General features: G+C 45.5%; 2 protein-coding genes across 2 annotated transcripts; one reads left to right on the top strand and one right to left on the bottom strand.

Annotated features, from left to right (window-relative positions):
• The first annotated feature begins 12491 nt into the window (after positions 1-12491).
• Positions 12492-24696, top strand: serf2a (small EDRK-rich factor 2a). The gene is made up of 3 exons (XM_070858294.1): positions 12492-12598; positions 19190-19298; positions 20490-24696. The coding sequence occupies exons 1-3, from the start codon at positions 12592-12594 to the stop codon at positions 20569-20571; spliced, it is 198 nt and encodes a 65-aa protein (XP_070714395.1). The 5' UTR covers positions 12492-12591; the 3' UTR covers positions 20572-24696.
• An 18639-nt stretch (positions 24697-43335) lies between these two features.
• On the bottom strand, positions 43336-138967 carry rasef2 (RAS and EF-hand domain containing 2). The gene is made up of 17 exons (XM_070858293.1): positions 138639-138967; positions 101965-102114; positions 91477-91567; positions 87380-87475; positions 84843-84920; positions 80054-80169; positions 78694-78762; positions 76136-76217; positions 73499-73575; positions 71296-71509; positions 69992-70111; positions 63551-63695; positions 61591-61672; positions 59467-59581; positions 51749-51868; positions 49950-50026; positions 43336-43749 (listed from the first exon to the last, which is right to left on the bottom strand). The coding sequence occupies exons 1-17, from the start codon at positions 138965-138967 to the stop codon at positions 43647-43649; spliced, it is 2064 nt and encodes a 687-aa protein (XP_070714394.1). The 3' UTR covers positions 43336-43646.
• Positions 138968-144179: the final 5212 nt, after the last annotated feature.

Below are 144179 nucleotides of genomic sequence, written 5' to 3'. Positions count from 1 at the left end.
TTGAATGTATTCAAATCACAGATAGATAGATTTTTAACCAATAAGGGAATTAAGGGTTACGGGGAGCGGGCGGGTAAGTGGAGCTGAGTCACGACCAGATCAGCCATGATCTTGTTGAATGGCGGAGCAGGCTCGAGGGGCTAGATGGCCTACTCCTGTTCCTAATTCTTATGTTCTTATGTTCTTATCCTTTCCAAAGCCTTCATGTCCTTCCTAAAATGTGCCACAAATTGGACACGATACTCCAGCTGGGGTCGAACTAGTGTGTTATAATAGGCTTAGCATAACTTCCTGCCATTCACACTCAATGCCTCTATTTATAAAGCCCAGGATCCCATCTGCTTTATTAATTGTTTTGTTAACCTGCCCTGCCACCTTCAAAGATTTGTGCACAAGTACCCCCAGGTCTCTCTCTTTTTGCACCCCATTTAAAATTCTACCACTTAGCATGTATTATCTCTCCTCATTCTTCCTCCCAAAATGTATCACAAAACCAGAGCTGTGACGCTGTGTGCTGAATTTAAATCGTGCAGTATGAGCATGTGCAGTGTATCTAATTGTCAGGATAAATCCTTTCATACATTCATTCAGCAAAACTGAGAAATATGTTTCCTTTAGCTTCTAACAGTTTCTGTTCAAAAGTTTTCCAAAAGGATCTGAAGAAAAGTGAGAGGTCAGATTTCAAAAGTTTTACTCAGACATAATTCATATTTGAGTATCGAATTAGAATGAGGAAAGATGGTGTTATATCAAGAAAGAGCCACTAGCAACCCCTCTGAATGATTGGGGTAAAGATGGAATGAAATAAACAGAGATGGAATCAGAGAGAGATGGGGGAACAAGGAATGAGAGAGGCAAGAGATAAGGAATGACAGAGGGAATGAGAAAAAGAAACAATTAAGTAGGATATAAAAGAAAAATAATAAGAAAAAGCAGAAATATAGAATTAATGAGATAGATAAGTAGAGAAGAGATTAAAGAGAGAAGGAACAGAGGGAATGAGAGAGACAGAGTGAGGGAGAGAATGAGAGAATAAGAAAGAGAGGGAATGTGAGAAAGGGGGCGAGGGGGAGTGTGAGAAATACAGGGAAAGAGGAAATCAAAGAGATAGGGAGAGGGGAATGACAGAGGTGATGAGCGAAAGGGATTGTAAAAAAAAAGAATGAGAGGGAGGAATGATTCAGAGAAGAGGAGGAATGAGAGATCACAATTCAAATTCAAAGTGACTAGTTGGAGCAAAGCATGTCAAAAGTCACATTGCTGAGCCACGTTTCAATGGTCGGCTTATAGTTACAATGAGACTACCAGGGAGAATACCGGAATCCGATACTTAAAACTGAAGCAAAATACCACAGATGCTGAAAATCTGAAATTAAAACAGAAAATACTGTAAATACTCAGCAGGTCAGGCAGCATCTGTGGAGAGAGAAACAGAGTTAACGTCTCACCTCCTCTAGACCAATCTTTTGTTTCTTTTGTTGTCCCACTACCAACCCCTTTTGCCTTGCACCATCAACCCTTTTGTCATTTAATCTCTCCTCTCTTCTATCCTATCACAGACCTTCACCCCCCCCCCCCCCCTGTCCCTGCCTCTGTACTTGCTTAAAACCTGTTACATCTCTAACTTTTCCCAGTTCTGATGAGAGGCCATCGACCTGAGATGTTATCTATGTTTCTCTCTCGCCGCAGCTGCTCCCTGACCTGCTGACTAGTTCCAACATTTTGTTTTTTTATTTCCTGTATGTAAAACTTGTGCACTTTGTTGGTATTCAAGCTCTCTCTGAATCTGGAGCTTTGAAAGGTTGGTCACCAATGTTCCCGCTGCACAGCCACACAGTCATCTGCAAAGTCCCAAGCAGGCCACTCCTCGGCCTTTCCATTGTAGATACGGGAATACGCAGGAATTTGATTGGGCCGCGTGTTAGGAAAGGCCAGCCGCACAGGAGGCAGTGCAGCTCACGGGGGACATTATTGGTCGCTGCCAGTGTAGTGGTCACCTAATGTTTTAAATACCACAGTGTAAATGTTCTCTGGAGTGTGTTTATATTATCACCAGCTTGGTACAATTAACTACAGCAACAACTTGCATTTATAGAGCGCCTTTAATATAATTAACCATCACAAGGCGCTTCACAGGAGCAACCGCTATAAATAAGAGAATTAGAAGAAAATTTACGCTATGTTGCACTAAATCCAATACATGATGATTTTAATTATAGAGGTACTTGTAACTTCTTTTTTTGTGTACATGGAGCACCATGATCTGTAAACACCTATGTAGTGCCATGTACAATGCAAGGTCTGTTTCGTGATGCACGTTGGAAAGGAAAAGTGTAAATGTACCGTCACCCATTCCGTGTACTGTATAGTGACACATGTAATGTAATTTGTTGAATGTACGACAATGTATCCCGTATTATACCGAATTGTACTTGAACTGAAAAGCAAGGAAATGTATCGAACGGAACTGCCGTCAGCACCCAAATGTAGTGTATGGGATTGCTGACCGCAGCTAAATGTACTGAACTGCTTTTGAATGTACTGTACAAATTTTTATATGAATTGTCATGTATTCAACCAGCATTGTAACCCATGTATAAACTGACCTAAGTTGTACACTGTGAGAACACTGACCACTAGGTGGGAGACACTCCTAACCTAGACCTTCAGATATAAAAGGGGAAGTTCCACCCACTTCCAGCACTTGAGTGCTATGAAATAAAGGACAGGTCACAGACTGACCTTCTCTCAAGCATGGGCCTCGTGTGCATTTATACTGTATAGTAAGGACGTATTAATGGCGACAAGAAACTGGGATTTAAACCATGTGAGCATGGCCACTAGCAGAACAGACGAGAGGTACTGTGTTAAGGAATGGTTGGGACAGAGATTCAACATTGTTAAAGCAGCACACAGTTCTCCAGGCAGACAAGGGCAGTCAGGCATGCCCCAACATGTAGTCGAACCCAGAGGGGGAGTTCGACAGAGACAATGGCAAGCTGAACAGCGATTCACGCCATTGCAAGGGACAATGCGGCCAGTAATGGGGTCATCAACACCTGTTAATGGTGCACTCAAGGACAGTCACAGGGGCAGTCAGGGACGATCGACTGGCAAGGGAGCTTTTGTTTCAAACAGCAGCTCATGCTGGAGGCGTTGAGGCACACACTCAGCCGGAGTTTGCAGAGGTGAGCAAAATACCTGCAGAAATTGCAGAAATGAACGCTGGGGGAAATCGCTGGAAGCTGAAGTTCAGCGAGTTCATGTGGAGCACGTATACAGTTCATACACCAGGACGCCACCGATAATAATGAAAGTGCTCCTCAATGGCATCCCAGTATCAATGGAGCTAGACACGGGGGCCAGCCAATCCCTGATGGGTATCAAACAGTTCGAAAAGTTGTGGGCGTCCAAGGCCAGGAGGCCAAAATTATCGCCGATTGACGCACAGCTACGGACTTACACAAAGCAGATCATTCCGGTGCTAGGCAGCGCCACGGTAGTCGTGACCCACAAAGATTCAGAGAACAGACTGCCACTCTGGATTGTCCCGGGGGATGGTCCCGCACTACTGGGGAGGAGTTGGCTTGCTGTCATGAACTGGAAATGGGGCGATGTCAATGCAATTTCCTCTGTGGAGCGAGTATCATACTCACAGATCCTGGACAAATTTGACTCATTATTTCAACCCGGCATCGGCACTTTCATGGGGGCCAAGGTATTGATTCACATAAACCCGGACGCCAGGCCAGTACACCACAAGGCCAGAGCGGTGCCGTACGTGATGCGGGAAAAGATAGAAGGCGAATTGGATCGCCTGCTGAGGGAAGGCATCATCTCGCCAGTCGAATTCAATGACTGGGCGAGCCCGATTGTGCTGGTGCTCAAGGCGAATGGGTCGGTCAGGATATGTGGCGATTACAAGGCCACCATCAATCGGGTGTCACTCCAAGACCAGTACCTGCTACCGAGAGCGGAGGACCTCTTTGCGACGTTATCCGGTGGCAAACTTTTTTCAAAATTGGACCTGACCTCAGCTTACATGACCCAGGAGCTGGTGAGTGAGTCGAAGAAGCTGACCACCATCACGACACACAAGGGGTTGTTTGAGTACAACAGATGTCCGTTCGGGATTCACTCGGCCGCCGCGATCTTCCAACGAAATATGGAAAGCCTCCTCAAGTCGATTCCAGGGACGGTGGTTTTTCAGGACAACATCCTCATTACGGGTTACGATACTGAAGAACACCTCCACAACCTGGAGGAGGTGCTATGCAGACTGGACCGGGTAGGGCTGCGACTGAAAAAGGCCAAGTGCGTCTGCCTAGCTCCAGAGGTAGAATTCCTGGGGATGAGGGTAGCAGCAGACGGGATCAGCCCTACTGCATCCAAGATGGAAGCGATCCAGAGAGCACCCAGACCCCGTAACACAATGGAGCTGCGTTCATTCCTGGGGCTCCTGAACTATTGTGGTAACTTTCTTCCAAAATTGAGCACGCTGATAGAGCCGCTACAGGTGCTCCTTTGCAAAGGTCGCGAATTGGTCTGGGGGGACAGCCAGGAAAGGGTTTTTAATAGAGCACGCAATTTGTTATGTTCCAACAATCTGTTAACGCTATATGACACATGTAAGAAACTTGTGTTAACTTGCGATGCGTCGTCCTATGGTGTCGGGTGTGTGTTGCAGCATGTCAGTGCCAAGGGTCAGTTACAGCCAGTAGCTTATGCCTCCAGAAGTCTGTCCCAGGCAGAAAGGGGCTACGGGATGGTAGAAAAGGAGGCGCTTGCATGTGTATATGCAGTAAAGAAAATGCACCAGTACCTGTTTGGCAGGAAATTTGAGCTGGAGACAGATCACAAACCCCTAACGTCCCTTTTGGCCGACAACAAGGCCATAAATGCAAACGCATCGGCCCGCATACAGAAATGGGCAATCACGTTAGCCGCCTATGACTACACAATTCGGCACAGACCGGGCACCGAAAACTGCGCCGATGCACTCAGCAGGCTCCCACTAGCCACCACTGAGGAGGCTACCGAGCATGCTGCTGAGATGGTCATGGCTGTTGAAGCTTTCGGAAGCGAAGGCTCACCTGTGACAGCCCGTCAGATTAAAGTCTGGAAAAATAGAGACCCGCTATTGTCTCTAGTCAAGAAATGTGTCCTGAATGGGGACTGGGCAGCCATGTACAGGGCATGCCCTGAGAAATTTAAACCATTTCACAGGCGCAAGGATGAACTCTCGATTCAGGCCGACTGCCTACTGTGGGGAAACCGTGTAGTCATGCCCCAGATGGGCAGAGAGGTGTTCATCAGAGAACTCCACAATGGGCACCCGGGCATTGTCATGATGAAGGCAATTGCCAGGTCACACGTTTGGTGGCCAGGGATAGAAGCAGATCTGGAACTTTGTGTTCGCAGGTGCAACACGTGTGCCCAGCTGGGCAATGCGCCCAGGGAAGCCCCCCTTAGCCCCTGGCCATGGCCCGCCAAGCCTTGGTCACGCATCCATGTGGACTATGCAGGTCCTTTCATGGGGAAAATGTTTTTGGTTGTAGTAGACGCCTACTCCAAATGGATCGAGTGTGACATTTTAAATTCAAGCACATCCTCTGCCACGGTAGAAAGTCTACGGGCAATGTTCGCCGCCCACGGTCTACTGGACATCTTGGTCAGCAACAATGGCTCGTGCTTCACAAGCACTGAATTCCAGGACTTCATGGCAGGCAATGGAATTAACCATGTTAGAAGGGCACCGTTCAAGCCGGCCTCAAACGGCCAGGCAGAACGAGCAGTGCAGATAATCAAACAGGGGATGCTCAGAATCCAAGGGGGTTCCCTACAATGCCGCTTATCACGCCTCCTGTTGGCCTACAGATCCCGACCACACTCGCTCACAGGGGTTCCACCTGCAGAGCTGCTAATGAAAAGGACGCTCAAAACCCGGTTATCCCTTATACACCCCACCATGAAAGAAATTGTCGAGAGCAGGCGCCAGTCACAATATGATTACCATGACAGGAATGCGAGGGCGCGATGTATTGATGTAAATTACCCTGTTTTTGTCCTCAACTACGCTGCAGGGCCTAAATGGCTCGCAGGCATTGTGGTTGCCAAAGAGGGGAATAGGATTCTGGTAGTTAAACTTACCAATGGACAAATCTGCCGCAAACATGTGGATCAAACAAAAAGGAGGTTCAGCAACCCCATAGAAGAAGCAGAGGAAGAACACGATGTAGAGTTCACTCCACCACAGGTGACCGAACACAGGAACCAAAGGGAGGAGAGCCCAGTCACTGTTGGCAGTCTGGATAGGCCTGAGGCACCGCAAACAGCAGACACTCAGGCCAGCGCCCAACAACTGGAGCCCCAACTCAGGTGCTCTACAAGGGAGCATAAACCACCAGAGAGACTCAACCTGTGATCCCAATAAGACTTTGGGGGGGAGGTGATGTCATGTATTCAACCAGCATTGTAACCCATGTATAATCTGACCTAAGTGAGAACAATGACCACTAGGTGGGAGACACTCCTAACCTAGACCTTCAGATATAAAAGGGGAAGCTCCACCCACTTCCAGCACTTGAGTGCTATGAAATAAAGGACAGGTCACAGACTGACCTTCTCTCAAGCATGGGCCTCATGTGCATTTATACTATATAGTAAAGACGTATAATGAATAAAATATATTTTGAAATTTAAAAAAAATAGAGGTATTGTATATCTATTTTATTTGTACATTGGACACAGTAAAAAATATTTGAATGGAATTATTGCCATTCAAAAATAATTTTCACTAAAACTCCATTTGGTAATGTATATACAAACTTTGCCACAAAAACTGCATAGCTTTCATGGATACCAATGATTCTTTTAGGTTTTAGTGTCTAAAAATACAAAAGTACTCTCTACTGCTCAAATACTACTCAAAACTACTTCATATGCAAAGTCATATTATTTAAATGGGGAGAGATTACGAAATGCTGCGGTACAGAGGGATCCGGGAGTTCTTGTACATGAAACACAAAAGGTTAACATGCAGTTACAGCAAGTAATTAGGAAAGCAAATGGAATGTTGGCCTTTATTGCAAAGGGGATAGAGTATAAAAGCAGGGAAGTCCTGCTACAACTGTACAGGGCATTGGTGAGGCCACACCTGGAGTACTGCGTGCAATTTTGGTCTCCTTATTTAAGGAAGAATATACTTGCATTGGAGGCAGTTTAGAGAAGGTTCTCTAGGTTGATTCCTGAGATGAAGGGGTTGTCTTATGAGGAAAGGTTGAGCCTATAATTGGAGTTTAGAAGAAACATAGAAAATAGGTGCAGGAGTAGGCCATTTGGCCCTTCGAGCCTGTACCGCCATTCAATAAGATCATGGCTGATCATTCCTTCAGTACCACTTTCCTGCTTTCTCTCTATACCCCTTGATCCCCTTAACCGTAAGGGCCATATCTAACTTCCTCTTGAATATATCCAGTGAACTGGCATCAACAACTCTCTGCGGCAGGGAATTCCACAGGTTAACAACTCTCTGAGTGAATAAGTTTCTCCTCATCTCAGTCCTAAATGGCCTATCCCTTATCCTAAGACTATGTTCCCTGGTTCTGGACTTCCCCAACATCGGGAACATTCTTCCCGCATCTATCCTGTCCAGTCTCGTCAGAATCTTATACGTTTCTATCAGATCCCCTCTCATCCTTCTAAACTCCAGTGAATAAAGGCCCAGTTGACCCAGTCTCTCCTCATATGACAGTCCAGCCATCCCTGGAATCAGTCTGCTGAATCTTCGCTGCACTCCCTCAATAGCAAGAACGTCCTTCCTCAGACTAGGAGACCAAAACTGAACACAATATTCCAGGTGAGGCCTCACTAAGGCCCTGTACAGCTGCAGTAAGACCTCCCTGCTCCTATACTCAAATCCCCTCGCTATGAAGGCCAACATACCATTTGCCTTCTTCACCGCCTGCTGTACCTGCGTGCCCATTTTCAGTGACTGATGAACCATGACACCCAGGTCTCGTTGCACCTCCCCTTTTCCTAATCTGCCGCCATTCAGATAATATTCTGCCTTTGTGTTTTTACCACCTAAGGGGATAACCTCACATTTATCCACATTATACTGCATCTGCCATGTATTTGCCCACTCACCTAACCTGTCCAAGTCACCCTGCAGCCTCTTAGCGTCCTCCTCACAGCTCACACCACCACCCAGCTTAGTGTCATCCACAAACTTGGAGATATTACACTCAATTCCTTCATCTAAATCGTTAATGTACATTGTAAAGAGCTGGGGTCCCAGCACTGAGCCCTGTGGCACTCCACTAGTCACTGCCTGCCATTCTGAAAAGGACCCGTTTATCCCCACTCTCTGCTTCCTGTCTGCCAACCAGTTCCCTATCCACATCAGTACATTACCCCCAATACCATGTGCTTTGATTTTGCACAACAATCTCTTGTGCGGGACCTTGTCAAAAGCCTTTTGAAAATCCAAATACACCACATCCACTGGTTCTCCCTTGTCCACTCTGCTAGTTACATCCTCAAAAAATTCCAGAAGATTCGTCAAGCATGATTTCCCTTTCATAAATCCATGCTGACTTGGTCCGATCCTGTCACTACTTTCCAAAAGAATGAGAGGTGATCTTATTGAAACATATAAGATTCTGAGGGGGCTCGACAGGGTAACTGCAGAGAGGATGTTTCATCTCGTGGGGGAGTCTAGAACTAGGGGGCATAGTCTCAGAATAAGGGGTCGCCCATTTAAAATGGAAGTGATGAGGAATTTCTTCTCTCAGAGGGTCGTGAAACTTTAGAATTCTCTACCCCAGAGAACCATGGAGGCTGGATCATTGAATATATTTAAGTTGGAGATAGACAGATTTTTGAAAGATAAGGAAATCAAGGGTTAAGGGGAGCATGCAGGGAAGTGGAGCTGAAACCAGGATCGGATCAGCCATGGTCTTATTGAATGGCGGAGCAGGCTCGAGGAGCCAAATGGCATACTTCTGCTCCTATTTCTTATGTTCTTGTCATATTACATAATGAAAATTTTGATTTGGCATGTGGTTTTCATGTAAAGAAAAGGACAGAATTATGGATTTTATATTTTCAAAGCAATGTTCAAAGTCAAGTAATCCCATGTAATAAAGATGAAATTTGACTCTTCAATAGCCAACAAACCAATAGCCATAATGCAATTGTGGGATGTGATCTCCAAATCATCGCTAAAAATACCAAAATCTCATGCAGTAAAACAGAATATGACTTATCTAACATTGCTGTAAGCCAGTAACTCTAACCATAACTGCTTCTAGATTGGATTTAGTAGGGTGAGAAAGTTCCCAGTTCCTGATGTCCGGGGGTCTCCTGCAACCTACAGAAAACGTAAATATACAGATTACGCCATGGACTCACGAGTAGCTAATGTAACACCTTAGCTCAAGGAGGGAGAGAAGGATAAATTGGGTAACTGTAGACCTGTTGGTCTAGCATTAGTTAAGTGCAAACTTTTATAGTCCATAACTAGAGATAAAATTAGTGAGCATTTAGAAATCTACTGATTAATCAAGGTTAGCCAACATGGATTTGTTAAGGGCAAGTCATGTTTGACAAGTTTAGTAAAGGTTTTTTTTGAAGCGACTAATTGAATAGATAAATGGAATGCAGTAGATGTAGTGTACATGGATTTTCAAAGGCATTCAATGAAGTGTCTCACTAAGAACTTGTTTGAAAAATTCAGGCATACGGTATAAAAGGAAATGTAATAGCATGGACATAGGGTTGGTTGGCAGACAGTAAACAGAGTTAGGGTAAATGAATGTTGCTCAGATTGGAGAACAGTGTGCCCCAGAGGACAGTGCTCAGCCTGCCTTTATTCTCAGTATATGGAGATGGTTTTCACTTAGATATACGGAACACAATCTCAAAATGTGTTCATTGTCAGCCATGGCTCAGTAGATGGTATCCCTGCCTCTGAGTCAGAAGGTTGTGGGTTCAAATCCCACTCCAGGGACTTGAGCACAAAAATCTAGGAAATGCTGCACTGTCGGAGGTGCTGGCTTTTGGATGCGACATTAAACCGTGGCCATGTCTGCTCTCACAGATGGATGTTAAAGATCCCATGGCACTATTTTGAAGAAGACCGTGAGAGTTCTCCCCGGTGTCCTGGTCGATATTTATCCTTCAATCAACATAACAGAAAAACAGATTATCTGGTCATTATCATAGTGCTGTTTGTGGAGCTTGCTGTGCACAAATTGGTATTTTCTACATTGCAACGGCGACTACACTTCTAAAAGTATTTCTGTTGTATATGCATGCCTGTTTACTGTGTGATGTCTGTAACACTGTTATGCAACACTGAATGTACCCTTACACTGTACACACCTTACCTGTACAACAGAGGGTGCTGCTGTTGGAGACCCAAGGGTTACCTGCACACTGCAGGTAACTCAGTATAAAAAGGAGCTCAGAGCTTGGTGTCCTCACTCAGGAGCTGCAAATAAAGGATTACAGGTCTAACAGTTTTAGTATCATACCCTGCCTCGTGGAATCATTTACTAAAGGTGTCTACATACACTACAATTTCATTGGCTGTAAAGTGCTTTGGGCTATCCGGCAGTCTGAAAAGGTGCTTTATAAATGCAAGTCTTTCCTTTAAGTCTTTCATGACACAAGGGGGATTGGGCAAACAGTGAGGAATACTGTAAAAGACTAGGCAAAATGGGCAGACAGGTGGCAATTTAAAATGGTTAAGTGCAGGGAGGGAAGATAGCAATGAGAGTATACAGTCAGTGGAAAGACACTGCAGGGTGTGGATGAACTCGATGTTGAGTTCAGAAGGCTGTAAAGTGCCTAATTGAAAGATGAGGTGCTGTTCCTCGAGCTTGCGTTGAGCTTCATTGGAACAGTGTAAGAGGCCGAAGACAGAGAGATCAGAGTGGGAGTGGAGTAGAGAATTAAAGTGACAGACGACCGGAAACTCAGGGTTACCCTTACGGACTGAACGGATGCGATCAGCAAAGCGGTCACCCAATCTGCATTTGATCTCCCCGATGTAGAGGAGACTGCATCGTGAGCAGTGAATACAATATACTAAATAGCAAGAAGTACAAGTAAATCGCTGTTTCATCTGGAAGGAGTGTTTGGGGCCCTGGACGGTGGTAAGGGAGGAGGTAAAAAAGCGTGATATATGGTTCAAAATATAACAAACTGAAGCAAGCATATAAAACATGGTTCCATGCATTTAAATTATTGACAATCTTTGCCACTCCATAATTCATTGTTCCCTTGGCCCCCTCCTATTTCTCATCTACATGCTGTCCCTTGGCGACATCATCCGGAAACACAGCGTCAGTTTCCACATGTACGCTGATGACATCTGATGACAGCTCTACCTCACTACCACTTTTCTCGACCCCTCCTCGGTCTCTTAAATTGTCAGACTGCTTGTCTGACATCCAATTCTGGATGAGCAGAAATTTTCTCCAATGAATATTGGGAAGACTGAAGGCATTGTTTTCAGTCCCCGCCACAAACTCCGTTTCCTAGCCACTGACTCCATCCCTTTGAGGCTGAACCAGACTGTTTGCAACCTTGATGTCAGATTTGACCCTGAAATGAGCTTTCAACCACATGTCCGCAGTGTAGGTAAGACCGCCCATTTCCACCTCCGTAACACCGCCCACCTCTACCCTTGCCTCTGCTCATCCGCAGCTGAAGTCCTAATCCATGCTTTGGTTATCTCTAGACTTTACTCATCCAACGCACTCCTGGCTGGCCTCCCACATTCTACCCTACGTAAACTAGAGGTGATCCAAAACTCGGCTGCCCGTGTCCTAACTCGCAACAAGTCCCACTCACCCATCACACCTGTGCCCGCTGACCTATATTGGCTTCCGGTTAAGCAATGCCTCGATTTCAAAATTGTCATCCTTATTTTCAAATTCCTCCATGGCCTCGTCCCTCCCTATCTCCGCAATCTCCTCCAGCCCCACAACTGCCCCCCCCCATCCGAGATGTCTGCACTCCTTTAATTCTGTCCTCTTGAGCATCCCTGATTATAATCACTCAACCATTGGCCGTGTCTTCTGTTGCCTAGATCCGAAGCTCTGGAACTCCCTCTATAAACCTCTCTACCTCTCTTTCCTCCTTTAAGATGCTCCTTAAAACATGTCTCTTTGACCACTGCCCCAATTCCTATTTATGCGGCTCGGTGTCAAATTTTTTAATCGCATAATACTCCTGTGAAGTGCCTTGGGACTACGTTAAAGGTGCTAGATAAATACAAGTTGTTGTTGTTGTTGTTGAAGGCTCCCAGGTGGAGGTGAGCCAGAGGCCAGCAGCCTTAGCCCCGCCCCCATCCGCACCCCGTGACCTCTCAACCCAACCTGCTGGGCCCCGGCCCGCGTGACGTCACCTGGTGGACATGTCAGGCGGCCATACAGAAGGCGGCAGGCGGAGACGGTGCCCAATCAGGAGGCGGCGGCGGCAGCGGGGCGGGCCAGGCCGGGCCGTGAGGTTAGGTTGCGGCGATACTTGGCGCCCGGGGCGAGTGTTGCGGGAGCGGAGCGCACTGTCGGCGGGGGAAGGATGACCCGTGAGTAGCGGCGGCTGGGGGGGAAGGCCCCGGGGCAAAGGCGGGCGGGCCGGGCCGGGCCGGGGTGAGGGCGAGGCCCCTGCGCTTGTTTACTCGAGCCCCGCGGGTTAGGCCGGGCCGGGCCGGGCCGGGCCGGGCCGGGCCGGGGAGTGAGAGCTGGGCCTCCCGCCCCCGGGCCCCGGGCTCCGGGCTGCCAGCGGGCCTTGGCTTCACGGCGGTCCAGCGGGCCCCATGGCGACGCCGCCCTCCGCCACGTACACGCTCGGGCCCAGGGTAAAAATAGTCGGCTCACAGCAGCGGGAGCCATTAAAGGGGCGGGCCGCCATTAAAGGGGCGGGCCGCCGGAGGGCGACGGGAGGTGGTGGCGCCCCCTGCTGCCCATCAGCAGCTCTTCCCCCTCCCCACTGAGGCTCGGGTCCCACCTCAACCCTGCCTGGCCCAAGCTGACTGTGGGGCTCACGGGCACCGCTCTCTGAGTCAGAAGGTCCCAGGTTCAAGTCCCACTCCAGAGACTTGAGCACAAAAATCCAGGCTGACGCGCCTGTGTAATGCTGAGGGAGTGCTGCACTGTCGCAGGCGCCGTCTTTCGGATGAGACATTAAACCAAGACGCGCTGAGGTGGATGTAAAAGATCCCACGGCATTATAGCGAAGAAGAGCAGGCGTGTTATCCCTGATGTCCTGGCCAATATTTATTCCTCAACCAGTATCATTAAAACGTTGTTGCTTGCTGTGTGTAAATTGGCTGCTGCGTTTCCCACATTACAACAGTGACTACATTTCAGGAAGTACTTCGTTGGCTGTAAAGTGCTTTGCGACGTCCGGTGGTCGTGAAAGGCGCTATATAAATGTCTTTGTTTTTCAATTGGATCATAGCTGATCTGTAGCTCAACTCCATTTACCTGTCATTGCTCCATATCCGTTAATAACCTTGCCTAGCAAATATCTATTTGATCTCAGCCTTGAAAGCTCCAATTGTCCCAGCATTCACAGATTTTTTGGGGAGAGCTCCAGATTTCCACTACCCTTTGTGTGAAAAAGTTGCTTTCCCCATAAGAGAAAGTAATTTCTCTATCTACTCTATTGAATCCCTTTATCATTTTAAAACTCCTCGATTAGTTCAACCCTCTTAACTCGATTGGATACAAATCATTTATGTAGCTATTTCTCATAATTTACCCCATTAAGCCCTGATATTCTTGGAAATCTGTGCTGTACACCTTCCAATGCACCCCATTTCTGTCTGAAAACTTATGATTCCAGCTGGCCTGTCCAGTAATGGGTTCTTCTGCTCTGCACTTTCTGTTGTTGGATTGCTGTTACTATCTTGCTTGGGGATAGACTGGAGTGTGGCTCTTTTTTAAAGACCTTGATTTGTCCTGCAGGACAAAATGTTCTGAAATAGTGACATGCAGGTCATTGCAACTAACTGTAAACAATAATTGTAGTGAACCTTAACTGTCGGGCCAGTCCTGTACTGTAAAGAGACCAGTCTAGTTCTGGACACTCTGTTGGGTTTCCCTTGCATAGAACTGCTAATGGGTATGCACTTGAAGTAGTTAGAATTTTTTTAAGTGTAAACGATCCTAACCCACACTTGCAGGTTAGGTTGTCACTGCTGGATTTAGTTGTCCAAAACTTTATTTTGTAGAAAAGCTGTAAAATTCAAATTGCATGTGAAGAAAGCATCTCATCTGTTCTCTAACAAGTAGCAAGTGTGTAGTGGATGGATTGAGTTGAGAAATTGCTGTGATTTGCATTGCTGACCACAAGACATCCAGTACCAACATGTAGCAGTATGTATGGACATCTTTAGGTTAAAAGCAGTCGGTGAATGGATTCCAACTGGGCAAGATTATGAAACTGAAAATATGAAGGCAAAGCAGGTTATTGTAAATTGAACAACATTTTTGCTTCATTTTAACTGATTGAAATCAAGTTTGGGAATAGACAATTCCTGTTCAGATTTCTGTCAAATACTGCAGTAAGCTTAAATTGTTTGAGCAGGTGGGGACACTTTCTACAGCTGCAGCCACTGAGTATCTGGGATTCCACCGAGTCAGACAACATTGTTGTCCACGGTAGTTGGGTGCATGGGCTGTGTCGAGAGCTCTGCTGCTACCCATAGAGGCATTTTTGTGACTTGACATCTTTTTCATGATTGGTTGTGAAAAGCGCTATATAAATTCAAGAAAGACCACCGGACATCTCCAAGTGCTTTACAGCCAGTGTACTTTTGGAGTGTAGTCACTGTTGTAATGTAGGAAACGTGGCTCCAATTTGCACACAAGCAATGTGATAATGACCAGATAATCTATTTTTTTTGTTATGTTGATTGAGGGATTAATATTGGCTAGGACACCAGGGATAACTCCCCTGCTCTTCTTCAAAATAGTGCAATGGGATCTTTTACATCCAGTTGAGAGAGCATTTAACGTTTCATCCGAAAGACGGCACCTTGGACAGTGCAGTGCTTCCTCAGCATTGCACTGGAGTGTCAGCCCAGATTTTTTTTTTGTGCTCAAGTCCCTGGAGTGGGACTTGAGTGCTTCATGGTATAATTTCAATATCTGGTTTTCCGAATCAGAATGCGTGTCACTAAATGATGTGCCCAGTTACCAGAGAGTGTAGGGGGCAGACCAAGCTTTGTGAATAGGTGTTGTCTGAACCCATTTGAATTTCAGAAAAGCATCCAACTCAACTGAGTTTGGGGAAAGAGCACTTGGCAATAGGATTCTTAAATCTCCTTTTTGAGTGGACTCCCTGACCTGCTTGTCTGTTCCCGGAACTAAATGAACTCGACGTTCAATTGTTTGGCATTTTGTATCTCAGTTACATTTTCGAATGAATGCCAGAGTCTAGTTTGGAGCAGGCTTATTTGTTTATCTGCCTATTTAGAATCTTAAAAGTTTGTTTAATGCTGGACCATTATTTCTTGGAAATATTAATGTCTGCATGTGTTCCATCTTCATTATCTAATGGTTGACCCATCAGAGCCGTTTTGAAAGCAAGATCAATGTTTCAACATAAACATCACCAATACAAAAGCTGTCTTTTGGCATGAAGACACTTCCATAGCTACTCATCGATAGTTCATTAAGTTCAGAGGGTTTAGCTTTCAGTTCCTTTTCAGTTTCTGGAATTGTCATTCTGACTGCGGTAGGGAGTAATATTTCTCCCAGGTACAAATACCACATTAAGAAACCTACGCAAGATTGTTTCCTCAAAGCCTTGCAGATTATTGGACTGTAAAAAAAAAAAAATAGTTTCTGAAGGGGTGGGTGTTTTACTGTCTTTTTGGACTGAGTCAATCTTTCCTTTCTAAGAATTTGTCTCATTCGTAACTTGATGTGCAATTCTACTTTGTGTAGTTGTCTTGCAAGTAGATTTCAGTTTCAGCATACCTCGAGAGCCTATTATCAGCAAGGGCAGACATCGACGACAAGGTTCAACACCGCCTCCAGTGCACCAGCGCAGCCTTTGGTCGCCTGAAGAAGCGAGTGTTCGAAGATCAGGCCCTCAGATCTGTCACCAAGCTTATGGTCTACAGGGCTGTGGCTCAGACGTGGACCATATACAGTTGATGCCTCAAGTTGCTGGAGAAATACCACCAACGATGTCTCCAAGATTCTGCAAATCCCCTGGGAGGATAGATGCACCAACCTCAGTGTTCTCGATCAGGCCAACATCCCCAGCATCGAAGCACTGACCACTCTACCAGCTCTGTTGGGCGGGCCACATTGTTCGCATGCCCGACACAAGACTCCCAAAGCAAGCGCTCTACTTGGAACTCCTACATCGCAAGCAAGCCCCAGGTGGGCAGAGGAAACGTTTCAAGGACACCCTCAAAGCCTCCTTAATAAAGTGCAACATTCTTACTGACACCTGGGAGTCCCTGGCCAAAGACCGCCCTAAGTGGAGGAAGAGCATCCGGGAGGGCGCTGAGCACCTCAAGTCTCGTCGCCGAGAGCATGCAGAAAACAAGCGGAAGGAGTGTGCGGTAAACCAGACTCCCCACCCACCCTTTCATCCAGCGGCTGTCTGTCCCACCTGTGACAGAGACTGTAATTCCCGTATTGGACTGTTCAATCACCTGAGAACTCACTTTGAATGGAAGCAAGTCTTCCTCGATTTCGAGGGCCTACCTATGATGATGAGATTTCAGTTTCAACATGAGCGTAACTATATGACCATGTGGTATTTACAGCCTTCTGGGGTAGATGGGTGAGAATGATGGACATCCCACATGGTGTCTGCTGCATTATATCAAAATTAAAAGGCAATATAGTCCCATGGGTTGTTCTCCCATTCGCAGCACGTACAAGGCTGCAGGTTGTGGTTTGTGGGTGGCTCGATCTGCCAGCGAATTCTTATCTGTAAAATGTAGTTTGTGGAGATGAGTCTCTCATGTACTACAGCATGCATAAAAGTTGTTATATAACAACAAACAAGGCTATTTAAGCGTTCTGTTACTGGCTACAAACCCCTCCAACATTGTTCTTGAATTGCCTTTTGTCATAACTTGCTTTGCTGTAAAAAATCTTTCTTGCTCCCATCCACTTCGTCCCTGGTTTCATGTATTGTCATAGGTTTGCTATGTTTTGTGTTTCTTGTGCACAGTACAAAATATTCCTATAAGCGAGGTCTCGCACCCTAGGAGCCTACAAGTGCATCTCTTTGTCCCCAATATCTGATCTATTGAGCCCAGGGGTCGAACAGAAATTTTTGGCACTGTATTTCACAAGCCCCCTGTTAGTTTCATTTTAAAAAAAAAACTAGAATCAGACCAAGGCTTAGATAATAAACGAACAAAGATTATTAAATATGACGGCAATGCCAAAAACAATTAAGATTGCAGTAATTTAGAATATCTATTTCTTGTGCATGAACTAATAAGTGTGACCCTTTTGATAATACATAGTATTGTAATATAGGACCTCCTATAGCAACAGGAGAGTCCTTGCTTTTGCCCCAGGGAGTACATCTGCTTTTCTGTTGATGACCTCGAGCTTAGGAGCATGTTCCCCGACAGCTATGCCTGATACCCTTTTGGAAGTTCAGTCGTACTCGATGTCACAAAATGCTCAAGTATCCTCCCAATCTCATTAGAATAGACCCAAACTCATAATTGAAGAACAAAGGAAATCAAAAAATGGCCTTGAATTTGCAGAACCCTAGGAGAAAAATTGTTTAAAATTCAATAATGTAAACATTACAAATCCTGTTAAATAAGGCAAGTTTATTTTTAGACCTTAAATATGTAAATATGTTTATTTTTAAATAAAAATTTAGCTTTAAATTCAATTTAATTTTGATTAATTTAAAATATGATTTAAAAAATATATATATATAATTTTAGTGTTTTTGAGGTACTCCCATTCATACTTGCGGTGATTCTGTACATAGGAACTCACCACAAGTATGACTGGGAATACCCCTATTTGGATTGGTTGGGCCAGCCCACGTGACAAGTGCCTGAATTACTGGGATATGTGACTGGGACACAAGTCTCTGAATCTCCCGGACCACCAGGTAAAATTTGTAGATGTGTTTCAGGTCGGAGGCATCTGCCTCTGACCGCGCTTTCTGGGCCAATAACAAGCTGCTTTCAGACACCGGCTTAGACACGAGGGTCTGGAGTTTCCTCTGGGCCCAACCCAAAAGCTGCACCCATTTTGCAGATGTCGTAAAACACTCAAGTATCCTCCCAATCTCATTAGAATTCACCCAAACTCAAAATGGGCATTTGGCATAAATCATTGGAAACTAGCAGAAATAATCGAGGCCCAGTCTCTTTCTTCCTTGAGTATCATAATTTTAAAGTTTCAACTTATTTAACCATTGGGACCATTAATTATTAAGACCCTGCAATCGAGGCAGCTTTTTAGTTTTTAACGTGGCATAATCTCCCATAAAAATGCATGAAAAGAAAGAGAAAATGCTGAGCAGGTCTCATTAAGGATACATATTTTTTTAAATTGCAATTAATAGTCCTTCTTTTCTGCTGTGCCTGAAAATCTGGTCAAAGTGTTGAGACCCCGTGAGCTGGAACTAAGCAGGATCTCTAGACTCCTTTTGTGTAGCTTTTTTCCGTTCAAGCGAAAGCTTGATCATTAACTGTGGATAATTAGTTTAAACAGTGTTGACTTGCGCTTAGGGATGGCGGGAGGATGAAGGGGGATTTTGATCCCTATGCTTTTAGGCTAATATAGGTGTCAATTTCTGTGCACAAAACCTGCCTTCCAGTATATCAATGCCCGTTCAATATTGGTGTGTGTGCGTGTGTATATATCTCCTTTCAGTACTGTGATGCTTTGGGGAAAGGAGAGAAGAAAGTTTCTGATGTGGTAAACTTTACTAATCTTACTGGGTGACTGTATCCCTGATGGGAAAGGGGAAAAAAGACAAACCAGCTATTCCCTACCCCTGTTCTCCCCCCCCCCCCCCCCCCTAAAGAAACTCCTGTAATCCTGACTGGATCAAAATCTTAAGCAAAGACTGTAATCGTGCCTTTTTTTAAATTGAGGACGTTGCTGTGGTGCGGAAGAGGTGATCAAAGTGAGGAAGTCATCATTGGTTTTATTCTTCCTAGGTGGTAATCAACGTGAACTTGCTCGTCAGAAAAATGCAAAAAAATCAACTGAGCAAAGTAAACGGAAAAGAAAGGATGATGGTTTATCTGCTGCCGCCAGGAAGCAGAGGTAAACCCAGCCCTGCTGAATCTGTAAACTGTAAGACAAGCAGTCAAAACAACTGATAATCTGGAACCAAAATCTTGCAACTCTACAGAGGAATAATGGGGTTATATTTCTGTACATCTGGCTCCTTGTTTTATGGTGGGTGGGGGATTGCCCACGAGAGAGCCGAACAATTAAACAATTAAAATCAATGCTAGACGTGTACAGCAGGTCTGTTGGCATCTGCAAGGATTGACTACGTAAACTCGAGGTGATCCAAAACTCAGCTGACCAAGTCCCGCTCACCCATCACCCCTGTGCTCGCTGACCTACATTGGCTTCCAGTTAAGCAACGCCTCGATTTCAAAATTGTCATCCTTGTTTACAAATCCCTCCGTGGCCTCACCCCTCCCTATCTCTGTAATCTCCTCCAGTCTCACAACCGCCCCCCCCCCCCCCCCCTCCGAGATGTCTGCGCTCCTCTAATTCTGCCCTCTTGAGCATCCCTGATTATAATCGCTCAACCATCGGTGGCCGTGCCTTCTGTTGCCTGGGCCCCAAGCTCTGAAACTCCCTGCCTAAACCTCTCCGCCTCTCTACCTCTTTGACCAAGCTATGCTAATTTCTATTTACGCGGCTCGGTGTCAAAATGTTTTATTTCTGTGAAGCGCTCCGGGACGTTTCACTATGTTAAAGGCGCTATATAAATACAAGTTGTTAACATTTTGGGTATGGACCCTTTGTCAAAGCTGGACATCAATGGGGCTAAATATAATTTTAATTGGGAGAAGGAGAACTGTTTGTGTTGGACTTCTATCACAAAGAAGCAGTTGATGGGTTTGATAACTTGTGAAAAGTTTCTAAAAAGCTCTAACTTTCTGGGTGATTGTCTATCCGCACAGTAGTGCACGCAGTATTATGGTAGGATTAGTTGTGGAGTAGCTGAATTCAGTTGACCTTTTTAAACTGCCGGAGGCACAATTTTGTATCCCTGAGAGCAGAGTCTAAATGGGAGGCCACTTCATTCATTATCAGCATTTGTTTCTGTGTCCGGAGACTCTAAATTTGTGTAACTGCACCATTTATAATCGCTGCCAATCGTTTGTCCCGTCCTGTATATTCACGATCGAACACTTTATCGAAAGGCTACCTCGGCATTGACTCAAGTGAAGTGTTTGTTGGGAAATGTTGTGATGGCACTTTGTCTTCTTGCAGGGATGCTGAAATAATGCAGCAGAAGCAAAAAGGAAATCCAAATCCTGAACCTGCAGGAGCGGAAGCAGGGGCTTCAAACTAACGCCCACACTCGTGGTACTCTGCCTAACTTTCCTGGACGGGGTACATCGAACCAGCAACGCGGCTTTGTGTCTTCAAATATTGAACATATTTAAAACATTGGGTTCCGATACTTCAGAAAATTGCATTGTTGTATCTTTCCTATGGGATTATGCCATGTTTAATGCTGAGGGAAGGTGTCTTGCTTGTAGAATTGTTACTGATGCAGTATTAGACCTTGTGCTGTAACGGTGCATTTCCTGCATGAGCATAATTCACTCGCGGTATTTCCAATATAAGCAGAAAAGATGCTTGCGTTTGGATTTGTGTGACCAGCCTTGTATTTTTGTATCAACGCTAACCCTTTAAATTCTGTTTTAATAAAGACAGCATTTAAGTTGACAAAGCTGGGTTTAGCTGCTTGAATTTAAGTTGCCACTAAAGCTTTGCCATTCTTGAAGCATCTTTATTCCACCTCAGTGGCCCAGAGGTGGAAGGAAGCCAGTTCCTAACACGAATAATCAAGTTTGACGTTTTCTAGCGAGGTAGGTATTGTGAAAGGGTGAACTACTTTGTTGATTTTATTTTGTGGGGATTTGCCACTGTATTTCAGTGCTGACTTGTATTAGTTACGTGCATATCCATTAGGCGGTGCCACGCGTACAGAGTCATAATTTTGCTTTGTATGCCTTACTTACAACATTCTTTGCCAGGGAGTTGTCGTCTTTTTTTTCCCCAAGTGTGTGGTAGTGAATGACATTGGAGCAGAGAAAGATATGATGAATAGTAGCCTTGCTAATAAAATGGGTGATATGTCTATCAAATGAAACTTCCTTTGTATAAGGGTTTAAGGCACTTAATGTTGGCTGTTGCCCCTTTATATGGTTCACTGTTCCACCAGTGGTTCTATAAAAATCAAGTTAGAAACTGGGTGGTTATTTGGGGTGATCTGGCTGACTTGTTGCCTGGGGTGGGATGTGGTCTCTGCCAGTTATGCAGGCTTGATGTAACATTACTTAAAGACAGGAGGAACCACGGCTGTTCGGTCTGGAAAGGAGGCAGCTGAGGGAGAATATTTTAAATTGAGTGGGACAAGGAGAGTCACGGGTTCGAAGTAATAGTTCACACTGTGATCCATCTACAGACTGGACTTCTACACCGCAGTGGTGGAAAAAAGCCCTAAAAGAATTTAAGAAACTATTGAATAACACAAGGAGGGAGAAGCTATAGGATCCTGATGGGTGGATGAATTTAGATGGACTGAATGGCTGCTCTTGTGTGTAACTATCTTGTGATCTACCTCCAGTTTGTCCATTTTGCATGCTATATTGTGCTTTGAATTCTCTACTTTTAACAGTGGGAAGGAACTAAAAAATTTCATGCATGCAGTTATAATGCTGATTTTGGTTTTAACAGTGGCCAAGGTTGCAGAATTAAAACCCCAAAGAACCAGCTGAAATCTCAATTTGACTTACTCGGGCGTTGTAAAGCAGTGACACTAATGTGCCCTACATGGCATTAGCATCTCGATATTATAGAAGTGCGTCCTGAGCAATGTCACCGGTGATCTATTTCTCGCGTACAACCTGTTGCTGAATTTAGGTCCATGATAGCATCATAAAGGCAGGAATGTGATTTGGGGTTCCATTTATCTTCAATCTGAATGGGCCAATTGTTATCCCTAAAATACGTTTTGAGCTCTTACGTGGTTAATGACACAAAATTGGCGAGAGATGCTAATGCTTTACCTGCTGAATGGCACAAAATGAGTAAATGGGGTTGGAGTGAATTGTGAAGCATGTCACAAGCCTGAACGACAAATTATATAATGTGATCATGGCATCAACCTTTTTCCAAGCTGCCTGCAAGTGCTGTGGGAATGCGTGTGGTCAATTGGGACAACTCCTGGAATTGCAAGATGAGGTAGGGCGAGGCGACACATCTCGCTTTGGCCCAACAATTTCAGTTGGTGTTCTTTCCTCCTTACTGTTCTTCTCTTTAGTGGCCAGGCAAAAACTTTGCTCTTTTCCAAGTCTATAATCTAAAAACTTTTATATCTGTGTGCACTTCCTGTCAATTTTTTCATTGGACGTTTTCCTGACTGCTGCCATTTTGCCCGGGTTCTTTACGAGGGTTGTCCAAGTGCCTGCCTGAATCGGGTGGGAGCCTCATTAATTAATGCAAATCCGGGTCCTTGTACACAGGACCCTAGTCACAGTTTTGAAGTGCAAATGTCAGAGGGGGTTATGTCACACACGCCGTGTTCCACGGGACTGCTGGATGTTGCTCACAAAACGGCCCGGAAAGATGCTCTTTGTGCCAGGAGGAGCAGAATTGGCAAGTAGCTGCAGGTGCCTATAGCTTGCTGGTGAAACGGAGCTGAGGCCCAGGCCTCCAAGCAAAAACAAAGAGCCATACTCCGCCCATCTGTTCTCTGCCGGTGGTTAAAATGGATCCTATAATTTATTCGTAGAATCTTTAAGTGGCACTGTCTCTGGGGAACTTAGAATTATACAGTAGTACCGCACAGAATGAGGCCATTCAGCCCATCGAGTCTGCGCCAGCTCTTTCAAAGAGCATCCAGTCAGTCCTGGTCCCACGCTCTCTTCCTATATCCCTGCAATTTTTTTCTTCGGGTATTTATCCAATTCCCTGTTGAATACGACTATTGAATCTTTATCCACCACCCTATCGGGCAGTGCATTCCAAATCCTAACCACTCGTTCATTAAAAAAGGTTTTTCCTCATGTCGCCTCTGGTTCTTTTGCTAATCACCTTAAACCCGTGCCCTCTGGTTATCGACCCTTCAGCCATTGCAAACAGTTTCTCTTTGCTAGCATTTACACGGGGAAGAGGAGCCGTGAAATATTTTGGTTGGGTGCCAATTCTTCAATCTTTAACCTGATTGGTCATTGTATTTTGTTGCTTTAAAACATACGATTTGGCAAAAGTACAAAGTTCAAAAGAATGCAAAGATTTTACTGGATATTATAAGTTTGTTGAAAGGTTTCTGTTGAAAGCTAGTGATTCAGCCACAAGTAAAATGGGTAGAGAATTGGGTTAAGAAAATTAAACCTATTGAGTGAGGAGCGATTTAAAATTGGATCCCAAAAGAGGTTCTTTGGCCATAAACTGCCCAGTGGTTTAGTGCATGCATCCCCCTCACACTCCCTTCACCCCACCATTGGTGGCTGTGCCTTCAGCTAACTCAGCCCTTGGCTCTGGGATTCCCTCTAAACCTTTTTGCCTCTCCACAGCCCTCTTTTCCTTTAAACCTACCTCTTTGACCAAGCTTTGTCACCCCTCCCTAGCATCTCCTTCTCCAGCTAGATGTCAATATTTGTTTTAATGCTTCGTGAAGTACCTTGGGATGTTTATCTATTTAAAAAAGGTGCTAAATAAAATGGAAGTTGTTTGTTTCTTGCAAACCTCCCTTTGTAAATCCTAATATATGATCCTCCCAATTGCTGCTTTGTAACTCTGAACTGCTAAATCGCCCACTTTTATCAAATGCTATCAGTTGCTTAACTATGTCTTTGAATTGCAGAATTTGCATGCTCACAACAAAATAGTTAGAATTGTATCACTTGTATTTTCCAAATAAATTTAAAAAGTGACCTGTTGTACACAGAACAGAACTTTAGTGGATGATGTGTGTACTTGGTGATTTCATCTTTAATCAAGTTTGCCCTTTTTTTTTTTTGCATTTAAAAAAAAAACAAACCCATGCCTTTTCACATAATGCAAGTGCTAAATCAAATACTTAACTGCAAATAAATTCTGATAATTAAAAATGGCTAAAACTGTTCAATCCATCTTCTATATCTTTATGCAACATAGCTTTCATTCCTGGAAAAGAGGAGATTGACTATCATTTAGACATTCATTTGTCACCAGTACTGATTTAATTTCATATCTCTTGTAGAGTTCCAAGTATGAGTTGTGTGTTTTCTGTCACTTGAGCTTGTAGTTGTCTATGGCTCTATTTTGCCATCAGCCCACCTATTCTGTAGTCCATATTGGAGTAAAGTGACCAAAAGGATTTCTAATGTGTAGCTGTATAAGCTTTTCAGACAGAGTTCTCCCTGAAATGCATTCCTTGTCAATACATGCAAAGCTATGTTCAATAAACCTCTTTTGGTGCTCATGTCTGATTTTTATAGTATTCAATGCCTCATGGGAGGGGGCTTTATTTGAATTGTGACTTCCAGGTCCGTCTTAAAAATGAGGACCTTGGTTTAGTGATTTTTCTCCAACTCGCATTCACCAGTGCAAATATTTTTTTGACTTTTATGAAAGTCTGCCCAAGGTGATTCAAGTTTACCGATCGCAACATTTACTATAGATTTCTTGCACATTCACCTCACTGTTTTCAATAAGTGTCATAAAATCACCAATTTGATTATTGGTCTGTGTTAGCTCTTCTACATTGATGAGAGAATTTTGTGCCAGTGACTATTGCTGACTTTGAGCACATAATGCAAGGTAATTGGAAACGGTCTATAATGCAACATCATTGATGCTTGTGAATTGAGTTTTATTTCGTCGTAATATAAAGCAAGTAAAACCATGCATTCCTCCATTCTACGGATAGTTTATAATTGAAATAAATCAACCATTTATTGAAGCATATGGATTTTCTGCGGACATTCAGTGGAGAATTGGACAATTTCCTGAAAGGAGACATCTTGCGTTATAGCAGGTAGTTGTGATTGGTGATGCACGTGAATTACTGTGGTCTCCTGGAACTTAGCTGATTGCTTTCAGGTATCGGAGCAGTTTTCTAAATTGACGTCCTGGTTTTTATTTGCCTTTCGTGCCTCGGAGCTGGGTAGATGGTGCGTGTGCACTGCACCATGTTTGGATGAAATGGACCGGATGATCTTATTGTGTCTTTTTTTTTCATGTTAAGTTTTTGATTTTCACTGTGGAAGATCTGTACCAGCACTTGTGGCAAGGAGAATTTGAGCGAATCCATGAAGTCAATGACCTTCACACACAGCCTACTAATCTCCCGATGATTTGGAGGGCACTGGGGAGGGAAGGAAACCAGAAATACGAACTTTATAATCTAGACTTGTTCTTTCCCTATTTTAATTGAATATACTGCCTTGATTTGTGTGTTGTGTAGAATATAAAATTGTGACTTGTCCTATTTTGAATAAAATAAGTTTTTAAAAGGTACTCTATGAATAAGCAGCCATTTCGTGCTGGCTTTTCTGATCTCCAGATAACCTGAGGCCAATCTAGAGGAACTTTCACCAGTGGGAAAAAATCTGTTTTTGATCGACTTTAAGATTACCTATTTAGACCATTTCTCCACTGGGAGCAGTGCTCTTTAAAGTTAGCCAAGGTAGAAGCTGAACTGCAGCTCTGCTCCAAATCCCAAACTGCTGGCCACAGGAGGTCATGGTATAATTTTTATTTAAAGATATGACAGCCTATATTTAGGGACTTATGAATCACAACCAGTTGTTTGTTTGAGCTGTGTATCAGACTGTACTTTTAATTATGAACTGGGATGGGGACTTGTCCCATCAAAATTCTAAAGGGGCAAAGTGTGTTAAAAAGACAAGCCTGAAGGTTCTGTGCCTCAATGCGAGGAGTATTCGTAATAAGGTGGATGAATTCACTGCACAGATAGCTGTTGACGGATATGATGTAATTGGCATTAAGGAGACATGGCTCCAGGGTGACCAAGGCTGGGAACTCAACATCTTGGGGATTCAACATTCAGGAAGGACAGACAGCAAAGAAAAGGAGGTGCGGTGGCGTTGCTGGTTAAAGAGGAAATTAACGCAATAGTAAGGAAGGACATTAGCTTGGATGATGTGGAATCGGTAAGGGTGGAGCTACGGAATACCAAAGGGCAGAAAACGCTAAGGAGTAGTGCACAGACCACCAAACAGTAGTAGTGAGGTTGGGGACAGCATCAAACAAGAAATTAGGGATGCGTGCAATAAAGGTACAGCAGTTATCATGGGTGACTTTAATCTACATATTGATTAGGCTAACCAAACTGGTAGCAATGTGGTGGAGGAGGATTTCCTGGAGTGTATTAGGGATGGTTTTCTAGACCAATATGTCGAGGAACCAACTAGAGGGCTGGCCATCCTAGACTGGGTGATGTGTAATGAGAAAGGACTAATTGGCAAACTTGTGCGAGGCCACTTGGGGAAGAGTGACCATAATATGGTAGAATTCTTTATTAGGATGGAGCGTGACAGTTAATTCAGAGACTAGGGTCCTGAACTTAAGGAAAGGTAACTTCGATGGTATGAGATGTGAATTGGCTAGAATAGACTGGCGAATGATACTTAAAGGGTTGACGGTTGATAGGCAATGGCAAACATTTAAAGATCACATGGATGAACTTCAACAATTGTACATTCCTGCCTGGAGTAAAAAAACAGGGAAGGTGGCTCAACCGTGCCTAACAAGGGAAATTAAGGATAATGTTAAATCCAAGGAAGAGGCATATAAATTGGCCAGAAAAAGCAGCAAACCCTGAGAACTGGGAAAATTTTATAGTTTAAAAGAGGAGGACAAAGGGTTTAATTAGGAGGGGGGAAATAGAGTATGAGAGGAAGCTTGCTGGGAACATAAAAACTGACTGCAAAAGCTTCTCTAGATACGTGAAGAGAAAAAGATTAGTGAAGACAAACGTAGGTCCCTTGCAGTCAGATTCAGGTGAATTTATAATGGGGGACAAAGAAATGGCGGTCCAGTTAAACAAATACTTTGGTTCTGTCTTCACGAAGAAAGACACAAATAACCACCTGGAAATATTAGGGGACAGTGGGTCTAGTGAGAAGGAGGAACTGAAGGAAATTCTTAGGCAGGAATTGTGTTAGGGAAATTGATGGGATTGAAGGCCGATAAATCCCTGGGGCCTGATAGTCTGCATCCCAGAGTAATTAAGGAAGTGGCCCTAGAAATAGTGGATGCATTGGTGATCATTTTCGAATGGTCTATCAAATCTGGATCAGTTCCTATGGACTGGAGGGTAGCTAATGTAACACCATTTTTTAAGAAAGGAGAGAGAGAGAGAAAACAGGTAATTATAGACCGGTTAGCCTGACGGCAGTAGTAGGGAAAATGTTGGAATCAATTCTTAAAGATGAAATAGCAGCGCATTTAGAAAGCAGTGACAGGATCGGTCCAAGTCAGCATGGATTTATGAAAGGGAAATCATGCTTGACACACCCTCAAAAAATTCTAGAAGATTTAACTGGTTGAGTGGATAAGGGAGAACCAGTGGATGTAGTGTATTTGGACTTTCAAATGGCTTTTGACAAGGTCCCACACAAGAGATTGGTGTACAAAATTAAAGGACATGGTATTGGGAGTAATGTACTAATGTGGATAGAGAACTGGTTGGCAGACAGGAAGCAGAGAGTCAGGATAAACGGGTCCTTTTAAGAATGGCAGGCAGTGACTAGTCGGGTGCCGCAGGGCTCCGTGCTGGGACCCCAGCTTATTTACAATATACATTAATGATTTAGATGAAGGAATTGAGTGTAATATCTCCAAGTTTGCAGATTGCTACCCAGCTTAGTGTCAATGTGAGCTATGAGGAGGACACTAAAAGGCTGCAGGGTGACTTGGACTGATTAGGTGAGTGGGCAAACGCCTGGCAGATGCAGTATAATGTGGATAAATGTGAGGTTATCCACTTCGGTGGCAAAAACACGAAGGCAGAATATTATCTGAATGGTGGCAGATTAGGAAAAGGGGAGGTGCAACGAGACCTGGGTGTCATGGTACATCAGTCACTGAAAGTTGGCATGCAGATACAGCAGGCGGTGAAGAAGGCAAATGGTATGTTGGTCTTCGTAGCTAGGGGTTTTGAGTATAGGAGCAGGGAGGTCTTACTGCAGTTGTACAGGGCCTTGGTGAGGCCTCACCTGAAATATTGGTTTGGTCTCCTAATCTGAGGAAGGACATTCTTGCTATTGAGAGAGTGCAGCGAAGGTTCACCAGACTGATTCCTGGGATGGCAGGACTGACATATGAGGAGAGACTAGATCGCCTGGACCTGTATTCACTGGAGTTTAGAAGGATGAGGGGGGATCTCATAGAAACATATAAAACTCTGACGGGACTGGACAGGTTAGATGCAGGAAGAATGTCCCCGATGTTGGGGAAGTCCAGAACCAGGGGACACAGTCTAAGGATAAGGGGTAAGCCATTTAGGACTGAGATGAGGAGAAACTTCTTCACTCGGAGAGTTGTTAACCTGTGGAATTCCCGACCGCAGAGAGTTGTTGATGTCAGATCATTGGATATATTCAAGAGGGAGTTAGACCCTTGCGGCTAAAGGGATCAAGGGGTATGGAGAGAAAGCAGGAAAGGGGTACTGAGGGGAATGATCAGCCATGATCTTACTAAATGGTGGTGCAGGCTCGAAGGGCTGAATGGCCTACACCTGCACCTATATTCTATGTTTCTATCGCACTTGGAATGCAGACAATGAACCTCATTTAAATTCCAGTGCACCTTTCGCGGGAATGCTTTGTGTATTGTCCTGTTGCAAAATAGGCATACTCGTAATTTCAAATTGTCAGGTTTTAATGCAATGTGATTAAAATGTGAGCTGGTGAATGCCTTGACGCTAAGGGCTAGACGTTCCATTATCATCACTATCACCCAAAAATGAGCGATATTTCTGCCATTGGTTTTATTTTTCAGGATCGCCGGAATATCGGCCATTTTAAAAACCGCTAGTTTCGCCTTTTTATTTTGAGCGATAGCCTTAGTGATGTGAAATGTGCGAGAGCGATGTATTCAGTCGTGCAAGCCCGGCATCCATAGTAATGCCCGTTCTGCGCATGCGCTTTTTTTTTAATCAGTCAATTAACTTTTCCCGCAATTCGGGAGGTGGGGTTCTCGGGGAGGGGGAGAGAAGGAAGGTTGTGCTGAGGCAAATGAGATGGAACATAAGTTGGGAGAGAGTGTTGTGGAGGTTGCAGGGAGAAGGAGGGCGAAAACCTTTTCTGATGAAGCCAACGAAGCTCTGGTCCACGAGGTGGAGACTCGGTGGGGCCAATTAACCCAGGGTGGGCGTGGGAAACCCCACCCGGATATACCAGCGGATATCGCTAGACATGGCAGCCCATGACCTGTGAGCCAAACCAGTGCTGCAATCGCTAAACAGTCTGGTTGCATCTGCAAGAGTAAGTATTAAATTATGAAATCTATAATTGTAATGATGCACTGACTCATTAATTAAAATGTAAATCTGCCGGATTGTAATTAAGCTGGGTAATCTTGGGTACCATCCCTGTTAAGATTTGGATTGGGGTCGGAACCTGTGCCCCGGGACTCTGACCCTGGGAGGGCAGGTGTCACAGGAACCATTCTGTGCAAATGTAATCTTGCTGAGATGCCTTAAACTGAATCAACAGTATTATTAATTATTATTTAAAGGCTTTGATCGAAAATTGGGGCCAAAGGAATGACTGGAAACAGACAGACCACAAACACTCGGCATTTACTTTAGATGGAGAATTATTAAATGATATCACTGCTTGTGTGCTGTGAACGACTCTTTAACTTGGGCACCATCTCCTTTTTTTGGTTAGGTTGATGGATGGGGGCAGGACTGAGCGATGAGGGGGCCGCTCAGTTTTGCCCAGACCATGAGTTTCTCCAGCTGCTATCAGTCACAGTGACCCAGCTTGGACTGGGGGAGAGCTGACCTGGCTCACTATCTGTCCTGGGACACTTGGGACATTAGCTCCGGCTACACGGAGGTCTCTGAGTACAGCCCAGGGACACAGTGTCCCCTCCCCTCATGGTCCGGTCATTGCCGAGCTCACCAGCGATCCTGATTTCCCCCCCCCCCCCACTCGGGGACCTCCATCGATCGCAATAACCCAGCTCCCTCCCCCTCAGGCAGTGACTGGCACAGCCCGTGAATGGGCCTTTCCTGGGGATTGTATGTGAGGAGGTTGGTGTCACGCATTAGTTCCTAACCATGATCTTATTAAATTTCTTCTCTGAACGTCGATGTTATAATCATGTATCAATTGCATACAAACCGTATTAGCATATAACGTTAACGATAAATAGCATGTGCGATGACTAATTGTGGATTACAATATCTATGTTTCCCTAATAGTATCTAGGCAATTAGCTTATGCCATGCTCTTGTCACGTTTGCAGAAGAAGATATCTACGAATTGGGCAGAGCAAAGGCGGACCGGAGGAGGGCCTGTGGATCTTTTTCAGTTAACCAACCTGGAGGAGCGTGCCTCAGCCCTTGTAGGGGCGCATAATCATTCTGCCACCCGTGGTGGTGCAGATCCCATTGTTGCGCCTCGTGAGTAATGTGTAAACCAGTGGTAATTTAAAGTAACTTAATGCTATTTGATTATAATAGATGAATGATGTAATGTTATGCATGCAGCTTCTGTACTCTCATGTTAATTATATGTAACGTCACTCGTTCACATTTATTGCAATAGTGTTGCTCCTCGTACACATGCCTGCACAGCACAAGCATTCTCCTGTCTCCTCTTCTACTAACTTCAATTAATTTTTCCAGCTCGTCAGGCACAACGGGAGGCCCCTGGAGCATCACCTCAATTTCTGCAAGTCGTACTGACCACTGGGGAAGAGGATGATATAACACAGGAGGATGATGAGTCTCGAGGGTTGTCAGCAGTACCTGTGGCCCCATCATCCTCAACGGATGAAGTAGCGGGGCCAAGCGGCTTGCAGCAGGACACTCCAGGGTGTCCAGTGCCCACGCCGATCCCGCGGAGGTTGGGTCGGCGAGGTAGGCACGTGCAGCGACGGGGAGATGTGAATGAGGACATGGTGCCTCTGTCGAGGGTGAGCATCGCCATTGGTCGAGAGCTCCTCCAAGCGCTTGGTGGGTTGACTGGCAACATTGCCACACTATCTGCTAGAATCTCGGAGGACACGGGGCAGACGGTTGTGGCAATGCCGCGAATAGCTGACTCCGTTGATGCCATGCGGCAGGCAATGGTTTCGGGATACGGCACTGCACCCCAAGGTGCCGTACCACCAACAGCATCGACGGAGTCGAGTCAGGAGGAAGCGTATTCCTCTTGGCCCCCTGAAGTCCATCTGCCAACGCCAACCCCCAACTCCCCACAGCAGCAGCCCTCGAGGTACTCTACTGAAAGCTGACTTGGCCCCGTTACTAGGGGTGTAAGTGGGTATGGGGGCGTTATGATGAGGATGGGGGTAAAGGTAGAGGAGGGAAGCGTGACCGCAGGTAGGGAGGGGGGGACCTAATCTATTTTAATTAAAATTGTTGCTTGTTCTTATTAAAAAATTTGTTGAATGTTGGGGGTGGTGCGAGGATGTTTTTGTAATGTTATCGTTATTTAAACTTTATTGTTGGGTGAAAAATGTTGTTGACTGGTGGGGGGGGGTTGCCTCCAATTGTCTTTTCGACGATATTGCATGTGGCTAGATGGCTTTCATTGTAGTGCTTCTCTCCTTCTGTCTGGCTTAAGTCACCTGTCGAATGCAGCAATGTGTGGCATGCTGAGAGATGCAGCAAATGTCGCCAGCTGAAGCCTGAAAGGAGCCCGATGCATAGAAGGAAAGTGCTGCAGTAATCTTAATCTCAACGGGCAGTATGGTCCTGATGGTGCTGGTAAGGCTGTAGATCTCCCTTAATTAACTGGCGTATTTCACTGATGACCTCCTTTCGGAAGCACAGCCTTCTAACGTACGTGTTATCGGACAAGTCCAGGTGTGATCGCTTATCCCTGTAAATGCAGTCTGCCACCTCTTTGGGCTTCAATGAATCTTCTCCCATCTATTCTACAGCATGTGAGTAGTCATCAATACTGATTGAGAAATTACAGACCACATCACTATAAATGCCCGAATCTGTCTTCAAATATACTTAAATTGTCCTCAACAAATACAATATAAACTCGAAATTGACCAAAATGTGATTAGATAATTGGCAAGATTCGAAAACATCCTTAAAATCACTCAATAATGATTTAAATGCTCCCATCCACTTCAAGCGTCCTTTATTAAACTTGCTCTGATTTACAAAATGCCATCCATACTGCCGGGTTAAGGCCAGGTGAGTGCAGCTTTTCTTGAGTGTCTTTAGGCGAGCGATTATTTGGGTGGTATATGGGCAAGGTGCCGAAAGTAGTGCTCGATGATTATTTGGGCGCTAGTTTCCATTATAAACAGTATTCTGGGCCGTGCACGAGTGATGACGTCAGATTTTATTAAAAAAATAGGCTGGGCAATTCAGCTCACGTATGCCGAAAGTTGTGCCGGTGATAATCGGGAGCTAGTTTCCATTTATCATCAAATATGGGCGATAAACAGCATCTTGCCGTGCTTATGGGCGCTAAATTGGCGAATATGTGCCGAAGTCTAGCCCTAAATTTTCCCAAACGCTAAAACTGTTGTGGTTCTGCTTGCTGTACCATTTTCAGAGTTTGAGAGGAATCTAGCGTTTAATGTCCAGGATGTATGTCACTTAAAAAAAATAAGAGCTCTAAATATTTAAATGGGTTTATAATCTGTATCACCTTACTGATCAGAAATGTCATTCTATCATTTCCCCAGTGTCAACACCTCTGAATATAGCTCATGACATAGAACACAAGGAGGGACGGCAGTCTGGGTGAAACCGGGAGGCCACTTCAGGGAGCAGTGAGAACTGGTTCAAGAGGGCGACAACTTGGAGAAGGGCGTTGGATTGGACCTGACTAAAATCCAGGTCGCTGATTGGAGCGTTGACAGGTAAAGCAGGAGAGGTGGCAAGCAGAGAGGAGTGGCGAGAGATTGTAGAGTGACTTGATCGGGGCCCAGGAGAGTAGAGGGCCCAGGGGCAGCATGGGCCAGCCCACACTATGATATGTGTGCGCACTAGTTACATGCAGCAGAGCTGGTCTCCAATCATCTTGGTTAATCCTTGCCACGGGACCAAGACCTGTCTCTTTCGAGCCCGTGTGGTGGCTGATGTGCAAAAAAATCCACGCACAGGCATGTAGTTCGGGACCTGGAATGTCAGGTCCTTCCTGTGAACTCATCCCTTTTTGGTATGGAAACAAGTCATCCTCGATACGAGGGGACTGTCTGAGAAGAAGGTGGTGGCTATTTGCTAGTTCTGTTCTTGGTGCCGTTATGTGCGTGGGAGATGGAATTCTGTAAGCAACTGCTTCGTTACCAAGAGATTGAGTCTCTAGAGGTTTGCTAGAAGAAGCAGGAATAACGATGGGCTCTGATGATCACTGTTGTACATATTGTAAAGTACCAATTGTACCATATAGTATTTTGCCTATTTTTCTGCTGTGAATCGTTTTAATTATATTTAAATCTGGTCAATAGTTTAACCTGTAGAGTGGTATAGTGTTTTATTTTGACTTTTTATTGACATCAGTAGTGGCCATACAATTTTAAAAAATTAATTCATGGGATGTGGCGTCGCTCGCAAGCCCAGCATTTATTGCCCATCCCTAATTGCCCTTGAGAAGGTGGTGGTAAGCTGCCTTCTTGACGTATTAGTTTAATACTTTGAGTGGCTGGTGAGGGCAGTTCAGTCCTGAGGGTCTGGAGTCACTTGTAAGCCAGACCGGGGAAGGGCGGCAGATTTTCTTCCCTAAAGGTCATTAGTAAACCAGATGGGATTTTATGACCATCATGTTCACCATTACTGATGCTAGCCTTTTATTCCAGTTTTATTCAATTAACTGAACCTTGTTAGATTGAGGTACATAAACTGCATTGTAGAGAGTAAATGACACCAGTTTTGTAAGGGACAGTCTGCGTGTGGTAACTGGTGACGAGCTGTGTGTACAAAAACAATATGTTTGAGGAAAAGCTGGAGCTCAAAGCAATTACACAGTGACAATGGTTTAATTGGCCTTGTGTATACAAGAAGCATTGGACTCAACGCCTTTGTTAGGTGCTTTAATGTGGTGGAACAAGATGTCCAGTCCATCATTCATCCATGCTCCATACTGCTACCTCCACCCATGGATAAAGAAAACCTAACGTGCTTCAACTTGTTAAAGGAATATTGTTAATCTAATGAAATCTGACATGGTTTATCTGGTTTGGCAATGCACAGTGCTGTGGTTTGTGTCACTGTATTTGCTCGTCAATTACTTTAAAAATCTGCATGGAAATCACAGCAATATTTTGCATTGTAACTGACCATGCATTCAGACTGACTTCTCAAATGGAGTTTTCAAAGCAGGTTGCTCTATTCTGCAATGACATTCCAGTGTCACCATGACTCCGAAGGAATGTGCATGTGGGGGCTAGGGGGGGGAAACAGGCATGGGAGTGCAGACTAGTGAAACACATAAGCAGAATGCAAGGAGCGGAGGTGAGTGAATCTACTGTCAAAAACAGGAGCTGGAAACGGCCATCTAATTGAGCAGAGAAACACAATTGCTTAAGATGCAGAGAAAGCTAGATGAGCTCCCTCTGCTGGAGTACTGTAAAATAACATGCAATGGGGCAGGTTTTCCTTCATCGAATCTTAGTGCAGGGGACCATTCAGCCCATCCTGCCGATACCGGCTCTTTGAACGAGCTATCCCATTTCTCCAACTTCCCTGCTCTTTTCCCATAGCCCTGCAAATTTATCCAATTCCCTTTAGAAAGTTACTATTCAATCTGTTTCCACCATTCTTTCAGGCAGTGCATTCCAGATCATAAGCACTCCTCTACATTATTTCATTTTTTAAATTCACACCTCCCCTCTGACCATAATCTTAAACCTGTGTCCTCTGGTTACCGACCCTCCTGCCACTGGAAACAGTTTCTCCCCATTTACTCGTTTTGACTTCTGGAGTTAAACTCCAGTGTAACAGGCGAATAATAGTCACACCCTCAAAGCTGTGAAGGTATACAAATTCAGCAATTTATTTATTGCAAAATGTGTTCTTGTTAAAGGGATTCAGGAGATGTTCAAGGATTGGTTGTGATGGCTGCTAAAAGCAATTGGAAGTGAGTATTTTCCGTCTCCTGATTTGAGTATTACAATTAACTTTTAGAGGTGTTTTTAAAAAAAAAAGGACTAGGATGCGAATAATGTCTGTTGGTGATCACTGCAAGAGTACCAGTGATGAGTACAAAAGCTGTACAGCAGCGCATCTTTCATTGAAGATAGTTTTCCAGCATTTTTTTTAGGCCCAATGTAATCTGAACTTTTCATTTAAAACACATCACTTCCACCTATTACTGAGTTGTGTCTCAATCTGACGCCAGCATTCGATATTGCAGGCTTGATTCTGTCCTCATTCTCTCATCATTTTCGCCTGTAAATTTTCTGCTGGTATTGCAAAACATGCCAATCCAAGAATTCTTGCAAACTTCTTCCACCAGTCCATTCTTTCATTTTTCTTCTGCAGCAATTTTTAAAAAAAAATGCTGAATAATAAATGTAGCCAAGAACCAATCACTGCCTCCTATATTTCCTTTATAAATAAAACTGGTCTTGAAAAGGGGAGATTTTTTTTTTTCCTTTCCAGTTCCACGATGCTCTGTCGTGTGGCAGAGATACTGCCCAGGCTTCACAGTCCCCACCTAATGAGCTGCTGCTTCACATTCCCAACCTCTGGTACATTCTTCACTATGCTGTGTTATATGCAGCTCGCTGCCCAGGTCTGATCAATCTTAGAGAATTATGAGGGGCCTCGATAGAGTAGATAGGAAGGACCTATTTCTCTCAGCAGAGACGTCAATAACCAGGGGGAATAGATTTAAAGTAATTCGGAGAAGGATTCGAAGGAAACTACTCACCAATCACCAGCCAATCACTTACCCCCTTGGCTGTGACATCACCTTTCGATTTCTTTCTACTTTTTTGCCTCCCTGCTGCAGCTGCACTGGCTGGGCCTCCATAGGCCTCTCGACCACGAACTCCCGCCTCTCACTGCCGCTGGGCCTCCGACCTCCGACCTCCCGCCTCTCACTGCCGCTGGCCTCCATAGGCCTCTCGACCACAAACTCCCGCCTCTCACTGCCGCTGGGCCTCCATAGGCCTCTCGACCACGAACTCCCGCCTCTCACTGCCGCTGGGCCTCCGGCCTCTGACCTCCCACCTCTCACTGCCGCTGGGCCTCCGACCTCCGACCTCCCACCTCTCACTGCCGCTGGCCTCCATAGGCCTCTCGACCACGAACTCCCGCCTCACTGCCGCTGGGCCTCCAGCCTCCGACCTCCCACCTCTCACTGCCGCTGGCCTCCATAGGCCTCTCGACCACGAACTCCCGCCTCTTGGACTGCCGCCGCCTCTCACTCCCGCTGGGCCTTTATAGGCCTCACCCACGCTGCTGCTCAGCCTCTCGAAGGAGAAAGGAATAGAAGGACCTGCTAATGGGAGTAGATGAAGTGGTGTGGGAGGAGCCTCGTGTGGAGGATAAACACCGGCATAGACCATTTGGGCCGAATATCCTGTTTTGGTGCTATAGATTCTATGTAATTGTATGTGGTGAATGTGTGAAACAGAATCCCGAGGGAGACAGTGTAGTTAGCGTTGGCAAAGTCAAGTGGTATCAGCAAATTCATATGGGAGCTCAATAGATATTATTGTAAAAGAAACTGAGGGGTATAAGTGGTACAGTATGACGTGCTTTCAAATTTTGAGACCAGTCTCGTGCACCACATGGCCTGGATTTTGCAGTCAGTGGCAATGGAACAGCGCGCGACGTTTATTATGCGTACAGCTGTCCACAAACATTGTCGACTTTTGCCTGGCAACTTACGGTCATCGGGAATCCAAAATAGCACACCGCCCCCCTATAGGGGATCTGGGACCAGTGTGTCGAGGCAAGCAACAGCTTGTCTTTTCAACCAATGAGATTGAAGAAGCCATGCCAAGGCACGCAGAGTCTAAACCAGGAAGTGTAAATTAGAATATTTAATTCAATGTAAAATCATATACAGAAAGCAAAATAAAGAGGGAAAGACAGGATTGAGAGATACAAGATAAAGTTTAAAAAAAAACATTTTAAGAACCTCCAACAATAATTAAAAGAAATGAGACTCCACACATGTAAAATTAAATTTTCAGTCCCAGAAAGGTTGTATGGCAGTAATTAAGACTTACCACGTCATTAAAAGTAAACTTCCATTTGAAAGGACAAGCTGCAACCTTTTCTGGCGTGTTTAGTAGGTATGTTTAATTTGCTAGTGCTGTTGGGGAGGAGTTCAACTAACATGGCAGGGGGATGGGAACCGATGCAGGGAGACAGAGGGAAATAAAATGGAGGCAGAAACAAAAGATAGAAAGGAGAATAGTAAAAGTGGAGGGCAGAGAAACCCAAGGCAAAAAACAAAAAGGGCCACAATATGGAAAAATTCTAAAGGAGCAAAGTGTGTTAAAAAGACCAGCCTGAAGGCTCTGTGCCTCAATGCGAGGAGTATTTGGAATAAGATGGACGAATTAACTGCTCAGATAGCAGTTAACGGATATGATGTAATTGGCATCACGGAGACATGGCTCCAGGGTGACCCAGGCTGGGAACTCAACATCCAGGGGTATTCAACATTTAGGAAGGATAGGCAGAGAGGAAAAGGAGGCAGGGTGGCATTGCTGGTTAAAGAGGAGATTAATGCAATAGTAAGGAAGGTCATTAGCCTGGATGATGTGGAATCGGTATGGGTGGAGCTGCGGAATTCCAAAGGGCAGAAAACGCTAGTGAGAGTTGTGTACAGACCACCAAACAGTAGTAGTGAGGTTGGGGACAGCATCAAACAAGAAATAAGGGATGAGTGAAATAAAGGTACAGCAGTTATAGGCGACTTTAATCTACATATTGATTGGGCTAACCAAACTGGTAGCAATGCGGTGGAGGAGGATTTCCTGCAGTGTATTAGGGATGGTTTTTTAGACCAATATGTCAAGGAACCAACTGGAGAGCTGGCCATCCTAGACTGTGTGATGTCTAATGAGAAGGGACTAATTAGCAATCTTATTGTGCGAGGCCCCTTGTGGAAGAGTAACCATAATATGGTAGAATTCTTTATTAAGATGGAGAGTGACAAAGTTAATTCGGAAACTAGGGTCCTGAACTTAAGGAAAGGTAACTTCGACGGTATGAGGCGTGAATTGGCTAGAATAGACTGGCAAATGATACTTAAAGGGTTGACGGTGGATAGGCAATGGCAAACATTTAAAGATCACATGGATGAACTTCAGCAATTGTACATTCCTGTCTGGAGTAAAAATAAAATGGGAAAGGTGGTTCAACCATGGCTAACAAGGGAAATTAAGGATAGCGTTAAAACCAAGGAAGAGGCATATAAATTGGCCAGAAAAAGCAACAAACCTGAGAACTGGGAGAAATTTAGAATTCAACAGAGGAAGACTAAGGGTTTAATTAAGAGGGGGAAAATAGAGTACAAGAGGAAGCTTGCTGGGAACATAAAAACTGACTGCAAAATCTTCTATAAATATGTGAAGAGAAAAAGATTAGTGAAGACAAACATAGGTCCCTTGCAGTTGGATTCAGGTGAATTTATAATGGGGAACAAAGAAATGGCAGACCAATTGAACAAATACTTTGGTTCTGTCTTCACGAAGAAAGATACAAATAACCTTCCGTATGTACTAGGGAACAGTGGATCTAGTGAGAAGGAGAAACTGAAGGATATCCTTACGAGGCGGGAAATTGTGTTAGGAAATTGATGGGATTGAAGGCCGATAAATCCCCGGGGCCTGATAGTCTGCATCCCAGAGTACTTAAGGAAGTGGTCCTAGAAATAGTGGATGCATTGGTGATCATTTTCGAATGGTCTATCAACTCTGGATCAGTTCCTATAGACTGGAGGGTAATTAATGTAACACCACTTTTTTTAAGAAAGGAGGGAGAGAGAAAACGAGTAATTTTGACTGGTTAGCCTGACATCAGTAGTGGGGAAAATGTTGGAATCAATTATTAAAGATGAAATAGCAACGCATTTGGAAAGCAGTGGCAGGATCGGTCCAAGTCAGCATGGATTTATGAAAGGGAAATCATGCTTGACAAATCTGGAATTTTTTGAGGATGTAACTAGCAGAGTGGACAAGGGAGAACCAGTGGATGTGGTATATTTGGAGTTTCAAAAGGCTTTTGACAAGGTCCACACAAGAGATTGGTGTGCAAAGTTAAAGCACATGGTATTGAGGGTAATGTACTGACGTGGATAGAGAACTGATTGGCAGACAGGAAGCAGTGAGTCGGGATAAATGGGTCCTTTTCAGAATGACAGGCAGTGACTTGTGGGGTGCCGCAGGGCTCAGTGCTGGGACCCCAGCTCTTTACAATATACATTAACGATTTAGATGAAAGAATTGAATGTAATATCTCCAAGTTTGCGGATGACACTAAACTGGGTGGCGTTGTGAGCTGTGAGAAGGACGCTAGGAGGCTGCAAGGTGACTTGGACAGGTTAGGTGAGTGGGCAAATGCATGGCAGATGCAGTACAATGTGGATAAATGAGAGATTATCCATTTTGGGGGCAAAAACACGAAGGCAGAATATTATCTGAATGGTGGCAGATTAGGAAAAGGGGAGGTGCAACGAGACCTGGGTGTCATGGTTCATCAGTCACTGAAAGTGGGCATGCAGGTACAGCAGGCGGTGAAGAAGGCAAATGGTATGTTGGCCTTCATAGCGAGGGGATTTGAGTATAGGAGCAGGGAGGTCTTACTGCAGTTGTACAGGGCCTTAGTGAGGCCTCACCTGGAATATTGTGTTCAGTTTTGGTCTAATCTGAGAATGTTCAGCCATGAACTTATTGAATGGCGGTGCAGGCTAGAAGGGCTGAATGGCCTGCTCCTGCACCTATTTTCTATGTTTCTATGTTTCTAAGGACGTTCTTGCTATTGAGGGAGTGTAGCGAAGGTTCACCAGACTGATTGATTGATTCCAGGGATGGCTGGACTGTCATATGAGGAGAGACTGGATCAACTGGGCCTTTATTCACTGGAGCTTAGAAGGATGAGAGGGTACCTCATAGAAACGTATAAGATTCTGATGGAACTGGACAGGTTAAATGTGGGAAGAATGTTCCCGATGTTGGGGAAGTCCAGAACCAGGGGATAAGGGGTAGGCCATTTAGGACTGAGGTGAGGAGAAACTTCTTCACTCAGAGAATTGTTAACCTGTGGAATTTCCTGCCGCAGAGAGTTGTTGATGTCAGTTCATTGGATATATTCAAGAGGGAGGTAGATATGGCTCTTACGGCTAAGGGGATCAAGGGGTATGGAGAGAAAGCAGGAAAGGGGTACTGAGGGAATGATCAGCCATGATCTTATTGAATGGTGGTGCAGGCTCGAAGGGCCGAACGGCCTACCCCTGCACCTATTTTCTATGTTTCTATGTATAGCAACCTTGCGCCCTTCACGTGTTTGAATGCGGAGTGTCACGGCAAAGTACCAGTGTAGCAAAGCTTGAGGAGGAGATGGGCAAATTGGACAGCAGCTTTGATTTCTGTGTTTAACTGCGCACATATGGTTGCTGGAATTTGCTATCCGATTTACTCCTGAATAATGCTGAGCACTGATAGCCTCAACATTATTCCTACTGCAAAAACCCAGCCTTTGTGTTTTTCCCAATTCTTGACATATTGATTTCTAATCAAAAGTTGTACCTGCTGTTTTGATTTATAGTAAATACAGTACGGGATCTGTTGAAGGAATAGGTTAGAAAGGCTGAATGCTTTTTTCTTGTTTGTGCTGCTTGTGTTACTCTGGATAATTTCCTTCTGTTTTCATGGACTTGGTGTGTTCGAACACACATTCTCAAAAACTCAAGTCAGCACACGAAAGCTGTCATAATAAAGCTTCATCATAGTTTCTGTTGTGCAACAGAAACTATGACAGGTTCCCTCACACCCATGATAAAGCAAAACAAGTGTTCATCATCAGTGTACTTAGTGTGCAAATGTTTTATACTTTCCAATTTCCATAACTTTCTGAAGTAACCAGAGTTCAAAGGCATTACGATCGCTGACTTGGGTTTGGCATTTCCACCGACATCGCTTCTAGACGGTCTACCAAGAACCGTGCCCATCTCATCTCCCAGTCTGATCACCACTGTATTCTAAATATTGTACAAATTCAGAACCATGTACCATGTGGTTTTATATATTTGCCTCTAGCCCCCATACATTGGTCTGTTAAGTGTGGTATTTTATGCCTTTTGGGGAGGGGGAAGAGAGAGAACATAGTGAACATTGCACTAGGCTGGTGACCTGTACACTGCCTTGAGTAACCTTGGGCTGCAAACCCAGACATGTCATGTGTAAGGTTTCAGAGCAAAGGAAATTGATTGCTTATAGATACCACCTTTTTTGTGGTGATTGAGGGAAAAAGCCTGAATTGCCACAGCTCCTTTGTACCCAGTTATGGTCAGTTTTGTACTGAGTGATGACAGTCAGTAACACTGAATTGATTCCTAAACTCACTTCACACTCTCATCCACCAGAGAGGAATCTCTGCAGTATCTGGGAACGCGGTTAAAGGTCCCTTCACACCCTCTCTCCCCACCAAACCAGTTTCGGGCCCCTGTGGAGTGCTTGCAGCCTGCTGAGAAAGGACTCGCACAGATTTTGAAACATGAGGGGCACATCATCAGCACAGGCAGTCCCTCGAAATCGAGGAAGACTTGCTTCCACTCTAAAAGTGAGTTCTCGGGTGGCTGTACAGTCCAATATGGGAATTCCAGTCTCTGTCACAGGTGGGGCAGACAGTGGTTGAAGAAAAGGGTGGGTGAGGAGTCTGATTTGCCGCACGCTCCTTCCGCTGTCTGCGCGTGGTTTCCTCATGCTCTCGGCGACAAGACTCTAGGTGCTCCGCGCCCTCCCGGATGCACTTCCTCCACTTAGGACAGTCTTGGGCCAGGGATTCCCAGGTGCCGGTGGGGATGTTGCACTTTACCAAGGCGACTTTGACGGTGTCCTTGAAACGTTTCCTCTGCCCACCTGGGGCTCTCGTCGTGTCGGAGCTCTGAGTGGAGCGCTTGCTTTGGGAGTCTCGTGTTGGGCATGCGGACGGCGTGGCCCGTCCAACAGAGCTGGTCGAGTGTGGTCAGTGCTTCAATGCTGGGGATGTTGGCCTGATCGAGAACACCAATGTTGGTGTGTCTATTTTCCCAGTGGATTTGCAGGATCATGCGGAAGCAGCGCTGGTGTTACTGCTCCAGGGCTTTGAGGTGTCTGCAGTATATAGTCCACGTCTCTGAGCTATATTGAAGGGCGGGGATCACTACTGCCCTGTAGACCATGAGCTTGGTGCCAGATTTGAGGTCCTGGTCTTCAAACACACTCTTCCTCAGGTGACCGACATCGCATCTAGGTTGGCACACTGGAGGCGGTGTTGGACCTCGTCATCGATGTCTGCCCTGGTTGAAAGTAGGCTCCCGAGGTATGGAAAATGGTCCACGTTGTCCAAGGCCGCACTGTGGATTTTGATGACTAAAGTCATCTTAGCAACTTACATTTATGTCTCAATTTAATCGAATCACAATCCACGAATGCTATTGTGTGCGATTACCGTACATCACTCCTGACCAAATCAGCAAAATATAGGGCAGTTAGATTTTGGTAATCTAGATTGTCAAAGAATTCCGTGCAGATACTGGTAGTGTGTTCATCAGTCTAGTTTGGCGGCGGTGGGAGAACGGGGAACAGTTTGAAAAATGATTTCAATATGAAATTCAGATTTATTGTAATCAACCAGTTTAATTTCAGTTTCTAACTGGACAGCTTTTACTGAACAGATGTCATTTCCAAAAGAAAATGTCTTCATTTTACAAAACTAGTTTATTATACTTTTTACATTCCTTGCATGTCTTTTTAAAGTGTCAGGCTTTACATTAATACAAGACCATCACAAAATAGAATAGGCAACAAGTGTTCCTCTGCTCAAGTATGTACATCTAAACCTATATACCCTCATATAAAAATATACATAGTATCTGCCAAATATATATTGGCCATAAAATGGAGATGCTCTCAAATGAGAGTAAAAGTTTGCAAAAAAAAATCTGCGGCAGCATATTGTGAACTAACATCACAGATCCCATTAATAATCTATGGCTTAATAGAGGTCAGTGAAAGACTGCAATCCATCAAGTATTAGTTCTACGCTTTGCAGCAGTTGCTCAACAATTTTTTCCCATCTGCTGCTGTGAGTTTAGTCACTGGTTCAACACTGTCCCGGAGGCTTGCATTCTTTTTGGCTTCTCTGTATAAAGTCAGAAATGAAGACAAATTATGTAACACAAACGGTGGCAGACAAGTGCAGCTTAAATCCTGTAATGCACCCCAGTGAGGTAAGATTCCTTGTTCATAGAATCATAGAAGTTTACAGCACGGAAGGAGGCCATTTCAGCTCATCGTGTCCGTGCCGGCCAACAAGAGGCTATCCAGCCTAATCCCACTTTCCAGCTCTCGGTCCGTAACCCTGCAGGTCACGGCACTTCAGGTGCACATCCAAGTACTTTTTAAAATGTGGTGAGGGTTTCTGCCTCTACCACCTTTCAGGCAGTTACTTGTTACGACTGAGTTAGCACTTCAACAGGGAATACTTGTAACTGGGTACGTCTTATTGGTGTGAGACATGCCAGGGTCCATTATGCTCTCATTCCTGTTGGCCCGAGACAGATTCTTCACCTCAGCTATTTTAGTTTGGCAACAAGGCCTGGATTCAAATTTCAGACATTGCCCCCTGGAAGGATGTACAACACTGGCAGCAGTCTGTGCAATTTGTTTGGGGATTTGCCTTCTCTCTGGGGAAGTGCCCAGACTCGCAGTGTTAACAGAAGCCACCTGGCTCACATGGGGCCCTAGTAAAAATTCTCAGGATATGGGGGAAGAATCACTGTCCAGATTGCAGTAACTTCCTCCGTATCTCACTCCTCCTAATTAGTGGCTGAGTGAGAAACATTCAGGATTCCCGTTCCTGGATGCTATCCAGCGATTACCGACATCACACAAAAACAGGAGAATACTCAGCCGGAATGCTCCACCTCCTCCCCAGTCAGTTAACTTGGCAACATAGACCAGCACAGCTCACTCTTGAATAGTGGCTTCTTGGACAAAGTAGATTAGTGCCAGCGGGTCTATACCCCAGAGACACCTGCTCAACATATACTTCCATTTCGAAACCTTTACCATGGTGCAATTTCATCATTTCTTTATTTTCTGCACTTCCTTCCAGGAAAGTGGTTGTGAATACATGTCCCAGTGCATAAACATAGCCCCGACACAGACACAGAGTGCATCTTCTCAATGCAGAAACGCATGGAAAGAACGAAAGAAATGCATTTATATAGCACCTTTCACGAACACCAGACGTCCCGAAGCACTTTACACTTCAAAATTACTTCATTGGCTGTAGTCACTGTTGTAATAATGTAGGAAATGCAGCAGCCAATTTGTGCACAGCAAGGTTCCACAAACAGCACTGATAATGACCAGATAATAGAAACATAGAAATTTACAGCACAGAAGGAGGCAATTCAGCAGCCCTGAAGGTTACATATAAACCTATGAACAATGACGGAAAGGCAAAGAGCACCCAGCCCAACCAATCCACCTCACCACAACTGCGACACCCCTTATACTAAAACATTCTACACTCCACCCCAACCGGAGCCATGTGATCTCCTGGGAGAGGCAAAACCCAGGTCAATTTAGGGAGAAAAAATCTGGGAAAATTCCTCTCCAACCCTTCCAGGCGATCGAAATTAGTCCAGTTCACATCACCCTGGCCGTATTCTATTCCCTGCAGTACTTACCATTATATCTGTGCTGTCCAACGAAAGGTCATGCAGTCTAATCCCAACTACCAGCTCTAGGTCTGTAACCCTGCAGGTTCCGCAGAGCTCAGTACCTCTCAAAGGTGGTGAGGGTTTCTGCATCCACCACTCTTCCAGGCAGCGAGTTCCAGATCCCCACAACCCTCTACGTAAGAAGCCTCCCCCTCAAATCCCCTCCAAATCTTCCACCAACCATCTTAAAACTATGTCCCCTCATAATAGACATAGACCCTTACTATCCACTATGTCCAGGCCCCTCAATATTTTGTACACCTCGATGAGGTGTCTCAACCTCCTCTGCCCCAATGAGAACAAACCCAGCCTATCCAATCTGTCCTCATAACTAAGATTCTCCATTCCAAGCAGCATCCTAGTAAATCTCCTCTGCACCCTCTCTAGTGCAATCACGTCCTTCCTATAATAGGGCGACCAGAACTGCACGCAGTACTCCAGCTGTGGCTTAACCAAAGTATTATAAAATTTAAGCATAACTTTCCTGCTCTTATATTCTATGCCTTGGCCAATAAAGGCAAGCATTCCGTATGCCTTCTTAACCACCTTATCCACCTGGCCAGCTACTTTCAGGGATCTGTGGACAAGCACTCCAAGGTTCCTTTATTCATCCTACCACTTAATGTGTATACCCTTTCCTTAATAGCTCTCCCAAAGTGCATCACCTCACACTTCACTGAATTAAATTCCATTTGCCACTGCTCTACCCACCTGACCAGTAGATTGATATCCTCCTGCAGCCCATGACTTTCCTCTTCATTATCAACCACACAGCCAATTTTAGTGTCGTCTGCAAACTTCTTAATCATACTCCCTATATTCAAATGCAAATCGTTGATATATACCACAAAAAGCAAAGGACCCAGTACTGAGCCCTGCGGAATCCGACTGGAAACATCCTTCCAGTCACAAAAACATCAACCATTGCCCTTTGCTTCCTACCTCCAAGCCAATTTTGGATCCAACTTGCCACTTTGCCCTGGATCCCATGGGCTTTAACCTTCATGACCAGTCTACCATGTGATACCTTATCAAAAGCCTTGCTAAAGTCCATATATACTACATCGTATGCACTACCCTCATCTACCCTCTTGGTTTCCTCCTCAAAAAATTCAATCAGGTTAGTCAAACACGATTTCCCTTAACAAATCTGTGTTGACTGTCCCTAATTAATCCTTGCCTTTCCAAATGCAGATTTATCCTGTCTTTCAGGATTTTTTCCAATAATTTTCCCACCACTGAGGTTAGGCTGACAGGCCTGTAATTACTCGACTTATCCCTTTCTCCCTTCTTAAACAAGGGTACTACATTAGCAGTCCTCCAATCCTCCAGCACCATGCCAGATCCAAAGAGGACTGGAAAATGATGGTCAAGGCCTCTGCTATTTCCTCTTTTACTTTGCTCAACAGCCTGGGATGCATTTAATCTGGTCCTGGGGATTTAACTATTTTCAAAGCTACTAAACCCCTTAATAGTTCCTCTCACTATATTTATTTCATCCAGAGTATCTCACTCCTCCTCGATAGCAGTATCTGCATTACCCCTTTCCTTTGTGAAAATAGATGCAAAGTATTTGTTAAGAACCCTACCAACATCATCCGCCTCCACACAAAGATTACCTTCATGGTCTCTAATAGGCCCTACCCTTTCCTTAGTTACCCTCTTACACTTGATATATTTATAGAACATCTTCGGGGTTTTCCTTAATTTTACTGGCCAAGAATTTCTCATGTTCTCTCTCAGCATTCCCAATATCCTTTTTAATTTTGCCTCTTAATTTTCTACATTCCTCTAAAGATTCGAAAGTATTTAGCCGTTGGTATATGACATAAGCGTCCCCTTTTTTCTTGATCCTCCCCTGTAAATCCCTAGACATCCAGGGGGCTCTAGAATTATTTTTCCCAGCCTTTTTCTTTAAGGGCACATGTTTGGCCTGAGCCTTCCGGATCTCCTCCTTGAATGCCTCCCACTGTTCCGACACTGATTTACCCACAAGTAGCTGTTTCCAGCCCACTGTAGCCAAATCACTCCTTAACTTAGCACAATTAGCTTTTCCCCAATTCGGAACTTTTATTCCAGGCCTATTCTTGTCCTTATCCATAACCAACTTGAATCTGACTGAATTATGGTCACTGGCACCCAAGTGCTCGCCCACTAATACCCTTCAAACTGCCCAGCTTCATGCCCCAAAACTAAATCCAAGACCGCCCCCTCTCGTGTTGGACGCACCAACATTAGCGTTCTCGACCAGGCCAACATCCCCAGCATTGAAGCACCGACCACACTTGATCAGCTCCGCTGGGCAGGCCACATAGTTCGCATGCCAGACACGAGACTCCCAAAGCAAGTGCTCTACTCTGAACTCCTTCACGGCAAACGAGCCAAAGGTGGGCAGAGGAAACGTTACAAGGACACCCTCAAAGCCTCCCTGATAAAGTGCAACATCCCCCACTGACACCTGGGAGTCCTTGGCCAAAGACCGTCTTAAGTGGAGGGAGTGCATCCGGGAGGGCACTGAGCTCCTAGAGTCTCGTCGCTGAGAACATGCAGAAAACAAACACAGGCTGCACAAAGAGCGTGCGGCAAACCAGTCCCTTCCCTCAACGACTATCTGTCCCACCTGTGACAGAGACTGTGATTCTCGTATCGAAGAACTCATGTTAAGATTGGAAGCAAGTCTTTCTCGATTCCAAGGGACTGCCTATGATGATGCTACACACTGACTAAAAAAAAGTTCTCGAATGCATTTCAAGAATTTCGCACCCTCTATACCTTTCACACTAAATTTGGTTCAAACATTATTTAGATAGTTAAAATCTCCTACTATTACTACCCTGTGGTTTTTAGACTTCACAGCAATTTGCTTACATACTTGCTCCTCTATCTCCCTCCCACTATTTGGGTGTCTATAATACACGCCCAGCACTGTGATCGCCCCTTTTTTATTTTTCAATTTGACCCATATGGCCTTATTTGATGATCCCTCAAATATATCATCCCCCCTCACCGCTGTAATAGTTTCTTTAATCAGTACTGCAAACCCCGTCACCCCACTCTCTATCTTGTCTAAAAATCGTATAGCCAGGAATATTGATCTGCCAAACTTGCCCCTCTTTCAGCCATGTTTCTGTAATGGCTATAATGTCATACTCCCAAGTGTCTACCTGTGCTCTTAGCTTATCCGCCTTATTCGCTATACTCCTTGCATTAAAGTATAGACCATTCAGCACAGGAAGACTTCCTTGCTTACTGCGTATTAAGCCCTGTTTCCTCTGTCTTACAGATTTGCTTTCTAGATTCTTGCTATCCAATTTCTGTATCACTTCCTTCCCTTTTGAATTTGTTCTCAGTTTCCCATTCCCTTGCCAAGCTAGTTTAAACACTCCCCAACAGCACTAGCAAAACTCCCCCCGAGGATATTGGTCCTGGCGCTGTTGAGGTGCAATCCGTCCGGTTTGTACAGGTCCCATCTCCCCCAGAAGCGGTCCCAATGCCTCAAGAATTTAAACATAGAAAATAGGTGCAGGAGTAGGCCATTCGGCCCTTCGAGCCTGCATCACCATTCAATAAGATCATGGCTGATCATTCACCTCAGTAGCCCTTTCCTGCTTTCTCTCCATACCCCTTGATCCCTTTAGCCGTAAGGGCCATATCTAACTCCCTCTTGAATATATCCAATGAACTGGCATCAACAACTCTCTGCGGCAGGGAATTCCACAGATTAACAACTCTCTGAGTGAAGAAGTTTCTCCTCATCTCAGTCCTAAATAATGGCTTACCCCTTATCCTTAGCCTCCGGTGCCACCGAAGCCCTCTCTCTTTCACCAACTTTCCAGCTACATGTTCATCCTCTCTATCCTTCTATTCTTATACTCATTAGCACGTGGCACCGGTAGTAACCCGGAGATAATGTTTTTTTTTTTAAGTGATGTTGTTTGAGGGATAAATATTGGCCAGGACACCGGGGATAACTCCGCTGCTCTTCTTCAAAATAGTGCCATGGGATCTTTTACGTCCACCTGAGGGAGCAGACAGGGCCTCGGTTTAACGTCTCATGCAAAAGACAGCACCTCTGACAGTGCAGCATTCTCTCAGCACCGCAATGGAGTGTCAGCCTAGATTTTTGTGCTCGGGTCTCTGGAGCAGGACCTGAACCCACAACCTTCTGACTCAGATACGGGAGTTCTACCCACTGAGCCACGGCTAATACATGGAGATCAACATAGCACTATTCAAAGAAGAGCAGAGAACTCTCCCAATTTGCAGACTAACATTCCTCTCTTAAACAGCACCAAATTATCTGCTCGTTCATTGACTTGCTGAACCTTGTTGTACACAAATTGGCTGTCAAAGAGTGACTATATCTCCAGAGAAATGCATATAGGTGTAAAGTGCTTTGAGAAGTCTAGAGGCAGTGGTAAGGCACTATATAAAAATGAAAGCTCTTCCTTTTGTTTTAAAAACTATATGCATTCTTCTATCCACATAATCATAGAATCATAGAAATTTACAGCATAGGAGGCGGTCATTCGGCCCATCGTGACAGCAGTTACACTGGAACGTTGCTGCTTACATAAATACCTCAGATCTGTGGAGTTAGCGGTGACCTTACCTGGCCAAATGCAAGACAGCCTCCACCACATTGGTCCCATCCTTTGCACTTGTTTCACAAAACAAAGCATTGTAAGTCTGAAAAAAGATGAAGCAGAGATTTAGGCCCCAAGTTTCCACACGCGGCGAAAAAGGTGCACCTCAGAGCTGGGCGCCTGTTTTTCGCGCCGAAAAAAAACTGCGGTATTCTCGAGCTCCTTGGAGCGCGATGTCTGCTTGGCGCGGCACACGGGGCGGAGCCTACCACTCGCGCCGATTTTGTAAGTAGGAGGGGGCGGGTACAATTGAAATGAGGCTTCTTGGTGCCAGCAACCCTGCGCGTGCGCGTTGGAGCGTTCGCGCACGCGCAGTCTGAAGTAAACATTGGCACTCGGCCATTTTTAAAAGTGCTGCAGAAAAAGTGAAGATTTGTTTCTTGGACCCCTGCAAAGGCTTGTATTTTAATTTTCTTGATATTTCTGTGTGTGAGGGAGTGCTTTTAGCAGCACTGCTGAATAAATCACTTGCTGAAATCAGTGAGTTCAGCTTTTCACTGCTAAACTTGTAGAACCGGTGCCTGCAAATTAAGGACTGTGTGTTTGGAGAAATAAAAGTGCCAATTCAACTTTGCAATGGATCAACTTCCACCAAGAACAAAGAATTTCTTGCATGAGGAAGCAAACCATTGCATAATATGTGGTGCACCCATTCTGCAAATTTAAATATAAAGATGTCGATGTGGCTGCCTCTCCCTGTCCAAATGGCCTCAGTCCCCCTCACAGCTCGAAGGCTGCTGCTGTATCTTCGGCTGCCGGCCAGCCACTGACGCCGCCCCTAAAGCGTGGCCGAATGGCCTCGAACCTTACTGAGCTGTGTGTGTCCTGAGCTGCCAGCCAGCCACTGACGCCGCTGCAATCCCATGGCCGAATGGCCTCAAGTCCGTCCGGGTGCTGCATCTTCGTGGGGAATGAAGGCCTGCCTCAAGCACCGCAGCTCAGCTCGAAGGCTACTTGCTGCCTGCCACAGAGACCGACGCTACACCGCTGTCTGAAAGGCCTGCCTGAAGCACTTTCACACAGGTAGGAACATGGTTTATTTAATCTTTTCTTTGCTTATAAATTTTTATTCAGGTTGGATTTATTTGTATAATATTTGTATAAGTATAACTAAGGATTGATTGTAGAATTTAATGACTTCCCTCCCCCCCCCCACCTCGTTCCCGACGCCTAATTTGTAACCTGCGCCTGATTTTTTAAAGTGTAGACAAGGTTTTTTCAAGCGTACAAAAATCTTCACTTACTCCATTCTAAGTTAGTTTGGAGTACGTTTTCACTGTGGAAACTTTCAAATCAGGCGTCAGTGGCCGGACACGCCCCCTTTTGAAAAAAAAATTCAGTTCCAAAGTGAAACTGTTCTACCTGACTAGAACTGCAGAAAACTAAATGTGGAGAATTCCGATTTCTAAGATACTCCGTTCTACACCAGTTGCTCCTAAAAAATCAGGTGCAAATCATGTGGAAACTTGGGGCCTTACTCTGTAGTGATCCATACACAGGGTGGCCTACCATTTGCATCATGACAACCACTGCAGCAGATTAGCTCAGAATGTTGCACACGTCTGGTGCCAGACTGCTGGGCTTCTCTGTGACACAACAGGCTACAATGTTTATGGTTGATATGAAGTGAATTGCATTTTTTTTTAATCAATTAACCTGAAAATAGTTCTATAGTATGGCACTTTCCTTAGGTTTGGAGGGTTTAAATGAAGCCAGTTGCTAAATTGTGTTAATGAGACAATATATTGTGTAAAAATATTCTTACCATAGCTAGTTTTTCTCCATGGGCAGTCAGCACAGTGCTACGCTGTGCTTGAGGCATTTCATTTCTTAAATCGATTTTATTCCCAATTAAGATAATTGGTGTCGGGATAGCGGTAGAATTCTGAGAAAAGATATTATTCATCAACACCGTTTTACCGTACAAAGGGTTATCTTGATTTACGAACCGTATACAGTGAAACCTGTAAATTACGGACACCTTGTTTGCAGGTGTCCTTATTTTCAAAATGGTCATTGTATGAACTGTAAAACTTTCAGTAGAATGGGGCGTTCTTTACCCAGGATCCCTAGCGGCAGAGAAACCGCTCCATCCCTGGGACTGAACCATGCAAGCATTCAATCCCGGAGATAGAGCGGTTTCTCTGTCGCTATGAATGCTGGGTAAAGAGAGCGCCATGCCACAAAGCCGTTTCTTTCACAAAACCCGCTGCCTCCTCGCGCTGACCTGCGTGTCCCCGGTTTTAAGTTGTAAAAGGGCTTGTTGCATTGAAGGCTGTTTGCAGTTCGTAATTTGCAGTGCATTTCAGAGTGCCGCTTGTATATTTTACCATGCAAGTTATTTGGGGGTCTCAATATGTCTCTGTTTATACAGGTTTCACTGTGGATATAAAACTATTGGGGAAGAATTTTTTGAGGAGGTAACCAAGAGGGTCGATGAGGGTTGTGCGTATGATGTAGTATATATGAACTTCAGCAAAGCTTTTGATAAGGTCCCACATGGTAGACTGGTCACTAAGGTTAAAGCCCATGGGATCCAGGGCAACATGGCAAGTTGGATCCAAAATTGGCTTAGAGGTAGGAAGCAAAGGGTAATGGTTGATGGATGTTTTTGTGACTGGAACGATGTTTCCAGTCAGGTTCCGCAGGGCTCAGTACTTGCTTCTTGTGGTATTATATCAACAATTTAGATTTGAATAAAGGGAGTATGATTAAGAAGTTTGCAGATGACACTAAAATTGGCTGTGTGGTTGATAATGAAGAGGAAAATCATGGGCTGCAGGAGGATATCAATCTACTGGTCAGGTGGGCAGAGCAGTGGCAAATGGAATTTAATTCAGAGAAGTGTGAGGTAATGCACTTGGGGAGGGTTAATAAGGAAAGGGTATATACATTAAGCGGTAGATCACTTAATACTGTAGCTGAACAAAGGGACCTTGGAGTGCTTGTCCACAGATCCCTGAAAGTAGGCCAGGTGGATAAGTTGGTTAAGAAGGCATACGGAATGCTTGCCTTTATTGGCTGAGGCATAGAATATAAGAGCAGGGAGGTTATGCTTAAATTGTATAATACTTTGGTTAGGCCACAGCTGGAGTACTGCATGCAGTTCTGGTCACTGTATTATAGGAAGGAGGTGATTGCAATCATAGGTAGTCCCTCGCAATTGAGGGAGACTTGCTTCCACTCCAAAAGTGAGTTCTTTGGTGGCTGAACCGTCCAATATGAGAGCCACAGACCCTGTTACAGGTGGGGCAGACATTCGTTGAGGAAAGGGGTGGGTGGGGCTGGTTTCCCACGTGCTCCTTCTGCTGTCTGCACTTGACCTCTTCACGCTCTTTCTCCACCTCGGGCAGTCTGCGGCCAGGGACTCCCAGGTGTCAGTGGTGATGTCGCACTTTATCAGCGAGGCATTAAGGGTGTCCTTGTAACGCTTCCGCTGCCCACCTTTGGCTCATTTACCATGAAGGAGCTCCGCATAAAGCATTTGCTTAGGGAGTCTCGTATCTGGCATGCGAACTATGTGGCCTGCCCAGCGAAGTTGATCGAGTGTGGTCAGTGCTTCAATACTGGGGATGTTAGCCTGGTCGAGGACACTGATGTTGGTGCGCCTGTCTTCCTAGGGAATTTACAGGATCTTGCGGAGACATCGTTGGTGATATATCTCCAGCGACTTGAGGTGCCTTCGATACATCGTCTATGCTTCTGATCCATACAGGAGGGCGGGTATTACTACAGCCCTGTAGATAATGAGCATGGTGGTAGATTTGAGGGCCTGGTCTTTTCCAACAGGGATTTTCCTCAGGCAGCCGAAGGCTGCACTGGCGCACTGGAGGCGATGTTGAATCTCCGCATCAATGTCTGCCTTTGTTGATAAGAGGCTCCCGAGGTATGGGAAATGGTCCACGTTGTCCAGGGCCGCACCGTGAATCTTGATGATTGGAGGACAGTGCTGTGCGGCGGGGACAGGCTGGTGGAGGACCTTTGTTTTATGCATGTTAAGCATAAGGCCCATGCTTTCATATGCTAGAGAGGGTGCAGAGAAGAATTACTATGATGCTGCCTGGAATGGAGAATCTTAGTTATGAGGGCAGGTTGGATAGGCTGGAGTTGTTCTCATTGGAACAGAGGAGGTTGAGAGGAGACCTCGTTGAGGCGTACAAAATATTGAGGGGCCTGGACATAGTGGATAGTAAGGGCCTATTTCCATCGGTGGAGGGGTCTACTACGAGGGGGCATAGTTTTTACTGTGGTTGGTGGATGTTTAAGGAGATTTGAAGGGGGGCTTCTTTACACAGAGGGTTGTGGGGATCTGGAACTCGCTGCCTGGAAGAGTGGTGGATGCAGAAACCCTCACCACTTTTAAGAGGTGCTTGGATGGGCCCTTAAAGTGCAGTAACCTGCAGGGTTACAGACCTAGAGCTGGTAATTGGGATTAGACTGGATAACCTCTTGTTTGCCGGCGCAGATATATGTAAGTACTGCAGGGAATCGAATACGGCCAGGGTGATCTCCTGGACTAGTTTCAATCGCCTGGATGGGTTGGAGAGGAATTTTCCCAGATTTTTTTTCCCCCCTAAATTGGCCTGGGTTTTTAAATCTGGTTTTTGCCTCTCCCAGGAGATCACATGGCTCCAGTTGGGGTGGAGTATAGAATGTTTGTGTAAGGGGTGTCGCAGTTGTGTGGGACAGACTGGTTGGGCTGAGTGCTCTTTGCCTTTCCGTCATTGTTCATGGGTTTATATGTAACCTTTAGGGCTGCTGTCCGAGGGCCGTGCGGCTCTTTGTCGGCCGGCACGGACATGATGGGCCGAAATGGCGGCCTCCTGCGCTGTAAATTTCTATTTCTAGTTTAGAAAGAACAGATTTATAATCATTTTGTTATGCTTAGGGCTGAGTAAGTTGTCTTCCAGTACTGGCAATGACATCTTTAGGGCAAGTAGCACCAGCTCACCAGACTGATCTGGACACGAGTGCAGTGCCCCACACATCAACATACAGACCAAGGAACAGACGGCAAATTTTACATGCTGCTTTTTACATCCTCAGAACATTCTAAAACGCTTCACATCCAATGGATTACTGTTGTTATGTCGCCGAACTTGGCAACCAATTAATGAACAGTAAGGTGCCACAAACAGACAATCCAATAAATGTAGCTGTCAGGCTTGGCCTAGCAGTAACAACTCTCGCCTCGGAGTCAGAAGGTTGTGGTTCAAGCCTCACTCCAGAGACTTGAGCACAAAATGTAATCTGACACCGCAGTGCTGCACTGGCGGTACTGCCGTCTTTCGTGAACAGCCAGTTGTCGTGGTGCATATACCTACCAACGATATAGGTAAAAAAACAGGTGAGGTCCTACAAACTGAATTTAAGGAGCTAGAAGTTAAATTAAAAAGTAGGATCTCAAAGATAGTAATCTCAAGATTGCTATCAGTGCCACATGCTAGTCAGAGTAGGAATCGCAGGATAGCTCAATGAATACGTGGCTTGAGGAGTGGTGCAGAAGGGAGGGATTCAAATTCCTGGGGCATTGGAACCAGTTCTGGGGGAGGTGGGACCAGTACAAACCAGACGGTCTGCACCTGGGCAGGACCGGAACCAATGTCCTAGGGGGAGTGTTTGCTAGTGCTGTTGGGGAGGGGTTAAACTAATATGACAGGGGGATGGGAACCTATGCAGGGAGACAGAGGGAAGTAGAATGGGGGCAGAAGCAAAAGATAGAAAGAAGAAAAGTAAAAGTGGAGGGGAGAGAAACCTAAGGCAAAAATCAAAAAGGGCCACATTACAGAAAAATTCTAAAGGGGCAAGGTGTGTTAAAAAGACAAGTCTGAAGGCTCTGTGCCTCAATGCGAGAAGTATTCATAATAAGGTGGACGAATTAACTGAACAGGCAGCAATTAAGGAATATATAATTGGCATCACAGAGACATGGCTCCAGGGCGACCAAGGCTGGAAACTCAACATCTAGGGGTATTCAACATTCAGGAAGGATAGACAGAGAGGAAAAGGAGGCGGGGTGGCGTTGCTGGTTAAAGAGGAAATTAACGCAATAGTAAGGAAGGACATTGGCTTGGATGATGTGGAATCTGTATGGGTAGAACTGCGGAACACCAAAAGGGCAGAAAACGCTGGTGGGAGTTGTGTACAGACCACCAAACAGTAGTAGTGAGGTTGGGGACAGCATCAAACAAGAAATTAGGGATGCGTGCAATAAAGGTAAGCAGTTATCTTGGGCGACTTTAATCTACATATAGATTGGGCTAACCAAACTGGTAGCAATACGGTGGAGGAGGATTTCATGGAGTGTATTAGGGATGGTTTTCTCTACCAATATGTTGAGGAACCAAATAGAGGGCTGGCCATCCTAGACTGGGTGATGTGTAATGAGAAAGGACTAATTAGCAATCTTGTTGCGCGAGGCCCTTTGGGGAAGAGTGACCATAATATGGTAGAATTCTTTATGAAGATGGAGAGTGACACAGTTAATTCAGAGACTAGGGTCCTGAACTTAAGGAAAGGTAACTTTGATGGTATGAGACATGAATTGGCTAGAATAGATTGGCAAATGATACTTAAAGGGTTGAAGGTGGATAGGCAATGGCAAACATTTAAAGATCACATGGATGAACGTCAACAATTGTACATCCTTGTCTGGAGTAAAAATAAAAAGATGAAGGTGGCTCAACTGTAGCAATTAAGGATAGTGTTAGATCCAAGGAAGAGACATATAAATTGGCCAGAAAAAGCAGCAAACCTGAGGACTGGGAGAAATTTAGAATTCAGCAGAGGGTTTAATTCGGAGGGGGAAAATAGAGTATGAAAGGAAGCTTGCTGGGAACATAAAAACCGACTGCAAAAGCTTCTATAGATATGTGAAGAGAAAAAGATTAGCGAAGACAAACGTAGGTCCCTTGCAGTCAGATTCAGGTGAATTTATAAATGGGGAACAAAGAAATGGCAGACCAGTTGAACAAATACTTTGGTTCTGTCTTCGTGAAGGAAGACACAAATAACCTTCCGGAAATACTAGGGGACCGAGGGTCTAGTGAGAAGGAGGAACTGAAGAAAATCCTTATTAGGCGTGAAATTGTGTTAGGGAAATTGATGGGATTGAAGGCCGATAAATCCCCGGAGTCTGATAGTCTGCATCCCAGAGTACTTAAGGAAGTGGCCCTAGAAATAGTGGATGCATTGGTGATCATTTTCTAACAGTCTATCGACTCAGGATCAGTTCCTATGGACTGGAGGGTAGCTAATATTACACCACTTTTTAAGAAAGGAGGGAGAGAGAAAACGGGTAATTATAGACCGGTTAGCCTGACATCAGTAGTGGGGAAAATGTTGGAATCAATTATTAAAGATGAAATAGCAGCGCATTTGGAAAGCAGTGACAGGATAGGTCCAAGTCAGCATGGATTTATGAAAGGGAAATCATGCTTGACAAATCTTCTAGAACTTTTTGAGGATGTAACTAGTAGAGTCAACAAGGGAGAACCAGTGGATGTGATGTATTTTGACTTTCAAAAAGGTCCCACACGAGAGATTGGTGTGCAAAATTAAAGCACGTGGTATTGGAGGTAATGTACTGACGTGGATAGAGAACTGGTTGGCAGACAGGAAGCAGAGAGTTGGGATAAACGGGTCCTTTTCAGAATGTCAGGCAGTGACTAGTGGGGTACTGCAGGGCTCAGTGCTGGGACCCCAGCTATTTACAATATATATTAATGATTTAGATGAAGGAATTGAGTGTACTATCTCCAAGTTTGCAGATGACATTAAGCTGGGTGGCAGTGTGAGCTGTGAGGAGGATGCTAAGAGGCTGCAGAGTGACTTGGACAGGTTAGGTGAGTGGGCAAATGCATGGCAGATATAGTATAATGTGGATAAATGTGAGGTTATCCACTTTGGTGGCAAAAACATGAATGCAGATTATCTGAATGGCGGCAGATTAGGAAAAGGGGAGGTGCAACGAGACCTGGGTGTCATGGTACATCAGTCATTGAAAGTTGGCATGCAGGTACAGTAGGCGGTGAAGAAGGCAGATGGTATGTTGCCCTTCATAGCTAGGGGATTTGAGTATAGGAGCAAGGAGGTCTTACTGCAGTTGTACAGGCCTTGATGAGGCCTCACCTGGAATATTGTGTTCAGTTTTGGTCTCCTAATCTGAGGAAGAACATTCTTGCTAATGAGGGAGTGCAGCGAAGGTTCACCAGACTGATTCCTGGGATGGCAGGACTGACACATGAGGAGAGATTGGATCGACTGGGCCTGTAAGTACTGGAGTTTAGAAGGATGAGAGGGGATCTCCTAGAAACTTTTAAAATTCTGACAGGACTGGATAGTTAGATGCTGGAAAAATGTTCCTGATGTTGGGGAAGTCCAGAACCAGGGGACACAGTCCAAGGATAAGGGGTAAGCCATTTAGGACTGAGATGAGGAGAAACTTCTTCACTCAGAGAGTTGTTAAGCTGTGGAATTCCCTACCGCAGAGAGTTGTTGATGCCAATTCATTGAATATATTCAAGAGGGAGTTAGATTATGGCCCTTACGGCTAAATGGATCAAGGGGTATGGAGAGAAAGCAGGAATGGGGTACTGGAGTGAATGATCAGCCATAATCTTATTGAATGGTGGTGCAGGCTCGAAGGGCCAAATGGCCTATTCCTGCACCTATTTTCTATGTTTCTATGTTAAACGTGCTGCCTTTTGAGATGGTAAACTTAGACCCCCATCCGTCCTCTTAAGTGGACCTAAAAGATCTCATTTGAAGAACAGGGCGTTCTCTCAGTGCCCTGGCCAATATTTATCCCTCAATCAACATCACTTAAAACACATTATCTGCTCATTTATCTCATTACTGTTTGTGGGACCTTGCAGTGCGCAAATTGTTTGTCTACATTACAACTTGTGAAGTGACTTCACTCCAAAAGTGATTCACTGTGAAGTGTTTTGGGACATCATGAAGATCTGAAAGGCGCTATATAAATGCAAGTCCTTTCCAAAGCTGAATTTTTTAAAAAGTTAAACAATAGCGCCTGGCACTAATTTTTACAACTTTTTTAAATTGCCGCCCCAAATGGGGTGCTCCCGAATTTCTCCCCACCCAGTTTTTAATTGTCTTGCACATCGAGTGGGGTTTCACACACTTGAAGGTGTATTACCTGAAGGAAGTTGATAAACATGCAGTGGGATTAGCAGCAACAAAAAAATGCTGATTGAATAGAGGAGATCATTGATAAGGAGCAGCAGAGCACTGGGAAACCCCTGAAATAACAGAGTTAGAAGATGAGCCATCAACTAATACAGATAACGTTGTCCAAGAGGAAGCTAGATCACCGCCAACATGGTTGGAGTAAAGGACCATTAAACGGTAAGGGATTTGGAAACGCACATTGCCAGACTGACCCAATGTGAAGAGGTTTCAAACACAATAACCCCCTGGCAAGGTTGAGCAATTTTGTTAAGCCAACAAGATAAAGTGTACCTTAATTTCATCAATCCACTCTCGAACATTCAGGAAACTAGTCTCTGAAGTCACATCGTACAGTAGTAACACACCATGAGCTTTGCGGAAATAGGACTTGGCAATACTGCGAAACCTGGGGGGGGAAAAGAGAGAAAAATGCTGCCTCATAAACGAGCATTAGAACTGGAACGGCCGGTATGGAAATGGATTCACCCTGCAGAGACTCTGAACAAAACTCGTGATTATTCCAGAGTTATTGTCCATATACAGCAAGAGATATCAAGTTGTATCGAAACTCTCAGTCAGGCAATGATGTGCCACAGGTGGGAGTGTTTACAGTAATGTCATCATTCGGTGGGCCATTTCTCATGGACTTTCCGCTCAGCGTAATTCGCCCAGAAACGGCCAACCAGCGCAAAAGACCGCTGAATCTCAGGCACTAATTACATCCAGTGCAAACTGAGTTTCCGCATTTGTGCTAGTTTTAAAAAAACACTGCGCTGGAAGATGGCTCCACCCACAAAACTGGCCATGTCCCCAGATCAAATTAATTAATTAATTTCTGCTAATTGCACCAGTTTGCAGGACCTCGAGGAAATTAATCTGGATCTTTTAGGCACAAGGACACTAACAGGCACCTTTTTAAAAGCTTTTGAATATATATATATTTTAAATAATTACTAAGAAATCATTCTGTATAGTTTTTTAAAGCCATTTTCAGTTATTTAAAATCGGTGGACCAGACACTGATTAAAAACACCTATTTTTTTGTAATAATCCCATTTTCAGCTGTACCCAGTTACCACTCTCAAATAATACTTGGTAAAGCATATATATATTTTTTATTAAAACGTGCTAAAACACTGCCCAGTTGAGCTTGTTCATGATAGATTTTATATTTGGTGATTTACAAATGAGTTTGAGTGGAAGCGTGAGAGAAAAAAGAACCTTCGCAAAACTAGCGTAATTTTGAGCGCAATTTGCACCCGGATTGCTGATTGTGTCCAAAGCGGCCCCATCATGTGTACGTGTTGTGATTTCACAAACTTTGTGGGGAAAAAGTTCCTTTACAAGTTCCAAAGGAGAGAGCAAACCATGGCAGGGGTCACCTTCGCCATGTGGGCAGTAAACCCAGAGGATATTGCCCAACCGTTGTTGAACCAGCCCAATTACTCATTCCATTCAAATCAATGGAAACAAACAATGGGCAGGTTCCACAGCCGGCGTGTGATCATTTCTGCTCCATCAGGTTATGGTGTGGCCGGTAAAGTTAAATCTCACCACCAGTATTCTTCGTATAGGAAGGCACGGTGTGACATTATTCAGGCCCAGGGTGGTGGTCTGGACTCGCTTTGATCACGTAAGGTGGTTGGAGAGGAATTGCCAGAGGGCTGTGGATGCTGAGTCTCTGAATATATTCAAGGCTGAGATTGATAGATTTTTGGAGTCTAAGGGAATCAAGGGATATGGAGATCGGGCGGGAAAGTGGAGTTGAGGTCGATGATCAGCCATGATCTTATCGAGGGGCCATAGGGCCTAATCCTGCTCCTATTTCTTATGAATTCTCCACATTTTTCTTCCCCAATTGGCTGGGGTTTTTACCTGATTTAGTGCCTTTCCCAGAAGATCGATGACTCTGGGTGGGGAACAATGTTCCCTCTAATTTGTTTCTTCTTGGTGCGTGGTCCCTTTAAATTTGCTGCACGGTATCTGTTCCAGCGGCTGGTGAGCGACCTCCACGGGACCTCCCGATTGTTGGGCGGCTACGCACCTTAGGGCAACATTGGCAGGGAGTGTATGCATTGTATTGTGATGCATAAAGCATCTCAATTATCTGAGACAGGCTGGATGGACCAGTAGGTTTTTTTCCTGTCTGTCATTTTGCTTATGTTCGTACACAAAATAGCAAAACATCTGTATCCCCTAGAAATGCCTTCATTGCACTAACCCTTTAACAGGTCACACAAATGTACTGCTTGCATAAGGCTAAAGTAATCACATTGAGAATAATCAACGCCTTACTGTAATAAAATATTACATTAAATAAAATTATGGGCAGGAATGCTTATTTTAAATTCTGACTTATTCGAAATTTGAAGTAGAGAAACCAACTGGTTCCTCACGTTAAACAGTCACCTTTACCTCTCCTGGCCAGCAGTGTCCCAGATCTGTAATGTGGCACTCTCACCATCAACCAATAGTTTCTTCATTTGAAAATCAACTCCTAGAAACAAACAGATTATTTTCAACACTTGGGTTTCACTAGGATTAGAACTTTTGTAAAGCACAGACACCAAAGTTAGCTAAAAGGTGCAGTCACTAACAGGGCCCAGCATAATCGGGTAAGCATTCTTCCTTTTTTAAAACAAAAGTGTATTCATTCTTGGGATGTGGGCACCGCTGGCAAGGCCAGTATTTATTGCCCATCCCTAGTTGCCCCGAGAAAGTGGTAGTGAGTCTCCTTCTTAAACCGCTTGTAATGGTTTTGTTACAACGGAATGGCTTACTAGAGTGAGCCATGTTGGTTTGAGGCTGGAGTCACACATGGGCCAGACCGGGTAAGGACAGAAGGTTCCCTTCCCTAAACCAGTTGGGGTTTTAACCACAATCCGAAAGCTTCATGGTCACTTTTACTGATACCAGCTTTTTATAATTTCCATTCTTTCAAAAAAGCGAAATTCAAATTCTCAAACAGCCATGGACCGAGATGAGGAGAAACTTCTTCACTCAGAAAGTTGTTAATCTGTGGAATTCCCTACCGCAGAGAGTTGTTGAAGCCAGTTCGTTGGATATATTCAAGACGGAGTTAGATATGGCTCTTACGGCTAAAAGGATCAAAGGGTACTGAGGTGATGATCAGCCATGATCTTATTGAATGGTGGTGCAGGCTCAAAGGGCCGAATGGCCTACTCCTGCACCTATTTTCTATGTTTCTATGGTGGGATTTGATCTCTCGATCTCTATATGAATAGTCCAGTAACATAATCACTACACTACTGTAACCTGGGTACAATAGTGCTACGCACGCTCACACAGTGCAAAGCAATTCTTCCTCGGTGGGGTCATTCTAATTAAGCAAAATGTAGAGCGCATAATCTACCCTAGTTCTCCCTGTAAGTTCCAAAATGGGCAGACCATCCGCTGCCATATATAGTTGAATTTCCCCCCTCAGTATTTCCAAATCGCAATTCATCCTGGAACAGACATAGCCTGGTTGTGAACAATATTTGTCTGATTTAGGCTACTCCAGGTCAAATCTGTTAAGCATAAAAAAAGGAGCAGATAATAACAAGTTAGATTATAGCAATGATAAATGTCCCAATTTCTAATCTAGATTGCCTAGAATTAGTGTGAATCAGCAAAGGTGGACACCAGAGTTGCTCTGCTTTCAGCCTGGTATATGCTTACCTCACGGTGGAGGCAGCTGTTAGGTCACTGCCCCCTTTTTGATCATGTTCACGTCTGGGGATTTTCCCGATGGGTGGGGGTGAACAGCTGCAAGCACGTTAATACTGTGGTAACAAGACAGGAGTGAGGTAAACCACCAAACCTCATTTCCCTGGGTCTTCACTTGGTACAGGCCCAATCACAGGAGGCGAGCCTCAGCACTTGCGCCTGGCTTGCCTCAGAGCAGAGGATCGGAAAAGAAGCTGACCGCAAACGTGTGGAGATGTTGAAGAGAGGGGTGACTCCCCTTCCATCATCCCCCACCCTACAGCCACCAACCGCCCAGTCAACAGGATGGTCACCAGGGTGCAGGGTCTCTGGCTGTTGTTTTGGACAGCAGACAAAAAGGTTCTAAAGCTGGTGGCCATTCCCCTTGGAAGGGGTTTATGCAAGAGGCCCACTTGCACGTTTAGCAGCGCATGGCCATTATACGGGCCCAAACCTGCAGTTATAGGTGGGGGTTCAGGTTCCTTTGGGCAGAGTGCACTTTGGATGGGTTCCACCACACTTGTGTTCAGCCTGGGGTTGGGCGAAAGGGGACTGAAGGAAAATTGGCCCAATTTTGTGATCAGATCAATATACTGAAGCAACCCTACTTCAAAAGACACGCACCCTTTAAAGAAAAAGGGCAGTCAGTAAATGATAAATATCTTACCAAGTGTGGTAGGAATGTATCCTTTGAACTCATTCATACACAGACGTAATAAAAAGCTGGATTTCCCAGAACCAGCATCTCCTGCAAGGACAAGTCTGTAGAGTGGCCCATCCTCCTGGGAGTCGTGTGCTTCAGCACCTATTTTCTGAAAATAAAAACAAGTCTGATTGATAATACAAATGCAAAGGTGGTCAGTGAGCACAGGATATACGATAAATATGGCTCATGAGTTATGAACTGGAGATATGGAAACTCCATAAACAGCACCAATGTACCAAACAAAGGGTTCAAAATAGTGTGCTCATTATGAAAGTGTAGGGCAAATTTAATTGTAGCTGGATATATCAAAACTTCCAAAGTAATCAGAAATGATGTGAAGGGAAGCATTGGAAAGGCAGGGATAATACTGCAAACAAACTTCTTTCTTCCTTCGACATTCACCATATCTGTACCACTTGCTCTCGAGTACATAGTGGGCATGGCCTCCTTGGGCATTTATGAGAATAATATTGCAATATCGTGGAGGCTAGAGATGGGATTGATGTTGTGACCAGTGGATGGATTCAATCTAGTCATCATTTATGACCAAAAACCTGATCAACGTCGTGATTGGCCAATGGAAGAGATTCCTACAAAGACACGAATGCCAGCATTTTGCAAAAAGACACCATCATGAGTATATCATAATAGACCATTCAGCCCCTCGAGCCTCTTCCGCTGTTCATGGCAGATCTGTACTTCAACTGCATTTACCCATCATTTCTCCACATCCCTTGATACCCTTACCTAACAAAAAATTGTAGATCATAGTCTTGAAAATCACAACTAGCCCAGCATCCACAGCCTTTTGGGGTAGCGTGTTTCAGATTTCCACTACCCTGTGTATGAAAAAACATTTCCTGGTTTCACTCCTAAAAGATCTAGCTCTAATTTTAAGATTCCAGAAACTATTGGATTTAATAAATATCATGCACAAGAGAAAAAAGTCACCAAAAGTACATTTAGAAAAAAGACACATCATAGAATAATACGGCATAGGAGGCTGACTCTTTGAAAAAGCCATCCAATTAGTCCCACCCCCTACTCTTTACCCAGAGCTTTGAATTCTTTTCCTTTTAAGTCTATATCCAATTCCCTTTTGAAAGTTATTATTGAATCTGCCTCCACCACCCTCTCAGGCAGTGCATTCCAGATCACAACAACTCGTTGCGTGAAAATATTTCCCCTCATCTCCCCCTCTGATTCTTTTATCAGAGCCAGATGCCACAGTCTGGTCATGCTTTGCCAGGTGATAGGCCACATTCAAGTCTTTCAGATGATATGCACAGCATTAAGTAAAGCGGAAATGGTCAGAGACTCGGTGACTGCAATACTGTCAAAAGTTTTAAAGAGGCTTCTAAATGTAGCAGAACTAAAGCATTATGTCTAAATGTGTCCACGCGTGTCAGGAGAAACTGGAACAGAGAGGAATAGTTTGAACAATTAATGTTGGGGATGGGATACTGATAGTCTAATGAGAAACTTAAAAGCACGAGATCAGGAGGAGCTAGCCAGAATAGCACCAACTGATCTGGGAGGATAAACACTAAAAAGAATCAAAGTGTGATGTCACAGGAAAACAGGGAAGTGATTGGTTAGTCAATTTTTCTCTCTTTTCTTGGGCATTGGTTTAAATTAAGAGCTGGGACTAAAAAATAAACATTCAAAATTTGAAAATGTAATTAATTAAATACATCAGAAATGGCAGGAGAGGCAATGTGTTATTGCTGCAACATGTGGGAGCTGGTGGACACCACTGAGGTCCATGGCGAGCACATCTGCAGTAAGTGGCAGCTCGAGGAACTTCGGCTCCGAGTGGATGAGCTGGAGTCCGAGCTGCAGACACCACGACACATCAGGGAGGGGGAGAGTTACCTGGACGCTGTGTTCCAGGAGGCAGTCACACCCCTTAGATTAATTCATTCAAATTTATAGAGTGTATCTGGGATGGTTTCCTTGAACAGTACATTGCGGAACCAACCAGGGAGCAGGCTATCTTGGATCTGGTACTGTGTAATGTGACGGGATTAATAAATGATTTCATTGTTAAAGATCCTCTCGGAAAAAGTGATCATAGCATGGTTGAATTTCAAATTCTGTTAGAGGTTGATCTCAAACCAGTGCCCTGATCTTAAATAAAGGCGATTACAAAGGTATGAAAGCAGAGTTGGCTAAAGTGTACTGGGAAAATAGATTAAAGTGTAATAAGGTTCATAAGTAATGGCTGATATTTAAGGGGATATTTCATAACTTTCAACAAAAATATATTCCAGTGGGAAGGAAAGATTTTAAGAGAAGGGAGAACCATCCATGGCTACCCAAGTAAAGGATGGGATCAAATTGAAAACAAGGACATACAAAGTTGCCAAGATTAGTGGGAGGCCAGAGGATTGGGAATCGTTTAAAAACCAGAAAAGGACTACCATAAAAATAAGAGACAGGGGGAAGATAGATTACGAGAGTAAACTAGCAAGAAATATAAAAACAGATAGTAAGAGCTTTTAGAACTGTATTAGGCGGTCCCTCGTATCGAGGATGACCTGCTTCCACACCAAAAAGGGATGAGTTCACAGGTGTTTCAATGAGGGACCTGACAATCTAGGTCCCGAACTACATTCTAAAGGGTGGAAGATGCCTGTGTGTGGATTCTTTTAATGTGGGGTGGCCGTTGCACACCAGCCACCACACGGGTTTGACAGAGCTAGGTCTTGGTCCAGTGGCAAGGATTAACCAAGACGACTGGAGACCTGCTCTGCTGCATGGACCCAGTGCACACACATCGCAGTGTGGGCTGGCCCGTGCTGTCCCTGGGCCCTCGCCTCTTCTGGGCCCTGTACCCTCATCTGTCGCACCTCCGCCACAATCTCTCACCGCTCCTCCGTCATAAACATTCACCGCATCTCACCACAAACACTCGCCGCTCATCTGCCCCGATCTTCCCACTCCTCTGTACCTGGGCCCTGCCGATATTCCTGCCCACGCTCCAAAGCGGCAACCATGGTTTTGATGACGTCACCCAATCGCCCATCTCAAAAACATCGCACACTTGGAGCAGCTCACGCTGGAGATTGAAGTGGTACACCACTCCAGCTCTTTTATAGCCCGACCTGTGGAGCTGTTCTCTCACAGGTCCGGGGGGGGGGGTGCCACGGTGTCCTAGGGCCCGCCACTCCAACTCTTTTATGGCCCTCCGACCTGCGAGAGAACAGCTCCGCAGGTCAGGCTATAAAAGAACCCATTACTAAGGAAGCAGTAGCAGGACATTTGGAAAAACATAATACAGTCAAGCAGTCAGCATGGTTTTATGAAAGGGAAGTCATGTTTGACAAATTTGCTGGAGTTCTTTGAGGATGTAACGAGTAGGGTGGATAAGGGGGAACCAGTGGATGTGGTATATTTGGATTTCCAGAAGGCATTTGATAAAGTGCCACATTAAAAGTTACCGCACCAAGATCAAAGTTCACTGGGTTGGGGATAATATATTAGCATGGATAGAAGATTGGCTAACTGACAGAAAACAGAGAGTCGGGATAAATGGGTCATTTTCCAGTTGGCAAATAGTAACTAGTGGGGTGCCACAGAGATCAGTGCTGGGGCTCAACTATTTACAATCTATATTAATGACTTGGATGAAGGGATCGAGTGTAATGTAGTCAAGTTTGCTGATGATACAAAGATGGGTGGGAAAGCAAGTTCTAAGGAGGACACACAAAATCTGGAAAGGGATCTAGACAGGCTAAGTGAATGGGCAAACATTTTGCAGATGGAGTATAATGTTGGAAAGTGTGAGGTTATAAACATTGGGAGAAAAATAAAAATGCAAATTATTTAAATGGAGAGAAATTACAAAATGCTGCAGTACAGAGTGACCTGGGGGTCCTTGTGCATGAAACACAAAATGTTAGTATACAGGTACAGCAAGTAATCAGGAAGGCAAATGGAATGTTGGCCTTTATTGCAAGGGGGATGGAGTATAAAAGCAGAGAAGTCCTGCTACAACTGTACAGACCACACCTAGAATACTGCATACAATTTTGGTCTCCTTACTTAAGGAGGGATACACTTACAATGGAGGCAGTTCAGAGAAGGTTCACTAGGTTGATTCCTGAGATGACAGGGTTGACCTATGAAGAAGAGTTGAGCAGATTGGGCCTATGCTCATTGGACTTTCGATGAATGAGAGGTAATCTTATTGAAACATATAAAGATACTGAAGATGCAGAGAGGATGTTTCCCCTCGTGGGGGAATCGAGAACTAAGGGGCATAGTTTCAGAATAAGAGGTCACCCATTTAGAACTGAGATGAGGAGGAATTTCTTCTCTCAGAGGGTCGTAAATCTGTGGAATTCTCTGCCCCAGAGAGCTGTGGAGGCTGGGTCATTGAATATATTTAAGGTGGCGATAGATAGATTTTTGAATGATAGGGGAGTGAAGGGTTATGGGCAGTGGGAAGGGACATGGAGCCAAGTCCATGATCAAAGCAGCCATGATCTTATTGAATGGCGGAGCAGGCTCGAGGGGCCAAATGGCCTACTCCTGATCCTATTTCTTATGTTCTTAAACAAAGGGAGAGGATGTATACTTCAATTCAACTCAAAACAATGCAGGGTAGATTCTACAATGTAGCGTGCCCAGTGTAAAGCTTCAGAAAGGAATACATTATCTCGGAACTCAGGCACCCGATCGATTTTCTGTCCACTGAAATTAGTATTGGCAACAGTACTATCTTAACACAAATCCCTGAAAGTTTGTGTTGTACCAGAAGCTCTTTAAATGCAGTGTCATATAATCATTTAGGTGTTTATTCCATTTAATTGTAGTCAATTTAGGGCTGTACAGAACAAAGCAGCTTAAAAATGGCCTTTGAGGCCCATTTTTGTACCTTTACTTTAAACTGACTTCTGAATCAAGACGAATTTGGAAAAAAAACAAGCAAAGAAGTTTCCCCCAGTTCACTAAAGGCTCAAGTATAAATAGCAGTCCTAAAGCTTGAAAGGCTTAGACTGTAAATCCCAATTCAAATGTTTGGAGCTTTCAAGACAGAGATTGTTAGACTTTTGTTGGGTAAGGCTATCAAGGACAGCAACGGTGGGTGAATGGAGTGGTGGTGCTGATCAGCCACGATCTAAGTGAATGACGGCGCGGGCTCGAGAGACTGAATGTGCCAACTCCTCTGTCCTTGCTCTCTGCAATTTCTTTATACCGAGGTGATGTCTCCACTTAGAAACCAGATTCTAACATCTGTATCAGAAGACTGTCGGGGATCATAAACTGGGGGGAGTGCTGCACAAAGGCTGTGGCTCTCCATCCAAGGCTTGCTGTCGCAGCATCTAAGTGGGAACACAAAAGTGAGTTTTGTCTAATTGCCAAATGCAATCCCTGTATGGCGTTTGTGAGAAACATTGTCACTTTAAAAATATTTTTTATTCGTTCATGGGATTTGGGCGTCGCTGGCAAGGCCAGCATTTATTGCTCGTTGCTAATTGCCCTTGAGAAGGTGGTAGTGAGCCGCCGCCTTGTATAACGTTAACCTCTCCTCTTGCTGTGTGAATAATTAATCGACCAGAGTGCCTGTGCAAGGAGCCAACCTGACCCAGTCTGCCACTGGTACAGAATGGGCTAGGCTAACAGCTGCTATTGAGCGTTTGATGAACAGCAATGTCATCTCCATCTGTTCCTATCGCATTGGTCCGGCTGAGAAGTGCGATTGTTTCTTCTACTGTTTACACATTCTGCTAATCAAACGCCTCAGCAAAAAAATTTCATTTCCCGATTAGCAGAATTTTAGATTGAAGCAATCACAAATAATTTGATATGGGGAGGCTGGTGGTGACCGTGGATAGAATATTTTTTTTAATAAAAACCTTTTTGCTCATCAGGGAATCGAAAGGGAACTGGGGTCAGAGTAGATAGCCGGCAGAAAGCTGGCACCGGAACAGGCGAAATGGGCTGAAATCTCTCCCATTCTATTGATAAACTGTTTACAACCCTCACACCAACAAACACAAAATGCCCCTCTCCAACCCCCAACCTCCAAGTCCATTTACTGGACGCAAAGCTTCTCATTTTCATTTTGAAGGTTTTGAAAACTTGCAGTGTGTCCACTTCAAAGAATTAGTCATGGCCATTTCTTTTGTTCTTCTCCAGATATCTCCCAAGAATGAATCTTGGGTCAAAAGAATGAGAGTCCTCCCCATTAGTTTCGATCACCTGAGGAGGTCGGAGAGGAATTTCCCAGATTTCACTCCCCCTCCCTCCACCCCAAATTGGCCTGGGTTTTTTTTTATGTGGTTTTTCGCCTCTCCCAGGAGATCACATGGTCTTGTGTGACGTGGGCTGGGGAGTGAATATGGTGATGCACAAGGCATGGAACGGGCTGGACAGACATTATTCTGATCTTACCTTTGGCGAGAATGCAGGCAGACGTCTCCTGGAAGATGCGGTGGAACTGCAGCGACTGACAGGACGCGATGGCTTCCAGCTCCCGGCCACTCCGTCTACCTCCGTTTTCAACTCCGACGTCTAATAGAAACACAGTCATATAAAATCACTGCTGTTCCCCGATCCAAGCCCACAGCGAGTGAACAGTGCCCATTATTATTACACACATCAGGAGCACAATCACAATGCATTCATTTCTCAAAAGATCACATTTTTTTGACAGGCTGCTGGGGAGCGTCCGCAGGCCGGGGGAGCGTCCATTTACCGCAACAGGTTATCTCGCACGCGTCCGGTTAGTTATTTCCTGCACCCTTTAGCTCAATTTTCTGTTGCCGTTAGTTGCTGGAAGTGCATGCTGATGGAGGGTAATGGGGCATCTGAGACCTTGGTGAACAATGGGGCAAACAGTGTATCTCCTTAACCAATGGAATTAATGGATTGAGGGTGAATTAAAGGGGTGAATTCAATGTCAAATCAGGTGGCAAAAGAAATATTGGTTATATTTAGGAAACAATTTAAGTGTGTGTACTCAAGAGGATGCTAGAAATGACAACACTGGAACAAAATACAATTACCACACTCACTGAAGCACCTTGTTTTGCTCAAAGACAAATGTTTAATAATCAAATAGTCAGCTTACTTTTGTTAATCTTAGCTGATCCCCTTAATAAGACCACAGTCATTGATACTAAAATTCCCTTCCCTCCCGCCACGATAACATGCATGGTTAGAAGCCCATTCATCAACCACGAAGACCCTATTCGCTGAGTAATTTAAAGTCAAGCCACAAGTCCCAACTCTTTGGACAGGGCATCATGACGCAGCAATGACATGGAACACGCTTACCATGACACACACGACATGGAACACGCTTACCATGACACACGACATGGAACACGCTCATCATGACACACAACATGGAACACACTTACTATGACACACACGACATGGAACACGCTTACCATGACATGGAACACGCTTACCATGACACACACCACTTGGGAGGGAGCAGGAAAGGAGAGAGAATAAAACAATCCCCCATGGAATCCATACATTGAGAAAAAGCAAGGCAATGATTACATTGCAGAGTTTCCAAGGCAATGCTGACTCAGTTTTGGGGTTCAGGTGATAACTGTAAACTATTCAAGGCTCACTCCTGCCGTTTAAGTTGTCATTTGAAACCCACCAGATTACAGCCCTGTAAAATCATGCCTGGATGTCCGTTGAAGATCAAAAGTGAAACCTTTCTAAACAGGTCATCTTACCTCTGCATCTGATGCCACGTATGAATAACTGTAATGCATCGTTTCACGAGAATCATCGCTGCGATCGCTGTCGTAATCATCTGAAGAATAATCGGCGACGTCCTGAGATGTGGACACACCGCTGTCCAGGTATCGATCCGCCCAGTTTGCCACTTCCGATATTCGGTGTCTGGATTTATCATTATTTAAGATCTTTTCGTCACCATTGAAAGCACTGTTACATAGAAGTACACAGAAACAGGCCATTCAGTCCAACTAGTGTTTATACTTCACGAGATGATCTTTTGTATCATTTAACAGAAACCAGCATCCCTATTAAGGAGTTCACTGATCATTCAACCTGCCTTTCAGTGACTGGAACACTTATTAAAACTCTCTTCTGTCTTGCAACCTTCAAAAAGAGACTCCTTTATCTTTCAATTGTGAAGAAGGGTTCCCACCTGGATCATTAACCCATCTTTCCTCCACTGATCTCGACAGACCCACTGCGATTCCAACATTTTGCTTCTATTACATAATTTCAACATTTCCAGTGTTTTTAGCTAGCAGTGACACATAAGAACATAAGAAATAGAAGCAGGAGTAGGCCATTTGGCCCCTCGAGCCAGCTCCACCATTTAATAAGATCATGGCTGATCTGATCACAGACTCAGCTCCACTTCCCCGCCCGCTTCCCATAACCCCTTATTCCCTTATCGCTCAAAAATCTGTATCTCCGCCTCAAATATATTCAATGACCCAGCCCCCATAGCTCTATGGGGTAGAGAATCCCATAGATTTACAACCCTTAGAGAAGAAATTTCTCTTCATCTTAGAATAAGGGGTCGCCCATTTAAAACTAAGACAATGGGCTCAATTTTCCCCGGTGATTTGCGCCGTTTTTTTGGAGCAGGCTGCTCTTTTTGGCCTAAGTTGAAAAACCACAGTCTCCCCAATCAATTTGCACCGGTGTAACTCAGAGATGAATTTTTAGGTCTTTTTTTTCCAGCCAAAGGGGGCGTAACCAGCCACCCGCTCCAATTCTGGTCATTTAGGGTGGTTTGGCCAGCTGAGAGTTACTCCAGTTCTGATTAGGCCGGCGTATGTGGCCTCTGCAGAAAAACCTTCCTGAGAGTTAAGGAAATCAGCGCAGGTAAGTGCAGCAGATGCCCGGACACACTAAAAGAATTGAAAAACACATAGCGGCAACTTACCTCCAACCCCATCCAAAGGCGGTGTGGGAGAGAGTGAGTGTGAGAGAGTGAGTGAGAGAGTGAGAGAGAGAGTGAATTCGACAACTGAACCGGGGGACCGAGAATGGGACCGGACCGGGAGAACGGGGACTGAGAATGGGACTGGATCAGCAAACCCTTCGAGCGGGGTTGGAGGTAAGTTGCAGCTATGTATTTTTCAATTGTGTGTGTGTGTTGGGAGCTGGCTGTATGCTTCACTTTGCAGCCTCAGCTCGCATTGTGTCCCTGGTTACCATGGCAGCCGATCTTTTTGGCACAGATCAAGGCTCCACCCTCAAAACTAAAGGTCGGATTATGCCATGCCAAAATGAAGAAATCCAACGGGGAAACTTGGAATATTTTTTTTTGACGTACTTAGGCCCCCAAAAAATCGGGCATAACTCTTCAAGTACGCCAAAAAAACGCTGTGGGGAAAATTGAGCACAATCTCCCCTAGTTTTAGTTTCCCCTATAAGTGAAATATCCTCTCTGCATCCACCTTGTCAAGCCCCCTCATTATCTTATATGTTTCGATAAGATCACCTCTCATTCTTCTGAACTCCAATGAGTATAGGCCCAACCTACTCAACCTATCTTCATAAGTCAATCCCCTCATCTCCGGAATCAACCGAGTGAACCTTCTCTGAACAGCTTCCAATGCAAGTATATCCTTCCTTAAATACGGAGACCAAAACTATACACAGTACTCTAGATGTGGCCTCACCAATACCCTGTACAGTTGTAGCAGGACTTCTCTGCTTTTATACTCTATATCCCTTGCAATAAAGGCCAACATTCCATTTGCCTTCCTGATTACTTGCTGTACCTATATAATAACTTTGTGTTTCATGCTCAAGGACCCCCAGGTCCCTCTGTACTGCAGCACTGTTTAAATTATAATTTGCTTTTCTATTTTTTCTGCCAAAGTGGATAACCTCACATTTTCCCACATTGTACTCCATCTGCCAAATCTTTGCACCCCTTTGCCATACCTGTAGTTAATGACATGTATTCCATTTTGAGCTTCTGATTTCACTCCTTTCTCTGGAAAGGATCCATTTAAGGAATGCTGTAATCATAATACAAGCAAACCCTTTAGAAAATATTTCGTCCTACCAAAATATCAGTCATTCAGTAATAACAGTTTACAAATGTTGAACAATGACAGTAATTATTCTTTTATAAGTCTCCTTGCACCAATTCTTTGTTGAGAGAGTAGATTATAATCTGCTAACAAGGCACTGCAGCTACACAAAGTGATTCAAAACAGTTTATCATCTGATTTTCCCTCCTTTTAAAAAGGAAATGCATGTTCCAGATAAAAATCGGATTTTGCTTTGTATTCCTTCTTTGCATTTAATCAGCGGAAATTCAGCTCCCTATAAAGGCCGCTTACCGCCAGAAAGCAGCGGCCAGGCGACGGATTCAAGCGGCCGCCGCCACTGAAATTCAGCTCGGGTTTTTCCAATGGTCCCCACTTCAGACCCGCCACTGCCGACCCCAAGTGCGTAATCAAAGCACCAGCGCCGATCTCCTGCATCTCCAGCCAAATTCAGCTTAAAAATCTTCCATCCGCCGAGCAGTGCCCCCAACAGCTTTTTCTGTCGGTGAACCTGGTTTTCTGCGCGGGGGACTTGGCTGTGCGGCGGCCATTAAAGGAGAGGACCGACTGCCACGGCCGCCATTTTATTTTTTTTGCCGGCCGACTTCCAGATCGGCCAGCCAATTATGCCCCCGGGTTCGGCTGCGCCGCCAACAGGCAGCCTGGCACCCCCTCTTGGATGCCAGGCCGCTGGCCCGGCCAAAACCCTCCCTGGTGGCCCAGTGGACCGAGCTTGCAGAGCTCGCAGCGGCCCTGCCCTTTAAGTGAAGGGGAGAGACCTGGTGACACACAAGTGTCATGATGTCAACACCGCTCTGCTGATGATTGACAGCCACGATGACTCCGTCCGCCTCCACTTCCGCTCAAGAGTACTTACCGCCATACTTCTGCCCCCATTATGACCGACTTCCGGGCCGCTTCAAAAACACAACAAAGCTGAATTTCGCAAAAGAGGCGACCTCATCCGACGCGGCAGAAAGAACACGTCAGGATCGGTAGGTGCGACCCATTTCGGGCGGGGGTGAATTTCGGCCCCATCATCTTTACCAATGATCCACTGCTGGGTGTCTCTAACCAATGGACAGATTGGTCTGTGGTAATCATGTGATCTTGAAGTCTCCATTCATTGCTTCTGTCGTAATTATGTGATCCTGAAGTCTCTAATCATTGGTTCTGGCAACTTCTTTTTATTTAACGCTGGTAACCACATGACTGATCAATTGTTGGTCAAATTCCCTGTAATGCGCATCCCCTTGGCCAGAGAATTTTGTTTTCATAAACTGCTCCCACTCCCTGGCTCAAAACCCACGTTTACTTTGACAAATCCCCCTCCAACAGGGGTACAAGTATCCTGGATTAGCAGAGACATGACATAACAGGGACATGTATTTACAATCTGTTGGACTTTTATTATATATTATAATAAATATATAATACATATAAAAAGAACTTGAATATATCTTATATATGTCTAAAGTCTAAGATGATAAAAATGATGCAAGTATGAAGGGCAAACAATACAAAGCTTTCTCCAAAAAACTAACATGTAGAATCCGGTGCATTTAATCCAAGTTTGTACTTAATTATATCATTTAACTAATTGGATTTAATCTAACTTTCCATAAATCACAAAACAACACAACGCAGCCTCCCGACCCCGAACTACCCACCGGGAACAGCACACGACATCTACCAGTGCACAATAGGAACCTCTGACTTATGAGGAAAGATTGAGTAGGTTGGGCCTCTCTTCTGGGTTCCAATGAGTAATGAGAGGTGATCTTATCGAAACGTATAAGATTATGAGGGGGCTTGACAAGGTGGATGCAGAGAGGATGTTTTCACTGGTGGGGAAGACTAGAACTAGGGGGCATAGTCTTAAGATAAGGGGCCGCCCATTTAAAACAGAGATGAGGAGAAATTTTTTCTCTGAGGGTTGTAAATCTGTGGAATTCGCTGCCTCAGAGAGCTGTGGAAGCTGGGACATTGAATAAATTTAAGACAGAAACAGACAGTTTCTTAACCGATAAGGGGATAAGGGATTATGGGGAGCGGGCGGGGAAGTGGAGCTGAGTCCATGATCAGATCAGCCATGATCTTATTGAATGGTGGAGCAGGCTCGAGGGGCCGAATGGCCGACTCCTGCTCCTATTTCTTATGTTCTTCCATCAGAAATTGACGTTAAAGTATTTCATTGCACAGGGAGACCAGATGTTTCAGATCTTGTGCAAGCTCAGCAGATGTTGCCCTCAAGCTCAGGACCAACATCCTTTTCATTTCAAGATCCTCACCTGCACCTGCTGGGCATGGTCTTACCTAGTGCTATTCTGCCATTGTCTCCGTCTGTGATTGGAACATCCCAAACCTATTTGTTGTAAAGTGTATTCCTGATGAATTATCCATTAATTCTAATTGAAGCAACTTGAATAAAATTCAGATTCTTCAGTGATTTTAATCATCAAGGGTGGACTTTGCTACCTGGAAACAGAGCCATTTGCCAGTCACGAGTTTCATTTTCAAAACCTACCATCTTTTTACTTGAGCTGTGATTTTTTTCCAAAGCAGTTCTTAATCCATTATTGCTATCGTAAAGAGTCTTATTGGCCTCTCTAAAAATGCAGAGAAATAAAAGTTAATGTTGAAAACTCTGATCTGCTAATCTTCCAGGAAACATTACTTCTGAAGAAATAATGGGCAACAATGACTTGCATTTATATAGCACCTTTAATGCAGTAAAACGTCCCAAAGCGCTTCACAGGAGGGAGGAGGCCATTCAGCCTGAGATAGGTGCAGGGACCGGCATAAGGGGGGGGCAGTTGCTGCAATGTGTAATGTGCCTGTGCAGGTTGCTGGGAACTGACTGTAAATGTCACTTTCCAGCCTCAGCCCACATTGTGTCCCTGGTTACCGTGGCAACTCGGTCTTTTTGCCGCAGATCAAGGCTCCACCCCCAAAACTAAATGAAAGGCTAGGCGGTGCCAAAATGAAGAAATCAAACGGGGAAACTTGGAAGATTTTTTTTTTGCCGTACTTGGACCCAAACAAATGGGCGTAACTCTTCAAATATGCCAAAAAACAGCTTTGGGGAAAATTGAGCCCTTTGTTTGGAGACTCAAACTATCCCATTGATCAAAAAAAGTCTTTCCGACAGATGACCAGATATCAAATTAGTAGAAAAGCTGCAGTAAGTTACCTAGAGGGTTTTTAAAATAAAAATAAGTTGGTTGGCAAGATACAAGTATCGACTTCTGCCTACTGTCAACATGGGAAAGGTAGCATAGTGGTTATGTTACTGGACTAGTAAACCAGGCCTCAGGTAATCCAGAGACATGAGTTCAAATCCCACCACGGCAGCTGTGGAATTTAAATTCAATTAATTAAATAAATTTGGAATGAATAGCTACTATCAGTAATGGTGACTATGGGCTCAAAATTGGCATACTCACCCGAGATGCGCCACTTTTCTGTGTTGAAAAGTGCTCCGGAAAAAAAAAAAAAAAAATCGCTCCCCACTGTGGCCACTGTCCGGTCCCTTCCGGGTCTTCGGGCAGCATGGCCAGTCAGGTCGGGGGCAGAGCCAGCGTCCCACGCTGAAAACAGTGCCGGGACGTCTGCACATGCGCGTTGGAGTGTGTGCGCATGCGCAGTAGCTCCTCGCCCCCAGCCTCTCAGTGTGCCTGCTGCAACATGGGACCCGATCATCATCATACCGGCTGCTGGTGCGTCCCGCCCCTATCCCAGGCCGAATGGTCTACCGCACAGGCTGGCCCGCTGCCTTCCCAAGTTGAAGATAAAGGTAGAGTAGGACTTACTTACTTCTATTTTTTATTTGGATATTTTGAAAAAAATTATGTAAATATGTTTTGTCTCTTGTGAATAGTGGTGACCATTTGTCAAGTCTATTTACCTGGTGCTATTGTGAAAGAAGAACATAAGTGATGGAGGAACACAGAGAATATCTTATTTATTGAAGTAGACTTTATTTAGATAATATGGGCTCAATTTTGGCCCAGTATAATCATTGCAAACAAATAGTTGTTTAAATTAGTTGTGAGATTAGGGCAATTTAATTCAACTATCTTTTACTTCTTTTATTTTTGTAGTTTAAGCTTCCATGAATGCTTCTGTTGCATATTAAATTAACTTTGTGAAGTTTGTCATATGATGTGCTGTATAGCTGTTTGATCCTACTCACATTCTTTAGTCAAGTCATTAAGTTCTGCTGGCCTCCAATGTACCTACCTGCGCTGATTTCTTAACACTCCGCAAGGGTTTTCACAGATGGTCACATACGCTGGCCTAAGTAAATTTAGAGTAACTATTAGCTGGCCAAAGTGGCCTAAATGGCCAAAACTGGCATAGGTGGCTGGTAGCGTCCCCTTTTCAGAAAAACTAAAATAAGCTAACAAAAAATCGTAACTAACTCACTCACATTGGCGCAAATTGAATGTGCAACATGGGGATTTTTAAGATACTCCTGAAAAATCAAAGTTGCTCCAAAAAAAACGGAGCAACTCCTGGCCAATGTTGAGCCCTGTGAAACTACCGGGTTGTTGTAAAAACCCATCACTAACGACCGTTAGGTCTGCCTCAATGTGACTCCAGACCCACAGCAATATGTTTGGCTCTTAACTGCCCTCTGAAATGGTCTTGTAAGCCACTCAATTCTATCAAGCTACGAGGCGAACTTTCACCTCTCAGACTGCAGCGATTCAAGGCGGCAGCTCACCACCACCTTCTGAAGGGCAATTAGGGATGGGCAATAAATGCTGGCCTGGCCAGCGACGCCCACATCCCATGAATAATTTTTTTTAAACTAGCCACCTCCATGGTGCGAAGCTACGATGCAATTCCTATTGCGTCAGTACTTCTAGAGTGGCCCACTGTACGTGGTGCAGTGTGATTGAGGAGGAAGGAAAGTAATTGGGCCCACCACAATAGCTCTAATACAGAATACAGGAGAGACGATATAACATTTATTTTTAATAACATTTTACATACACATTGTAGTCTTAGATTTATCCCTCTATACATTCTATACTGAAAATAGGTTTCAATCCTTAAAGATAAATAAACGTAACCTACTGAAGCCTCTGTATCTGATTCGTGAAGACTTCATTCTCTTCAGTTATTTTCATTATGACTTCCTTTGCCCTATTGGGAGGAGATGGAATTACTACAGCAAAGCTTCTTAAGGGGCACCTTCGCCCTGCAACATTAGAATTCAGCAATATAGTGTGAATTGGACTGAATGCCACCCTTTTTTATACAGTGTTCGATTAAGCTGTTGCAAGGCATGAACACCCCCAGTACACTCACACACACTCTCCAGTTGAAAAATGCAGGAGGGATCCGACTCCCAGGCCTCTTGCGATTACTGCTCTCGACCAGTCACTACAAAGCGAGTGGACGAGTTTTCATCCTCGTCGGGAAGCTGTTCAGCATGTCCAGTCGGTAACTGGGTGGCCGAATGCGGAGATGTAACTTTCAATGCATTTTAACAGCACTGCTCTGTTGGCTTAGCTGCTGCTACATGACACGGTTGGCTAATTTCTCTGTTGTGATTCTCAAATGGCACACCCCAATGTCTTTTTTAAAATAATACAAAGTCACATAAAACTCAATTGTACAAAACAAGGCTTTTCTAGGGATTTTGCCAGTAAGTTACTAAAGATCTGTGGGACCATTTTGTACATTTTAGAATGCTCTCAATTTGGCAGCAAACAGAAGGGTCCTTTCGGAGAGTGGAAGGGAAATACAAGTTAAAACTATGTACAATATCAACAACGTGCATTTAGAATAGCGACTTTAATGCAGTAAAATGTCCCAAAGTGTTTCACAGGAGCGTAATCAGATAAGAAAATTGGCACCGAGCCAAAGGAGACATTACGACAGTTGAAAAAGGGAGGTTTTAAGGAGCATCTTAAAAGGAGAGAGATGTGGAGAGGCGGAGGGGTTTAGGGAGGGAGTTCCAGAGCTTGGGGCCTATACAGCTGTCGGCACACCGCCAATGGTAGGGAGGTGGTCAGGAATCCACAAAAGGCCAGAATTGGAGGAACACAGATTTTCTCAGAGGGCTGTAGGAAGTTACAGAGATGGAGAGGGGCGAGGTCATGGAAGGATTTGAAAACCGGGATGAGAAGTTGAAATTTGAGACGTTGCTGGACCTGCGAGGCCAATGTAAGTCAGCGAGCACAGGGGGGATGGGTGAACAGGACAGTGCGAGTTAGGACACGGGCAGCAGAATTTTAGGACGAGCTCAAGTTTTTACAGTATAATAAACTTAAACAAAAGGTGTGAATTGGTGAGCTAGAATAATATCAAAGCAAATAATTCCATCAACTAAAATGATAGCAGTTTGAGGACAACTCTCCATCAAATGCTGTGACCAGAAAGAAAACTATACTGTAACTCAGATTTTTTGGTACATGGATTGCTCATTTACCGGTCTTGTTCAAGTTGATGATCAGCGAGTTCATTTTTGTATTTATCCAAACCGGCTTCAAGTATGGAAATGTTTGTCTGGCTCTTAAGAAAGGAACTTCTCAAGTGCTCATTCTCCTGCAACAAACCAACATTCAGTTACATAACGAAAACACTGAAACCGCCAATAGAGTTCCAAATAACACAATTCTCTTTCGGAAACATAAAAACATAGAAACATAGAAAATAGTTGCAGGAGTAGGCCATTCAGCCCTTCGAGCCTGCACCACCATTCAATAAAATCATGGCTGATCATTCACCTCAGTACCCCTTTCCTGCTTTCTCTCCATACCCCTTGCTCCCTTTAGCCGTAATGGCTATATCTAATTCCCTCTTGAATATATCCAATGAACTGGCATCAACAACTCTCTGCGGTAGGGAATTCCACAGGTTAACAATTCTCTGAGTGAAGAAGTTTCTCCTCATCTCAGTCCTAAATGGCCTACCCCTTATCCTAAGACTATGTCCCCTGGTTCTGGACTTCCCCAACATCGGGAACATTCTTCCCGCATCTAGCCTGTCCAGTCCCATCAGAATCTTATACGTTTCTATGAGATCCACTCTCATCCTTCTAAACTCCAGTGAATAAAGGCCCAGTTGATCCAGTCTCTCCTCATATGTCAGTCTAGCCATCCCTGGAATCAGTCTGGTGAACCTTCGCTGCACTCCCTCAATAGCAAAAACATCCTTCCTCAGATTAGGAGACTAAAACTGAACACAATATTCCAGGTGAGGCCTCACTAAGGCCCTGTACAACTGCAGTAAGACCTCCCTGCTCCTATACTCAAATCCCCTAGCTATGAAGGCCAATATACCATTTGCCGCCTTCACCGCCTGCTGTACCTGCATGCCCACTTTCAGTGACTGATGAACCATGACACCCAGGTCTCGTTGCATCTCCCCTTTTCCTAATCTGCCGCCATTCAGATAATATTCTGCCTTCTTGTTTTTGCCCCCAAAATGGATAACCTCACATTTATCCACATTATATAGCATCTGCCATGCATTTGCCCACTCACCTAACCTGTCCAAGTCACCCTGCAGCCTCTTAGCGTCCTCCTCACAGCTCACACCGCCATCCAGTTTAGTGTTATCCGCAAACTTGGAGATATTACACTCAATTCCTTCATCCAAATCGTTAATATATATTGTAAAGAGCGGGGGTCCCAGCACTGAGCCCTGTGGCACCCCACTAGTCACTGCCTGCCATTCTGAAAAGGACCCATTTATCCTGACTCTCTGCTTCCAGTCTGCCAATCAGTTCTCTATCCACGTCAGTATATTACCCCCAATACCATGTGCTTTGATTTTGCACAACAATCTCTTGTGTGGGACCTTGTCAAAAGCCTTTTAAAAGTCCAAATACACCACATCCACTGGTTCTCCCTTGTCCACTCTGCTAGTTACATCCTCAAAAAATTCGAGAAGATTCGTCAAGCATGATTTTCCTTTCATAAATCCATGCTGACTTGGACCGATCCTGTCACTGCTTTCCAAATGGGCTGCTATTTCATCCTTAATGATTGATTCCAACATTTTCCCCACTACTGATGTCAGGCTAACCGGTCTATAATTATCCGTTTTCTCTCTCCCTCCTTTTTTTAAAAAGTGGGGTTACATTAGCTATCCTCCACTCCATAATTTCAAGTCCCACTCCAGAGACTTGAGCGTATATTCTAGGCAGACATGCCAGTGCAGTGCTGAGGGAGCACTGCACTGTCAGAGGTGCTGTCTTTCAGATGAGATGTTAAACTGAGGCCTCTTCTGCTCTCTCAGGTGGATGTAAGATTGCATTACCTTATTCGAAGAAGAGAATACTTATTCCTCAACCAACATCAATGAAACAGATTATCTGGTCATTATCGCAGTGCTGTTTGTGGGAGCTTGCTGTGCACAATTTTGGCTGCATTACAACAGTAACTACACTTCAAAAGTACTTCATTGATCTAATGCACTTTGGGATACCTTGAGGTTGTGAAGTGCGTTATATAAATTCAAGTCTTTCCTTCACTGCTTAGAAGGGTACTGTAGAGGTAAACCTTTAAATGGAAGAGGATTTGAAGTTACTAGAGAAAGAGTGTGCACTTAGTGTGTACCACAGTGCCACATATAAAGTTTAAATCTGTATTGCCATTAATCTGAACAAATTCTGATACTCCACAGGTCTTGGGTGTCCAGATTTAGGATTTATCCACCAATGCGGTAACAGTTTTATCTAAACAGGCAGACTTGCATATTTCAAACCAGGCAAATCAGCAAAGAAGAAGTAGATGATGTGGGAATCGGGGCGCTGGATTGCTCGAGTTTGATAGCCTATGGTAGATTGGACCTCTCTGTACTGGAGGGGTTAATCAAGTACTACGCATGCAAGCAAATTCGGAAGGTTTTTCTCAAGTTGAAAGAACTGGAATGCAGAATCAACACGTGCAATCTGTTACAGCATGGGTGGTTTTGGGTTTAAAGTGTTTCTACGACATGAAAAAGTGTTGAGTTAAAGTTTTCACACGGATAATATTTGAGCAATAATTACGTGACACATAACTGCAGCTGTTCACAACACACATCCTTGGGATTTATGGACAGTTAGAGATATCTATCTGAATCATGATAAGTTGGCTATGATCCAATGAGATTGGCCTGCATCCTATAGCATTGCATGAACTGTGCCACTGAGCTGGAGCACTCTCGACAATACAAGTATCACCAGACTGCAATTTAGGACACACCTCCACATATATGTTCACCCCAATTGGCCAGCTTCACTACCTCAAATGTTTTTCTAACACCATCCATCACATATTTAATTCCTAAAGCATCATAAACAAAAGCATCTTTTTTGGTCAGAGAGGGGGCTATTTGGGCAGTAAACTCCTGGGCTGTGATTAAAATAACTCAGCCTTTGAATCTAGTCAGTGCAGGAGGCATTTATTTCCTTGTATTGCCACGAAGACTGAAAGTGTGCACCCTGCACTCAAATTATTTATTATGGGTTTAGCAGGAGGCAAAGCTGACACTTAAATACAATCAGAGAATCTCACAGGTGGTCATTTGGCCCATCGTGCCTGTGCCAGTTCTTTGAACGAGCGATCCAATTGTTCCCACTCCCCTGCTCCTTCCCCATAGCTACAAATGTTTCCTATTCAAGTATATATCTAATTCCCTTTTGAAAGTTACTATCGAATGTGCTTTACCCACCCTTTCAGGCATCGCGTTCCAGATCATAACTCGCTATGTAAAGAGAGTTTTCCTCATCCATCCCCACTCCGCGCACCCCCCCCTCCACTCTTCCTGCGCTGCCCCCCCACTCCCCACCCACTCCACGCACCCCCCCTCCCCACCCACTCCTCCTGCGCTGCCCCCCCCACCCACTCCGCGCACACCCACCTCGCGCAACCCCCCTCCCCACCCACTCCACGCACCCCCCCTCCCCACCCACTCCTCCTGCGCTGCCCCCCCCCACCCACTCAGCGCACACCCACCTCGCGCACACCCACCTCCACGCAACCCCCCTCCCCACCCACTCCATGCACCCCCCCCCACTCCTCCTGCGCTGCCCCCCCTCCCCACCCACTCCGCGCACCCCCCCCTCCCCACCCACTCCGCGCACCCCTCCCTCCCCACCCACTCCACGCACCCCCCCCACTCCTCCTGCGCTGCGCTGCCCCCCCCCCCACCCACTCCACGCACCCCCCCCACTCCTCCTGCGCTGCCCCCCCCTCCCCACCCACTCCACGCACCCCCCCCCACTCCTCCTGCGCTGCGCTGCCCCCCCCTCCCCACCCACTCCGCGCACCCCCCCCTCCCCACCCACTCCGCGCACCCCCCCCTCCCCACCCACTCCACGCACCCCCCCCCACTCCTCCTGCGCTGCCCCCCCCTCCCCACCCACTCCACGCACCCCCCCCACTCCTCCTGCGCTGCCCCCCCCTCCCCACCCACTCCACGCACCCCCCCCCACTCCTCCTGCGCTGCGCTGCCCCCCCCTCCCCACCCACTCCGCGCACCCCCCCCTCCCCACCCACTCCGCGCACCCCCCCTCCCCACGCACCCCCCCTCCCCACCCACTCCATGCACCCCCCCCACTCCTCCTGCGCTGCCCCCCCCTCCCCACCCACTCCGCCCACCCCCCCCCACTCCTCCTGCGCTGCCCCCCCTCCACACCCACTCCACGCACCCCCCCCACCCACTCCTCCTGCGCTGCCCCCCCCCACCCACCCCCCCTCCGTACACCCCCCCCTCCCCACGCATCCCCCCCCACTCCTCCTCCGCTGCCCCCCCCTCCCCACCCACCCACCCAACATCACCAAATGTTACACAAATCTGGAATAACCAATCCATTCCGCCTCATCGCTAGTGGGAAGCGGGGTAGGCCAAGTCTATTTTGGATTGTTAGTTTATTTTGGTTATTCGCCAACTACAAGCTCAGTGTATTGGTACTGCTAATCAAATATTGGTTTTATTTTCCAGCGGTGTGAAAAAGCTCCTTCAGAGACGGTGACAGTCTCAAAACACAAGTGTGCATTCTTCCACGATTTATCACAAGGCTCCTTAAGAAGCATGGAATTTTAGAAATCCACAGAAATTGCCAGGACAACAGAATATCAATGCAGCCACTGCAGGACGTGAACAGTCTCCAATTTCAATCAGCTGAGGAGAGGAATAAAACTACAGAAATGCAAGAGTTCATTGTTTGGATTCTATTCATTTTACAAAATAAATCAATGGTTGCAACACAAGACAAACACACAAACCTGAGTCAATTCATCCAACTGTTCTTTCAATGCAGAGATGTCCCCTTTGGAATTGGAGTTCCACAGCTCTTCATTAAGCTAGAGAAACACAGCAACAATAGACTTTAGCGAGTTATGGCCTAGTGGAGGATTCCATGATGTTTAGACAGCTAGCTGTGAAATATTACACTTGAAATATTGTGTTGGCCTTTTGGGTTTTTAAGTATCTCTGGTATATGTACTTTTTCTTTAGGATACCCCGGAGGTCATAAAAGGTTAGAATCACGCAGCACAGATATGCAGGCCCAATATATCTGTGCTGGCTCTTTGAACGAGCTATCCAATCAGTCCCACTCCTCAGCTCTTTCCCCATAGCCCTGCAATTTATTTTCCCTCCAGTCTATATCCAATTCCTTTTTGAAAGTTACTATTGAATCTGCTTCCAGCGCCCTTTCAGGCAGCGCGTTCCAGATCATAATTCATGGAGCAAAAAAAAATCTCCACCCTGGCTTTCTTGCCAATTACCTTAAACCTGTGCCTTCTGGTTACCGACCCTCCTACCAGTGGAAACAGTTTCACTTTATTTGCTATATCAAACCCCCCATAGAGTTTAGAACACCTCTATTAAATCTCACCTTAACCTTCACTGCTCCAAAGGAAAACAATCCCAGTTTCTCCAGATAACTGAAGACCCTCATCCCTGGTGTCATTCTGCACCCTCTCCAAGGCGTTCACATCCTACCTAAAGTGTGGTGCCCAGAATTGGACACAATACTCCAGTTGAGGCCGAACCAGTGATTTATAAAAGGTTCCTTTCAGATATGGATTTTCAGGTATGGAAATAACATCTGCAGAATGTAGCTGCTCAGGGTTGAGTACTGAATTGGAATCTTCGATTGCTATTGTGGAGTTATGGGGGGCAGGAGAGGAGAAATAGGAATAATTGCAGTTTTAGAGGCCCTGAATTGCAGTCGGAGACATATCTCCTGAGTTCGCCTCTGACCCGAAAAAGAATATGTAGTACCTGGTCTCTCCGGAATCTTCAGGTCCTGGGTCTCCAGGCGCACGCCTGTGTAAAGGTCCATGGATCCCAGGGACCCAGGCGGTTCGGAAGCCTACCTGGGATTACGTGGGCCAGCCCAACCACTTATAAAGGAGGATTCCTTAAAAGCTCATTGGGATTCCATTTATGAATCCCATTAAGCTTATGGGAATTCCCAAATAAAACACATTTCCAATAAAAGTAAATATGCCCATGTTCAAAATGAATTAAAAGGCAATTTGATTAAGCATTTAAAGTAAAAATGTACATTTTTGAAAAATAATAAAAACATTTTATTCAGACTCAAAATTTACATGAACTAATTTTGAATGTTTTTGTATGTTTTAATCATTTAAAAAAAAAATTAATTGAACATTTATTTTAAACCCGTACGCTGATCAAGGTTTCATGGGCATTCGTTGGGCAAGTAGCCCAACCGGTGAAAGTGTTTTGGGGGCGCACGTGGCTGACACTTGACAGATCGCAAGTTCTGAGTTTTCATGCATGCGCAGCGCCTGCTGAAACCCGGAGGACTTACGCTGTGTGTCCGCCGTCATCGGCCCCACAGAACCAGGGCCATTATGATGGAGGTTTTAGCTATAGCCACTTCCTCAGGATATTAAATAATTGGGGGAGTGAGTGCAACTTCTACACATTCTGGAAAGCATCAATGTTATCTCACTTGCAAATCGACAGTACATCGCTCACACAGAATGGGGGAAAGGTCCTTGTGTGCTTGTAGTTGTATAAAAGTGATTAATTCGAGATCTAACTGTATGATTACAAAAGCCACTTTACAGATATAAAAAAAGAATGAATTATTAATGTACACTTTAAAAAAAAATAGAATATTGAGCTTTAAAGTCAGATGCCATCTATAAAACTTGCACAAATGCAGCTGCAGGATCAGATAACAGAAATAGTTTTAGTTTGACAGAGGCTAGCCGCTGATAGGATAAGATGAAGGCGTGAGGAGGCTCATTTGGAGCATTAACACCAGTATAGACCTGTTGGGCACAAGGGTCTGTTCCTATGCTGTAAAATTCAATAGTTGGAGTGACCCATGCAATGTATGTACAACTCCGACAACACTCAGTTGTCACTCTGCAATACTTGGAAGACGAAGTCCCTCAACCTTAGCTAGAAATTCACATGTCGCCAGCAGTAACAACCAAGAAAAGAGTAGAAAATGCCAAATAAACAGAAAATGCTGGAAATCTCAGCAGGTCAGGCAGCATCTGTGGACTTTCTGAATTTGCTGTGTTTTTTTTTATATAAAATAAATGAGTAGTTTATCGCAGGTTGGTAATTTTGATATAAATCAGCTCAGGCAATGAAAGATTGTTTCCTCCCTTTTGTCTTATTGCTGGCTTTCTGGGATACTATTTTAGTTTTTTATATTTTGTTAAGAAATGAACAATTTTCAAGTTGGTTAGCGACTACGTTGCAGTGTAAAACCCTCTTTGTAAGTTGATAGCCGAACAATATTTTTAAAGAACGTGACATGTTTCAGTACCTTTTTCATTCGATCTATGACTGCCTGTAGATCCATCACTTCCGCCTCGTGTCGCTTCTGCAATGTGGCCACTTTCGCCTCGAGCTTCACCTGCTCCTGGAAGGGATGAAGCTCAAACAGTGAGCATTTTGTTCGTCAAAGAGTGAACAAGCAATCTTTGTTATCTAAAGACCTGTTTTTGGCACACTACACGAGTCGATGGCAATAAAACGAACAACCTATTGAGTAGTACAACAGTGTCTTCAAAACTGGAGCAGTTCCAAGGCTCCGTTTCATTAAAAGGACAATACGAGCTGGAGATCAGTCTCTCCCTCTTCTCTCTCTCTCTCTCTCTCTCTCTCTCTCCCCGCCGAATATGGGATTGGCTTGTTTAATTCCAACTTGGTCCATAAAGGGCTGGAAAGTAACTTCACACTTGGTTTAGTTTTGGAGCAACAATTGAAACCAACAGTAATATTGTCTTAAAACAGAAAATGCTGGAAATCTCAGCAGGCCAAGCAGGATCTGTGGAGAGAAACAGGGTTAACATTTCAGGCCTGTGAACCTTAACTCAGTTTCTCTCCACAGTTGCTGCCTGACCTGCTGAGCACCAGCCTTTAGTTTCTCTTGCCCAGTTTTCGGAGGGAAGAGCCATGCCATTCATTAAAATCTAAACATCTCGTCACATTGGCTCATTGACAGCTCCTTGGATTTGAACAGCCAGTTATCATTTGCTTGGTCCCAGTAATTTGCTGGAAAGTATTTCTCAGCCTGGCAGAATCTGAAGGCAGGCTTGATAGAAAAAAGATAAAGAACGGCCACACAAACATACAGGGGCCGAAATTGCCCCTTCCCTTAAGGTCTGTTACCGCCAGAAATTGGCGGCCACGCTGCAGAGTGCAAGGGCCGCCATTTTGAAAATTCCACTCCTGCGGTATCCCGGCGGTGATCCGCTCTCCTCCTCCACCACTCCGCTGCTGCCGATCCGTCCTAACTGCGTCATCGGAGCACGCACTGCCGATGTGCCCCCCAAATGCAAAATTCCGCGCTGAAAATCTTCCTCCCGCTGCTCAGTGCCACCAGCAGCTCTTTCTGACGATCCACTGTGCTTGGAGCGATTGCAAAATGGCGGTGCGGCCGCCATTAAAGGGGAGGACCTACTGCCGCGGCCGCCATCTTATTTTATTTGTCGGCCGACTGCCATGTCGGGCCGACAATTATGCCCCCGGGTTCAGCCGGGCCGTCAACAGACAGCCTGGCACCCCCTCTTGGATGCCAGGCTGCTGGCCCGGCCGAAACCCTCCCAGGTGGCCCAGTGGATCGAACTTAAAGAATTGCAGAGGCTCTCCCCTTTAAGTGAAGGGGAGAGCCGTGATGATGCACCATCACCGTGGTGACAGCGGCGGATACCCCGCCCGCCTACACCTCCGCCCCTTTACTTACCGAACTGCTGCTCCCACTGTGACCGACTTCCGGGTCGCTCGAAAATAAAAGCCAAAGAACGGAATTTCGCGCAAGAGGCCACGGCGGAGAAAACAGTCGGAACCGGACAAGTGCGCCGCGTTTTCGGCGGGGGGCAAGTTCGGCCCCACATAGTTTAGAGCAGCAATCACGGATGTTAAGTTATAGTCTACTTACTCAAGGAGCTAGGCAAGTTTAAACCGCAATAAAATGATTGGTACTCTTCACTAATTCTTTTATGTTTTAATAAATTGGTGTGGCAATTTAAGTCCTGGTCCAGTGTACTGTTACTCTGCCTCCTTCCAAAGTCAGGGAGGTTCATGAGGGTTCTCCATTCAGCCCCATGGCATGCTACAGATTCACCTAACGTATCTGGACAAGTGCAAGAATCGCTGGGATATCAGAGTGAAGCTCGCCTCTGGAAGTGGAAGTAAATGGTGCTGCAGGGCCGCCCCTCTTCCCCAAAGCAATTTTGAGTCAAACCTGCCAAATATAATTACACAAATGCTTTTTTTTTAATGTAGATGTAGTTACTAAATCAAGGGATAACCAAACCGGGAATGCAGTTTTTCCATTTACACCCAATAGCAACACAGTCAGAAGCAATGCAGAAGTCTTCATACATATCCCCAATGTGCTTTCCATCATCGTCTATCCATATATTCCCAGTGATGGAACCGTCAGTCTCCTGATGCCTCAGTTAGAAAGACAAACACTGATCAGTTGTCCATTCACCTTTGCACACTGGCTAGCATTAAAGAAAGCACAAGGCTAGCTTCGCCCATACCATGACTCAATGCAAAAGTCAACACAATAAAAACATAACAGGGGCAGTAGGCCATACGGCCCCTCGAGCCTGCTCCGCCATTCAATACGATCATGGCTGATCTGATCATGGACTCAGCTCCACTTCCCTGCCCGCTCCCCATAGCCCCTTATCAACTAAGAAACTGCCTATTTCTACCTTAAATTTATTCAATGTTCCAGCTTCCACAGCTCTCTGAGGCAGCGAATTCCACAGATTTACAACCCTCTGAGAAGAAATTCCTCCTTATCTCAGTGCTCATCTCATCCTCATGTCAGCAGACAGGTCCCCTCTTCAGTCGCCCAACCAGTATGAGTAATCACAGTGGTATCGTATAATGAATATTATCAATTACATATAAAGACGTGCCAGGGTAGAATGCATTTAAAAACACACAAACCCTTCTCTCGTACATTCATTTTGGCAAACTAGAAGGCATAATGGGATTGGGGGAGGGGGGGGGGGGGGGGAGTAGGGTGCATATATTGTGGCACACAAGGTATCACAATTGTGTGCGACAAACTGGATGGACCAAAGGGTCTTTTCCTGTCCATCATAGTCTGTAATATGTATTAACATTTTCTAGTTTGAAGAATCACACAATTTATTGACAAACTGTGTTTTAATCTCTGCCCAAGCAATTTATCTTTGCAGCCAACGTATCTTACTACAACCACCTCTGATCAGGTTCACTGATTAAGATTAAATCATTAACTGTAGAAACAATATTTAATTTTCTTTAAACGATGTGGTCAGCAGTATGAATGATAAATTGTGCGCTGCAGAGTAAGATATCCCGAAGATATTTCACTTTATTGTTAGCACGTTCAGCCTGTCAGTCGGGCCAGACACCCACGGGTGGATATACAACATTCCCAATCACAGTATAATCGTGCGTCCCAGTACAAATCTTCTTGCTGCCTTCCAGCTATAACCTACGAATGCTTTCATTTTGGCTTTCAGAAGATGTACTAATTTCCTATAAGTAGAGCAGCAGGTGTGCGTTGCTTTGATCATCAATTTGTAACATAATGCAAAGAGGAGATGTGCGAGAATTGACTATTTTTGCCGAGTAATTTATAACATTGTGGGGACCGCCCCCACTGGGGCAGTTGGCAAAGCTGGAGCTATAAACGAGAAGGTCCCATGTTCAATTGTCGGTCTGGAGCCACTGCTAGAGCTACAACAGGCCACAGCACACACGGGTTAAGGAAAGGAGAATCAGCCAGGTTTCCCATTCCCAATCACTAGCCAATAACAACAGAAAGAACAGAGGTGGGACTGATCAGATAGCTCTTTCAAAGAGCTGGCACAGACACCATGGGCCAAATGGCCTCCTCCCATGCTGTAAGATTCTATGATTCGATTTGTATAGAGTCTTAAATGCAGGAAGACCTCCCAAATGATGCCCGTTAGAATGTCTGCATGTGGATTGGATGTTGGGTGAGGATGGTATCAGGCTCATCTGCGATTCCCTTCATGGCCAAGTGGCCCGATGGTGCTCACTGTTTAGGATTCCACAGGAATAATGGACATTTGAGCAAGGTGGTGGAGGGCGTCCAATGCCCACGCAGCCAAGAGTCAATGGAGCCAAAGTGGAAAAAGGAATTGGTAAAAAGATTATAATCCTGCAACGCTATTTTCTTGGAGCCATACTCCCACTGTCCCAAGGGTTAAAAAGAGATGCTATTTAATTGGAGTCCAGGGAAAGTTTACGCAATAACATTCTTGCACATTTTCCAGTTGCAGATTTTAAAGAATGCAGAGCAGTAAATGATTAATAATTACCACAACAATTACACATCTACAAGTTGGCACAGAATCCACATCAACTCTCACACTTGGATCTCACCTCGCCTCGGATTTTCTGCTCCAGTCTTGTAGCCTGCTGTTGCATGTCTTCCTCCATTTCAGCCAGCCGCGCGTCAGCCATTGCTTCCGTCCTGCAACAAGATCATTATTTATTATTGGTTATTTACTGGTAGGTTAAAGCAAACTGCTCACCCTTTTAGTTAAACAGCATTTCAAAAGAAAGACCAACATAGCTTTGGGAAGTTACACTTGGGTGAAAAAGCTGCTTAGGCCACGTGTATAAAAGGTTAACTATCACTAAGGAAACACACCAAACTATTCATAGAATCATAGAATGGTTATAGTACAGAAGGAGACCCGTCGAGCCCGTGCCGGCTCTCTGCAAGAGCACTTCAGCTAGTCCCACTCCCCACCCTTTCCCCGTAGCCCTGCAAATTTTTCTTTCAGGTGCTTATCCAACTCCCTTTTGAAAGCCGTGACTGAATCTGTCTCCAGCACCTTATCAGAGAGTGAATTCCAGATCCTAACCACTCGCTGTGTAAACAAGTTTTTTCTTATGTTGCCTTTGGTTCTTTTGCTAATCACCTTATATCTGTGCCCTCTGGTTCTCGACCCTACCACCAATGGGAACAGTTTCTCTCGATCTACTCTGTCTAGACCCTTCATGAGTTTGAACACTTCTATCAAATCTCCTCTCAATATTCTCTGCTCTAAGGAGATCAACTCCAGCTTCTCCAGTCTATCCACCCAACTGAAGTTCCTCATCCCTGGAATCACTCTCATAAATTGTTTGTGCTCCCTCTCTAAGGCCTTCACATCCTCCCTAAAGTGCAGTGCCCAGAATTGCATGCGATACTCCAGTTAAGGCGAAACCAGTGTTTTATACAGGTTCATAATCATTTCCAAGCTTTTGTACTCTATACGTCTAATCACGAAGCCCAGGATCCCATATGCTTTTTTTTTATAAATCGCTTTCTCAACATGTTCTGCCACCTTCAACAATTTGTGCACATATACCCCCCAGGTCTCCCTGTTCATTCACCCACTTTAGGATTGTACCCTTTAGTTTATATTTCCTCTCCTCATTCTTTCTACCAAAATGCATCACTTCACACTTTTCTATGTTAAATTTCATCTGCCATGTGTCTGGCCATTCCACCAGCCTGTCTATGTCCTTTTGAAGTCTATCACTATCCATCATAGACGGTCCCTCGAACGAGGATGACTTGCTTCCACAAGAGTTCACAGGTGTTTCAATGAAGGACCCGATGTTCCAGTCTTGAACTCCAGTTGAGAGGGTGGAAGATGCCTGTGGGTGGATTTTTTTTTAAAAACGTGTGGTGATCGTTGCACATCAGCCACCACACGGGCTTGACATTGACAGAGCTAGGTCTTGGTCCAGTGGCAAAGGTTAACCAGGACAACTGGAGACCTGCTCTGCTGCACGGACCTAGTACACACACATATCGCAGTGTTGGCTGGCCTGTGCTGCCCCTAGGCCTTCGGCTCTTCTAGGCTCCATACCCTCATTCGCCGCACCTCCGCTACAGTGTTCCAGGGCCCAGCGCTCCAGCTCTATTTAGAGCCCCGACCTGCGGTGGTGTTCTCACACAGGTCGGGGCGGCCCACGATATCAATATCCTCTGTACTTCCAAGTTATCTGCAAATTTTGAAATTGTGCCCTGTACACACGCATCCAAGTCATTAATATATATCAGGAAAAGCAATGATCTTCGTTCCGTCCACGGGGGAACACCACTGTATACCTTCCTCCAGTCTGAAAAACAACCGTTCACCAGTACTCTCTGTTTCCTGTCACTGACACAATCCCGTATCCATGCTGCCACTGTCCCTTTTATTCCACGGGCTTCAACTTTGCTGCAAGCCGATTATGTGACACTTTATCAAATGCCTTTTGGAAATCCATGGAAACCACGTCAACCGCATTGCCCTCATCAACCCTCTGTGTTACCGCATCAAAAAACTCAATCAAATTGGTTAAACACGATTTGCCTTTAACAAATCTGTGTTGGTTTTCTTTAATGAATCCACACTTGTCCAAGTGACTGTTAATTTTGTCCCCGATTAATGTTTCTCAAAGCTTCCCACTACCGATGTTAAACTGACTGGCCTATAGTTGCTGGGTTTAACTTTTTTGAACAATGGTGTAACATTTACAATTCCCCAGTCCTCTGTCACTGCCCCTGGTTCTAAGGAGGATTGGAAGATCATGGCCAATACCTCCGTGATTTCTTCCTTCACTTCCCTCAGTGTCCCAGGATGCATCCCATCTGGTCCTGGTGACTTATCTACTTTAAGTACAGCCAACCTTTCTAGTACCACGTCCTCATCAATTCTTATCCCATCCAATATCTCCTCTACCTCCTCCTTTACTATGTCTGTGACAGCATCTTCCTTGGTGAAGACAGATGCAATGTATTCATTTAATACCTCAGTCATACTCTCTGCCTCCATGACTAACTTTTCTTTTTGGTCCCTAATCGGCCCCATCCCTCCTCTTACTGCCCGTTTATATGCCGATAGAAGACTTTTGGCTTACCTTTTTATGTTAGCTGCCATTCTATTCTCATATCCTATTGTTGTCATTCTGTTCTCATACCCATTGCAGAGAGCTTTTCAGCTTTTGGTTGTGGCCTTGCGAGAATATAAAGCAGCTACCTAACTTTATGTTGATTGAACTTTTTAAGCTTCTTCAACAGAAAATTAATGCAAGGCTTGATGGAACACAGATGGCGGCTGGGGAGATCGCCACTCACTCTCAGTACACGATACTGATGCAGGAGTCTTTTACACTCGAGAAACTCGAGAATAAATGCACTGATGGAAGTTTTCAGGGTGCCTGCTCCCACAGAGGAAATCAATGCCCCACATGCTGTTCTTGGTTACACCCTTCCCCTTGGAATATCTCCATCGTTTTGGTGGCAAAAATATAGACATTAAAATTTGATACCTCAGAGTACTCGGATTGCTACAAATCTCAGCTCCGCTCTAAATATTCTCTTGGCTTTGGCAGCACTGGGCTCCTCTGTAAGCGGATCCCCCATACGCTACATACGCTACAATCAGGAGTTTGCCTTTACTGCCCAATATGTAGGCATACGATAGTGTAGCCCAGGAGACCGCAACAATGAAGCCCCATAATTACACGAACCTGATACCGTAAACTCACACGCGTTCCCGCATACACTGTCCCAGTCTTTCAATAAGCAGGCGGATTAGCACTGTAGTGACAAGGCCAAATCCAAGGCTGTTTTATGTTAGTCAAGAAGTGAACATACAGAGTATAAGTTACAGCAGATCTCATCTTTCTTCAACTCAGTGTATCCCCTCCTCCTAATAATAGAAAAGAAAATAACATACGCTATAGTATCCCTAGTTCGCAGGCTACCTAAATCTGACAAGCTCTCAAACAGGGCAGAGTAGGTCTGTTCCCTCACCGCCTTCCACAACCGACTTCCTATGTTGTTCCCTCACCGCACACAATGTCAGCAATCCGACCTTTGACCTCCTCCCAGTTGGCCAGCAGAACTACCAATTAAAATCCGCTACTGCCCCATGAGGTGGAGCACCCTATTTCCTGTTGTTGTCATTATTAGGTCTATTCTGGCGCAATGAAGTCCAGTTTGACTTTAGGATGGGGAAGGGAAGGGTCGCAACTGCCGAGGGTGGGTGTCCTGGGGTAGCAGTGGCCCAGATTATATTTGTGGGCCCTGGAGGGGTGCACTCCTGCTCCTCTGAGGGCCAGAAAAATAATTCAAGACTAACCTTTGTTGGCCCTCTTCTCTCCCATCGCCCATGGATCTGGCTGAAGCCTGCACTGTGCAGGCTCCAATCAGCTTTACCTCAAATGGCATTAGGGGCCCAATCTATGTCGTAGGAACTCGATTTCATGTTAAAAAGAGGCCTATTGCCTGAAACAGGCAGGCACTTTGGAAACCCGACGATAGGCCCCTTTCAAAATTAACATTAACGGGGCGGTGATGCCGTTAAAGAATTTTGCACGTCAAATATATTTTTGTAACATTTGCTAAACACAAACTGTGTCATGGTTCAACAAATAAGTTAATGTCGTTTTTACAGGATTAAAATAGGTAGCCCAATTCCTTTAAACCCTAAAGAACGTTTAATTACAGAATCGAATTGTGAAGCGATGATTCATACATTGGCAGATAAAAAAATGGCTGCTGAAATAATACATCAGCAGTGTAGTCACTCATTGTTCGGGGGGCTTTCATTTGATTTGTGCGCTTTATGAAGCACATTGTTTAACATCTTCCCTTCATATCACCGTTTGCTCGATTTTTGATGAGCTTGTCAACCCATTTCAAATAAAACGGCATTAAAAAATTGCAAGCAGGACTGTGAAGGGAGCATGATAAACTGTGCTGTAGTTAAATCCTCTGGAGTTACAGGTTGCAAAAGTTAAACCGCAAATGATTAATCTCTGCCTTTTCTACATTGCTCTGAGCAAATCACATACTTAGGGCCTCATTTTGGTATTAAGCAGACTGCTAATATTTTATGCATCAAGTTTCGTATATCAACATATTCACACCTGTACATTTTGGCTATTTATAGCTGAACATCAGCAATACAACTTTTGACCGACTTAGGTTTTTTGGCAATTGGATGGGTGTTGGGTCGATTACCATTTGCAAGTGTATGTTCCACACTCGGGTATTGCAAGCTATCTAGTGCCCAGACTCTCGTTCAGCTTCAAGGCATTTCTTACAAAAGATCCCGGTGGATGACGATTCCATGGTCATTTGTAGCTTTCATCCTTTCCACAAGTTTTAATGTTGCTGGAACACTGCTGGAAGGCACCGTGCAAACCCACTCAACAGTTTCAGTGAAAAAGAGATGCAATGATTTGGTGTCACTCAAAGGCTAACATGAGTATTCTTTCACCATTAATCTTTGACTTGAAGACTATGGGCCTGAAATTCATTATCATAGGCAGTCCCTCGAGTCGAGGATGACTTACTTCCACGTCAAGAAGTTCACAGGTGTTTCAATGAAGGACCTAAAATTCCAGGTCCGAACTAAATCTTGAAGGGTGGAAGATGCCTGTGCGTGGATTTTTTTTTAAAACATGTGGTGGCCGTTGCACACCAGCCACTACACGGGCTTGACAGAGCTAGGTCTTGGACCAGTAGCAAGGATTAACCAAGACAACTGGGCCTGAAATTATGGTGGTTTCGACAGCGTATGCTGTCGGCAGCCTTCTGAAAGGCCATCACAGGTTCAGAGTTTCCGCTCTGTGCATGTATGAAACCCCAGAACTTGGAATCTCGCTGATGCAGAGTTGGGCCAATGCAGTCCCAAAATGCCCAGGCAACTCAATCCATTGGCCCAACTAAAAAAAACAGTAAAAGGGAATATTATTTGAATGGGGAGAAATTACAACATGCTGCGGTGCAGAGGGACCTGGGGGTCCTTGTACATGAATCCCAAAAAGTTAGTTTGCAGGTGCAGCAGGTAATCAGGAAGGCGAATGGAATGTTGGCCTTCATTGCGAGAGGGATGGAGTACAAAAGCAGGGAGGTCCTGCTGCAACTGTACAGGGTATTGGTGAGGCCGCACCTGGAGGACTGCGTGCAGTTTTGGTCACCTTATTTAAGGAAGCATATACTAGCTTTGGAGGGGGTACAGAGACGATTCACTAGACTGATTCCGGAGATGAGGGGGTTACCTTATGATGATAGATTGAGTAGACTGGGTCTTTACTCGTTGGAGTTCAGAAGGATGAGGGGTGATCTTATAGAAACATTTAAAATAATGAAAGGGATAGTCAAGATAGAGGCAGAGAGGTTGTTTCCACTGGTCGGGGAGACTAGAACTAGGGGGCACAGCCTCAAAATACGGGGGAACCAATTTAAAACCGAGTTGAGAAGGAATTTCTTCTCCCAGAGGGTTGTGAATCTGTGGAATTCTCTGTCCAAGGAAGCAGTTGAGGCTAGCTCATTGAATGTATTCAAGTCACAGATAGATAGATTTTTAACCAATATGGGAATTAAGGGTTATGGGGAGCGGGCGGGTAAGTGGAGCTGAGTCCATGGCCAGATCAGCCATGATCTTGTTGAATGGCGGAGCAGGCTCGAGGGGCTAGATGGCTTACTCCTGTTCCTAATTCTTATGTTCTTATGACTACTGCCCAACGAATGCCCACGAAACCCTCGTGTCTGGTAAAGGCAGGCATAGGGTCTGCTTTTACCAGCGGAACGGTTAAAATGTTAAAATGATTTTTTTTAATGAATAAAACACACACATACATTTGAAGTTAGTTTAGGTAAATCTTGGCCCGTTTTAAAATGTTTAAATTTATTTTACAAAATAGAACATTTTTATTCTAAATGCTTAATTAAAGGGTGTTTTAATTAATTTTGAACATGGGCACGGGGTGTGACTTCTTATTTATTTGGGTATTTCTAATACACATGGGGATTCCGTACGTAAATGGAATCCCCTTAAGCATCATAGGAATCCTCCTCATTGATTGGTTGACCGGGCCAATGTGATCGCAGGGACGCTTGTGAACCGCAGCACCTCTGGGATCCGTGGGCCTTTAGGCAGGCGTACGCTGCAGGCCCAAGAAGGGAATTCTCCATAGCTGTTGAGCCAGACAGTTAGATCGGAAATATTTTGCGGGTCGGAGGCGTACTCTGGAGGTACGCCGCCAGCCACAAATTCAGGGCCTGTAAGAAATTAAGGCATTGAGACAAGGCTTCTCGGATCAATACTGCACATCCAATAGGCCAAGTCTAACTTAGAGTCATGGCCTATTCCAATTTACATAGTGTCTGGAATGAAACAGTTAGAAAACCAAAAGGCTCGAGGGGCTAGATGGCCTACTCCTGTTCCTAATTCTTATGTTCTATTTCCAAGAACACTTGCATGTTCCTCTTTCACTCCAAAAGTGGTTGCGATTTAGATTTTATATTAAGAGAACAGCCTGGGATATCAACGTACACCAGGAGTGTTGAAGCTATGGTCTCTGGGCCAATGCAGTCCCAAAATGCCCAGGCAACTCAATCCAATTGCCCTTCGATTTTATACTCGCTGATTCGCCCTAGTTTAATTTTGGAGGCCCAGAGGTTTGGAAAGGACCATTCATGATGTTGTTACCTCATCGGCAGATAAATCCACAATCATTATATCGAGATGGGTGGCGGTGTGAGCTGTGAGGAGGATGCTAAGAGGCTGCAGGGTGACTTGGACAGGTTAGGCGAGTGGGCAAATGCATGGCAGATGCAGTATAATGTGGATAAATGTGAGGTTATGCACTTTGGTAGCAAAAACACGAAGGCAGAATATTATCTGAATGTCGGCAGATTAGGAAAAGGGGAGGTGCAACGAGACCTGGGTGTCATGGTACATCAGTCATTGAAAGTTGGCATGCAGGTACAGCAGGCGGTGAAGAAGGCAAATGGTATGTTGGCCTTCATAGCTAGGGGATTTGAGTATAGGAGCAGGGAGGTCTTACTGCAGTTGTACAGGGCCTTGGTGAGGCCTCACCTAGAATATTGTGTTCAGTTTTTGTCTCCTAATCTGAGGAAGGACATTCTTGCTATTGAGGGAGTGCAGCGAAGGTTCACAAGACTGATTCCCGGGATAGCAGGACTGACATATGAGGAGAGACTGGATCGACTGGGCCTGTATTCACTGGAGTTTAGAAGAATGAGAGGGGACCTCATAGAAACATATAAAATACTGACGGGACTGGACAGGTTAGATGCAGGAAGAATGTTCCGAAGTTGGGGAAGTTCAGAGCCAGAGGACACAGTCTAAGGATAAGGGGGAGGCCATTTAGGACCGAGATGAGGAGAAACTTCTTCACTCAAAGTTGTTAACCTGTGGAATTCCCTACCACAGAGAGCTGTTGAGGTCAGTTCATTGTATATATTCAAGAGGGAGTTAGATGTGGCCCTTACGACTAAAGGGATCAAGGGGTATGGAGAGAAAGCAGGAAAGGGGTACTGAGGGAATGATCAGCCATGATCATATTGAATGGTGGTGCAGGCTCGAAGGGCCGAATGGCCTACTCCTGCACCTATCTTCTATGTTTCTATGTTTCTATCTGCTAATATTAGAACTGAAGATGTACAACAATTAGCATAGTGGTTATGTCACTGGACTCGTAATCCAGAGGCCTAGATTAATGATCCAGAGACACGAGTTCAAGTCCTACCATGGCAGCTGGGGAATTTAAATTCAAAATAATTCAATAAAAATCTGGAATAAAAAGCGACTGTAAAACTACAGGATTGTTGTAAAAACCCATCTGGTTCACTCACGTCCTTTACGTCCTTTAGGGAAGGAAGTCTGGCCAGACCCACATGTGGTTGTCTCTTAACTGCTCTCTCAGGTGACCTAACAAGCCACTCAGTTGTATTCAAGAAGGGGGTTTCTTGAGGGCAATTAGGGATGGATAATAAATGCCGGCCTTGCCAGTGATATCCACATCTCGTGAATTAATTTTTTTAAATGGTAATTTGAATGTTGTGGGCCTGGAGGTTTGAAAATGACTGTTGCATTACCAGTGCATAAATCTTCAATCAGAACATCAAGATTAATTCACACCCGCAGCTTAAAATATACACAAATATATGACAGCACTAATTTATATTTTACGTGTGGCCCACAGCCACATGATACACACAAGTGACCTGTGAGCACAAAATCCTGGATGCACCCGATCTCCACAATGCAACTTTGCAGTGTATGATTCTACAAATGATATTCCTATGTTTTTAACAGGACGGAAAACATAATACGTCCTGGGAATAGTTTTACAACTGATATTTACCCTTATAACCTTTAGTCCAATTCTAAACTATATTTCCACAAAGTCCTTGTAAGCCCCTACTACATTAATGAAGAGTGTCTCACTCAAGCAAGATCAAGATAATTTGCCCGGCAGTAGCTATGTTTCTTCGACACATGAAAGTTACATTAAAGATAGATTTGGTCTGATTTAAATTGCATCAAGTACCAGTGTTCATTCATTTCCTCACATCTCTAGAGATCAGAGATGTGAAGAAACAGGCCTGTACAGAGATGAGAATTCATATTTTAATTTCATACAGATTTACATGTAAATCCATCCCCATATTTGTAAACCAGGGAAGGCATTAAAGAGAAAGCTGTTTGAAGCCTGGGGTTGTGCTTTGATGATGGCAGGCTGAGTGCAAATGTACCAGAGTTGCTTTAACAATCACTGGGGTGCTGTGCAGTAAACTATTACATAGAACCATCGAAACACAGAAAATAGGTGCAGGAGTAGGCCATTCGGCCCTTCTAGCCTGCACCGCCATTCAATGAGTTCATGGCTGAACATGCAACTTCAGTACCCCATTCCTGCTTTCTCGCCATACCCCTTGATCCCCCTAGTAGTAAGGACTAAATCTAACTCTTTTTGAATATATTTAGTGAATTGGCCTCAACAACTATTGAAGAAGGACTAGAGATATTTCCAAACCAGAATGTACCATAGGTTACTGATGGTTTGGAGGCATTTATAGTAGATTATACAAATATAACTAGAAGGCTCTTTTACATCAAGCAAACCAAACTGACCCTGGTGTTGTACTATCCAGCATTCTATAGTAATCTACGCTTTCAGCTCTCTTTCAGGCCCATTGGGATCCATACCCACTTTCCAAATCCGTTCCCCACTTTCCCAACCAGCCTCCAACTGCGGTGGCTGGTGTGCAACGGCCACCACACGTTAAAAAAATCGACGCACTGGCATCTTCCACCCTTCAACATATAGTTCGGGATCTGGACTATTAGGTCCTTCATTGAAACACCTGTGAACTCATCCCGTTTTGGCGTGGAAGCAAGTCATCCTCGATACGAGGAACCGCCTATGATGATGGATAGCATCAGGCCATAATAGGCCTGGGAACCGTTGTCTGATAATGTTCCTGTGCAGTGCATTGGGGCGTTTTACTGTGTCAAGGGCAGTGTGTGAATGCAAGCTGTTGTTGAGATGGCTCAATTAATCATCGTGATGCAATTTAGTGGCATACAAAAACTGGCTCAGTGCATTGAACAGGTCAGAGGGGCTTTTATTTTGGACAGATAAGAGAGGCACAGCAATATGTAGAAGCTGAGTGTTGGATCAAACTGAAAAGCTGAAAAGAGGCACAATCATGATAATTTATGTAAACAAGTGTTGGGGGTGTGGGAAGTTGGGCAAAGAAAGACTTGCATTTCTATAGCGCCTTTCACAACCACCAAACGTCTCAAAGGGCTTTAGAGCCTTTTGAAGTGTAGTCACAAAGTACAAACACAAAAGACTTAAAATCACATTGAAATAAATCACAGCGCCTCTTAACACAATGCTTTATTTTCGGGCCAGATGAAACCACACTTGTTCACACCCTTCAATATTACAAACTGCTCTGAGCCACATTCCGTGTACTGTACAAAATGGGAACGTTTCCCACAAACTGAATTACTCCACGAATTGATGGAACAACAGTGAACACACACAGTCCCTTACCTTTTCAGTGCCAGTTCCAGATTCTCGGTCTCCATGCTCTGCACCTTGCTGTCTTTGATCAGCCCGTTCACCAACTGCTCGTACTGCCGGTGTAAGCCATAGTCAGAAACCGCACGCATCTGCTGGTGGAAGTCGACCAGTTCGTCCCGGCTGTTGGGGAGGGAGGGGTGAAACAAGGGTTAATAGCTGGCTCAAACCGAGTGAAACATCGATTCCCTCCAACTCATGCCCGGTCCCCGAGCACTCAAAGGGTTCCCAGTGTAACAGGGAACAGCCCCAGCTCCATCAACCAACCAGCGGGCAGATCCGGATCTCACAGTGGGTCCAAACCCGGATTAAACTCGGGCTGAGACAAAAGTTCCCAAAATCCGGGACAATAGTTCACAAACTCCAGGACAAAGTTCCCAAGTTGCGGGGAAAAGTTCCCAAATGCTAGGGAAAAGTTCCCAAGTTGCGGGGAAAAGTTCCCAAGTTGCGGGACCAGGTTCAGGAAGACCACAGTTCCAAGCCGCACCGGCTCCGCTCGCTCTCCGACTGCGCCGCTCTGACTGGGCAAGCGAGTTGACAGACAGCGCCGCTCCCCGCCCGCCCGCACCGCCTGAATATTCACGCTGCAAGGGCAGGGGAGCCGCAGGCCAGGCTCGGGGTGAAAGCTGCCCCGCCACCCTCCGCTCAGTCATGTCGCCTGGAATATCTGTTGCACAATCCACGCCCCTTTCTGGCTCCTGAAATGTTTCATGTATTCAGTGCAGCACGGCTGCTGCTAGCGCCTGCTCACCTCTCTCTCTCTCGAGTCTTTTAATGCCGTTCAGACAGGGCAAAGGACACGATGAGAAGCTAAAGGGTTAAATATTCCTTGTATCAGTAATCGCCGAGATGTTCCCAGCTCGTTTTGAACAGTGGTCAGTGGTGCAGAGATTAGGAAGGTGCACACACACGTGTGCCCCTCGCAAACTGTCTCCTTCATAAAGATTTCTATCTGGTTAACTCAGGAAGATCAATGTTAAAAATGTTTCTTTACACCCAAGCCACAGTGAAAGTTGTCTTGGCCAAAACTATGGGACTATTCATTGGACCAGTAGTGGTGGCACTGGGAAAGAAAGCCTTGCATTTATATAGCGCCTTTCACAAGCTCAGGACCTCCCAAAGCACTTTATAAGCCAATGAAGTACTTTTTGAAGCGTAGTCATTATTGTAATAAAGAAAAAGACTTGGATTTATATAGCATCTTTCATGACCACTAGCTGTCTCAAAGCGCTTTACAGCCAATGAAGTACTTTTGGAGTGTAGTCACTGTTGTAATGCAGGAAACAAGACAGCCAATTTGTGCACAGCAAGGTCCCACGAACAGCAACGTAAGAATAACCAGATAATCTGTTTTAGCGATGTTGATTGAGTGATAAATATTGGCCAGGGCACCAGGGATAACTCCCCTGCTCTTCGAAATAGTGCCATGGGATCTTTTACATCCACCTGAGAGAGCAGACGGGGCCTCGGTTTAACGTCTCATCCAAAAGACGGAGTTGCCTTCCATCGTTACCCAATAGGAATCGGGACCACTAATATAAACAAACATCCAATCAAACTTAAATAAACTTAAGAAAGCAAGAGTCTCATTCTAACAAAAAAAAACCATAACAATTCTTATCGTGTGTCTCTTATTGAACACTTCATTAGGAACATCGGAACAGGAGGAGGCCATTTAGCCCTTGGAGCCTGTTCCACCACTCCATGAGATCATGGCTGATCTGTGTTGTAACTCACTCCATCTGCCTTGGCTCCATATTCCTTAATACCCTTGGCTAGATAAAATCTATCGATCCCAGATTAAAAATTATTAATTGAGAATCTACAGCTTTTTATGGGAGAGAGTTCCAGACTTCTACCATCCTTTGTGTGAAGAAGTGTTTCCCAACTTCTCTCCTGAATGGCCTGGCTCTGAGTTTAAGGTTCTGTCCCTTTGTCCTCGACTCCCCGACCAGCAAAAAATGTTTCTCGCTATCTACCCGACCAATTCCTTTCAAAATCCTAAACACCTCAATCAGATCGCCTCTTAACCTTCGGTATTCCGAGTTTATATAATCTCTGCTCATAATCTAACTCTTGGAGCCCTGGTAACATTCTGGTGAATCTACGCTGCTCCTTCTCAGACCAATATATCCTTTCTAAGGAGCAGTGCCGAGAACTGTACACAGTGCTCCAGATGTGGTCTAACCAGGGCTGTGTGTAGCTGCAACAAAACCTCCTCCCCTTTATATTCTCGCCCTCTAGCCATAAAGGCAAACTTTCCAACAGCATTGTTGATTATTTCCTACAATGCCCATCAATCACAGAAAAATGAAGACTTGCATTTATATAGCGCCTTTCACGACCACCCGACATCTTAAAGCACTCGACAGCCAATGAAGTACTTTTGGAGTGTAGTCACTGTTGTAATGTGGGAATGCAGCAGCCAATTCGCGCACAGCAAGCTCCCACACACAGCAATGTGATAATGACCAGATAATCTGTTTTTGTTATGTTGATGGTGGGATAAATATTGGCCAGGACACTGGGATAACTCCCCTGCTCTTCTCCAAAATAGTGCCATGGGATCTTTAACATCCACCTGAGAGAGCAGACGGGGCCTTGGTTTAACGTCTCATCCAAAAGATGGCACCTCCAACAGTGCAGCACTCCCTCAGCACTACACTGCAGTGTCAGCCTAGATTTATCTGCTTAAGTTCCTGGAGTGGGACTTGAACCCACAACATTGTGACTCAGAGGCGAGAGTGCTGCCCACTGAGCCACAGCTGACACCACATGCTCCATCTCCAAGGCCACCATGGCAATAACACGGGAGAGAGGTAGGGAACCAGTGTGCGACGCCCATCCTGAACCGGCCAATCAACGCCTTGGCCAGGCCCAGAAGCAGAACCACAAGCAGGTCCTGTGTTATTGAAGTCTTCGGCCAGGTAGCTCCAGCTATCCCAGGCTAGGCAATGGGGGAGGGGTGCTTCAGTGGTGTGTGGGGCCTAGTTGTGGGCAAGACCCCCACACACACCCCCCACGATGTAGTAGGTCCTGTGACTTGCCCACCTCCACCAGGTGGTCAATAATCAGGAGCGTGGGATTAAGTGCAACCAAAGTTTGAGGAGCACCTCCCTCATATAACTAACCACGGGCTGTAACCTCTTGTACTCCATGTAAATGTGCAATTTCTTACCTCATCAACACCGGACCCTGCATTCAGCCACTTAGAATCATATAATGATTTGGCCTCTCGTGCCTGTGATAGAGCCTCTTTGATAGAGCTTTGGCAAAACTCTCCTGCTCTTTCCCCATAGCCCTGTAAATGTTATCCCTTCAAGTATTTAACCAATTCTCGTTTGAATGTTATTATTGAATCTTTCGCCACACCCTTTCAAGCAGTGTGTTCCAGAACACAACTCGCTGTATAAAAAAATGTTTCCTCACATCACCTCTGGTTCTTTTGCCATTCGCCATAAATCTGTGTTCTCTGGTTACCAACTCTTCTGCCGTTGGAAACAGTTTCTCCTTAGTTACTCTATCTTAACGGTTCATGATGTTAAACATCTCGATCAAATCTTCTCTTAACCTTCCCTGATCCAAGGAGAACAAACCCATCTTCTCCAATCTCTCCACTTAACTGAAAGCCACACCACCAGCGACCCCCCCATCCCTGGTACCATTCTAGTAAATCTCTTTTGCACCCTCTCAAAGGCCTTGGCATCCTTCCTAAACTGTGGTGCTAATAAGAACATAAGAACATAAGAAATAGGAGCAGGAGTAGGCCATACGGCCCCTCGAGCCTGCTCCTGTATTTAATACCATCATGGCTGATCCGATCATGGACTCAGGTCCACTTCCCTGCCCACTCCCCATAACCCCTTATTCCCTTGTTGGTTAAGAAACTGTCTATCTCTGTCTTAAATTTATTCAATGACCCAGCCTCCACAGCTCTGTGAGGCAGCAAATTTCATAGATTTACAACTCTGAGAAGAAATTCCTGTTCATTTCAGTTTTAAATAGGCTAAGAACTGAAGACGAGACTCCCGTGCTTTATAGTTTAACATAACTTCCTTGGTTTTGTACTCTATTCCTCTATTAATAAAGCCAAAGATCCCATATGCTTTAATAACCTTCTCAACTTTTCCTGCCACCTACAAAGATTTGTATACATACACCCCCAGTTCTTTCTGTTCATGCACCCCCTATAGAATTGTACCATTTAGTTCATATTGCCTCTCCCCATTCTTCTTACCAAAATGCATCACTTCACAATTTCTGCATTAAATTTCATCCGCCATGTGTCTGCTCATTTCTGCTGAGTCTGTCTATGCCCTCCTGAAGTCTGTTACCATTCTTCTACATTTCAGAGTTTCATGCCATCTGCAAACTTTGAAATTATGACCCGGTCCAGGTCACTAATATGCATCAAAAGGAACAGTGATCCTAGCACCGACCCCTGGGGAGTACCACTGTATACCTCCCTCCAGTCTGAAAAACAACCCTTCACCACTACTGTCAGCTTTTTGTCCTTTAGTCAATTTTATATCCACTGTCCCTTTAACCCCATGGGCTCTGCCCCTGTCAATATTATTGTTTGGTGTCTTATCTGCTGCTTTGCAAAGCTTTGACAGGTTAAATACAAAACAATGTCGAGAACTGTTTTTATATCATGTTGAATTCAGTCTGATTTCACAGTTGCCTTACATTTGCATTCTGTTTGGTACCTGTTTTATTCCAAGTTTTACTTGCCCTATTGTTCTGAATTGCTGTTTTTCTCCCCTCAGTCCATTCAAACAAGTACAGTCAAGAATTTATCTTAGTCACTATCCCTTATACTAGGTGCAGCACCACAAAACCTTGTGTTAATCGTAAACACTCCCAGGCTATGTCCTTAGTCCATAAAGGAAATACACAAGTGGTGGAACTATTGGGAATACACCCTTGCTGCGTGCTTCTTGATTGGCTGGGAAAATGTAAACACATGTAATGATGGAGTTATTAAAATTAAAAGTTGCAGTAAGTGTTGCACAAGACATTTTTTATAATAGTTGTAATCAGTGACAGATTGCAAACGGTATACATTTGTTTGCTTTTTCTAGCCAGTTAAGATCTGATACATATCATGGTCAACAGACAGAGGAGAGCAGACTGCATGGTTTTTGGGCAGAATCCAGTGAGATCCCTCTACAATCAACCAGGCGCATCACCGTTCATTAAAATCGTTCCATTCTTTACAGACCACTGTAACTTGCTCTTACTTCCGGAACAGAGCAAGTTTGTTGCATGTGAATTCCTGGTACTGCATCTGGCATCCAGATAAACTTCTGCAATTTCATTGAAATTGAAAGACTGGCGTCCCTCCAGATTTTGATAACTGCTATTAAGTTAACATGATAACCCGATTTAAATTAGATACAAGATTAGCACTCAAACAATTCAGAACAAAAAGTAGCTCCACTATTCTGAAAGCAGAATGTGACTGGAAGGGATATAAGATAAATGTGACAGACACTATCTCTTTGTTTACAAGATTGATACAGATGAGGGAGGCCATTCCACTCATCTCAGCGAATCTATCCAGAATAAAAAATAAACTAACATTCCTCTCCCCGATCAAGTTACCTGCCTCCGCCTACTGAGGACCATACCAGGTGCTGATCGCGGTTTGCAATGAAGCTCGTAACATCTGTCCTAAATTGTCCTGTCAACTAGTTTTAACCTCTTCCATCTTGTTGCAGTATCTTGGCTAACCTTGAAATAGTGCTCCCGCTCATAAGAACATAAAGAATTAGGAGGAGTCGGCCATTTGGCCCCTCGAGCCTGCTCCGCCATTCAATAAGATCATGGCTGATCTGATCATGGACTCAGCTCCACTTCCCTGCCCGCTCCCCATAACCCTCGACTCCCCTATCATTCAAAATTAACCTTGTGTATCCTTTTTAATATCTTCGGTAAGGTCCCCTCTCAAGTCACCTCTTTTCAGGAACCCCAATTTCTCCGATCTTTCCTCATCACTCAATCTTTCGATGACAGGTCAGGCACTCACCAACCTGCAGTGTTTGGCTCATTCATCTCAGAATTCATTTTGGCCTCTCCTAGATTCTTAGAAGGTTGCAGCAAGAAAAAAGGCCATTTAGCCCATCAAGTCTGCACAAGTCTTTCATTAACTGAACCACTTAATCTAATCTCACTCGCCTGCTTGCTCCTCATTCCCTCACACTGCTTATCTGCTTTCAAAGAAAAAAGAAATGCCCAGGAGATCATTGTCATGATTATTTAAATGCATCTTCAAAAGAAAGATTTGCATTTATATAGCGCCTTTCACGACCACCGTACATCTCAAAGCGCTTTACAGCCAATTAAGTACTTTTGAAGTGCAGTCGCTGTTGTAATGTGGGAAACACGGTAGCCAATTTGTGCACAGCAAGCTCCCACAAACAGCAATGTGATAATGACCAGATAATCTGTTTTTGTTATGTTGATTGAGGGATAAATATTGGTCAGGACACCAGGGATAACTCCCCTGCTCTTCTTCGGAATAGTGCCATGGGATCTTTTACGTCCACTTGAGAGAGCAGACAGGGAATTGGTTTAACATCTCATCCAAAAGATGGCACCTCCGACATTGCAGTGCTCCCTTAGCGCTGCACTGGAGTGTCAGCCTAGATATTTTTGTGGTCAAGTCCCTGGAGTGGGACTTGAACGCAGAACCTTGTGACCCAGAGGCGAGAATGCTCTGAGCCACAGCTGACAAGGAGCTTTTCAAGGTTCAGCTTCAACTTTTACAATCTGGTTGCACACAAAATTAATTGCGTGTTCTAATGCATGCAGCCAGCGTACAACGTGCAGTTTTGGTCTCCGTATTTAAGGAAGAAATACTTGCATTGGAGGCTGTTCAGAGAAGGTTCACGAGGTTGATTCCGGATATGAGGGGCTTGACTTATGAAGATAGGTTGAGTAGATTGGACCTATACTCAATGGAGTTCAGAAGAATGAGGTGTGATCTTACCGAAACATATAAGATAATGAGGGGGCTCGACAAGGTGGATGCAGAGAGGATATTTCCACTCATAGGGGAAACTAAAACTAGTGGACATAGTCTCAGAATAAGGGGCCACCCATTTAAAACTGAGATTAGGAGGAATTTCTTCTCTCAGAGGGTTGTGAATCTGTGGAATTCTCTGCCCCAGAGAGCTACGGAGGCTGGGTCATTGAATATATTTAAGGCGGAGCGAGACAGATTTTTGAGAGATAAGGGAGTAAAGGGTTATGGGGAGTGGGCGGTGAAGTGGAGGGGAGTCTATGATCAGATCAGCCATGATCTTATTAAATGGTGGAGCAGGCTCGAGGGGCCAAATAGCCGACACCTGCTCCTATATCTTATGTTCTTATGATATTGAGTCCATTGGCAGGAGTGGCAAACAGGCAGATTGTTTTGTCCTCGATGCTGTCAAGCTTCTACAGTATTGTTGTAGCTGCAGCCATCCCGGCAGGTGATGAGCTTTCCACAACACTCCTGATGTGCCATGGTGAGGATGGAGAAGCTTTCAGGGGTCAGGAGGTGAGCCACCCAGCCTCTGTCTTGCGCTTGTAGTCATGAAATGGTTGGTCCACCAATATATCTGGTCAAGGATGGCCCTCAAGATGGTTAACGGTGGGGCATGTGGTAACGTTGGTTCCCTTGAAATTCAGGAGGAAGCGTTTGGGCTTTTTTTTTGTTTTGCTGGGGATGGTCATTGGCAAATGTAACCTGCTACTTGTCAGCCCGAGACTGAATGTTGTCCAGGTCCTGCTTTAGGATGGCATGAGCTGCCTCCTTATTGGAGGAGTTGTGAATGGAGCTGAACACTGTATAGTCGTCAACGAACAGCCCCACTCCTGATCTTCGAACAGAGGGAGGGTCATTGATGAAGTAACTGAAGATAATCACTTTATACATTAAATCTAATTCACAAACATGCTTGTTCCTTTTAAGTATTTTCTACTTGTTCAGACTCACAAATCACGACCATTAAATCTGCAAATGAAAAAGAAGAAACCCTTTACCCACTGTTGGACATTGATTGCAATCGGATATTTGATTTGACCGATTTAGTAACAAGACTATCTTTTTAAGGAGGCTGGAGAAGTCCCTCTCTAACAGCACTGTGGGAGCACCTTCACCACACGGACTGCAGTGGTTCATGAAGGTGGCTCACCACCACCTTCTCAAGGGCAATTAGTGATGGGCAATAAATGGCGGCCTTACCAGCGACATCCACATTCTAGGAATTTTTTGAAAAATAATTTTAATCTTGAGGCGATGGGGTCTGGGAGCTAATGTAAATCCACGAGGACTAGGGTGATGGGGAAACGAGATTTAGTGGAAGATAGGATAGACGCAGTGGAGTTTTGAACAAGTTGGAGTTTAAGATTGTGACTCAGACTTCCTAGGCTCAGAGTTCTTTCTATCCGACACAGCCAAAAAGAGAAAATCGGAATGGAGAGCTGACCCTAGTCACTCACACACAGATCACACAAAACAAAAATGCAAGAGGAAGTGCATTTGGCTCATCTTTGTTCATCCATCCAGAAAAGCCTCTCCAATGGTTTCTTCAATAACTCCAGGGTTCTTGCCAGAGCAGTTCTACAGGAAAGTCCATTCCACTCTTTGTGTAAAGAAGAATTCCCATTCCTAAATGTGCCTTTTACTAATCTGACCTATGACCTTATCCTACTTCATGTTTTAGTTTGAAGTAATTTTCCTTTAACTTTTCCATGCCATTTAATATCTTTATACCTTTATAAGGTCACCACCCAGCCACCTTTTAAGGCTGAAAACCCCAAGTTTATCCAGTTTTTCTCATACCTGTGACACGAGAGATCAGCATGGTGGTTTTTCTCCAAACTGTCCTCTGTAGTTGATTTATCTTCCCGCTGTCTCAATGCTCAGAACTTTAAATGATACTCAAAGTGTGATCTGACCAGAGCACTATACAGTTTGAGCAATCTGTCCTCTGATTTGTACCCTACTGTTTTAGCTATATAGTTCAGCATTCAATGTGTTTTGTTGATTGCTGTTCTGCAGTGTTTGGGCAAGTTAAAAGAAAAAGACTTGCATTTTTATAGCACCTTTCACAACCACCAGGCTTCTCAAAGCGCTTTACAGCCAATGAAGTACTTTTGAAGTGTAATCACTGTTGTAATGTGGGAAAAGCAACAGCCAATTTGCGCACAGCAAGCTCCCACATACAGCAATGTAATAATGACCAGATCATGTTTTGTTATGCTGATTGAGGGATAAATATTGTCCAGGACACTGCAGATAGCTCCCCTTCTCTTCTTCGAAATTGTGCCATGGGATCTTTTACACCCACCCAAGAGAGCAGACAGTGCCTCGGTTTAATGTCTCATCTGAAAGATGGTCCACCAATGCAGCACTCCCTCAGCACTGCACTGGAGTGTCAGCCTGGATTTATATGCTCCAGTCCCTGGACTGGGATTTGAACCCACAACCTTCTGACTCAGAGGCGAGTGTGCTACCCACTGAGCCACAGCTGACACTTTGAGCATCAAGTCTATGACCCCAAGATCTCATTCAACTTCACCCGTAGCTACTTCAAACACTCTTCATGGAGTATGCATATTGCCCATTTCTTCTTTCTATGGGCGGATTTTCCGGGTCTTTTGCACTTTGTTTTTTGCCCCGGAGCGGCGGCAATGGCGGCAGAAAGGTCTTCTGGGCGGGTGTTCAGCCCCCAGCACCCCACGGGGGGTTTTCGCAGCACAGCGGTGCAATACCGCATGGAAGAGCTGTGCTGGTATGCAACGCCCCTGGTTGCGACTCCCGCCCGATCCGTACGCCCCGCAGCACGCCCCGCAGTGAACGCCTGGGAAATCGGGCGGTCCAACCTATACCAACTCCAGAGAGGTGAGTAATGGACTCCTGAGGCAAGTGTGATTGTTTTTTCTTTTAATTTTTTTTGCGATTTATGTTGTGGTGGCGTGGGCAATGTTTGTGTGTATTTTTTTCCTGCTCCCAGGCGTCTCTCGGAGCGTTCCCGGCCCAGCTCTTTAGCTCGGGAGTTTCCCATGGTAACGCCCAAGAGAGGTGTACAACACCTCTCTTAGCACTGCGCCCGCTGACTCAGGACCCAGCTGCCCAATTTTGATGACTGAGGCACAAACTATTCCTGGGAGCTAACTTACCGCCCCACCACCATTACATATTTTGGCCAACCCACGTTGTATTTCCTGAACTACCTCCTCAGAAGCAACTGCTCCTCCTAGTTTGGTATCATCTATAAATTTGACCAATTTGTGTTGAGTTTCTGAATCCAAGTTCTTGATGTAAATGAGAAAGAACAGTGGACCAACACTAATCCCTGGGGTACTCCATTTGACACTCCCCTTACCGTCACTCTTACTATGTTAACCTGCTGGTTCTACTCTTCAGATAATCTCTTATCCATTCCCAACAATTACCCTGAATTATTACCTTGAGCTTAACTAAGTGTGGAACTTGTCAAATGCTTTTTGGAAACCGGATCTTTTAGAAAAAGTGACATCCCAAGTGGACCATGTCATAGGACGCTCATTGTCCACTTCGAAAGTGTCAAGTAGTTTGGTTAGGCAGCATCTTCAACAACAAGTTATATTACCTTCCCCCATGTTGACTGTTGTTTACGAGGTTACTATTGTACAGATAATAATCAATTTATCTCCTGATAATCAATTCCTTTTTACACAGTGCTTTTTAAAAATGTACTTATGCTCAGGATACGAGCATTTACTGCCCATCCTCACTGGCCCTGAGAGGTGGTGAAGAATAGGTGTTGGTTGATGGCTTTTTCCATCATTTTACTGATGACTGGAAGGAGGCTGATAGGGGGGGCGGGGGTAATTGACCAGATTAGATTTATCCTGATTTGTGGCGAGGTCATGCCTGGGCGATCTTCTATATTGTTGGATAAATGCCAGTATCATACCTGTACTGGAACAACATAGCTAGGGTTGCAATTAGCTGCAGTGCACAGATCTTCAGCACTATACCAAGACTAATGGGTCTACAGTGGCATGTGTCTGCTTTGGTGCCCTTTTTAAAAATAGACACCATATTAGTCTGATACCCAATGTACTTCCCAGAGTTCATCGGCTCCCTCATAATGACCATCAATGCTTCACCAATCTTCTCCCCAGTCTCTTAGTGCTCTCGGATAAACAGCATCTATCCCTGGAGCTGCATTGTCTCGAGCCCATCAAGAACACACAGGAACAGGAGGCTGTTAGCATTTTCATTCTTGGTCAGAGTGCAATGGGGATCTTGTAGAGTGGGGAAAATGGATTCCATTGTTTGGTAATCCAAGATTTCTTGGCACAGACCACATATGGGGAAATAGGGCTCCTCAAACTGGTAATACCCAATATTTGTGGGCAGTTATGTGTTGCAAGATGTGTTGGAATAGCTTGAACTGACTCATATTGGAAATCATTTGTATTGTCGCAATGAAAGTATTTAAATATTTAATTGGTCTTTTGCATTTCCTCGCTGGGTCTATCTGTTACCTCTGCTGCAGTTCAAACTCTCCTTCAGTTTATCTGTCAGTATGTACACGAGGCATTGCATTAATGTCATCGTTATCGTAAACTTGATATCACATTCATTCACTAACTAGCTACATCGTCTTGGAAGATACTTATTCAGCCAAGATTTCTTTTCAATTCGGTTAATGCTATAAAAAACTTTACTCACCAATTCAAACAACAAGTTAAGTCACAGGAACAGGAAGGGTTAAGGAGCTATAAATTCTAATTGAATCACATGTTTCTGTTGCATCATCAGTAAAAATAATGTCAAAACTCCACATCTGCAGTTGACTTAATATATATTTGAAAATTATGGATAAACTAAAGTGTTCTCCATAACAGAGCTAGTACAGTTTTATTAAAGCACAGTCATTCTTTGCTTTGAATTATCTTGTAATTAAAATTAAACAATTTAAATAAAACAACATAGAAAGAAGAACTTGCATTTATATAGCGCCTTTCTCAACCTTAGGACATCCCAAAGCGCTTTACAGCCAATGAAGTACTTTTGAAGTGTAGTCACTGTAGGAAAGCACAGCAGCTAATTTGCGCACAGCAAGCTCCCACAAGCAGTATTGCAATAAGTGACCAGATAATCTGTTTTAGTGATATTGGTTGAGGGATAAATTTTGGTCAGGATACCAGAGGGAATTCCTCTGCTCTTCGAATGGTGGCATAGGACCTTTTACATTCACCTGAGAGGGCAGACAGAGCCTCGGATTAAAATCATTACAAAGTTAGCCCCTGCCACAATGCATTGTCAGTCTAGATTACACACTCACGTTTCTGTAATGAGGCTTGAACCCACAGCCTTCCGACTCCGAGGCAAGAGTGCTACCATTGAGCCAGAGCTGACACCTACATGATTTCAATTTGAATAGTCGACTTTATGGTGTGATCCATAAGTTCAGATCTGAGTACAGAACAGACATACTATAGAGTATGGACAAATACTTGCTCTTTCTGAAGTGTATTTTTCAAGCTATTGCAATAAAGTATGTGCTTGTGCAATTTTATATAACCACACTGGAAAGTACAGTTACACCCATCACAACAGCAAAGCAAATCGAATTACCAAAGACCTGTGAGACTTGCTGTAAGTCAATACACCTGAAAACTCCTCTGGCTAGTCATAGTTTCTGATCTTTATAAATGCTCCAAGTACAAAAAGGGCGTTGTTACGCCAGAGTAGGTTGAAACATTCCTACCAACGGTACTCACAGCCAGAGAATGCAAAGGTAGTGGGTGGGCAGCTATGTTGTCAGGAGATCCCAAACAGTAGGCAATTAATGTAACAGTGATTCTAAATCTACAGCAGGAACTTGTAAAGAGTTGTGACAGCTATATGGAAGTATGCTGCCCCCTATCATTCACACACCAACGGCACAGTGCTTAAAAATCACCTGGGCCACATTTGCAAATGGAATGTAAAGTTGGTGCAGTTTGAGATGCGGTCTGAAGGAAGTAACCTGCAATATATTCAGTGGGCATGTCCAGAAAATGTAATAATCAACAGAGCATGTCTGAGAGATATGAGGCCTTTGTGGGACCGAAAGGTTGAAAGTGGAGGTGCAGCGAGAATACAGGCACACGTGGAAATGTTTTGAATATTGAGAACTAAGTTAACACAAACCATGGATCTAAGCGATTCCAACCCATGATTTATTTATTTATAATAAATGATATTATATAGTGGTGGATGCAGATTCGCTGAATTCCTTCAAGCGAGAGCTGGACCTGTTTCTGGCTGGGGCAGAGATCAGCTTTTACAGAAGGTAGGCACTGCAAGAATTCAGGGTCAGGGTGATCTACTTTGATGGTTTAGATGGTCGGAGAGGAATGAGGAATTTCCGAGGTTTTTCTCCCCCAAATTGGCCTAGGTTTTTTTTAAACATTTTTTTTGCCTCTCCCAGGAGGTACCATGGTTTCCGGGGGGGGGTGGTGGAGAGTGTTTATCGTGATACACAAGGTATCACAATTGTGTGGGACAAGCTCGACAGACCAGATGGTCTTTACCTATCCGTCATTGTTCGTAAAACTAAGATAAATCCCACACTTGTGAAATTAGGATGTTAGAAAGTGTTTCAAAAATATAACTATCTAGCGAGCTATAAATGGACACATGGAGAGGTAAATAATCCTTTCCTCGACATTGAAAATGAGGACAGGGAGGCGAGTCTGAGATCTAAACTGTTATTGAGCCACTTCAACTTTGAGCTTATTTGAATTCACCACAAGTGACTGCTGATTGTTTCCATGAATAACATCCTAAAAGGTCTCATTTGCATATATATTTGTGTGTATGAGCTGATCCATGCTGTGGTCACATTGAGACTTGAATACACCAATGCTCTCCTGATCGAGCTCCCATCCTCCTTCTTCTGTAGACTTCACCTCATCCAAAACACTCTTGCCCATATCTTATCTCACACCAGGTCCCCCCTCACCGATCCTTGATGACCTACATTGGTTCCTTGTTTCCCCCAATTTAAATTTATAATCCTGGTGTGTAAATCCCACCCTGGTCTCTCCCCTCCCTATCTCTTAAATTACTTCCATCCCTACAACTCCACTCCCTGAACTCTCAGTTCCTCTGATTCTGATCTTTTGTGTATACCCCCCATCCTTCACCCCACCACTGGTAGTCATGCCTTCAGCCATCTAGGTCCCACACTCTCGTATCTCCTCCATTAACCCCTCCATCTTCCTACCTCTCTCTCCTTCTTTAAGAAGCACTTTAAAACCCACCTCTTTGACCAACCTTTTAGTCATCCCTCCTATCTTCTTTGGCTCAGTATCCATTTTCGTCTGATTGCGCCTTTGTGAAGCATCTCACAATGATTTCTTTTCTATATTAAAGGTGCTATATAAATGCAAGTTGTTGTTGAGGTTTTGAACGTGGACTCCTGGGACGGAGCTTCATCTGTTGGGGATGCGTAATGGGAAACTCCATCCTGTTTGTCCATTAAAATGAATGGCGAGACCACACCTGGAGTACTGCGTGCAATTTGGTCTCCATATTTAAGGAAGGATAGACTTGCATTGGAGGCTGTTCAGAGAAGGTTCATGAGATTGATTCCTGAGATGAGGAGGTTGACTTATGAAGAAAGGTTGAGCAGCTTGGGACTATACACATTGGAGTTCAGAAGAATGAGAGGTGATCTTATCGAAACATATAAGATAATGAGGGAGCTCGACGAGGTGATTGCAGAGAGGATATTTTCACTCATAGGGGAAACTAAAACTAGGGGACATAGTCTCAGAATAAGGGGCCGACCATTTAAAACTGAGACAAGGAGGGTTGTAAATCTATGGAATTCTCTTCCCCAGAGAGCTGTGGAGGCTGGGTCATTGAATATATTTAAGGCAGAGATAGACAGATTTTTGAGCAATAAGGGAGTAAAGGGTTATGGAGAGCGGGCAGGGAAGTGGAGCTGAGTCCATGATCAGATCAACCATGATCTTATTAAATGGCGGAGCAGGCTCGAGGGGCCAAATGGCCGACTCCTGCTCCTATTTCTTACGTTCTTATGTAAGATCATGGGGTGACACCTGTGCTTTTCAAATGATCTTTTCCTGGTGGGTGAGACTTCGCACCAGGAGCCAGCATTTGTAAATTCGGCAATGTGAGGATAAACCAATTGAAATCAAACAAGTCGGCAATATATTTGAACATTATTTTCTAAATGACCAGTGGGTGTCCCTGGGATTTCACACAATAAGTCAGAGAGCAGGATCTTTTATCGTGCTTGGAGCATTGAGCCATTAACTTTAATCAACGTGTCATAAAGCCTTTCAAACTGGCAAAGAATGAAATAAGTTTTCAGTGAGATACTGAAACAGCTGTTCTTACAGATGGCACTGCACGGGTAATTTAACCCAAACTTCAATTTTAAAAAAGGGGCTGGTGAACTCGGAATCTGTTGCCTTGACAACCAGCTGCTGCAGTCACCAGCTATTCGGTCGGCACAAAAATAGTAAAAACATTCCGATTAAATTTGGGTTTGCCTCCAAATACCACATCCATTTTCTCTCTCTGTCTCCCCACAGAAATGTCCCTTTGAGTCTCTGTCCTCTCTCCTATAGGTTGCTCAGTTTCGAGCTTTCTCTGTGTTTATCTTCCCTCTTTCCAGTGTGTGAAAACGCAACACTTGGCGGGCGAAATTGCGTGGCGCCCCATTTGGGGCGGCCCGCGAGGCGTGAGTTCCTGCGCCAGGCGCGGAAGTCCCGCCCCGCGACCTAAATTCGGGTTACTGCTCCCGAGAGTAAGGGGAGCGCAAAATATCGTGCTTCACTTGCTCTGTGGGGTGCGAGCGGGGCGGAAGGAATCCTATGGGGGGGGGGCATAGCGCTGGCGCGTAGACAGGGCCCTCCCCTTCATTAAAGGGGAGGGCCAAGCTGCCACCTCCGCGGGGGAGAAACAGGTCCCTACCTGGACCACCAGGGAACGGGGTGTCGCGGCATCAAGCGGAGTGCCGGGCTGCAAGATCACGGCACAGACCCCGCCATCCAACAGGAAGGCCGCGACGGGTAAGCGTCACTTTTTTTTCAATTCCCCACCTTGCCTTTAAATTCCACCCCGCGAGAGGCCTCGAGCCATCGCCCAGCACAGCTTCAGGGGGCACTACTGATTGTTTGCTCCGGGGTGAAACGGGTTGCTGCGCACGGTGATGGTGTCGTCATCGCCGGCACAGCAGAGAGCGGGACGCTACCGGTTACCGCAGGGTGCTACATGTTACCGGCACCACTAAACCCCTACGCAATTTCATGTTAGCGGCGACGTGCCTGAACGTAAAGTCGGAAGTGGCTCCCAGGATCGCTAACCAGAGGCCCAAACGCCCCGAATTTCTCTCCCTTTCTCTCCCTCCCTTTCTCTCTACCCATCACACAAACTGTGTGTGTCTGTTTCTCTCCATTTCTTTCCTTCTTTTTCTATGTAAAATTACCTTCAAAATAGTATTTCTGTCCAAGCTCACTCTAAAATCCTGAGGCTCATTAATTATCTTGATTTCAAGTCTTGCATTTTTTGCTGTAAAGTACATTGGGATGTCCTGCAGCCATGAAAGGGTCTACATAAATGCAAGTTCTTTCTTCTTGTATCGCACCTTTCAAATCTTAGGATTTACTTTTTTTAAATTTAGTTACTGCCTGTCTTTGTCGAGGGATGAATGATGGCCAGCACAATGGGAGAACTCCCTGTGCTTCTTCACACACTGCATGGGATCTTTTACATCTACCTGAACAGACAAATCAAGCCTCGGTTTAATGTCTCATCTAAAAGGCAACACCTCTGACAATGCAGAATTCCCTCAGAAGTTCACTGAAGTATCAGTCGAGTTGATGTAAACTTGAAGTCATCCAAAAATCGGTTGCCCATGTCCTAACTCGCACCAAGTCCCATTCACCCATCACCCCCTGTGCTCACTGACCCCATGTCCTAACTCGCACCAAGTCCCGTTCACCCATCACCCCGTGCTCACTGACCCCATGTCCTAACTTGCACCAAGTCCCGTTCACCCATCACCCCCTGTGCTTGCTGGCCCCATGCCCTAACTCGCACCAAGTCCCGTTCACCCATCACCCCCTGTGCTCACTGGCCCCATGTCCTAACTCGCACCAAGTCCCGTTCACCCATCACCCCCTGTGCTCACTGACCCCATGTCCTAACTCGCACCAAGTCCCGTTCACCCATCACCCCCTGTGCTCACTGACCCCATGTCCTAACTCGCACCAAGTCCCACTCACCCATCATCCCCTGTGCTCACTGACCCCATGTCCTAACTCGCACCAAGTCCCGTTCACCCATCACCCCTTGTGCTCACTGACCCCATGTCCTAACTCGCACCAAGTCCCGTTCACCCATCACCCCCTGTGCTCACTGACCACATGTCCTAACTCGCACCAAGTCCCACTCACCCATCACCCCCTGTGCTCACTGACCCCATGTCCTAACTCGCACCAAGTCCCGTTCACCCATCACCCCGTGCTCACTGGCCCCATATCCTAACTCGCACCAAGTGCCACTCACCCATCACCCCCTGTGCTTGCTGACCCCATGCCCTAACTCGCACCAAGTCCCGTTCACCCTTCACCCCCTGTGCTCACTGACCCCATGTCCTAACTCGCACCAAGTCCCACTCACCCATCACCCCGTGCTCACTGGCCCCATGTCCTAACTCGCACCAAGTCCCGTTCACCCATCACCCCGTGCTCACTGACCCCATGTCCTAACTCGCACCGAGTCCCGTTCACCCATCACCCCGTGCTCACTGGCCCCATGTCCTAACTCGCACCAAGTCCCGTTCACCCATCACCCCCTGTGCTCACTGGCCCCATGTCCTAACTCGCACCAAGTCCCACTCACCCATCACCCCCTGTGCTCACTGACCCCATGCCCTAACTCGCACCAAGTCCCACTCACCCATCACCCCCTGTGCTCACTGACCCCATGCCCTAACTCGCACCAAGTCCCGTTCACCCATCACCCCGTGCTCACTGGCCCCATGTCCTAACTCGCACCAAGTCCCGTTCACCCATCACCCCATGTGCTCACTGCCCCGTGTCCTAACTCGCACCAAGTCCCACTCACCCATCACCCCCTGTGCTCACTGACCCCATGTCCTAACTCGCACCAAGTCCCACTCACCCATCACCCCCTGTGCTTGCTGATCGACATTAGCTCTTGGTTAAGCAACACCTCGATTTCAAAATTCTCGTCCTGGTTTTCAATCCCTCCATGGCCTCGCCCCTCCCTATCTTTCATCTCCTCTAGCTTCACTAACTGCCCCCGCCCCCCCCGCCCCAACGCCCCCACCACCCCCCGAGATATGTCTGCGCTCCTCTAATTCTCACCTCTTGAGCATCCCTGATTATAATCACTCAGCCATCGGCGGCCGTGCCTTCAGCTGCCTAGGCCCCAAGCTCTGGAACTCCCTCCCTAAACCTCTCCGCCTCACTACCTCTCTTTCCTCCTTTAAGATGCTCCTTAAAACCTACCTCTTTGACCTTTGGTCAACTGTGCTAATTTCTTCTTAGGTGACTCATGCCAAATTTTTCTTTGTCTTATAAAACTCCTGGTGAAACGCCTTGGGACATTTTACTACATTAAAGGCGCTATATAAATGCAAGTTATTGTTGATGTACTCAAGTCCCTGGATTGGGACTTTCAGCACACAACCATCTGATTCAGAGTGCTACCACTGAACTAAATGTGCTATTTTGAGAAAAAAAAGTTAATAACTGCTGCAGACAGCTGCTATAGGAGTCCTAGTGCCTCAAGTACTGCACAAATTACCTGCAGATAATCATACCCATTGTATTCTCCAAAGTGGTTCCATATACTTAAGACTGTGGCAAACGTGGGATTATAGGCCCAGTGTTTTTCTGGGAGTTGTAGCTGTTGCATTTCCTTAGCTGCTAGTGATAGCCAGGAGAATATGAACCCTGGCTTGTTTCACACCATTAGCCCATGTCCCGGCCTGGAGCCAGGTTTTGAATGCAAACATATGTCACTGTACGTGTCAAATCTATGTCGGCACACGGTTACTGATTATTGTATTTAAAAGAGATTTTGGTTCAGGCAGGGATCTGAGCTGACATCTCAGGATCTTGCGCAGAGGTCAGCACTTGACCTACGCCAGGTTGGGAGGGACTGACCCCTGGGAACATCCCGGAGGGCCAGGCATCCAGGAGAGGGGTGTGGGTTGCAAGAGGCTGCATTCGGTTTCACACTGCCCACCAGGCTCTGCCTCCTTTATCATCTTCTAAATTACAACAGTGATTACGCTTCTAAAGTACTTCCTCGACTGTAAAGCACTCTGGGATGTCCCGAGGTCATGAAAGTCTTTATTTTCATTTTGTTTCCTCTTTCTCCACATCTTCCTTTCCCTTTGTGTCTCCTACTTTCCCTCTACTCTTTCACTCCCTCTTCTCTTTAAAGGATAGTTATTGTTTGCCTGGATTTCTCGGAGGTAAAATGAAAGTACGCTTCTAGTGCGTATTAGAATCACGAGGAAGAAATTTGACCAAAATTCCTCTCAATGGACCAACAGCAGTGAGTGAATCCTACTGCTGCATGGTGGGAAATTGGCCACACATGGTCAGATCACAATATCTCCTTAAACATTGGAACGTGACAACTGAGTATCAACTTCAACCCAACTTTCAAGCAAAGTTGAAGCCTTCAAGTAAAAACTTTGAAGAAGGGATTAAAAGACACAAAATACAGTTCTATTGCTAGCTTTAACAACCTTGGTGCAAAATTTATTTTTTTTTGTTTCAGACTTTATTTTGGATATGATTAATTTCAGTTGCTGAGGAAAAATAATGCGGTGGGGGAGTGAAATGATTAATTCATCTTGTCTTTTCCTTTAGTTGAAGATTCTCCTGACTAGTCAGTCAGTCAGTCAGTCAGTCATTCAGGAACAGATTATTTTCCAGTTTTCTACATGCTTTTCTCACCTTTGTTTCATACCCCTTCCCTTTCTGCCTTTTTACTTTGACAATCAACAAAGTGTGACAGAAAAAAAATGACAGCAAGTAAGCGTTACGCTTACTGGAAGCGTACACTATATGCAATATTGAGCAGATCTATTATGGCATTGCTCACAGGAAGACACCGGAGGTTGAACTGCTTTATCGTGTGTAATGTACAATGCTTTATCAGGGCCACTAATTTATGGTGATTAAGTCAAATTTTGTTTTTATTGGGATATTTCCGTCTCAAATTCCAGGTGTGTGCGCAAACTTACACATCACATGTTATTTGATGGGATTATATGGTGTCGGAAGAATGTATTATTGTAGTATCAGCTATAGCACGATCGCCTCTGAGTCAGAAGGTTGTAGGTTCAAGAGCACAAAAATCTAGGCTGACACTCCCGGTGCAATACTGAGGGGGTGCTGCACTGTTGGAGGTGCCGTCTTTCGGATGAGACATTAAACCGATGCCCCGTCTGCTCTCTTGGTGGACTTACAAGATCCCATTACGTTATTCGAAGAGCAGGGGAGTTCTCCCATTGTCCTGGCCAACAATTATCCCTCAACTAATACCTAAAACAGATTATCTAGTCATTTATCTCATTGCTGTTTGTGGGAGCTTGCTGTGCACAAATTGGCTGCCGCATTTCCTACATTGGGCAGTGTGTATGATGTATTGATTTTAGCAAAGCTTTTGACAAGGTCCCACATGGCAGACTGGTCACGAAAGTAATAGCCCATGGGATCCAGGGCAAAGTGGCAAGTTTGATTCAAAATTGGCTCGTAGGCAGGAAGCAAAGGATAATGGTTGATGGGTGTGTTTGTGACTGGAAGGCTGTATCCAGTGGGGTTCCGCAGGGCTCAGTGCTGGATCCCCTGCTTTTTGTGGTATATATCAATGACCTGGACTTGAATATTGGGGGTATGATTAAGAAGTTTGCAGATGACACTAAGATTGGCCGTGTGGTTGATAATGAAGAAGAAAGCTGTGGACTGCAGGAAGATATCAATGTACTGATCAGGTGGGCGGAACAGTGATAAATGGAATTCAATCCGGATAAATGTGAAGTAATGCCTTTGGGGAGGTCTAACAAGGCAAGAGAATACACATTAAATGGTACGACACTGAGCAGTGTAGAGGAACAAAGGGACCTTGGAGTGCAGGACACAGATCCCTGAAGGTAATAGGACAGGTAGATAAGGTGGCTAAGAAGGCATATGGAATACTTGCTTTTATTAGTTGAGACATGAACACAAGAGCAAGGAGGTTATGCTTAAACTACATAAAAACTCTAGTTAGGCCACAGCTGGAGTACTGCGTGCAGTTCTGGTCACCACATTACAGGAAAGATGTGATTGCACTGGAAAGGGTGCAGAGGAGTTTACAAGAATGGAGAATTTTGGCTATGAGGAAAGATTGGAGATGCTGGGTCTGTTTTCTTTGGAACAGAGGAGGCTGAGGAGAGACCTGATTGAGGTGTATAAAATTATGAGGGGCCTGGATAGAGTGGACAGGAAGGACCTGTTTCCCTTGGCAGAGGGGTCAACAACCAGGGGGCATAGACTTAAAGTAATTGGAGGGAGGTTTAGAGGAGATAGGAGGGGAAATTTCTTCACCTAGAGGGTAGTGGGGGTCTGGACCTCATTGCCTGAAAGAGTGGTAGAGACACAAACCCTCACCACATTTAAAAAATACTTGGATATACATTGAAATGTCATAGCCTACAGGGCTACAGACCAAGAGCTGAAAACTGGGATTAGGCTGGATAGCTCTGTTCAGTCGACACGGACACGATGGGTCGAAATGGCCTCCTTCCGTACTATAAATTTCTATGATTACAGCACTGACTACACTTCAAAAGTACTTTATTGGTTGTAAAGCGCTTTGGGACAGCCTGAGGTATTGATAGGCATTATATAAATGCATGTCTTTATTTTTCTTTTACCAAAGAGCACAACAGTAAAATAATGAATCACTAGCAGATCTCTGGTAGGGCACAAATTCACACCGAGGTCAAGGGCCTGTGTCAGCAGGTTGCCAATCGCATCTGTGCTCGAATGGGAGCGTGGAATCTGCAGCGACCGTGACAGTCAACTTCGGAACCCTGCTCATAATCAAAGGCCTGCACACCCAATAGATTTCAGGCTCTTTGTAGGACTGAAAAAATAAACTGCAAAACATTTGGAACATTTCCACAACTACTACATGACTATTTTCTTACTATCAATCTTTTTGTAACAACACCGTTGAAAGAATGTACCAGTAGAATTCTCGGATTCTCAAGTATTTGGCCGACAAAAAAAAAAATCTTCTCTGGTTAGCTTTTGAAAAAAAAAGTAGTTAGCCAGGAACGCTCTTGGATCTGCTCCAGCTTTGCTGCCATAACTTCACTGTAACTCAGCCACAAACCCTGTTTGCGTATGTAAATGTTTTTTCCGACGAACTTCTAGTGGCATTAAGATAATGAGGCGGAAGAAGCTGCACTGAGCAAATTCCCGGCCATTGTTTTCAAGACTTGCATGGATCAGCTCGGGCTCATTGTTACTGTACTGAGCTTCATGTCCCAGAACCCCTCCTGCTCCAAGCCGAGGTAACCCTCACCACCCCCAGAGCAGGCCTCCACATTTAGCACCTCCAGGCTTGGCCTTTCCAGTGCCCTACTATTCAAATTCCTTAGCTCATTCTTAACTAATTCCAATGGATCCAGAGTTTCCCGCATCCTAAGTTCTACTCACCCATTTCCCACTGGCTCCCTTTCTCCCAGCAAATCGATTTTATCCTCATTTATAAATCCATCCATGCCATGCTGCACCCTACCTCTGTAAACTCCTCCTGTTCTACGTCACACCTCGCACCCTCCACCCTCATGGGTCTGGTTTACTCTTCCGTTCAATAACAGAGCCATCAGGTATCGTGGACCTGTTATTCTGGAATTCAAGCCCTTATCGGTTCTCAGGGTCAGCTGTGGCTCAGTGGGTAGCCCTCTTGTCTCGGAGTCAGAAGGTTGTGGGTTCCAGAGACTTGAGCCCAAACATCTAGGCTGGTACTACAGTGCAGCACTGAGGGGGTGCTGCACTGTCGGAGGTGTCGTCTTTTGGTTGAGACATTAAAGCGAGGCCCCATCTGCTCTCAGGTGGACGTAAAAGATCCCACGGCACTATTTCGAAGAGGAGAGGGGGAGTTATTCCAGGTGTCCTGGCCAATATTTATCCCTCAAGCAACATAACAAAAGCAGGTTATCTGGTCATCGAGAGAGCTTGCTGTGCGCAAAAAGGCTGCTGTGTTTCCCACATTACAACAGTGACTACACTCCAAATGTACTTCATTGGCTGCAAAGCACTTTGGGACATCCGACGTTGAAAAAGGTGCTATATAAATGCAAGTCTTTCTTTCCTCAAATTCTATCTCTTTGGCCACACCTTAAGTGGGCTCCTTGTATCGTTTCCCAATTCCTGCTCGTTGTCTGATCTGTTCCTGTGTGAAGTGCCTCGAGCTGTTTTGCTATTGAAGGTACTATATAGCGGGTATGGTAGTGTCGTGGTTATGGGACTGCGCTAATAATTGAGTAGAACATGAATTCAAATCCCACCATGGCAGATTGAGAATTTGAATTCAGTTTTTAAAATTTGGGAAATAAAAATCTGGCAACAGTAAATGTGACCAGGAAGCTGTCAAATTGTCGTCAAAACCCAACTGGTTTAATGTACTTACCTGGTCTGGCTGATATGTGACACTTAATTGTCCTCTAAAGTGGCCTAGCAAGATACTCTGTTTTCAAAACCAGGAATTAGGGATGGTCAATAAATGTCCGGCTCACCGGCGATACCCACATCCCGAGAATGAATAATAAAAATATATATATATATTTAGTGAGTTGTTGTTCCACTCCCATTACCTCACTCTTAATGAGCAGTTAGGGTGATCCGTTTGAGTTATGATGTTGTAGACTATGTTGAAAATTAGTTGCACATGAAGAATGATTAATGAGGCCCCCTGAACCAACAGAAGAGAATGAAGTCATGAGGCTAATTACGATGTTAACAATGACAGGCTTTGAACATATTCAGGAGTCCCAAGTAGTTTCTACTGAGAACCTGATGGTAATAGATCAAGAGACAGGCAAAGAATCTGGCTAAATAATGCAACAGAGCAGGGGCAGGTGTAGCATTCAAGGGCTGATACAGTCATTGTTAGCAACGTCCAGAACAGAGAGACGGAGATGGGAGCTGAAACTCGCTGACCAAACATGACGACGACTAAGTCACATAGGCCACCACTGGGTAAGGACGGCAGGTTTCCTTCCCTCACGGGTTATTAGTGAACCAGTTGGATTTTTACGACAATCCGACAGCTTCACGGACACCTTTACTGATACCAGCTTTTTATTTCCTGATATTTAGTTGAATACCCGAGCGGGAGCTATTGAATTGCTTTTTCCAGAAGCATTCCTTTAGTGAATTAAATATTTTAGTAAGTCTTTAATTCAGTAAAAGCAATTAGATCAATATTTTTTTAAACTAACCCAAATGCTCTTACAGAATCACTCATGAAAGAATATGGAGAATCATATTCTTATTTTAAACAGTATCTCCAATCACAACACATCAAAACTGTGAGACCTTACTGGCACAGAGTTTCGCTTGGCAGGTCAGAGGATGGAGGTCCCCTGAGCCACGACCGGGTAGATTTTGAATTTTGGTAGGGTTGTGAAAGGGGGTAGTGACAGATCAGCTGCCCATTATTCACCCCGCCCAAGGACAGAAGCCAATGGAAAGGAAAACCCGGTGGGTGTACAAGTCCCATTCACCCATCACCCCTGTGCTCACTGACCCACATTAGCTTCCGGTCAAGCAACACCTCGATTTCAAAATTCTCATCCTTCTTTTCAAATCCCTCCACGGCCTCGCCCCTCCCTATGTCTGTAATCTGCTCCAGCCACTCGCCCCCGCCCAAGATATCTGCTCTCCTCTAATTCTGTCCTCCTTGGCATCCCTGATTATAATCGCTCAATCGTTGGTGGCCATGCCTTCTGTTGCCTGGGCCCTAAGCTCTGGAACTTCCTTCCTAAACCTCTCCATCTCTCTACCTCCCTTTCCTCCTTCAAGACTCTCCTTAAAACCTACCTCTTTGACCAAGCTTTTGGTCACCTGCGCTAATTTCTACTTATGCGGTTCAGTGTCAAATTTTTAATCGCATAATATTCCTATGAAGCACCTTGGGACATTTCACTACATTAAAGGCGCTATATAAATACAAGTTGTTGTTGTTGTTGTTGATCCATAAACTAGAAGGGCCGAATGGCCTACTCCTGCACCTATTTTCTTTATTTCTATAAACACCTGTTTTCTGGCAAAGTCCAAAGTTACAGTCGACCCCGGAGTTTCGCTACGACAGCAACTGAAGTCCGAGGTGATTTCTGCACCCAGTTCTCCAATCCTCCATTCCACATTGGGACAGGGTCTTGCAATTTTGGGGTTACAGGTCACAACAATACAGGTAACGTCTTAACCAGTTTCTTAAAATCACATTCAAGAAAAGAAAAAAGGTGGCTTAATATGCTGGAGGTCACTTACGATCACTCAAGATAAGACTGAATCCTATTTAAGATGAAAATCTGCTCTGATACAACACCCTACCGATCAATACTATGCAAAATATTGTTCACAAAATCTTACAGCCAAGAAGGAGATCATTTGGTCCATCATGCCTGTGCTGGTTCCCTGAGAGAGTTATATAATTAATCCCACTCCCCTACTCTTTCCTCATAGCCATTCACAAGATCAAAATATGACCAAATATTCAATGATGTCAGACCAAATTGAATGCATTCGTTCCCATACCAGAACAACATATTAATGAAGTTATCAGGCGATTAAGAGCCTTCAGGGCTGATGATGACTGTTTAAATATAAAGGTGCTTTCACAATGTGCAGTAGGTGTAAGGAAAGATATCGATGTGGGGATTCCCACTCTCCACATTTCACTTTTGTTGCACACCACTGGCGATTGTGGGAAAGATTTGAGAAAATGATACTGTTGTGTCAATGGTACATTACAGGTTTCCTAACTTTCTTGCATGTTCCAGCATGTGAGGGTTAAGTCACCAATTAAACTTTTATAATTAGGAGATAGGTTTCCAGATAATGAGGTTGTCTGTGGAACTTTCTTCCAGACAAGAGAAAGCAGTGTGTGAAGTTTCACTGCTGACATGCTGGGCAAGATGTTTACAGTAATACAGAATGCTGAAGTGTAGCAATACTTGTGTTCCTTGCATGGTGTCCTGGCTCGAGAACTGGCAATTCATGATTTCACTCCCCCCCCTACCCCCACCCCCAGTTGTCACCTTACAGAAATGATGACCTAGTTCCATCTCTTCGACATTACAGAGGGTGGATCGTGGCATGGTGCAGGTTGTGCTCATTAAAAACCATCGGTCTTCATAACTTTTGTCTCTCAAACAAGATGCTGCTTTTCTCTATAGTCTGTCAAACAGGGCTATAATAGTCTATTATAGGGGAGATTCGCTGGGTTTGAGCCCAGGAACACTGAGTGCAATGATTATTGGGGGGGGGGGGGGGGCAGGGGGATAATCGAGCAGATCGCCACACATGCCTGCAAAGGAATCCGCCCAATTATCTGATATGAGTTGCACCCTGGGTGCTGACCCAAGGAAATCTACCCTTAGACCTTGGTAGCTATAGATTTTGTGAAACAATGAAAGAGTGAGTGAAGGGATGGGATTTCGTGCAAATTCCTGCTCGTCTACAGATTTTTATCCAGCTGTATGTGTCATTTGCTTGCCGCAGCATAGATTAAATGAGGTTATCAATCCCAGTTTGTAGATCAAAGTATCTGAAGATATTTTAAAACCTGTACACAGTAACGAGAGTCAGTAAAATCACTGTTTCTGGACAAAGTTGTTGATCGAGTGTTCTAAGCATCTAAGATAGGCATTTGTCCATCCACTGTCCAATTGATAAAATATTTGATGCAGTATCCTGTAATTGTTACTGCATGCCTTTACCACACTTTTCTACAATGCACTATTTAGTTTATTAACTAACAAAAAATAACACAAAGGATTAGAATCAATATTTTCTTAAAAACAAGAACGTTGTTGATATATTTGTGTCATATTTGACCCTGAAATGAGCTTCCGACCACATAATCTACGCCATCACCAAGACTGCCTATGTCCACCTCTGTAACATTGCCTGACTCCGCCCTTACCTCAGTTCATCTGCTGCTGAAACCCTCATCCATGCCTTTGTTACCTCAAGATTTGACTATTCCAACGCACTCCTGACTGCCCTCCCGAATTCTACCTTACGTAAACTTGAGGCAATCCAAAGCTCGGCTGCCCGTGTCCTAACTTACACCAAGTCCCATTCACCCATCATCCCTGTGCTCGCTGACCTACATTGGCTCCTGGTTAAGCAACACCTCAATAATAAAATTCTCATATGTGTGTTCAAATCCCTCCATGGCCTCGCCCCTCCCTATCTCTGTAATCTCCAGCTGCCCGAGTTATCTGCACTCCTCTAATTCTGGCCTCTTGAGCACCCCTGATTTTAATCACTCCACCATTATTGGCCATGCCTTCAGTTGCCAAGGCCCTAAGTTCTTGAATTCCCTCCCTAAACCTCTCCACCCCTCTACCTCCTTTAAGGCACTCCTTAAAACCTACCTTGCCAAGCTTTTTGTTATCTGCCCTAATATCTCTTTAAATGGCTCGATGACAATTTTTTTTTTTTATTGTGCTCCTGTAAAGCGCCTTTGGGATGTTTTATTACGTTATTGGTGCTATATAAATACAAGTTGAGATTAAATTCTGCTCAACATCTATTTTCACTTGAATTGATCCCAGCTGGCTACACTGGAATCTCACTACAGAACCCCCTATCGATATACAAAGTATAAGGATCACTGAGCTGGCATGAACTATCTGCATAATTACTGAAAGGAACATTTTGATTCATCCAATAAATGGCATCCTTTGAAGTGGCAGCTTGAAGATAGTCAACTAGAACTCTCCGATTCTGTTGGATGACCTAGCCGGCATAACCAGAGGTCAGCGTGTGAGAAAGGCATTGCTTTAAGCCCACAAAAGAACACCTACTTCTTTTACAGGCCTTACAGGAGGCGCACTCAGCTGGAAAGAAAGGAAGAAAGATTTGCATTTATATAGCGCCTTTCACAACCTCAGGATGTTCCCAAAATGCTTTACAGCCAATTAAGTACTTTTTGAAGTGTAGTCACTGTTGTAATGTAGGAAACGCGGCAGCCAATTTGCACACAGCAAGCTCCCACAAACAGCAACGTGATAATGACTAATCTGTTTTTGTTATGCTGATTGAGGGATAAATATTGGCCAGGACACCGGGGATAACTTCCCTGCTCTTCTTCGAAATAGTGCCATGGGATCTTTTACGTCCACCTGAGAGCAGACGAGGCCTCGGTTTAATGTGTCATCCAAAAGATGGCACCTTCGACAGTGCAGCACGCCCTCAGCACTGCACTCCCTCAGCACTGCACTGGAGTGTCAGCCTAGATTTATGTGCTCAAGTCTGGAGTGGGACTTGAACCCGCAACCTTCTGACTCACAGGCAAGAGTGCTACCCACTGAGCCACGGCTGAAAAAGAGGTATTTCCCATCTCACTCCTTTCTGGGACAGTGTACCTCCAGTTTGCAGCATTACTCTCCGCATGCCTTTGGAAGGAGCTGGACTGCTTCTTGGCTGGGACAGAGATCGCATCACATAAAAGGCAAGTGGTTGAGCAATTAACATCGGCATGACCCATCTGATCTCTGGACGTGGTCGAAGAGGAATTTTCCATCTGCCCTGTTTTCCTGCCTCTCAGGAGATTACATGGCTGTGGGGGCAGGGGTGCTGGGGGGGGTTCGGATGTATCTAGTCAGGATTCTCCAGGCATCATGAGTGTGGGGCAGGCTTGATGGACGAGCTGGTCTGTTCCTACCCGTTATTTTGATATGCTCCTATGTTTTGATACTCTCAAGGCTATCAAGGGTTTGTCCATGCTTCGTTCATTGTGCAACTTGAGGAAGCGATCAGAATGGCTAATAAGTGGGAATATTGTCTTTGTTAAGACGGAAGTGGATTGAAGAATGCGTCGGTGAAGAGGCGAGTACCAATATACTCACTCGGAAACAACATTCCTCTACAAGAAACGTGGGAAAATTAATTTATTGTTGAAACCGTGATTAAACCACTCTAAGTCACAGATTTAAGGGAGTGTGTTGGGGGTGGGGTGTTGATAAATTATAGTTGGAAGTCTGCCAGAAATAAATTGGGAACATTTTTAACCACCATGTTTATTCCCACCCATAAAACCAAACAAACTACTAACATTGAGTTTTCTATCCAGGGGAGTAAATATCTTTACCTAAGAGCTGGAGCTAATTCTCGAAATGAATCTTCCTAGGAGACCCACAATGTGATCACCTGGCAGAATCGACATGTATTATTGAAGATATGTTGTTCGTATGTGTCTATGTTGCACCTGTCGGCTTGGTCTGCCTTATTTCCTGCATGCTACTGTTCCCAGATGTGATGGTGGAGTCCCTTTAACTAATGATGTAGTCTTTAAAGTTGTAGCCAGGTCCAACAATGTGATTGTAAAGTCTACTCGGGACTTCCCATCAAGTCCCACTGGCTGTGACTTATGATCATGTAATGGATTAACCTGAATTGACCTATCAAAGAGTACAAATAATTAACGACAACTATCCAACAGATTGATGACCTCGGTGCTTCTCGTGGCTCAGTGGCAGCACTCTTGCCTCGGAGTCAGTAGTTTGTGGGTTCAATCTCCATTCGAGAGACTTTAGCATGTAACCTAGGCTGACACTTGAGGGACTGCTGCACTGTCGGAGACGTTAAACCGAGGCCCCCTCTACCCTCTCACGTGGCTGTAAAAGATCACACAGCAATATTTCAAAGACCAAGCTCAGGAGTTCTCCCCGGTATCCTGGCCAGTATTTATCCCTCAACCAACACCCGATAAAAAGATGATCTGGACATTTATTGAATTGCTGTTTGTGGGATCTTGCTGTGCATAAATTAGTTGCCGCCTTTCCTACATTCCAACAGTGACTGCAGTTCAAAAGTACTTCATTGGTAGTCAAATACTTTGGGACACCTTGAGGTTGTGAAAGGCGCTATATAAATTCCAGTTCTTTTTTTTTTCCTTTTCTTTGAAAGAACCAGCACATATACAATGGGCCGAATGGCCTGTGCTGTGACATTCTATGATCTTATACTGCAAAATAAGGCGGCCCGGTATAAAATGATCTCAAATACGAAAAAATAACGTTTTAGAAAATTCTGACTTTTGTTCATTATTGTCCGACATGGTGCGACAATAGGCAGTCGATGTTCTCATTCATCTGCCAAAGGGCCAGCGTGGCAGGACTGAGATCACCAGGAAACACTCTCCAAGTCCCAACACTCATCCTGTGTTAAATATTCATAGAACAGAACGCGCTGTGGGTGACAGAATCTTCCCCCTCAAGTAGATGGAGATGTCCATGTAAAATGTAACAATAAGAAAGTAATGAGAGAAAGAGGGAGGGAGGAGAGTATGAGAAAGAGAGGAGAGGTATGAGGGGGAAATGAGAGGGGGGGAGGGAATGAGAGAGAGAGAGAGAGAGGGGGGGAGGGAATGAGAGAGAGAGAGAGGGGGGGAGGGAATGAGAGAGAGAGAGAGGGGGGGAGGGAATGAGAGAGAGAGAGAGGGGGGGAGGGAATGAGAGAGAGAGAGAGGGGGGGAGGGAATGAGAGAGAGAGAGAGGGGGGGAGGGAATGAGAGAGAGAGAGAGGGGGGGAGGGAATGAGAGAGAGAGAGAGGGGGGGAGGGAATGAGAGAGAGAGAGAGGGGGGGAGGGAATGAGAGAGAGAGAGAGGGGGGGAGGGAATGAGAGAGAGAGAGAGGGGGGGAGGGAATGAGAGAGAGAGAGAGGGGGGGAGGGAATGAGCGAGAGAGAGAGGGGGGGAGGGAATGAGCGAGAGAGGGGGAGGGAATGAGCGAGAGAGGGGGAGGGAATGAGCGAGAGAGGGGGAGGGAATGAGCGAGAGAGGGGGAGGGAATGAGCGAGAGAGGGGGAGGGAATGAGCGAGAGAGGGGGAGGGAATGAGCGAGAGAGGGGGAGGGAATGAGCGAGAGAGGGGGAGGGAATGAGCGAGAGAGGGGGAGGGAATGAGAGAGAGAGGGGGAGGGAATGAGAGAGAGAGGGGGAGGGAATGAGAGAGAGAGGGGGAGGGAATGAGAGAGAGAGGGGGAGGGAATGAGAGAGAGAGGGGGAGGGAATGAGAGAGAGAGGGGGAGGGAATGAGAGAGAGAGGGGGAGGGAATGAGAGAGAGAGGGGGAGGGAATGAGAGAGAGAGGGGGAGGGAATGAGAGAGAGAGGGGGAGGGAATGAGAGAGAGAGGGGGAGGGAATGAGAGAGAGAGGGGGAGGGAATGAGAGAGAGAGGGGGAGGGAATGAGAGAGAGAGGGGGAGGGAATGAGAGAGAGAGGGGGAGGGAATGAGAGAGAGAGGGGGAGGGAATGAGAGAGAGAGAGGGGGAGGGAATGAGAGAGAGAGGGGGAGGGAATGAGAGAGAGAGAGGGGGAGGGAATGAGAGAGAGAGGGGGAGGGAATGAGAGAGAGAGGGGGAGGGAATGAGAGAGAGAGGGGGAGGGAATGAGAGAGAGAGGGGGAGGGAATGAGAGAGAGAGGGGGAGGGAATGAGAGAGAGAGAGGGGGAGGGAATGAGAGAGAGAGGGGGAGGGAATGAGAGAGAGAGGGGGAGGGAATGAGAGAGAGAGGGGGAGGGAATGAGAGAGAGAGGGGGAGGGAATGAGAGAGAGAGGGGGAGGGAATGAGAGAGAGAGGGGGAGGGAATGAGAGAGAGAGGGGGAGGGAATGAGAGAGAGAGGGGGGAGGGAATGAGAGAGAGAGGGGGGAGGGAATGAGAGAGAGAGGGGGGGAGGGAATGAGAGAGAGAGGGGGGGAGGGAATGAGAGAGAGAGGGGGGGAGGGAATGAGAGAGAGAGGGGGGGAGGGAATGAGAGAGAGAGGGGGGGAGGGAATGAGAGAGAGAGGGGGGGAGGGAATGAGAGAGAGAGGGGGGGAGGGAATGAGAGAGAGAGAGGGGGGAGGGAATGAGAGAGAGAGAGGGGGGAGGGAATGAGAGAGAGAGAGGGGGGAGGGAATGAGAGAGAGAGAGGGGGGGAGGGAATGAGAGAGAGAGAGGGGGGGAGGGAATGAGAGAGAGAGAGGGGGGGAGGGAATGAGAGAGAGAGAGGGGGGGAGGGAATGAGAGAGAGAGAGGGGGGGAGGGAATGAGAGAGAGAGAGGGGGAGAGGGAATGAGAGAGAGAGAGGGGGGAGGGAATGAGAGAGAGAGAGGGAATGAGAGAGAGAGAGGGGGGGAGGGAATGAGTGAGAGAGAGGGGGGGAGGGAATGAGAGAGAGAGAGGGGGGGGAGGGAATGAGAGAGAGAGAGAGGGGGGAGGGAATGAGAGAGAGAGAGAGAGAGAGGGGGGGAGGGAATGAGAGAGAGAGAGAGAGAGAGGGGGGGAGGGAATGAGAGAGTGAGAGAGGGGGAGGGAATGAGAGAGAGAGAGGGGGGGAGGGAGTGAGAGAGAGAGGGGGAGGGAATGAGAGAGAGGGAGAGGGAATGAGAGAGAGAGAGGGGGAGGGGGGTAGAGGAATGGGAGAGGGGGGGAAGGAATGGGAGAGGGGGGGAAGGAATGAGAGAGACCGAGGGACATTAGAGAGAAAAGAAGGGCACGAGGGAGAGGGGTATGAGAGAGGTATAGGGGAGAGATGGATATGGAGAAGGGGGAGAGGGCTATGAAAGGAGTATAAAGAAAATAGAAAATAGGTGCAGAAGTAGGCCATTCGGCCCTTCTAGCCTGCACCGCCATTCAATGAGTTCATGGCTGAACATGCAACTTCAGTACCCCCTTCCTGCTTTCTCGCCATACCCCTTGATCCCCCGAGTAGTAAGGACTACATCTAACTCCTGCTTGAATATATTTAGTGAATTGGCCTCAACAACTTTCTGTGGTAGAGAATTCCACAGGTTCACCACTCTCTGGGTGAAGAAATTCCTCCTCATCTCGGTCTTAAATGGCTTACCCCTTATCGTTAGACTGTGACCCCTGGTTCTGGACTTCCCCAACATTGGGAACATTCTTCCTGCATCTAACCTGTCTAAACCCATCAGAATTTTAAATGTTTCTATGAGATCCCCTCTCTTTCTTCTGAACTCCAGTGAATACAAGCCCAGTTGATCCAGTCTTTCTTGATACGTCAGTCCCGCCATCCCGGGAATCAGTCTGGTGAACCTTCGCTGCACTCCCTCAATAGCAAGAATGTCCTTCCTCAAGTTAGGAGACCAAAACTGTACATAATACTCCAGGTGTGGCCTCACCAAGTACAACTGTAGTAACACCTCCCTGCCCCTGTACTCAAATCCCCTCGCTATGAAGGCCAACATGCCATTTGCTTTCTTAACCACTTGCTGTACCTGCATGCCAACCTTCAATGACTGATGTACCATGACACCCAGGTCTCGTTGCACCTCCCCTTTTCCTAATCTGTCACCATTCAGATAATAGTCTGTCTCTCTGTTTTTACCACCAAAGTGGATAACCTCACATTTATCCACATTATACACTACATCTACCATGCATTTGCCCACTCACCTAACCTATCCAAGTCACTCTGCAGCCTCATAGCATCCTCCTCGCAGCTCACACTGCCACCCAACTTAGTGTCATCCGCAAATTTGGAGATACTACATTTAATCCCCTCGTCTAAATCATTAATGTACAATGTAAACAGCTGGGGCCCCAGCACAGAACCTTGCGGTACCCCACTAGTCACTGCCTGCCATTCTGAAAAGTACCCATTTACTCCTACTCTTTGCTTCCTGTCTGACAACCAGTTCTCAATCCACGTCAGCACACTACCCCCAATCCCATGTGCTTTAACTTTGCACATTAATCCCTTGTGTGGGACCTTGTCGAAAGCCTTCTGAAAGTCCAAATACACCACATCAACTGGTTCTCCCTTGACCACTCTACTGGAAACATCCTCAAAAAATTCCAGAAGATTTATCAAGCATGATTTCCCTTTCACAAATCTATGCTGACTTGGACCTATCATGTCACCTCTTTCCAAATGCGCTGCTATGACATCCTTAATAATTGATTCCATCATTTTACCCACTACTGATGTCAGGCTGACCGGTCTATAATTCCGTGTTTTCTCTCTCCCTCCTTTTTTAAAAAGTGGGGTTACATTGGCTACCCTCCACTCCATAGGAACTGATCCAGAGTCTATGGAATGTTGGAAAATGACTGTCAATGCATCCGCTATTTCCAAGGCCACCTCCTTAAGTACTCTGGGATGCAGTCCATCAGGCCCTGGGGATTTATCGGCTTTCAATCCCATCAATTCCCCAACACAATTTCCCGACTAATAAGGATTTCCCTCAGTTCCTCCTTCTTACTAGACCCTCTGACCCCTTTTATATCCGGAAGGTTGTTTGTGTCCTCCTTAGTGAATACCGAACCAAAGTACTTGTTCAATTGGTCTGCCATTTCTTTGTTCCCCGTTATGACTTCCCCTGATTCTGACTGCAGGGGACCTATGGGAGAGGGGTGAGGGAGAAGGGAGAGAGAGGTAGAAGGGGGAGAGGGCTATGAGAGGGGAGGGGAAGGGGGAGGGCTATGAGGGAGAAGGGGGGAGAGAGGGATATGGGGAGAAGGGGGGAGAAGAGAGGGATGTGGGGAGAAGGGGGGGAAGAGAGGGATGTGGGGAGAAGGGGGGAAGAGAGGGATGTGGGGAGAAGGGGGGAAGAGAGGGATATGTGGGAGAAGGGAAGAGAGGGATATGAGGGAGAGGGGAAGAGAGGGGTATAGGGAGGGGGGAAGAGAGGTATGTGGAGAAGGGGGCGAGGGGGGTATGTGGAGAAGGGGGCGAGGGGTATGTGGAGAAGGGGGCGAGGGGTATGTGGAGAAGGGGGCGAGGGGTATGTGGAGAAGGGGGCGAGGGGTATGTGGAGAAGGGGGCGAGGGGTATGTGGAGAAGGGGGCGAGGGGTATGTGGAGAAGGGGGCGAGGGGTATGTGGAGAAGGGGGCGAGGGGTATGTGGAGAAGGGGGCGAGGGGTATGTGGAGAAGGGGGCGAGGGGTATGTGGAGAAGGGGGCGAGGGGTATGTGGAGAAGGGGGCGAGGGGTATGTGGAGAAGGGGGCGAGGGGTATGTGGAGAAGGGGGCGAGGGGTATGTGGAGAAGGGGGCGAGGGGTATGTGGAGAAGGGGGCGAGGGGTATGTGGAGAAGGGGGCGAGGGGTATGTGGAGAAGGGGGCGAGGGGTATGTGGAGAAGGGGGCGAGGGGTATGTGGAGAAGGGGGCGAGGGGTATGTGGAGAAGGGGGCGAGGGGTATGTGGAGAAGGGGGCGAGGGGTATGTGGAGAAGGGGGCGAGGGGTATGTGGAGAAGGGGGCGAGGGGTATGTGGAGAAGGGGGCGAGGGGTATGTGGAGAAGGGGGCGAGTGGTATGTGGAGAAGGGGGCGAGGGGTATGTGGAGAAGGGGGCGAGGGGTATGTGGAGAAGGGGGCGAGGGGTATGTGGAGAAGGGGGCGAGGGGTATGTGGAGAAGGGGGCGAGGGGTATGTGGAGAAGGGGGCGAGGGGTATGTGGAGAAGGGGGAGAGGGGTATGTGGAGAAGGGGGAGAGGGGTATGTGGAGAAGGGGAGAGGGGTATGAGAAGGGAGAGAGGGGTATGAGAAGGGAGAGAGGGGTATGTGGAGAAGGGGAGAGGGGTATGTGGAGAAGGCGGAGAGGGGTATGTGGAGAAGGGGGCGAGGGGTATGAGAAGGGGGAGAGGGGTATGAGAAGGGGGAGAGGGGTATGTGGAGAAGGGGAGAGGGTATGAGAAGGGGGAGAGGGGTATGTGGAGAAGGGGAGAGGGTATGAGAAGGGGGAGAGGGGTATGTGGAGAAGGGGAGAGGGTATGAGAAGGGGGAGAGGGGTATGTGGAGAAGGGGGAGAGGGGTATGAGAAGGGGGAGAGGGGTATGTGGAGAAGGGGGCGAGGGCTATGTGGAGAAGGGGGCGAGGGGTATGAGAAGGGGGCGAGGGGTATGTGGAGAAGGGGGAGAGGGCTATGTGGAGAAGGGGGAGAGGGCTATGAGAAGGGGGAGAGGGCTATGTGGAGAAGGGGGAGAGGGGTATGAGAAGGGGGAGAGGGGTATGTGGAGAAGGGGGAGAGGGGTATGTGGGGAAGGGGAGAGGGTATGAGAAGGGGGAGAGGGGTATGTGGAGAAGGGGGAGAGGGGTATGAGAAGGGGGAGAGGGGTATGTGGGGAAGGGGAGAGGGTATGAGAAGGGGGAGAGGGGTATGTGGAGAAGGGGGAGAGGGGTATGAGAAGGGGGAGAGGGGTATGAGAAGGGGGAGAGGGGTATGTGGAGAAGGGGGAGAAGGGGGAGAAGGGTATGAGAAGGGGGAGAGGGGTATGTGGAGAAGGGGGAGAGGGGTATGTGGAGAAGGGGAGAGGGTATGAGAGGGGTGTAGGGACAGGGCTGAGAGTTGTCTACCTCCGAAGGTACTGCACCCCATCCCCGAAGCGCTCCGCAAACTCCTCCCAGGCCAGTCTCTTGGCGGCTGGCGGCCCGTCCGAGCCGATGGACGACAGATCCAGGATGGCGGAAACTTCCTCGAAGCCGGCGGTGAAGTCGTTGAAGTTGATGGAGCCGTCCTTGTCCACGTCCAACTTGCGGAAGAGCGGCGCAACCTGCGGGCCGGCCAGGCTCAGCTCCCGGCACACGCCGCAGAAATCCTCGAACTCGATCAGCCCCGACCGGTTCAGGTCACACGCCGAGAACAGCCTCCGGAGGTCGGGCCGGGCCATCGCCCCCGTGTCCATGCGGTGTGTGTGTGGGGCTCAGCCTGCTCTGCTCTGCCCCGGGCTCCGCTCCGCCTCTCCACGTCAGCCTGCCTCCTTGCATTGCCCAGTGAGTGAGTAATCCTGCTTATACACACCGTGTCACCACTCACTGCACTGCTTCAAGCCACTGGCAACTATTTCTTTAGTTGAAACCTTAAATCAAGTGCTCCCTTGTTAAAGGAGGGGGGCACTAAAACCGACAAATTCAACTTTTGACAGTAAACTTCATTACAATTTGGTTGTCGGGGGTGATGACGCACTCCAGTCCCTCCGGCGCCCAACTCTCGCGGAAGGCCACGAGCGTACACATCGAAGCACCGACCACCACTTGATCAGCTCCACTGGGCGTGCCACATTGTCCGCATGCCAGACACGAGTATCGTCGCCAAGAGCACGCAGAAATCAAGCGCAGGCGGAGGAAGGAGCGTGCGGCAAACCAGGCTCCCCACCCACCCTTTCCTTCAGCGACTATCTGTCCCACCTCTGGCAGAGACTGTGGTTCTCATATTGGATACAGCCACCTAAGAACTCATGCTAAGAGTGAAAGCAAGGCTTCCTCGATGTAGAGGGACTATGATGATGATGATCCCAAAGCAAGCGCTCTACTCTGAACTCCTTCACGGCAAACGAGCCAAAGGTGGGCAGAGGAAACGTTACAAGGACACCCTCAAAGCCTCCCTGATAAAGTGCGACATCCTCACTGACACCTGGGAGTCCCTGGCCAGAGACTGCCCTAAGTGGAAAAAGTGCATCCAGGAGGGCACTGAGCACCTCAAGTCTCATCGCCGAGAGCATGCAGAAATCAAGCGCAGGCAGAGGAAAGCGCGTGCGGCAAACCAGTCCCACCCACCCTTTCCCTCAACGACTATCTGTCCCACCTGTGACAGAGACTGTGGTTCCCGTATTGGACTGTACAGTCACCTGAGAACTCGTGTAAAGACTGGAAGCAAGTCTTCCTTGATTCCGAGGGACTGCCTATGATGATAATGATGGACACCGCATGCTCCATCTCCAGGAACACCCTGGCTCGGATGTGAGGCAGGCAGTCGGGCTGAATGACCCCCTCGACCGCCCGCTGCCTGGACCAGCTGATGGCCACCTTGGCCAGGCCCAGGAGCAGTCCTACGAGGAGGCCCTCAGACCTACCCGCTCCCCTCCGCACAGGGTGCCCAAAGATCAGGAGCATGGGACTGAAGTGCAACCAGAATTTGAGGAGCAACCCCTTCAAATATTGAAAGATCAAGCCACTTGTAATCCGATTGCAGAACACAGTGCAGTCCAGATCACTTATTTCAATATGTTATAAAGTCGTGCGAGCACTTCCTGCAAGTCCCAATTCCTGTCACAAGTTAGTTGTCACAGTTCAGACTCTATATAGGGCTGGATTTTAGACTTTTCTGTTTTTTCGGGGCGGGAAAGTTAACGGCCGGGATTAGTTTGTGCCTCGGTAGGTAAGTTTGAGCATCTAGGCCCTGCGTCAGGGGCGCAGCACTAAGGGAGGCATTGTACACCTCTCGTGGCGCAAGGACGGGAAACTCCCGAGCTAAAGAGCCAGGCCGTGTGCATCCGAGAGACGCCTGGTGGGGGGAACCTTAAAAAAAAACAGAAACATTGCCAAAAAGTTGCCCACGCTGCCTCAACACAAATGGCAAAACAAATTAAAAGGACAAACACTCGCACTTACCTGCAGAGCACTTTACTTTCCTCTCCAGCTATGCCGGACCGCTCTGATTTCCCAGGCGGTCATTATGGGCGCACTTTCGGGTGGACGGATCGGGCAAAAGTCCAAACTAGTGCCAGTATCGCAACCGGAGGCATTGCACCCCGCGCAGCTCTTCTCGCTCAGCGCTGACACAAAACCCACCGGGCCGCGGGACACCTCAATGCCGCCTTTCACATCTCTCTGGGGCAAAGGACCGGAAAATCCAGCCCATAATATGTATTTTCAGATTCACCTGGAGCACCCCCATGGGAGATCTGCTGCTATTGTTTTAAAAATCCGAGTTAACTTTGTCACTTCATTCGACAGCTGCCAACAGCTTTGCCGAGCCCTGGTTCAGTTGGTAACACTCTCCCCTCTGAGTTCGAAGGTTGTGGGTCCCACCCCATAGGCTTGAACACAAAATCCAGGCCGACACTCCAGTGAAGGAGTGCTGCACTGTCGGAGGTGCCATCTTTCCGATGAGATCTTAAATCGAGGCCCCGTGTGGCCTCTCAGGTGGATGTAAAAAATCCCTCGCCACTGTTTGAAAGAGGAGCAGGATGAGTCCTCCCCGGTGTCCTGGCCAATATTTATCCTTCAATCAACATCTAAAACCAATGATCTGATCCTTTATCTGATTGCTGTTTGTGGGAGCTATCTGTGAGCAAATTGGCCGCCGTGTTTTCTACATTACAATAGTGACTACACCTCAGAAATACTTCATTGGCTGAGAAGTGCTTTGGGACGTCCTGAGATTATGAAAGGCGTTATATTTTCTTTCTTTCTCTCAGTTTTTTCTGAGGGGAAATGGGTTAAAGCACTTTTGTTTTTGCAGGGAATGGGATGTGTGGCTATTATCTCTGTGTTTCTACAAATATGTACTACCTATTTGAAGCACTAAGATTTTGAGCAGGTTGCTTCTAAAACACATTGGGGTCAACTGGACGGTAATGGCTTAGATTGGGGCCGGTAGACTTACCGCCCGGTTAACACCACTGATGGCACCATTTTGAAAGGGGCCTACCGCCAGGTGTCCAAAGAACCTGCCTGCTTCAGACGACAGATCCTTTATAATATGGAAATCGGGGTCGAATGGCGTAAATAGGATCACGATTGCCACTTCGGGAGCTGTGCGCACTCCGACCAGATCCATGGGCAATGGAACCGAAGAGGCCCGCCAAAGGCAAGTGTCAAAGTATTTTTATGGGCTCCAGTGCACCCCCAGTTCTGCCACCTCGGGACCCCCACCCTCTGAGATCAGGACCACCCCCCCCCCCAGCTCTCCTCCCCGGCAAGCTACCTTACTGGTGGCTGTCCCGGCCCAATCTTCAGGCCACAATCCAGCGAGCTGCATCGGGAGCCCACCGCTCACCTGCAAGATTTAAATGAGGCCAGGGCCTCAAAATGGCGGAGAAGGGGGGACACTTTGCCGCCAGAGTGGACAGTCGACCAGTGCCCAAAGGTCAAAATCGAACCTATTCAATGCAAAAGAAATTAATTGGTGAGGGACATTGTACATGGAACTATCTCTTACGGCACTGGCAATATAGTGACGTGTGGCTCTTTGCTATGACAAGAATGTCCTTTCCAAATGAACAGCTTTGTTCTAGTTTCAGGGCTGGGCATGCTTACTGAAACTCTTAAAATCCTGAAAGTGAATTAAGGAACTTAAAAAAAAAAATCTTTTGTTTGTAATTGCAGTCAAATTTTTTCCCATCATCCAATCTTGCTAAAATGATAAAAACATAGTTTTAACAGTCAAGAGGAACTGGTAATTCTATTGCACCTTATTATGTCTTCAGGACGTCCTGAAGTATTTCATAGCCATTTAACTACTTTTTGAAGTGCAGTCACTGTCGTTATGTAGGGAAGCACAACAGCTAAATTTTGTATGCAGCAAAGTCCCACAAGCCACAAATGAGATAAATGGACAGCTAATTATTTTTTCTGGAGGTGTTAATTGAGAGGGAAATGTTTGATCAGGACACAACGCGATCTCTACTGCAATTAGTGCATAAGGTACCTTTGTACAAGGGGTTGTATAAATCAGGCAATGCTTCAGTTTTAACATCTCGCTTGAAGGGCAGCACCTTTGAAAATTCAGCACTTTCTCAGTGCAACACTCAAGTATTCATAAGGTCAGAACATAACTATGGATGAGGAATTCCATTTGGCTTAATTAATTCACCCCGAGAGATCCTAACATCCCCTAAAGGATTGCAGGGGTTTTGCCTCCACTCCTCTAACTATTCCACACGTTGATCTCTCTTTGTGTGAAGAAAATTTTCCTGATGTAAGTGTCAAAATGACATTTTATTGGTTTGAACCTGTGCCCCCTAGTTCTACTCCCACACTTTAATTATATACCTCTATCAAAGCATCTCTCAGATGCCTGTTTTCCCAGCTGAAATGCCCAAGCCTTTCTAATCTTCCCTTTGAAACTCAGACCCCTGACTGTGGAGATCAGCCTTGTGGCTCTTCTCTGCACTGCCTCCTGTGTTTGATTGTCTCTCTTGTTTCTTGATATCAGAACTGGACACAATATTCGAGGTGTGGTCTGACCAGAGTGCTACACAGTTTGATCATTACCTCCTCTGGTTTATAGTCTACAGTTTTGTGGATAGAGTTCAACATCCTATTAGATTAGTTGGCTGCTGCTCTGCATTGGTTGGACATGTTTAGTGTTGGCACTATTAGGTCTCTATCGGCTTCACCATTAGTTATTTCAACTCCACTTATGGAGCACGTGCTTCGTCTATTTCTCTTTCCTGTGCGTAGCACTTTACACTAAATGTTCTGCTGTTGTTTTGCCCACTTGCATATTTTATTCAACGTATTCTTTCATTTCTAAGCTGCTTCTTTTGATTCCACTGCTCTTCCTACTTTGATCTCATCTCAAAATTTGCTCACCTTGCAGTGAGTTTCTCAATCCAGGTCATTAATGTCACTTAGAAACAATAGTGGTCCCAGCACCAAGCTCTAAGGTACCCCACTCTGTCATCATTCCATGAACGTGTACTTGTTGTTTCCTACTCAAGGGAGTTCTCCCCGGTGTCCTGGCCAATATTTATCCCTCAACCAACATCACTAAAAAAACAGATGATCTAGTTGTTTTAACTTTAGTGTTTGTGGGACCTTGCAATTCACAAATTGGCTGCCGCGTTTCCTACGTTACAACAGCGACTACACTTCAAAAGTACTTCATTGGCTGTGAAGCACTTTGTGATGTCCTGAGGTGAAGAAAGCCTCATAGATGACCTCTATTCTATAGTCACTGGGCGATGCCCCCCACAATAGCATGCATTGGGTTACACTGGTGCAACCAGGTGCCAATTATGTTGGCAGGGCTTTGGTGCCATCACATCGTGCTGCACAAGTCGAATTGATGCTTGTCCAGCAATGAATGAGCCCACAGCAACTACAGAACTAGGGACCTCTTGAATTGATGTAAGATCCTTCAAGCTTTATTTCAGATACAGGTAGCGGGCT

The sequence above is a fragment of the Pristiophorus japonicus genome, chromosome 17 (genome assembly GCF_044704955.1).
Source record: "Pristiophorus japonicus isolate sPriJap1 chromosome 17, sPriJap1.hap1, whole genome shotgun sequence".
Taxonomy (NCBI): Eukaryota; Metazoa; Chordata; class Chondrichthyes; family Pristiophoridae; genus Pristiophorus; species Pristiophorus japonicus.
This window is presented reverse-complemented; position numbering and strand designations above follow the sequence as displayed.

Bases quoted from the DNA above. Each gene is read 5' to 3' on its own strand.
- rasef2 (XM_070858293.1), bottom strand. From the start codon at position 138,967: ATGGACACGGGGGCGATGGCCCGGCCCGACCTCCGGAGGCTGTTCTCG. The intron at 102,115-138,638 runs GTAGACAACTCT...CCTCCCCAACAG, and splicing joins GGGGTGCAGTACCTTCGGAG to CCGGGACGAACTGGTCGACT. The intron at 70,112-71,295 runs GTAAGATGACCT...TGTTTCTATTAG, and splicing joins ACGTGGCATCAGATGCAGAG to ACGTCGGAGTTGAAAACGGA.
- serf2a (XM_070858294.1), top strand. The intron at 19,299-20,489 runs GTAAACCCAGCC...GTCTTCTTGCAG, and splicing joins GCTGCCGCCAGGAAGCAGAG to GGATGCTGAAATAATGCAGC.